Below are 144,179 nucleotides of genomic sequence, written 5' to 3' on the forward strand. Positions count from 1 at the left end.
TTTGTGCTTATGCACCAAACAGCAGTTCGGAGTATCCGGCCTTCTTGGAGTCGGTGGGAGGGGTCCTGGAAAGGGCGCCGCCTACCGACTCCATAGTTCTCCTGGGGGACTTCAACGCTCACGTGGGCAATGACTGTTCATGGTCCTCGTCCACTTCTGGTGTATCTGCCGTATCTACCCAACCTTTCACGAACAACAGCATTTATATGAGATGTCAACAAATATCCACACATGTTAAATGCTAATATGAATATTGACAACAAAAATATTCAATTTCCTAAAATCAGTGCACTTTTAAAATCCCAATTTGACATTAATTGAACAAAAAACCCCAAAAACCCAAAACAAACCTTCAGAGTCAATCTTCCAAATTTCAGTATCTCACCGGATGTTTAGAAGTCTATCTGGACTCAATCAGGTCCTTTAGGATCCCAGTGAAGATGCTCAGGATCAACTGAACGGTCCTCTCCAGAATGTGTGGAGGCACAGAGGCAGGAGGAGAAGCCTCCTGGATGATCAGTCCCCATCTGCAGTCGGTTCCCGATGATCTTTCAAGGGATCCTGTTCGTGATGGCAAGTTTGTGGTGGAAAAACTATTCAATAGTACCGAGTGAGTCCTATAATACTGAAACAAGAAACATTGAGAGAAGAAGTTTGTCTTTAAAGTATTTATTCTCTGCGCAGAGAAGGCTTCACCATCATACTGACTGCAACACAGTCCGCAGAGGATGATCCAAGAGTTCAGTTTGTCTCCTGCTCTTAAACATCTCAGCACACAGCAGGGGGGGGGGGGGCATCAGGCATTTACATTACAACAATAGATCAGCAGTTTCAAGCTCCCAATTGACCCCTCCAGTCATTCCCTTCCTCTTCTGAGCCTTGTCACATCAAGACATGTGTCTTTATTACCTTTGACTATCTCTGGGAATCTTCACATTCAACATTCTCTGGTTAAACTGCAACTCCCATTTGGTTACTTCCCCTTATCAAAGCAAAGGCAGAGATAACCCATATGGTCCTGTTACCACTCTCCTAGTTTACAATCATATGTCACATAGTTGTGCTAGTGAGTAAGGCACACAAACTAAATCACAGTAGAAATGTACTAGCACAACCACATTTCCTGTCACACATTGCGTCTGCATTTCATGGGAAAGGGAAGAAGACAGCATGGCAGACTTGGAACATTTGTGATGAAGTTTCTGAAACCTTGACCAATCTCAGCCAGCATCCAACATCAATGAGTGACCTGGACCTGCAACAGTTAGAGAGATTTGTTGTCCTCATGTACGATAGATCAAGTGCAGTTACTGGTGTGGATGAAGCAAGACTGGATATCTTTGCCTGCAAACAAAGGCCCCACAACTCGATTCCACCAACTCAGGCAGCCCTGAGAGAACATGCAAAGCGTGCTGCTTATCAGGCTGGGATCATCTGGGGCCAGACAACTATCTCCAGGCCAGACATCGGCAGTCCTACTGATTGGGGTTGGACACAGAAAGGAGAGAAATGGCAGGTATGTTGGTCGACGTTATCCCCCATCGCAGCCAGCTGTCAGGAACTGGCCAAGTGTTCCTGGAAGAAAAGTAGCCATGGGAGGTGCAAGTGCTTTCAGTTGGGACTTCCATGGACAGCACTCTGCAGCTGCATATGTGAGCAGTAGCAGTTGGAAGATGAATGTGCCCGATGACCGTACCTTTGTGCGGAGTTACTGCAGACATTCAGATCGAAATGATACCCCCTGAACAGTGACATTGACATTAATGCACCTACAAATGGTGCGACATATTAGTTTGAGGCTAAGTCCTCAGCAATTGGAAGTAAAATTGCATTTAAAGAACTGAAAAATGATAAAACCAAAAAAGAATGTTTGTTACAATTGGTTATAATCACTTCATGGCAACTGCAAAATTGTTGATTTTCATATCAGTTCAGAATCTAGTGCTGTAAGATAATTAGTTTCCGTCCAAATTGACTAGTCTAGCAATGTTTCATATGTTATGTATAGTTATAATCTCCATAAAGAATCTCAACTACTTTCCAACGGTGCAGATATATCCTAGCAACTAGTCTTATAATGTTGTACATGTGAATTTAGCTGCTTTGATTTCGTGTTTAGAATAATATTGTCGATCTTACATGAAAATGTAGCATCTTTTACAATGTTGAAAATGTGAAGTACAGTTGTTTCATTTATTGAATGAGTTACAACTTTTGTACCGTCCATGCTGACTAGACTAGTCTGGGAATGTGCTATAAGTTACACATTTATCTTTAATATCAAATGTATTATTGTTAGATGAATTAAGTGTCCAGTGCCATACAGTTTGTTTTGTCCAGTTTGACATCATATTCTTGTCATGTTCAATTTGAACATAGTTGAAGGAAATGATTTTAATAAAAGAGTTGAATTATTAATTGACACATATATTCGTTAATTTTTCCACTAAATGTCCAATGACATCAGCACATTCATTATTCCAGTGTTATAGTTGTGGGTAATTATTAAAGCATCTTGTATTACCTACAAATAGACACCAAGATCATTCAAATCGGGAAAATACAAAGTTTTATTAAGAAAACAAATTTTCGGGAGGCCCAATTAGCGGCCATCTTGGATTTTTTAATGGCCAATCAGGCAGGTTTAACCAGATACCTCTGCAGAACAACTCCACCAAATGTCATGCTTGTATCATAAATTGCACGATTAATCTACTATCTGCCCCACTACATAAAACATTACACGATCATTTATATCAGTATTTTAAGAGGATTTATATTTTTTATTTTTTATATATATATATATGGTTACATATAGTTTCATTTCTTTGCCATATTTTAAGGATCATGAGAAATCATTATATTCATAAATTCAAAGATAAACATTCAATCTGGTATCCATAGTAACCATGCCATGGATAGAATTCGTGATGTCATTGAATTCGTGATGTCATTGAATTCCTGAATTCATCATCAGAATACACATCACGATATTCTGTGGCTTTGGTGTTATGCCAGTTTGTCCCTCACACACCTTCACACATTTGAGAGCAGACATTAACAGTCACACTTGACAGTTACATTGAAAACTCTCACACTCTCACAGTTTTCACAGCACTCATCAAGTTGGTTCAGAAACAATTTGACAATTGCAATGGAACAAATGAGAAGAAACAAACAGTTGGTGAAGGATCATCATAAGAAGCTGGAGTCTGAGCGTCAGCCTAAAACTGCCACTAACTACCACCAACTACCACCTAAAACTACCACCAAGGAGGAGATGGAGGTATTTCAGCTCAAGGAGGCTCTTGACAAGGCCAGGCAGGAGCTGACAAATGGTCAACTACAATGGCAAAAGGAGAAGTCTCTCTATCACGCCAAGGCTTTCTGTCAAGCCAAGGCTTTCTATAAAGCCCAGATGGCCGAACAGAGAGCGGAGACAAGCAGGATCGCAGCAGCTCTGGAAAAAACACAGGACCTGCTGGAGACTGAGTGTCTCATTCAATCTACCACCAAGGAGGACCTGTACCTCTGTCAGGCTACTCTTGATGAACAATTTGATGTCAGCAGTAAGCTCATAGAGGATCTTGACAAGGCCAGGCAGGAGCTGACAAATGGTCAACTACCATGGCAAAAGGAGAAGTCTCTCTATCAAGCTGAGGCTTTGTCTCAAGCCAAGGCTTCCTATCAAGCCCAGCTAGATGAACAGAGAGCGGAGACAAAGAGGATCGCAGCAGCTCTGGAGGAAACACAGTACCTGCTGGACATTGAGCGTCGTGTTCAAACTACCACCCAGGAGCAGCTGCACCGCTGTGAGGCTACTCTTGATAAACAGTTATGTTTCCGCAGTAAGCTCAAGGAGGCTCTTCATAAGGCCGAAAGGGAGCTGAAAAATGGGAATCTACAATGGCAAGAGGAGAGGTCCTCCCTCAAAGCACGCCAGCAAAAAGCCCGTGAATATCTTCAATCACAGGGGCGTCTCATCACTTCCTATCGAGCACATGACCAGCAAGCAGCAAAACAGACGCTGGAAAAAGCCCAGGCTTTCCATGAAGCCCAGATGGAAGAACAGAGAGCGGAGACTAACAGGATCGCAGCAGCTCTGAAAGTAACACAGGACCTGCTGGACACTGAGCGTCACGTTCAAACTACCACCAAGGAGGAGATGGAGACACTTAAGAATCTCTGTCAAGCTACAGTTGACGAACAGTTGGATGTCAATAGTAAGCTCAAGGCAGCCTTTCTCAAGGCTGAGAATGAGCTGAAGAACAGACACCTACTGTGGCAAGAGGAGAAATCTTCCATCGTCAAAATAAACCAGGTGTCCCAAGCCCAGCTGGAGGAACAGAGAACTGAGATAAACCGGATCAAAGCAGCCCGGAAAAAGACAGAAGATCTGTCAGAAACTGAACGTTTTCTTTGGCATCAGGAGAAGTCTTCCCTCCTTCAGGCCACCGAAGATCTTCAGGCCACTGAAAAAGATCTTCAGAGCCAGATAAAGAACAAGCAGAAGAAGAAAAAATGGTTCAAATTCTTCTAATGCCCGGCTCCCTACTGTCAAAACAGACAGTAAAACACTGACGCACATACACACACATACACAGACACACAGACACAGACACACACTTCTACCCTATCCCCCCCCCCCCTCCCCCCCGCACACACACACACACACACACAGACACACAGACACACGCACACAGACACACTGACACAGACACACAGACACACTGACACAGACACGCACACAGACACACTGACACAGACACACAGACACACTGACACACTGATCCACCTCCTCCGTGAATCGCCACCTTAACGTGGTGGAGGAGTTTGCGTGGCTCAGTGATCCTGGGAGCTATGTTGTCCGGGGCATTAGCCCCTGGTAGGGTCTCCCATGGCAAACAGGTTTCAGGGGAGAGCCCAGACTAAGAGCGGTTCAAAACGACCCTTATGAGAAGTAGCCCACGGACTTCAGCCACCTCGCCCGGACCAGGGAAACCGGGGCACCCTCCCGGAGCCAGACCCAGGACGGTAGCTCGTAGGCGAGTGTCTGGTGGCCGGGCCTTCGCCCATGGGGCCCGGTCGGGCTCAGCCCGAATAAACAGCATGGAGCACCCACCTATTTTTCTGTATGTTCTTATGTTATAATAAAGGATATGTAAAATGTACATGTCTGACTGATTGTTTTTTACCTCTACACAATGAAGACTCTAATCTAATATTCCTGTATGGATTACAATTGGACTGCAAATGTTATTTTTTATCATTTGTGTGTCTATAAATTTAGCGTTCTTTCATTTTAAAATGTCAGTGAGAAGTTAAAGATGCTCACAAAACCCTGTTAGATGTGCGGTTTGGTTTTGAATGGCCAATCAGGCAGGTTTAACCAGATACCTCTGCAGAACAACTCCACCAAATTTCATGCTTGTATCATAAATTGCACGATTAATCTACTATCTGCCCCACTACATAAAACATGACACGATCATTTATATCAGTATTTTAAGAGGATTTATATTTTTTATATCTATATATGGTTACATATAGTTTCATTTCTTTTCCATATTTTAAGGATCATGAGAAATCATTACATTCATAAATTCAAAGATAAACATTCAATCTGGTATCCATAGTAACGAAGCCATGGAAGACTCCATGGATAGAATTCGTGATGTCATCAGAATGCTCAGCCCGAATAAACAGCATGGAGCAGTCACCCTGTGGACCCACCACCCGCAGGGACAAGCATCGGGGTCGGGTGCAATGCAGACCGGGAGGCGGGTCAGGCGGGAGGCCTGGGCATGCCGATCGCCGGCAGCATAGACTAGCTCTAGGGACGTGGAACGTCACCTCGCTGGCGGGGAAAGAGCCGGAGCTGGTGCAGGAGGTGGAGTGATACCAGCTAGATATAGTTGGACTCACCTCCACACACAGCGTTGGCCCTGGAACCAAGTTCCTGGAGAGGGGTTGGACTTTGTCCTTTTCCGGAGTTGCCCAGGGTGAGAGGCGCCGGGCGGGAGTGGGGATACTCACGAGCTCCCGGCTGAGCGCCACTGTGTTGGAGTTCTCCCCGGAGAACGAGAGGGTCGCCTCCATGCGCCTACGGGTTGCGGGGAGCAAGGCTCTGACTGTGGTTTGTGCTTATGCACCAAACAGCAGTTTGGAGTATCCGGCCTTCTTGGAGTCGGTGGGAGGGGTCCTGGAAAGGGCGCCGCCTACCGACTCCATAGTTCTCCTGGGGGACTTCAACGCTCACGTGGGCAATGACTGTTCATGGTCCTCGTCCACTTCTGGTGTATCTGCCGTATCTACCCAACCTTTCACGAACAACAGCATTTATATGAGATGTCAACAAATATCCACACATGTTAAATGCTAATATGAATATTGACAACAAAAATATTCAATTTCCTAAAATCAGTGCACTTTTAAAATCCCAATTTGACATTAATTGAACAAAAAACCCCAAAAACCCAAAACAAACCTTCAGAGTCAATCTTCCAAATTTCAGTATCTCACCGGATGTTTAGAAGTCTATCTGGACTCAATCAGGTCCTTTAGGATCCCAGTGAAGATGCTCAGGATCAACTGAACGGTCCTCTCCAGAATGTGTGGAGGCACAGAGGCAGGAGGAGAAGCCTCCTGGATGATCAGTCCCCATCTGCAGTCGGTTCCCGATGATCTTTCAAGGGATCCTGTTCGTGATGGCAAGTTTGTGGTGGAAAAACTATTCAATAGTACCGAGTGAGTCCTATAATACTGAAACAAGAAACATTGAGAGAAGAAGTTTGTCTTTAAAGTATTTATTCTCTGCGCAGAGAAGGCTTCACCATCATACTGACTGCAACACAGTCCGCAGAGGATGATCCAAGAGTTCAGTTTGTCTCCTGCTCTTAAACATCTCAGCACACAGCAGGGGGGGGGGGGGGGGGGGCATCAGGCATTTACATTACAACAATAGATCAGCAGTTTCAAGCTCCCAATTGACCCCTCCAGTCATTCCCTTCCTCTTCTGAGCCTTGTCACATCAAGACATGTGTCTTTATTACCTTTGACTATCTCTGGGAATCTTCACATTCAACATTCTCTGGTTAAACTGCAACTCCCATTTGGTTACTTCCCCTTATCAAAGCAAAGGCAGAGATAACCCATATGGTCCTGTTACCACTCTCCTAGTTTACAATCATATGTCACATAGTTGTGCTAGTGAGTAAGGCACACAAACTAAATCACAGTAGAAATGTACTAGCACAACCACATTTCCTGTCACACATTGCGTCTGCATTTCATGGGAAAGGGAAGAAGACAGCATGGCAGACTTGGAACATTTGTGATGAAGTTTCTGAAACCTTGACCAATCTCAGCCAGCATCCAACATCAATGAGTGACCTGGACCTGCAACAGTTAGAGAGATTTGTTGTCCTCATGTACGATAGATCAAGTGCAGTTACTGGTGTGGATGAAGCAAGACTGGATATCTTTGCCTGCAAACAAAGGCCCCACAACTCGATTCCACCAACTCAGGCAGCCCTGAGAGAACATGCAAAGCGTGCTGCTTATCAGGCTGGGATCATCTGGGGCCAGACAACTATCTCCAGGCCAGACATCGGCAGTCCTACTGATTGGGGTTGGACACAGAAAGGAGAGAAATGGCAGGTATGTTGGTCGACGTTATCCCCCATCGCAGCCAGCTGTCAGGAACTGGCCAAGTGTTCCTGGAAGAAAAGTAGCCATGGGAGGTGCAAGTGCTTTCAGTTGGGACTTCCATGGACAGCACTCTGCAGCTGCATATGTGAGCAGTAGCAGTTGGAAGATGAATGTGCCCGATGACCGTACCTTTGTGCGGAGTTACTGCAGACATTCAGATCGAAATGATACCCCCTGAACAGTGACATTGACATTAATGCACCTACAAATGGTGCGACATATTAGTTTGAGGCTAAGTCCTCAGCAATTGGAAGTAAAATTGCATTTAAAGAACTGAAAAATGATAAAACCAAAAAAGAATGTTTGTTACAATTGGTTATAATCACTTCATGGCAACTGCAAAATTGTTGATTTTCATATCAGTTCAGAATCTAGTGCTGTAAGATAATTAGTTTCCGTCCAAATTGACTAGTCTAGCAATGTTTCATATGTTATGTATAGTTATAATCTCCATAAAGAATCTCAACTACTTTCCAACGGTGCAGATATATCCTAGCAACTAGTCTTATAATGTTGTACATGTGAATTTAGCTGCTTTGATTTCGTGTTTAGAATAATATTGTCGATCTTACATGAAAATGTAGCATCTTTTACAATGTTGAAAATGTGAAGTACAGTTGTTTCATTTATTGAATGAGTTACAACTTTTGTACCGTCCATGCTGACTAGACTAGTCTGGGAATGTGCTATAAGTTACACATTTATCTTTAATATCAAATGTATTATTGTTAGATGAATTAAGTGTCCAGTGCCATACAGTTTGTTTTGTCCAGTTTGACATCATATTCTTGTCATGTTCAATTTGAACATAGTTGAAGGAAATGATTTTAATAAAAGAGTTGAATTATTAATCGACACATATATTCGTTAATTTTTCCACTAAATGTCCAATGACATCAGCACATTCATTATTCCAGTGTTATAGTTGTGGGTAATTATTAAAGCATCTTGTATTACCTACAAATAGACACCAAGATCATTCAAATCGGGAAAATACAAAGTTTTATTAAGAAAACAAATTTTCGGGAGGCCCAATTAGCGGCCATCTTGGATTTTTTAATGGCCAATCAGGCAGGTTTAACCAGATACCTCTGCAGAACAACTCCACCAAATGTCATGCTTGTATCATAAATTGCACGATTAATCTACTATCTGCCCCACTACATAAAACATTACACGATCATTTATATCAGTATTTTAAGAGGATTTATATTTTTTATTTTTTATATATATATATATGGTTACATATAGTTTCATTTCTTTGCCATATTTTAAGGATCATGAGAAATCATTATATTCATAAATTCAAAGATAAACATTCAATCTGGTATCCATAGTAACCATGCCATGGATAGAATTCGTGATGTCATTGAATTCGTGATGTCATTGAATTCCTGAATTCATCATCAGAATACACATCACGATATTCTGTGGCTTTGGTGTTATGCCAGTTTGTCCCTCACACACCTTCACACATTTGAGAGCAGACATTAACAGTCACACTTGACAGTTACATTGAAAACTCTCACACTCTCACAGTTTTCACAGCACTCATCAAGTTGGTTCAGAAACAATTTGACAATTGCAATGGAACAAATGAGAAGAAACAAACAGTTGGTGAAGGATCATCATAAGAAGCTGGAGTCTGAGCGTCAGCCTAAAACTGCCACTAACTACCACCAACTACCACCTAAAACTACCACCAAGGAGGAGATGGAGGTATTTCAGCTCAAGGAGGCTCTTGACAAGGCCAGGCAGGAGCTGACAAATGGTCAACTACAATGGCAAAAGGAGAAGTCTCTCTATCACGCCAAGGCTTTCTGTCAAGCCAAGGCTTTCTATAAAGCCCAGATGGCCGAACAGAGAGCGGAGACAAGCAGGATCGCAGCAGCTCTGGAAAAAACACAGGACCTGCTGGAGACTGAGTGTCTCATTCAATCTACCACCAAGGAGGACCTGTACCTCTGTCAGGCTACTCTTGATGAACAATTTGATGTCAGCAGTAAGCTCATAGAGGATCTTGACAAGGCCAGGCAGGAGCTGACAAATGGTCAACTACCATGGCAAAAGGAGAAGTCTCTCTATCAAGCTGAGGCTTTGTCTCAAGCCAAGGCTTCCTATCAAGCCCAGCTAGATGAACAGAGAGCGGAGACAAAGAGGATCGCAGCAGCTCTGGAGGAAACACAGTACCTGCTGGACATTGAGCGTCGTGTTCAAACTACCACCCAGGAGCAGCTGCACCGCTGTGAGGCTACTCTTGATAAACAGTTATGTTTCCGCAGTAAGCTCAAGGAGGCTCTTCATAAGGCCGAAAGGGAGCTGAAAAATGGGAATCTACAATGGCAAGAGGAGAGGTCCTCCCTCAAAGCACGCCAGCAAAAAGCCCGTGAATATCTTCAATCACAGGGGCGTCTCATCACTTCCTATCGAGCACATGACCAGCAAGCAGCAAAACAGACGCTGGAAAAAGCCCAGGCTTTCCATGAAGCCCAGATGGAAGAACAGAGAGCGGAGACTAACAGGATCGCAGCAGCTCTGAAAGTAACACAGGACCTGCTGGACACTGAGCGTCACGTTCAAACTACCACCAAGGAGGAGATGGAGACACTTAAGAATCTCTGTCAAGCTACAGTTGACGAACAGTTGGATGTCAATAGTAAGCTCAAGGCAGCCTTTCTCAAGGCTGAGAATGAGCTGAAGAACAGACACCTACTGTGGCAAGAGGAGAAATCTTCCATCGTCAAAATAAACCAGGTGTCCCAAGCCCAGCTGGAGGAACAGAGAACTGAGATAAACCGGATCAAAGCAGCCCGGAAAAAGACAGAAGATCTGTCAGAAACTGAACGTTTTCTTTGGCATCAGGAGAAGTCTTCCCTCCTTCAGGCCACCGAAGATCTTCAGGCCACTGAAAAAGATCTTCAGAGCCAGATAAAGAACAAGCAGAAGAAGAAAAAATGGTTCAAATTCTTCTAATGCCCGGCTCCCTACTGTCAAAACAGACAGTAAAACACTGACGCACATACACACACATACACAGACACACAGACACAGACACACACTTCTACCCTATCCCCCCCCCCCTCCCCCCCGCACACACACACACACACACACAGACACACAGACACAGACACACGCACACAGACACACTGACACAGACACACAGACACACTGACACAGACACGCACACAGACACACTGACACAGACACACAGACACACTGACACACTGATCCACCTCCTCCGTGAATCGCCACCTTAACGTGGTGGAGGAGTTTGCGTGGCTCAGTGATCCTGGGAGCTATGTTGTCCGGGGCATTAGCCCCTGGTAGGGTCTCCCATGGCAAACAGGTTTCAGGGGAGAGCCCAGACTAAGAGCGGTTCAAAACGACCCTTATGAGAAGTAGCCCACGGACTTCAGCCACCTCGCCCGGACCAGGGAAACCGGGGCACCCTCCCGGAGCCAGACCCAGGACGGTAGCTCGTAGGCGAGTGTCTGGTGGCCGGGCCTTCGCCCATGGGGCCCGGTCGGGCTCAGCCCGAATAAACAGCATGGAGCACCCACCTATTTTTCTGTATGTTCTTATGTTATAATAAAGGATATGTAAAATGTACATGTCTGACTGATTGTTTTTTACCTCTACACAATGAAGACTCTAATCTAATATTCCTGTATGGATTACAATTGGACTGCAAATGTTATTTTTTATCATTTGTGTGTCTATAAATTTAGCGTTCTTTCATTTTAAAATGTCAGTGAGAAGTTAAAGATGCTCACAAAACCCTGTTAGATGTGCGGTTTGGTTTTGAATGGCCAATCAGGCAGGTTTAACCAGATACCTCTGCAGAACAACTCCACCAAATTTCATGCTTGTATCATAAATTGCACGATTAATCTACTATCTGCCCCACTACATAAAACATGACACGATCATTTATATCAGTATTTTAAGAGGATTTATATTTTTTATATCTATATATGGTTACATATAGTTTCATTTCTTTTCCATATTTTAAGGATCATGAGAAATCATTACATTCATAAATTCAAAGATAAACATTCAATCTGGTATCCATAGTAACGAAGCCATGGAAGACTCCATGGATAGAATTCGTGATGTCATCAGAATGCTCAGCCCGAATAAACAGCATGGAGCAGTCACCCTGTGGACCCACCACCCGCAGGGACAAGCATCGGGGTCGGGTGCAATGCAGACCGGGAGGCGGGTCAGGCGGGAGGCCTGGGCATGCCGATCGCCGGCAGCATAGACTAGCTCTAGGGACGTGGAACGTCACCTCGCTGGCGGGGAAAGAGCCGGAGCTGGTGCAGGAGGTGGAGTGATACCAGCTAGATATAGTTGGACTCACCTCCACACACAGCGTTGGCCCTGGAACCAAGTTCCTGGAGAGGGGTTGGACTTTGTCCTTTTCCGGAGTTGCCCAGGGTGAGAGGCGCCGGGCGGGAGTGGGGATACTCACGAGCTCCCGGCTGAGCGCCACTGTGTTGGAGTTCTCCCCGGAGAACGAGAGGGTCGCCTCCATGCGCCTACGGGTTGCGGGGAGCAAGGCTCTGACTGTGGTTTGTGCTTATGCACCAAACAGCAGTTCGGAGTATCCGGCCTTCTTGGAGTCGGTGGGAGGGGTCCTGGAAAGGGCGCCGCCTACCGACTCCATAGTTCTCCTGGGGGACTTCAACGCTCACGTGGGCAATGACTGTTCATGGTCCTCGTCCACTTCTGGTGTATCTGCCGTATCTACCCAACCTTTCACGAACAACAGCATTTATATGAGATGTCAACAAATATCCACACATGTTAAATGCTAATATGAATATTGACAACAAAAATATTCAATTTCCTAAAATCAGTGCACTTTTAAAATCCCAATTTGACATTAATTGAACAAAAAACCCCAAAAACCCAAAACAAACCTTCAGAGTCAATCTTCCAAATTTCAGTATCTCACCGGATGTTTAGAAGTCTATCTGGACTCAATCAGGTCCTTTAGGATCCCAGTGAAGATGCTCAGGATCAACTGAACGGTCCTCTCCAGAATGTGTGGAGGCACAGAGGCAGGAGGAGAAGCCTCCTGGATGATCAGTCCCCATCTGCAGTCGGTTCCCGATGATCTTTCAAGGGATCCTGTTCGTGATGGCAAGTTTGTGGTGGAAAAACTATTCAATAGTACCGAGTGAGTCCTATAATACTGAAACAAGAAACATTGAGAGAAGAAGTTTGTCTTTAAAGTATTTATTCTCTGCGCAGAGAAGGCTTCACCATCATACTGACTGCAACACAGTCCGCAGAGGATGATCCAAGAGTTCAGTTTGTCTCCTGCTCTTAAACATCTCAGCACACAGCAGGGGGGGGGGGGGGCATCAGGCATTTACATTACAACAATAGATCAGCAGTTTCAAGCTCCCAATTGACCCCTCCAGTCATTCCCTTCCTCTTCTGAGCCTTGTCACATCAAGACATGTGTCTTTATTACCTTTGACTATCTCTGGGAATCTTCACATTCAACATTCTCTGGTTAAACTGCAACTCCCATTTGGTTACTTCCCCTTATCAAAGCAAAGGCAGAGATAACCCATATGGTCCTGTTACCACTCTCCTAGTTTACAATCATATGTCACATAGTTGTGCTAGTGAGTAAGGCACACAAACTAAATCACAGTAGAAATGTACTAGCACAACCACATTTCCTGTCACACATTGCGTCTGCATTTCATGGGAAAGGGAAGAAGACAGCATGGCAGACTTGGAACATTTGTGATGAAGTTTCTGAAACCTTGACCAATCTCAGCCAGCATCCAACATCAATGAGTGACCTGGACCTGCAACAGTTAGAGAGATTTGTTGTCCTCATGTACGATAGATCAAGTGCAGTTACTGGTGTGGATGAAGCAAGACTGGATATCTTTGCCTGCAAACAAAGGCCCCACAACTCGATTCCACCAACTCAGGCAGCCCTGAGAGAACATGCAAAGCGTGCTGCTTATCAGGCTGGGATCATCTGGGGCCAGACAACTATCTCCAGGCCAGACATCGGCAGTCCTACTGATTGGGGTTGGACACAGAAAGGAGAGAAATGGCAGGTATGTTGGTCGACGTTATCCCCCATCGCAGCCAGCTGTCAGGAACTGGCCAAGTGTTCCTGGAAGAAAAGTAGCCATGGGAGGTGCAAGTGCTTTCAGTTGGGACTTCCATGGACAGCACTCTGCAGCTGCATATGTGAGCAGTAGCAGTTGGAAGATGAATGTGCCCGATGACCGTACCTTTGTGCGGAGTTACTGCAGACATTCAGATCGAAATGATACCCCCTGAACAGTGACATTGACATTAATGCACCTACAAATGGTGCGACATATTAGTTTGAGGCTAAGTCCTCAGCAATTGGAAGTAAAATTGCATTTAAAGAACTGAAAAATGATAAAACCAAAAAAGAATGTTTGTTACAATTGGTTATAATCACTTCATGGCAACTGCAAAATTGTTGATTTTCATATCAGTTCAGAATCTAGTGCTGTAAGATAATTAGTTTCCGTCCAAATTGACTAGTCTAGCAATGTTTCATATGTTATGTATAGTTATAATCTCCATAAAGAATCTCAACTACTTTCCAACGGTGCAGATATATCCTAGCAACTAGTCTTATAATGTTGTACATGTGAATTTAGCTGCTTTGATTTCGTGTTTAGAATAATATTGTCGATCTTACATGAAAATGTAGCATCTTTTACAATGTTGAAAATGTGAAGTACAGTTGTTTCATTTATTGAATGAGTTACAACTTTTGTACCGTCCATGCTGACTAGACTAGTCTGGGAATGTGCTATAAGTTACACATTTATCTTTAATATCAAATGTATTATTGTTAGATGAATTAAGTGTCCAGTGCCATACAGTTTGTTTTGTCCAGTTTGACATCATATTCTTGTCATGTTCAATTTGAACATAGTTGAAGGAAATGATTTTAATAAAAGAGTTGAATTATTAATTGACACATATATTCGTTAATTTTTCCACTAAATGTCCAATGACATCAGCACATTCATTATTCCAGTGTTATAGTTGTGGGTAATTATTAAAGCATCTTGTATTACCTACAAATAGACACCAAGATCATTCAAATCGGGAAAATACAAAGTTTTATTAAGAAAACAAATTTTCGGGAGGCCCAATTAGCGGCCATCTTGGATTTTTTAATGGCCAATCAGGCAGGTTTAACCAGATACCTCTGCAGAACAACTCCACCAAATGTCATGCTTGTATCATAAATTGCACGATTAATCTACTATCTGCCCCACTACATAAAACATTACACGATCATTTATATCAGTATTTTAAGAGGATTTATATTTTTTATTTTTTATATATATATATATGGTTACATATAGTTTCATTTCTTTGCCATATTTTAAGGATCATGAGAAATCATTATATTCATAAATTCAAAGATAAACATTCAATCTGGTATCCATAGTAACCATGCCATGGATAGAATTCGTGATGTCATTGAATTCGTGATGTCATTGAATTCCTGAATTCATCATCAGAATACACATCACGATATTCTGTGGCTTTGGTGTTATGCCAGTTTGTCCCTCACACACCTTCACACATTTGAGAGCAGACATTAACAGTCACACTTGACAGTTACATTGAAAACTCTCACACTCTCACAGTTTTCACAGCACTCATCAAGTTGGTTCAGAAACAATTTGACAATTGCAATGGAACAAATGAGAAGAAACAAACAGTTGGTGAAGGATCATCATAAGAAGCTGGAGTCTGAGCGTCAGCCTAAAACTGCCACTAACTACCACCAACTACCACCTAAAACTACCACCAAGGAGGAGATGGAGGTATTTCAGCTCAAGGAGGCTCTTGACAAGGCCAGGCAGGAGCTGACAAATGGTCAACTACAATGGCAAAAGGAGAAGTCTCTCTATCACGCCAAGGCTTTCTGTCAAGCCAAGGCTTTCTATAAAGCCCAGATGGCCGAACAGAGAGCGGAGACAAGCAGGATCGCAGCAGCTCTGGAAAAAACACAGGACCTGCTGGAGACTGAGTGTCTCATTCAAACTACCACCAAGGAGGACCTGTACCTCTGTCAGGCTACTCTTGATGAACAATTTGATGTCAGCAGTAAGCTCATAGAGGATCTTGACAAGGCCAGGCAGGAGCTGACAAATGGTCAACTACCATGGCAAAAGGAGAAGTCTCTCTATCAAGCTGAGGCTTTGTCTCAAGCCAAGGCTTCCTATCAAGCCCAGCTAGATGAACAGAGAGCGGAGACAACGAGGATCGCAGCAGCTCTGGAGGAAACACAGTACCTGCTGGACATTGAGCGTCGTGTTCAAACTACCACCCAGGAGCAGCTGCACCGCTGTGAGGCTACTCTTGATAAACAGTTATGTTTCCGCAGTAAGCTCAAGGAGGCTCTTCATAAGGCCGAAAGGGAGCTGAAAAATGGGAATCTACAATGGCAAGAGGAGAGGTCCTCCCTCAAAGCACGCCAGCAAAAAGCCCGTGAATATCTTCAATCACAGGGGCGTCTCATCACTTCCTATCGAGCACATGACCAGCAAGCAGCAAAACAGACGCTGGAAAAAGCCCAGGCTTTCCATGAAGCCCAGATGGAAGAACAGAGAGCGGAGACTAACAGGATCGCAGCAGCTCTGAAAGTAACACAGGACCTGCTGGACACTGAGCGTCACGTTCAAACTACCACCAAGGAGGAGATGGAGACACTTAAGAATCTCTGTCAAGCTACAGTTGACGAACAGTTGGATGTCAATAGTAAGCTCAAGGCAGCCTTTCTCAAGGCTGAGAATGAGCTGAAGAACAGACACCTACTGTGGCAAGAGGAGAAATCTTCCATCGTCAAAATAAACCAGGTGTCCCAAGCCCAGCTGGAGGAACAGAGAACTGAGATAAACCGGATCAAAGCAGCCCGGAAAAAGACAGAAGATCTGTCAGAAACTGAACGTTTTCTTTGGCATCAGGAGAAGTCTTCCCTCCTTCAGGCCACCGAAGAACTTCAGGTCACTGAAAAAGATCTTCAGAGCCAGATAAAGAACAAGCAGAAGAAGAAAAAATGGTTCAAATTCTTCTAATGCCCGGCTCCCTACTGTCAAAACAGACAGTAAAACACTGACGCACATACACACACATACACAGACACACAGACACAGACACACACTTCTACCCTATCCCCCCCCCCTCCCCCCCGCACACACACACACACACACACAGACACACAGACACAGACACACGCACACAGACACACTGACACAGACACACAGACACACTGACACAGACACGCACACAGACACACTGACACAGACACACAGACACACTGACACACTGATCCACCTCCTCCGTGAATCGCCACCTTAACGTGGTGGAGGAGTTTGCGTGGCTCAGTGATCCTGGGAGCTATGTTGTCCGGGGCATTAGCCCCTGGTAGGGTCTCCCATGGCAAACAGGTTTCAGGGGAGAGCCCAGACTAAGAGCGGTTCAAAACGACCCTTATGAGAAGTAGCCCACGGACTTCAGCCACCTCGCCCGGACCAGGGAAACCGGGGCACCCTCCCGGAGCCAGACCCAGGACGGTAGCTCGTAGGCGAGTGTCTGGTGGCCGGGCCTTCGCCCATGGGGCCCGGTCGGGCTCAGCCCACAGCATGGAGCACCCACCTATTTTTCTGTATGTTCTTATGTTATAATAAAGGATATGTAAAATGTACATGTCTGACTGATTGTTTTTTACCTCTACACAATGAAGACTCTAATCTAATATTCCTGTATGGATTACAATTGGACTGCAAATGTTATTTTTTATCATTTGTGTGTCTATAAATTTAGCGTTCTTTCATTTTAAAATGTCAGTGAGAAGTTAAAGATGCTCACAAAACCCTGTTAGATGTGCGGTTTGGTTTTGAATGGCCAATCAGGCAGGTTTAACCAGATACCTCTGCAGAACAACTCCACCAAATTTCATGCTTGTATCATAAATTGCACGATTAATCTACTATCTGCCCCACTACATAAAACATGACACGATCATTTATATCAGTATTTTAAGAGGATTTATATTTTTTATATCTATATATGGTTACATATAGTTTCATTTCTTTTCCATATTTTAAGGATCATGAGAAATCATTACATTCATAAATTCAAAGATAAACATTCAATCTGGTATCCATAGTAACGAAGCCATGGAAGACTCCATGGATAGAATTCGTGATGTCATCAGAATGCTCAGCCCGAATAAACAGCATGGAGCAGTCACCCTGTGGACCCACCACCCGCAGGGACAAGCATCGGGGTCGGGTGCAATGCAGACCGGGAGGCGGGTCAGGCGGGAGGCCTGGGCATGCCGATCGCCGGCAGCATAGACTAGCTCTAGGGACGTGGAACGTCACCTCGCTGGCGGGGAAAGAGCCGGAGCTGGTGCAGGAGGTGGAGTGATACCAGCTAGATATAGTTGGACTCACCTCCACACACAGCGTTGGCCCTGGAACCAAGTTCCTGGAGAGGGGTTGGACTTTGTCCTTTTCCGGAGTTGCCCAGGGTGAGAGGCGCCGGGCGGGAGTGGGGATACTCACGAGCTCCCGGCTGAGCGCCACTGTGTTGGAGTTCTCCCCGGAGAACGAGAGGGTCGCCTCCATGCGCCTACGGGTTGCGGGGAGCAAGGCTCTGACTGTGGTTTGTGCTTATGCACCAAACAGCAGTTCGGAGTATCCGGCCTTCTTGGAGTCGGTGGGAGGGGTCCTGGAAAGGGCGCCGCCTACCGACTCCATAGTTCTCCTGGGGGACTTCAACGCTCACGTGGGCAATGACTGTTCATGGTCCTCGTCCACTTCTGGTGTATCTGCCGTATCTACCCAACCTTTCACGAACAACAGCATTTATATGAGATGTCAACAAATATCCACACATGTTAAATGCTAATATGAATATTGACAACAAAAATATTCAATTTCCTAAAATCAGTGCACTTTTAAAATCCCAATTTGACATTAATTGAACAAAAAACCCCAAAAACCCAAAACAAACCTTCAGAGTCAATCTTCCAAATTTCAGTATCTCACCGGATGTTTAGAAGTCTATCTGGACTCAATCAGGTCCTTTAGGATCCCAGTGAAGATGCTCAGGATCAACTGAACGGTCCTCTCCAGAATGTGTGGAGGCACAGAGGCAGGAGGAGAAGCCTCCTGGATGATCAGTCCCCATCTGCAGTCGGTTCCCGATGATCTTTCAAGGGATCCTGTTCGTGATGGCAAGTTTGTGGTGGAAAAACTATTCAATAGTACCGAGTGAGTCCTATAATACTGAAACAAGAAACATTGAGAGAAGAAGTTTGTCTTTAAAGTATTTATTCTCTGCGCAGAGAAGGCTTCACCATCATACTGACTGCAACACAGTCCGCAGAGGATGATCCAAGAGTTCAGTTTGTCTCCTGCTCTTAAACATCTCAGCACACAGCAGGGGGGGGGGGGCATCAGGCATTTACATTACAACAATAGATCAGCAGTTTCAAGCTCCCAATTGACCCCTCCAGTCATTCCCTTCCTCTTCTGAGCCTTGTCACATCAAGACATGTGTCTTTATTACCTTTGATTATCTCTGGGAATCTTCACATTCAACATTCTCTGGTTAAACTGCAACTCCCATTTGGTTACTTCCCCTTATCAAAGCAAAGGCAGAGATAACCCATATGGTCCTGTTACCACTCTCCTAGTTTACAATCATATGTCACATAGTTGTGCTAGTGAGTAAGGCACACAAACTAAATCACAGTAGAAATGTACTAGCACAACCACATTTCCTGTCACACATTGCGTCTGCATTTCATGGGAAAGGGAAGAAGACAGCATGGCAGACTTGGAACATTTGTGATGAAGTTTCTGAAACCTTGACCAATCTCAGCCAGCATCCAACATCAATGAGTGACCTGGACCTGCAACAGTTAGAGAGATTTGTTGTCCTCATGTACGATAGATCAAGTGCAGTTACTGGTGTGGATGAAGCAAGACTGGATATCTTTGCCTGCAAACAAAGGCCCCACAACTCGATTCCACCAACTCAGGCAGCCCTGAGAGAACATGCAAAGCGTGCTGCTTATCAGGCTGGGATCATCTGGGGCCAGACAACTATCTCCAGGCCAGACATCGGCAGTCCTACTGATTGGGGTTGGACACAGAAAGGAGAGAAATGGCAGGTATGTTGGTCGACGTTATCCCCCATCGCAGCCAGCTGTCAGGAACTGGCCAAGTGTTCCTGGAAGAAAAGTAGCCATGGGAGGTGCAAGTGCTTTCAGTTGGGACTTCCATGGACAGCACTCTGCAGCTGCATATGTGAGCAGTAGCAGTTGGAAGATGAATGTGCCCGATGACCGTACCTTTGTGCGGAGTTACTGCAGACATTCAGATCGAAATGATACCCCCTGAACAGTGACATTGACATTAATGCACCTACAAATGGTGCGACATATTAGTTTGAGGCTAAGTCCTCAGCAATTGGAAGTAAAATTGCATTTAAAGAACTGAAAAATGATAAAACCAAAAAAGAATGTTTGTTACAATTGGTTATAATCACTTCATGGCAACTGCAAAATTGTTGATTTTCATATCAGTTCAGAATCTAGTGCTGTAAGATAATTAGTTTCCGTCCAAATTGACTAGTCTAGCAATGTTTCATATGTTATGTATAGTTATAATCTCCATAAAGAATCTCAACTACTTTCCAACGGTGCAGATATATCCTAGCAACTAGTCTTATAATGTTGTACATGTGAATTTAGCTGCTTTGATTTCGTGTTTAGAATAATATTGTCGATCTTACATGAAAATGTAGCATCTTTTACAATGTTGAAAATGTGAAGTACAGTTGTTTCATTTATTGAATGAGTTACAACTTTTGTACCGTCCATGCTGACTAGACTAGTCTGGGAATGTGCTATAAGTTACACATTTATCTTTAATATCAAATGTATTATTGTTAGATGAATTAAGTGTCCAGTGCCATACAGTTTGTTTTGTCCAGTTTGACATCATATTCTTGTCATGTTCAATTTGAACATAGTTGAAGGAAATGATTTTAATAAAAGAGTTGAATTATTAATCGACACATATATTCGTTAATTTTTCCACTAAATGTCCAATGACATCAGCACATTCATTATTCCAGTGTTATAGTTGTGGGTAATTATTAAAGCATCTTGTATTACCTACAAATAGACACCAAGATCATTCAAATCGGGGAAATACAAAGTTTTATTAAGAAAACAAATTTTCGGGAGGCCCAATTAGCGGCCATCTTGGATTTTTTAATGGCCAATCAGGCAGGTTTAACCAGATACCTCTGCAGAACAACTCCACCAAATGTCATGCTTGTATCATAAATTGCACGATTAATCTACTATCTGCCCCACTACATAAAACATTACACGATCATTTATATCAGTATTTTAAGAGGATTTATATTTTTTATTTTTTATATATATATATATGGTTACATATAGTTTCATTTCTTTGCCATATTTTAAGGATCATGAGAAATCATTATATTCATAAATTCAAAGATAAACATTCAATCTGGTATCCATAGTAACCATGCCATGGATAGAATTCGTGATGTCATTGAATTCGTGATGTCATTGAATTCCTGAATTCATCATCAGAATACACATCACGATATTCTGTGGCTTTGGTGTTATGCCAGTTTGTCCCTCACACACCTTCACACATTTGAGAGCAGACATTAACAGTCACACTTGACAGTTACATTGAAAACTCTCACACTCTCACAGTTTTCACAGCACTCATCAAGTTGGTTCAGAAACAATTTGACAATTGCAATGGAACAAATGAGAAGAAACAAACAGTTGGTGAAGGATCATCATAAGAAGCTGGAGTCTGAGCGTCAGCCTAAAACTGCCACTAACTACCACCAACTACCACCTAAAACTACCACCAAGGAGGAGATGGAGGTATTTCAGCTCAAGGAGGCTCTTGACAAGGCCAGGCAGGAGCTGACAAATGGTCAACTACAATGGCAAAAGGAGAAGTCTCTCTATCACGCCAAGGCTTTCTGTCAAGCCAAGGCTTTCTATAAAGCCCAGATGGCCGAACAGAGAGCGGAGACAAGCAGGATCGCAGCAGCTCTGGAAAAAACACAGGACCTGCTGGAGACTGAGTGTCTCATTCAAACTACCACCAAGGAGGACCTGTACCTCTGTCAGGCTACTCTTGATGAACAATTTGATGTCAGCAGTAAGCTCATAGAGGATCTTGACAAGGCCAGGCAGGAGCTGACAAATGGTCAACTACCATGGCAAAAGGAGAAGTCTCTCTATCAAGCTGAGGCTTTGTCTCAAGCCAAGGCTTCCTATCAAGCCCAGCTAGATGAACAGAGAGCGGAGACAAAGAGGATCGCAGCAGCTCTGGAGGAAACACAGTACCTGCTGGACATTGAGCGTCGTGTTCAAACTACCACCCAGGAGCAGCTGCACCGCTGTGAGGCTACTCTTGATAAACAGTTATGTTTCCGCAGTAAGCTCAAGGAGGCTCTTCATAAGGCCGAAAGGGAGCTGAAAAATGGGAATCTACAATGGCAAGAGGAGAGGTCCTCCCTCAAAGCACGCCAGCAAAAAGCCCGTGAATATCTTCAATCACAGGGGCGTCTCATCACTTCCTATCGAGCACATGACCAGCAAGCAGCAAAACAGACGCTGGAAAAAGCCCAGGCTTTCCATGAAGCCCAGATGGAAGAACAGAGAGCGGAGACTAACAGGATCGCAGCAGCTCTGAAAGTAACACAGGACCTGCTGGACACTGAGCGTCACGTTCAAACTACCACCAAGGAGGAGATGGAGACACTTAAGAATCTCTGTCAAGCTACAGTTGACGAACAGTTGGATGTCAATAGTAAGCTCAAGGCAGCCTTTCTCAAGGCTGAGAATGAGCTGAAGAACAGACACCTACTGTGGCAAGAGGAGAAATCTTCCATCGTCAAAATAAACCAGGTGTCCCAAGCCCAGCTGGAGGAACAGAGAACTGAGATAAACCGGATCAAAGCAGCCCGGAAAAAGACAGAAGATCTGTCAGAAACTGAACGTTTTCTTTGGCATCAGGAGAAGTCTTCCCTCCTTCAGGCCACCGAAGATCTTCAGGCCACTGAAAAAGATCTTCAGAGCCAGATAAAGAACAAGCAGAAGAAGAAAAAATGGTTCAAATTCTTCTAATGCCCGGCTCCCTACTGTCAAAACAGACAGTAAAACACTGACGCACATACACACACATACACAGACACACAGACACAGACACACACTTCTACCCTATCCCCCCCCCCCCTCCCCCCCGCACACACACACACACACACACAGACACACAGACACAGACACACGCACACAGACACACTGACACAGACACACAGACACACTGACACACTGATCCACCTCCTCCGTGAATCGCCACCTTAACGTGGTGGAGGAGTTTGCGTGGCTCAGTGATCCTGGGAGCTATGTTGTCCGGGGCATTAGCCCCTGGTAGGGTCTCCCATGGCAAACAGGTTTCAGGGGAGAGCCCAGACTAAGAGCGGTTCAAAACGACCCTTATGAGAAGTAGCCCACGGACTTCAGCCACCTCGCCCGGACCAGGGAAACCGGGGCACCCTCCCGGAGCCAGACCCAGGACGGTAGCTCGTAGGCGAGTGTCTGGTGGCCGGGCCTTCGCCCATGGGGCCCGGTCGGGCTCAGCCCGAATAAACAGCATGGAGCACCCACCTATTTTTCTGTATGTTCTTATGTTATAATAAAGGATATGTAAAATGTACATGTCTGACTGATTGTTTTTTACCTCTACACAATGAAGACTCTAATCTAATATTCCTGTATGGATTACAATTGGACTGCAAATGTTATTTTTTATCATTTGTGTGTCTATAAATTTAGCGTTCTTTCATTTTAAAATGTCAGTGAGAAGTTAAAGATGCTCACAAAACCCTGTTAGATGTGCGGTTTGGTTTTGAATGGCCAATCAGGCAGGTTTAACCAGATACCTCTGCAGAACAACTCCACCAAATTTCATGCTTGTATCATAAATTGCACGATTAATCTACTATCTGCCCCACTACATAAAACATGACACGATCATTTATATCAGTATTTTAAGAGGATTTATATTTTTTATATCTATATATGGTTACATATAGTTTCATTTCTTTTCCATATTTTAAGGATCATGAGAAATCATTACATTCATAAATTCAAAGATAAACATTCAATCTGGTATCCATAGTAACGAAGCCATGGAAGACTCCATGGATAGAATTCGTGATGTCATCAGAATGCTCAGCCCGAATAAACAGCATGGAGCAGTCACCCTGTGGACCCACCACCCGCAGGGACAAGCATCGGGGTCGGGTGCAATGCAGACCGGGAGGCGGGTCAGGCGGGAGGCCTGGGCATGCCGATCGCCGGCAGCATAGACTAGCTCTAGGGACGTGGAACGTCACCTCGCTGGCGGGGAAAGAGCCGGAGCTGGTGCAGGAGGTGGAGTGATACCAGCTAGATATAGTTGGACTCACCTCCACACACAGCGTTGGCCCTGGAACCAAGTTCCTGGAGAGGGGTTGGACTTTGTCCTTTTCCGGAGTTGCCCAGGGTGAGAGGCGCCGGGCGGGAGTGGGGATACTCACGAGCTCCCGGCTGAGCGCCACTGTGTTGGAGTTCTCCCCGGAGAACGAGAGGGTCGCCTCCATGCGCCTACGGGTTGCGGGGAGCAAGGCTCTGACTGTGGTTTGTGCTTATGCACCAAACAGCAGTTCGGAGTATCCGGCCTTCTTGGAGTCGGTGGGAGGGGTCCTGGAAAGGGCGCCGCCTACCGACTCCATAGTTCTCCTGGGGGACTTCAACGCTCACGTGGGCAATGACTGTTCATGGTCCTCGTCCACTTCTGGTGTATCTGCCGTATCTACCCAACCTTTCACGAACAACAGCATTTATATGAGATGTCAACAAATATCCACACATGTTAAATGCTAATATGAATATTGACAACAAAAATATTCAATTTCCTAAAATCAGTGCACTTTTAAAATCCCAATTTGACATTAATTGAACAAAAAACCCCAAAAACCCAAAACAAACCTTCAGAGTCAATCTTCCAAATTTCAGTATCTCACCGGATGTTTAGAAGTCTATCTGGACTCAATCAGGTCCTTTAGGATCCCAGTGAAGATGCTCAGGATCAACTGAACGGTCCTCTCCAGAATGTGTGGAGGCACAGAGGCAGGAGGAGAAGCCTCCTGGATGATCAGTCCCCATCTGCAGTCGGTTCCCGATGATCTTTCAAGGGATCCTGTTCGTGATGGCAAGTTTGTGGTGGAAAAACTATTCAATAGTACCGAGTGAGTCCTATAATACTGAAACAAGAAACATTGAGAGAAGAAGTTTGTCTTTAAAGTATTTATTCTCTGCGCAGAGAAGGCTTCACCATCATACTGACTGCAACACAGTCCGCAGAGGATGATCCAAGAGTTCAGTTTGTCTCCTGCTCTTAAACATCTCAGCACACAGCAGGGGGGGGGGGGGGGGCATCAGGCATTTACATTACAACAATAGATCAGCAGTTTCAAGCTCCCAATTGACCCCTCCAGTCATTCCCTTCCTCTTCTGAGCCTTGTCACATCAAGACATGTGTCTTTATTACCTTTGACTATCTCTGGGAATCTTCACATTCAACATTCTCTGGTTAAACTGCAACTCCCATTTGGTTACTTCCCCTTATCAAAGCAAAGGCAGAGATAACCCATATGGTCCTGTTACCACTCTCCTAGTTTACAATCATATGTCACATAGTTGTGCTAGTGAGTAAGGCACACAAACTAAATCACAGTAGAAATGTACTAGCACAACCACATTTCCTGTCACACATTGCGTCTGCATTTCATGGGAAAGGGAAGAAGACAGCATGGCAGACTTGGAACATTTGTGATGAAGTTTCTGAAACCTTGACCAATCTCAGCCAGCATCCAACATCAATGAGTGACCTGGACCTGCAACAGTTAGAGAGATTTGTTGTCCTCATGTACGATAGATCAAGTGCAGTTACTGGTGTGGATGAAGCAAGACTGGATATCTTTGCCTGCAAACAAAGGCCCCACAACTCGATTCCACCAACTCAGGCAGCCCTGAGAGAACATGCAAAGCGTGCTGCTTATCAGGCTGGGATCATCTGGGGCCAGACAACTATCTCCAGGCCAGACATCGGCAGTCCTACTGATTGGGGTTGGACACAGAAAGGAGAGAAATGGCAGGTATGTTGGTCGACGTTATCCCCCATCGCAGCCAGCTGTCAGGAACTGGCCAAGTGTTCCTGGAAGAAAAGTAGCCATGGGAGGTGCAAGTGCTTTCAGTTGGGACTTCCATGGACAGCACTCTGCAGCTGCATATGTGAGCAGTAGCAGTTGGAAGATGAATGTGCCCGATGACCGTACCTTTGTGCGGAGTTACTGCAGACATTCAGATCGAAATGATACCCCCTGAACAGTGACATTGACATTAATGCACCTACAAATGGTGCGACATATTAGTTTGAGGCTAAGTCCTCAGCAATTGGAAGTAAAATTGCATTTAAAGAACTGAAAAATGATAAAACCAAAAAAGAATGTTTGTTACAATTGGTTATAATCACTTCATGGCAACTGCAAAATTGTTGATTTTCATATCAGTTCAGAATCTAGTGCTGTAAGATAATTAGTTTCCGTCCAAATTGACTAGTCTAGCAATGTTTCATATGTTATGTATAGTTATAATCTCCATAAAGAATCTCAACTACTTTCCAACGGTGCAGATATATCCTAGCAACTAGTCTTATAATGTTGTACATGTGAATTTAGCTGCTTTGATTTCGTGTTTAGAATAATATTGTCGATCTTACATGAAAATGTAGCATCTTTTACAATGTTGAAAATGTGAAGTACAGTTGTTTCATTTATTGAATGAGTTACAACTTTTGTACCGTCCATGCTGACTAGACTAGTCTGGGAATGTGCTATAAGTTACACATTTATCTTTAATATCAAATGTATTATTGTTAGATGAATTAAGTGTCCAGTGCCATACAGTTTGTTTTGTCCAGTTTGACATCATATTCTTGTCATGTTCAATTTGAACATAGTTGAAGGAAATGATTTTAATAAAAGAGTTGAATTATTAATTGACACATATATTCGTTAATTTTTCCACTAAATGTCCAATGACATCAGCACATTCATTATTCCAGTGTTATAGTTGTGGGTAATTATTAAAGCATCTTGTATTACCTACAAATAGACACCAAGATCATTCAAATCGGGAAAATACAAAGTTTTATTAAGAAAACAAATTTTCGGGAGGCCCAATTAGCGGCCATCTTGGATTTTTTAATGGCCAATCAGGCAGGTTTAACCAGATACCTCTGCAGAACAACTCCACCAAATGTCATGCTTGTATCATAAATTGCACGATTAATCTACTATCTGCCCCACTACATAAAACATTACACGATCATTTATATCAGTATTTTAAGAGGATTTATATTTTTTATTTTTTATATATATATATATGGTTACATATAGTTTCATTTCTTTGCCATATTTTAAGGATCATGAGAAATCATTATATTCATAAATTCAAAGATAAACATTCAATCTGGTATCCATAGTAACCATGCCATGGATAGAATTCGTGATGTCATTGAATTCGTGATGTCATTGAATTCCTGAATTCATCATCAGAATACACATCACGATATTCTGTGGCTTTGGTGTTATGCCAGTTTGTCCCTCACACACCTTCACACATTTGAGAGCAGACATTAACAGTCACACTTGACAGTTACATTGAAAACTCTCACACTCTCACAGTTTTCACAGCACTCATCAAGTTGGTTCAGAAACAATTTGACAATTGCAATGGAACAAATGAGAAGAAACAAACAGTTGGTGAAGGATCATCATAAGAAGCTGGAGTCTGAGCGTCAGCCTAAAACTGCCACTAACTACCACCAACTACCACCTAAAACTACCACCAAGGAGGAGATGGAGGTATTTCAGCTCAAGGAGGCTCTTGACAAGGCCAGGCAGGAGCTGACAAATGGTCAACTACAATGGCAAAAGGAGAAGTCTCTCTATCACGCCAAGGCTTTCTGTCAAGCCAAGGCTTTCTATAAAGCCCAGATGGCCGAACAGAGAGCGGAGACAAGCAGGATCGCAGCAGCTCTGGAAAAAACACAGGACCTGCTGGAGACTGAGTGTCTCATTCAAACTACCACCAAGGAGGACCTGTACCTCTGTCAGGCTACTCTTGATGAACAATTTGATGTCAGCAGTAAGCTCATAGAGGATCTTGACAAGGCCAGGCAGGAGCTGACAAATGGTCAACTACCATGGCAAAAGGAGAAGTCTCTCTATCAAGCTGAGGCTTTGTCTCAAGCCAAGGCTTCCTATCAAGCCCAGCTAGATGAACAGAGAGCGGAGACAAAGAGGATCGCAGCAGCTCTGGAGGAAACACAGTACCTGCTGGACATTGAGCGTCGTGTTCAAACTACCACCCAGGAGCAGCTGCACCGCTGTGAGGCTACTCTTGATAAACAGTTATGTTTCCGCAGTAAGCTCAAGGAGGCTCTTCATAAGGCCGAAAGGGAGCTGAAAAATGGGAATCTACAATGGCAAGAGGAGAGGTCCTCCCTCAAAGCACGCCAGCAAAAAGCCCGTGAATATCTTCAATCACAGGGGCGTCTCATCACTTCCTATCGAGCACATGACCAGCAAGCAGCAAAACAGACGCTGGAAAAAGCCCAGGCTTTCCATGAAGCCCAGATGGAAGAACAGAGAGCGGAGACTAACAGGATCGCAGCAGCTCTGAAAGTAACACAGGACCTGCTGGACACTGAGCGTCACGTTCAAACTACCACCAAGGAGGAGATGGAGACACTTAAGAATCTCTGTCAAGCTACAGTTGACGAACAGTTGGATGTCAATAGTAAGCTCAAGGCAGCCTTTCTCAAGGCTGAGAATGAGCTGAAGAACAGACACCTACTGTGGCAAGAGGAGAAATCTTCCATCGTCAAAATAAACCAGGTGTCCCAAGCCCAGCTGGAGGAACAGAGAACTGAGATAAACCGGATCAAAGCAGCCCGGAAAAAGACAGAAGATCTGTCAGAAACTGAACGTTTTCTTTGGCATCAGGAGAAGTCTTCCCTCCTTCAGGCCACCGAAGATCTTCAGGCCACTGAAAAAGATCTTCAGAGCCAGATAAAGAACAAGCAGAAGAAGAAAAAATGGTTCAAATTCTTCTAATGCCCGGCTCCCTACTGTCAAAACAGACAGTAAAACACTGACGCACATACACACACATACACAGACACACAGACACAGACACACACTTCTACCCTATCCCCCCCCCCCTCCCCCCCGCACACACACACACACACACACAGACACACAGACACAGACACACGCACACAGACACACTGACACAGACACACAGACACACTGACACAGACACGCACACAGACACACTGACACAGACACACAGACACACTGACACACTGATCCACCTCCTCCGTGAATCGCCACCTTAACGTGGTGGAGGAGTTTGCGTGGCTCAGTGATCCTGGGAGCTATGTTGTCCGGGGCATTAGCCCCTGGTAGGGTCTCCCATGGCAAACAGGTTTCAGGGGAGAGCCCAGACTAAGAGCGGTTCAAAACGACCCTTATGAGAAGTAGCCCACGGACTTCAGCCACCTCGCCCGGACCAGGGAAACCGGGGCACCCTCCCGGAGCCAGACCCAGGACGGTAGCTCGTAGGCGAGTGTCTGGTGGCCGGGCCTTCGCCCATGGGGCCCGGTCGGGCTCAGCCCGAATAAACAGCATGGAGCACCCACCTATTTTTCTGTATGTTCTTATGTTATAATAAAGGATATGTAAAATGTACATGTCTGACTGATTGTTTTTTACCTCTACACAATGAAGACTCTAATCTAATATTCCTGTATGGATTACAATTGGACTGCAAATGTTATTTTTTATCATTTGTGTGTCTATAAATTTAGCGTTCTTTCATTTTAAAATGTCAGTGAGAAGTTAAAGATGCTCACAAAACCCTGTTAGATGTGCGGTTTGGTTTTGAATGGCCAATCAGGCAGGTTTAACCAGATACCTCTGCAGAACAACTCCACCAAATTTCATGCTTGTATCATAAATTGCACGATTAATCTACTATCTGCCCCACTACATAAAACATGACACGATCATTTATATCAGTATTTTAAGAGGATTTATATTTTTTATATCTATATATGGTTACATATAGTTGAATTTCTTTTCCATATTTTAAGGATCATGAGAAATCATTACATTCATAAATTCAAAGATAAACATTCAATCTGGTATCCATAGTAACGAAGCCATGGAAGACTCCATGGATAGAATTCGTGATGTCATCAGAATGCTCAGCCCGAATAAACAGCATGGAGCAGTCACCCTGTGGACCCACCACCCGCAGGGACAAGCATCGGGGTCGGGTGCAATGCAGACCGGGAGGCGGGTCAGGCGGGAGGCCTGGGCATGCCGATCGCCGGCAGCATAGACTAGCTCTAGGGACGTGGAACGTCACCTCGCTGGCGGGGAAAGAGCCGGAGCTGGTGCAGGAGGTGGAGTGATACCAGCTAGATATAGTTGGACTCACCTCCACACACAGCGTTGGCCCTGGAACCAAGTTCCTGGAGAGGGGTTGGACTTTGTCCTTTTCCGGAGTTGCCCAGGGTGAGAGGCGCCGGGCGGGAGTGGGGATACTCACGAGCTCCCGGCTGAGCGCCACTGTGTTGGAGTTCTCCCCGGAGAACGAGAGGGTCGCCTCCATGCGCCTACGGGTTGCGGGGAGCAAGGCTCTGACTGTGGTTTGTGCTTATGCACCAAACAGCAGTTCGGAGTATCCGGCCTTCTTGGAGTCGGTGGGAGGGGTCCTGGAAAGGGCGCCGCCTACCGACTCCATAGTTCTCCTGGGGGACTTCAACGCTCACGTGGGCAATGACTGTTCATGGTCCTCGTCCACTTCTGGTGTATCTGCCGTATCTACCCAACCTTTCACGAACAACAGCATTTATATGAGATGTCAACAAATATCCACACATGTTAAATGCTAATATGAATATTGACAACAAAAATATTCAATTTCCTAAAATCAGTGCACTTTTAAAATCCCAATTTGACATTAATTGAACAAAAAACCCCAAAAACCCAAAACAAACCTTCAGAGTCAATCTTCCAAATTTCAGTATCTCACCGGATGTTTAGAAGTCTATCTGGACTCAATCAGGTCCTTTAGGATCCCAGTGAAGATGCTCAGGATCAACTGAACGGTCCTCTCCAGAATGTGTGGAGGCACAGAGGCAGGAGGAGAAGCCTCCTGGATGATCAGTCCCCATCTGCAGTCGGTTCCCGATGATCTTTCAAGGGATCCTGTTCGTGATGGCAAGTTTGTGGTGGAAAAACTATTCAATAGTACCGAGTGAGTCCTATAATACTGAAACAAGAAACATTGAGAGAAGAAGTTTGTCTTTAAAGTATTTATTCTCTGCGCAGAGAAGGCTTCACCATCATACTGACTGCAACACAGTCCGCAGAGGATGATCCAAGAGTTCAGTTTGTCTCCTGCTCTTAAACATCTCAGCACACAGCAGGGGGGGGGGGCATCAGGCATTTACATTACAACAATAGATCAGCAGTTTCAAGCTCCCAATTGACCCCTCCAGTCATTCCCTTCCTCTTCTGAGCCTTGTCACATCAAGACATGTGTCTTTATTACCTTTGACTATCTCTGGGAATCTTCACATTCAACATTCTCTGGTTAAACTGCAACTCCCATTTGGTTACTTCCCCTTATCAAAGCAAAGGCAGAGATAACCCATATGGTCCTGTTACCACTCTCCTAGTTTACAATCATATGTCACATAGTTGTGCTAGTGAGTAAGGCACACAAACTAAATCACAGTAGAAATGTACTAGCACAACCACATTTCCTGTCACACATTGCGTCTGCATTTCATGGGAAAGGGAAGAAGACAGCATGGCAGACTTGGAACATTTGTGATGAAGTTTCTGAAACCTTGACCAATCTCAGCCAGCATCCAACATCAATGAGTGACCTGGACCTGCAACAGTTAGAGAGATTTGTTGTCCTCATGTACGATAGATCAAGTGCAGTTACTGGTGTGGATGAAGCAAGACTGGATATCTTTGCCTGCAAACAAAGGCCCCACAACTCGATTCCACCAACTCAGGCAGCCCTGAGAGAACATGCAAAGCGTGCTGCTTATCAGGCTGGGATCATCTGGGGCCAGACAACTATCTCCAGGCCAGACATCGGCAGTCCTACTGATTGGGGTTGGACACAGAAAGGAGAGAAATGGCAGGTATGTTGGTCGACGTTATCCCCCATCGCAGCCAGCTGTCAGGAACTGGCCAAGTGTTCCTGGAAGAAAAGTAGCCATGGGAGGTGCAAGTGCTTTCAGTTGGGACTTCCATGGACAGCACTCTGCAGCTGCATATGTGAGCAGTAGCAGTTGGAAGACGAATGTGCCCGATGACCGTACCTTTGTGCGGAGTTACTGCAGACATTCAGATCGAAATGATACCCCCTGAACAGTGACATTGACATTAATGCACCTACAAATGGTGCGACATATTAGTTTGAGGCTAAGTCCTCAGCAATTGGAAGTAAAATTGCATTTAAAGAACTGAAAAATGATAAAACCAAAAAAGAATGTTTGTTACAATTGGTTATAATCACTTCATGGCAACTGCAAAATTGTTGATTTTCATATCAGTTCAGAATCTAGTGCTGTAAGATAATTAGTTTCCGTCCAAATTGACTAGTCTAGCAATGTTTCATATGTTATGTATAGTTATAATCTCCATAAAGAATCTCAACTACTTTCCAACGGTGCAGATATATCCTAGCAACTAGTCTTATAATGTTGTACATGTGAATTTAGCTGCTTTGATTTCGTGTTTAGAATAATATTGTCGATCTTACATGAAAATGTAGCATCTTTTACAATGTTGAAAATGTGAAGTACAGTTGTTTCATTTATTGAATGAGTTACAACTTTTGTACCGTCCATGCTGACTAGACTAGTCTGGGAATGTGCTATAAGTTACACATTTATCTTTAATATCAAATGTATTATTGTTAGATGAATTAAGTGTCCAGTGCCATACAGTTTGTTTTGTCCAGTTTGACATCATATTCTTGTCATGTTCAATTTGAACATAGTTGAAGGAAATGATTTTAATAAAAGAGTTGAATTATTAATCGACACATATATTCGTTAATTTTTCCACTAAATGTCCAATGACATCAGCACATTCATTATTCCAGTGTTATAGTTGTGGGTAATTATTAAAGCATCTTGTATTACCTACAAATAGACACCAAGATCATTCAAATCGGGAAAATACAAAGTTTTATTAAGAAAACAAATTTTCGGGAGGCCCAATTAGCGGCCATCTTGGATTTTTTAATGGCCAATCAGGCAGGTTTAACCAGATACCTCTGCAGAACAACTCCACCAAATGTCATGCTTGTATCATAAATTGCACGATTAATCTACTATCTGCCCCACTACATAAAACATTACACGATCATTTATATCAGTATTTTAAGAGGATTTATATTTTTTATTTTTTATATATATATATATGGTTACATATAGTTTCATTTCTTTGCCATATTTTAAGGATCATGAGAAATCATTATATTCATAAATTCAAAGATAAACATTCAATCTGGTATCCATAGTAACCATGCCATGGATAGAATTCGTGATGTCATTGAATTCGTGATGTCATTGAATTCCTGAATTCATCATCAGAATACACATCACGATATTCTGTGGCTTTGGTGTTATGCCAGTTTGTCCCTCACACACCTTCACACATTTGAGAGCAGACATTAACAGTCACACTTGACAGTTACATTGAAAACTCTCACACTCTCACAGTTTTCACAGCACTCATCAAGTTGGTTCAGAAACAATTTGACAATTGCAATGGAACAAATGAGAAGAAACAAACAGTTGGTGAAGGATCATCATAAGAAGCTGGAGTCTGAGCGTCAGCCTAAAACTGCCACTAACTACCACCAACTACCACCTAAAACTACCACCAAGGAGGAGATGGAGGTATTTCAGCTCAAGGAGGCTCTTGACAAGGCCAGGCAGGAGCTGACAAATGGTCAACTACAATGGCAAAAGGAGAAGTCTCTCTATCACGCCAAGGCTTTCTGTCAAGCCAAGGCTTTCTATAAAGCCCAGATGGCCGAACAGAGAGCGGAGACAAGCAGGATCGCAGCAGCTCTGGAAAAAACACAGGACCTGCTGGAGACTGAGTGTCTCATTCAAACTACCACCAAGGAGGACCTGTACCTCTGTCAGGCTACTCTTGATGAACAATTTGATGTCAGCAGTAAGCTCATAGAGGATCTTGACAAGGCCAGGCAGGAGCTGACAAATGGTCAACTACCATGGCAAAAGGAGAAGTCTCTCTATCAAGCTGAGGCTTTGTCTCAAGCCAAGGCTTCCTATCAAGCCCAGCTAGATGAACAGAGAGCGGAGACAAAGAGGATCGCAGCAGCTCTGGAGGAAACACAGTACCTGCTGGACATTGAGCGTCGTGTTCAAACTACCACCCAGGAGCAGCTGCACCGCTGTGAGGCTACTCTTGATAAACAGTTATGTTTCCGCAGTAAGCTCAAGGAGGCTCTTCATAAGGCCGAAAGGGAGCTGAAAAATGGGAATCTACAATGGCAAGAGGAGAGGTCCTCCCTCAAAGCACGCCAGCAAAAAGCCCGTGAATATCTTCAATCACAGGGGCGTCTCATCACTTCCTATCGAGCACATGACCAGCAAGCAGCAAAACAGACGCTGGAAAAAGCCCAGGCTTTCCATGAAGCCCAGATGGAAGAACAGAGAGCGGAGACTAACAGGATCGCAGCAGCTCTGAAAGTAACACAGGACCTGCTGGACACTGAGCGTCACGTTCAAACTACCACCAAGGAGGAGATGGAGACACTTAAGAATCTCTGTCAAGCTACAGTTGACGAACAGTTGGATGTCAATAGTAAGCTCAAGGCAGCCTTTCTCAAGGCTGAGAATGAGCTGAAGAACAGACACCTACTGTGGCAAGAGGAGAAATCTTCCATCGTCAAAATAAACCAGGTGTCCCAAGCCCAGCTGGAGGAACAGAGAACTGAGATAAACCGGATCAAAGCAGCCCGGAAAAAGACAGAAGATCTGTCAGAAACTGAACGTTTTCTTTGGCATCAGGAGAAGTCTTCCCTCCTTCAGGCCACCGAAGATCTTCAGGCCACTGAAAAAGATCTTCAGAGCCAGATAAAGAACAAGCAGAAGAAGAAAAAATGGTTCAAATTCTTCTAATGCCCGGCTCCCTACTGTCAAAACAGACAGTAAAACACTGACGCACATACACACACATACACAGACACACAGACACAGACACACACTTCTACCCTATCCCCCCCCCCCCTCCCCCCCGCACACACACACACACACACACAGACACACAGACACAGACACACGCACACAGACACACTGACACAGACACACAGACACACTGACACAGACACGCACACAGACACACTGACACAGACACACAGACACACTGACACACTGATCCACCTCCTCCGTGAATCGCCACCTTAACGTGGTGGAGGAGTTTGCGTGGCTCAGTGATCCTGGGAGCTATGTTGTCCGGGGCATTAGCCCCTGGTAGGGTCTCCCATGGCAAACAGGTTTCAGGGGAGAGCCCAGACTAAGAGCGGTTCAAAACGACCCTTATGAGAAGTAGCCCACGGACTTCAGCCACCTCGCCCGGACCAGGGAAACCGGGGCACCCTCCCGGAGCCAGACCCAGGACGGTAGCTCGTAGGCGAGTGTCTGGTGGCCGGGCCTTCGCCCATGGGGCCCGGTCGGGCTCAGCCCGAATAAACAGCATGGAGCACCCACCTATTTTTCTGTATGTTCTTATGTTATAATAAAGGATATGTAAAATGTACATGTCTGACTGATTGTTTTTTACCTCTACACAATGAAGACTCTAATCTAATATTCCTGTATGGATTACAATTGGACTGCAAATGTTATTTTTTATCATTTGTGTGTCTATAAATTTAGCGTTCTTTCATTTTAAAATGTCAGTGAGAAGTTAAAGATGCTCACAAAACCCTGTTAGATGTGCGGTTTGGTTTTGAATGGCCAATCAGGCAGGTTTAACCAGATACCTCTGCAGAACAACTCCACCAAATTTCATGCTTGTATCATAAATTGCACGATTAATCTACTATCTGCCCCACTACATAAAACATGACACGATCATTTATATCAGTATTTTAAGAGGATTTATATTTTTTATATCTATATATGGTTACATATAGTTTCATTTATTTTCCATATTTTAAGGATCATGAGAAATCATTACATTCATAAATTCAAAGATAAACATTCAATCTGGTATCCATAGTAACGAAGCCATGGAGGACTCCATGGATAGAATTCGTGATGTCATCAGAATGCTCAGCCCGAATAAACAGCATGGAGCAGCCACCCTGTGGACCCACCACCCGCAGGGACAAGCATCGGGGTCGGGTGCAATGCAGACCGGGAGGCGGGTCAGGCGGGAGGCCTGGGCATGCCGATCGACGGCAGCATAGAGTAGCTCTAGGGACGTGGAACGTCACCTCGCTGGCGGGGAAAGAGCCGGAGCTGGTGCAGGAGGTGGAGCGATACCAGCTAGATATAGTTGGACTCACCTCCACACACAGCGTTGGCCCTGGAACAAAGTTCCTGGGGAGGGGTTGGACTTTGTCCTTTTCCGGAGTTGCCCAGGGTGAGAGGCGCCGGGCGGGAGTGGGGATACTCACGAGCTCCCGGCTGAGCGCCACTGTGTTGGAGTTCTCCCCGGAGAACGAGAGGGTCGCCTCCATGCGCCTACGGGTTGCGGGGAGCAAGGCTCTGACTGTGGTTTGTGCTTATGCACCAAACAGCAGTTCGGAGTATCCGGCCTTCTTGGAGTCGGTGGGAGGGGTCCTGGAAAGGGCGCCGCCTACCGACTCCATAGTTCTCCTGGGGGACTTCAACGCTCACGTGGGCAATGACTGTTCATGGTCCTCGTCCACTTCTGGTGTATCTGCCGTATCTACTGTAAGAAATTTGAGTAAAAAACTGTAGTTAGTAGATATAATAAAAGTGTTTAATAATTCATAATTAATAATTCATAGTTAGTCATAATCATAAGGGTTTTGAGAATGCATAATTAAGATAAACATAAGCATAAACATACATGCAGAAGCATGAAACTTCTGCCAAGTGCAGAAGTGTAGCTTTTATTTTGAAGGAGTATTATAGATGGGATTAAGCAATAACTGACAATCATTGAATGGATTAGCTGCTCAGGAGAGACAGATGTGAAGACAGGCGTCTGCAGAGCTGAGGGTGGGTAGCCAATAGAAATTGAGATAGACGGAAGGGAGGAGTCGTGAATTAATATGTGGGAGGGGTAATTCAAAGTCTTTTTTTCCTGGCTCACTCTCATCTGGAGGCTCCCGGAGGACAGACGTGTTACACCGGAGGAGCCGAGCGAGGTTTTTTGCAAATGGGGTTTTATTGTTTTAATATGTCATAGGAGTGTACACTCCAATGTATAACTGTAAATGTACTTACATCAGTGGAATTAAATTCCTTATAATTGTAAACCAGTTTGGGTAGCGTTATTATCGCAGCGTGTGTGTCGACGGCACAAAGCCGGCCACATGGCAGTCACATGTGCTCTGGCCTTCTCTCTTGTTGTGAGGTAAAATTCTTCCATAACAAATTTGGCGAACCCCAGATGGGACAGTCTTGCCGGCCTCGCTGTGTGTGCTGACGGCGGCATTAGTCAAGCAGACAATCCTGGGCCCACAATATCGGTCGGCAGAGCCGTTTCATGAAATCTGTGAGTTAGCTATTAGGAACCTTAGGGGAATCTCTGCTTGGCTAAGCGCTGCTAACGGCTAACGCTACGTTGCCGGTGGCCATGTTCCACGAGGGAGGCCTCGTGTTCCACTGAGGTAAGCTATGATTTGCAGTCTGAAGAGAGGGGACTAGTTCAGTGAATACTGAGATTCAGAGCGTTTGGTAAACTGCGAGGACTGGGAGCGCTGAATCGATAAGCGTTGATGGGCGGCAGCCCTGATAGGCCGAACTGCGTGTTCTTTGGGAGTGGCGGACCAACACTGCTCGGTATAGGTAAGAGCCCGATGTCCGCGGATTACCTCGCCGGCCTTACCTAGAGTTTGAGTTTTGGATGGTGTGGTTCAAAATGGAATAAATACACTGACAAGAAGGAGCTGGTGAGCCAGGACAGCTTCGGTAGCTTTGGAAGCAACCAGGCACTGCTGCCGGGAATCGAGTCTGCAAAAGGTAAGATTGCCGCGGGGTGCTGGGAGGCTTTTGAATGCAAGATATTAAAGGACGTTCGGGTGGGTAAAAGATAAATAAGTCCGGTAACAATTGTGTCTTGTCATGTGCGTGGTTGCCGTGTTGGCGATACGATTGTGAGAACACACTGGGTGAAGGGTTATATACGACGATCGTAGGGTCTGGTTAAACCAGAGGGTTTAAGGAAAAAACCGGACGATAAGTCCGATAATACGTGTGACTAGTCTGTGTTTTAGCAGCGTGGAAATACGTTTAAAATGATGACTAAATAAGTCCAATAATACGTGTGACTAGTCTGTGTTTTAGCAGCGTGGAAATACGTTTAAAATGATTGATATTGCATGACCGCGCTGTGAGGAGCTAACGCTAGCTACGTGTAGCTCCGGCGTTGCGGGACCCTGTATGTAAAATAAGTGCTTATAAAATAAAATAACGGCTGGATTGAGAGAGGAGACAGAAGGCGTATGAGTGGAATTAAAGTGTGGGATTTTGGTGATACTTGTGTGTGCGTACGCTTTATCAGAAGCTCCGTTTTTTCGTTAGCATTGCGGATAGCATATCTGTAAAAAAGCCGGTTTCATGACAACTTCCGGTTTGGCGCAGAACAACTTCCGGTTCGGCGCAGACGGCAAGGCAAGTTTATTTATATAGCACATTTCAAAGTGCTTCACATAAAACCATTAAAAGCATCAGAACATAAGGCAAAAGAAAAGGAGATTTAAAAACAATTAAACAGAAGAAGGACTAACTGCAGGTAACCGTAAAGAAGTGTTTAGAATCTGAATTTTCAGAGATTCATTGTCTAAGAGCTGTGAGCTCATATCCTGACCTTAGTTTTAATTAAGCATTATAACTTTAGTCGTTGACTTTGGTTTTAGTTCAGCATTTTAACAAAGATTAATGGTTTCAGTTGTGTTTCTTCAATTCTTGAACTTAATTGTGACTCAGTATTGTGCAGACCAGAGTGTAAGTGCAGTTCAACAGTTTGACTTACATTGGTATTTCTGATTGAATATCTTTGAACACAGTTATTGATTTTTAAAGTTGAATTTAATATTTAATTGATTAATTATTCATTGTTTTTTAATTTCATTTTACTTCCAATTTTAAACCTTTCGAATTCTGATTTGGAACTGGATTGTGATTGTGATTCTGATTTAGATGTTGAGTTTGATTTCGGAATTCTAGCTTCAATTTTGGATTTGAGATTCCTTCACATATCCAGTATTGACTAATTTTGGTACATTTACTAATTTACACAGTTCCTAAGAATCAATTTTGACACAGACGGCGCAACATATTTGAGAGATCGTTGACCTCTCTTACACTACAGACGTATGCTAACATTTACTGCTGAACTTTTGGCAGTTCTGTGTTCGTTTTAGTCAAGGTGCGTGGCTGAGTGGGTCCAGATCTGGGAAGTGGAGCAGCGGATCCCAGTTTTGGAGTCAGCGGCCACACGCCATACAGCACAGAGGGAACAACGCAGTTCCGGGCACCTGTGTACAGAATAAAGGGGGGACATGGACGTGGAGACTCCAGGGGGCTGCCAGGACGAAGCAGGTCAAATGGGGTGCAGAGGAAACAAGATAAAACGGGAGTGGAAGATGGGGAGTGGTGAGTATAAGACAGACGGTTATGTGTTCCCAAAACCCAGAAACAGACAGAGAGCAGCCACAAGTGATGATGACACCCTTGACGACACTGATGAGGACAGAAGAGAAGAGGTAAGTGGAGCAGCCGGAGGTTGTCCACTTCCCAGACGGTTCAACAGGAAAAGGAAGGCACCAGAACGCTGTCGAGAACGTCTTTATCCTGTAAAAGGTGAGATGCCACCATTAGCCCAGACCCAACAGTACCCCTTGCTGGTGAAATACAACGGACAAGCGGAGTATGTGCCATGGGGACATCGAGACATGGACACACTGGAGAAGGCACTGCCACCGCTGGGAGGAGGAGCCAGCCCTTGGATCCGTCTCTTTGAAAAACTCACGGCAGCGGATAAATTGGCACTGGGAGACATACGGGCCATGATTATCCGCACAGAGGGGACAATTAAGTTAAATGCCCTAGAAGCAGGAACGGGAACGGCCCGCAGAGTGGACCAGACCCCATTCGACAACTTCCGAGGAATCTACTGGGAAACTATGAGAAGCATCTGGCCCACGAAGCCAAACATGACTTCCCTCAGTGGATTGAAGCTAAAACCAGAAGAAGAGCTGCATCGGTATCTAAAAAGAGCTGAAGAAGAGTGGCATGAGGCCACAGGGGGGAGACATGACGGCAATGAAGCCACCACTGTAGTATGGCGACACACTGTGCAGAAGGGCCTGCCCCTACCAGTACAGACAGCGCTGGGAGGAGTGGTAGGCTTGAGCAACATGGAAGATGCCATGTGGAGGGAACACCTAACTCACTACAACCAGAGACATCTAACTGAGGAGACAAGAGGACAGGAAGATCTGGAGAGAATGACGCGGCGGCTGCTGAAACTTCAAATAGCGGCGGCCGACAGAGAAATAACTAGAAAACATCTGGCCAAGAAACAGATGGCCGTAGCCAAGGCTCAGGCCCCACAACAGCCCCAATATCCAGCTGCACCCCCGACCTCATACCAACCAAATCCAGCAGTACCAGCCCACACAGTGGTGTACTACCAACCTCCACCACATTACAGAGGCAGAGGACGTGCACGCGCATCTAACAGAGGGAGAGGTAACTACAGAGGAGGTTATGAAAGACCTGTAGGTAGAGGGAAGTGCTACGTATGTGGGAGAGAGGGTCATTGGGTGAGGGATTGTCCACATAAAAGGAGAGGAAGACAGATCAGTGCAGCACCACAACATGCTCCGTTCCCACCACAACATCAGCAGCACCTACGACCAGGTCCAGCTGGACCTCCTCCCATGAGACATCAACAGATGCCCATGCTGTCACCAGGACCATGGGGAGGTTCAGGGTATAGCCAAGATACATAGATGGTTGCCATGTGATCCCTTACAGCAGAGATATCGAGGTGAAGGGGGATATGGTAAGGTGTCAAACATTTATGGTAAGGTGTCAAACATTTTTTGTAGATCCACATTTAGAATCGTTTTCAGTAAAGGTGCTACTCACAAATTTTGAGATTTAATAACGTCATGATAAACCACAACTAGACTTGCTAACTCTAGAAATTGAGAAATATACGGGAGCTCTAACTAACATGAGCCGAGTGTTGTTTCCTCAGGTGACAAACGCAGAAGCAGCAGCTGACGAAAGGAAGCAGGCTGATGTGTCACCAGGCAGTCTGGTGTGGATAAGAGTCCATGAGCGCAGGTGGAGTGAACCAAGGTGGACCGGTCCATGGGAGGTAGTATTGGCAACCTCACTCACTGTGCAGCAGCGAAGGTAACGAGTGTGACACTCGCAGAGACAGGAGTGAACATCAGACAGGAAAATTTGAAGTTAAAGACACCTCAAAAGAGGGTTTAGACAGTACTGACAATGACGTTTCCCCCACAGTTTAAGCGAGGCCTTCCATTGGGAGACTCTAGCTTCAGTAGGTTATGGAAGTCTGTAGTTGCTTTCTTCCTGATTTCAGTAGCTTCCCTCTTAGTATGTGGAATTAACCACAGACAGGAACCAGATCACATGCATGACTACATCAGGATTCGACATTTAGCCTCAGTAGCTAATCAAACCGATCTTAGACCACGTAGAGAGGCTTCTCCGACGACACTCACCTATGAAAATGTAACTCTCACTCTTATGTTCAAAGAAGGTACAACATCAACGGTCCAGTTTGACTTCTGTGAAGAAGTTTCCAGTCCCAAGTATGAACACGCCTGCGGGTGGATGACCAAAACCGTGTGCATCATAACTGACGAGTGTGGGCCTGCCACACATAAGTATGGGAAGCTGTTATCATATTATGCCTGTGATGTGTACAAAGGGGGTGGGTAGATGTAATCCTTTAAGACTTACCAAAATTGACTGACGGAGGACTTTACGTAGTACAGGGAAAGGCTACTGATAGTCCTGCCCCACAAGGGCTCATTAGGATTATTGTTAAGCCTGTAAAAGACCAGGTTCGACATACGACTGACGCAGAGAATGAGGTAAGGGGTGGAAACTGGAATGGCAGATGGGAATTTATGGTGGGTACAATATACGGCTTCAAGCCAGTAGTACAGATTGTATTGTGGGTTTAGGATCTAGACCCCTAGCAACACCAGTTCCTTCAAGATTCAGACTCCTAAGTCCTGAATTAGTTGTATTTTAACTCTGTTTACTGATGACACTTTGCCCCTCCAACACACTTGTCAGAGGCTACACTGAGATTACCCACCTGTATAATATAATACCCCACCTCTGTTCAAGGTTACAGAGGGTCCATTTGATTGTATAGTCTCAGATACAGCTATGGGGCCCAATGTAGGTAGTATTAAAGCAAATTGTAGCAACAGTCACCTATATCTTGCCTGTCACTGATGCAACTTATGGAGAACTCATCTCTCCACGCCCACATGCTAACAGAAGATCCAAAAGAGATGCCGGCGGCCCGAAGGGGGCCTTTGATGACCAAGTGTACATAAGATGTCATAAGACTGCCAAGGGGGGTGTCTAATGATTTTCAAGCCAGAAATCAAATAGCAGCAGATTTAGAATCTGTTTTCTCTCAGAGGGTGATGATTAATAAAAATGTCGATTGGATCAACTACATTTACTATAACCAACAGCGTTTAGTAAACTTCACCAGTGACGCCATATCAGGACTGCATGCACAGCCGGCGAAGACTAGTTTAATGACCTTGCAGAACAGAATGGCATTAGAGATGATTTAGCAGAGAAAAGTGGCGTGTGCCAGATGTTTGGGTCTGCGTGCTGCACTTTCATTCCAAATAACACAGCTCCTGATGGATCGGTGACCAGGGCTCTGGAGGGACTGACAGCACTCAGCCAAGAGCTAGCAGACAACTCTGGTGTCACGAATCCGTTCACCGACTGGTTGGGAAGTATGCTTAGCCAGTGAAAACATACATTTTTGGCAATCGTAATTATTCTGTGTGCTGTCATCATAGACCGCCTAGTTGTCTGTGGATGGGGGTTCCCGTGCATCCGTGGACCTCTACAGGGGTTTATTGTTTCACCGATGAGCCAGACACCAGTCCAGGCAACCAGTTATGTGACGAGGATGAGGACGAATTGGAGCTTCTGATGGCCACAGTCTAGATGAGGCCACCAGAGGGACTTCACGAGCGGTTCCTGACCATCCAGATGGACTTCTAAAACATCCAGTGAGATGTTGGAAGTTTGGAAAATAGACGGATTGTTTTGGATGAGTATTTGGAGATTAAATTTTTTGTTTAATTGGGTTATAAAGGGATTTTAGGGTGTAAAGATTAAGAAATGTAATTTTGTCACGTGTAAAAGAACAGTCAAGGCTTCTCAGTATGTGTTCTCTAGCCTACAGGGTGTATCCTGATCCTGCCAGCCCCAAGACGTGGAAGGCAGTGACTCTCAACGCACTCTATCTTGAAACGAACTGAACAGAAATACTTGAAATGATATCTGTGTGCATGAATTCTTTGCCTCTGTTTAGATAGATAGGGAGCCTTTCCCTGGATTGAGTAGGGGGGAGGTCTCCAGGGACATTTGAATAACTAACTACATTTGAGTAGCTAACTCACAGTGAACTGTGAGTTAGGGGGGAATTGTAAGAAATTTGAGTAAAAAACTGTAGTTAGTAGATATAATAAAAGTGTTTAATAATTCATAATTAATAATTCATAGTTAGTCATAATCATAAGGGTTTTGAGAATGCATAATTAAGATAAACATAAGCATAAACATACATGCAGAAGCATGAAACTTCTGCCAAGTGCAGAAGTGTAGCTTTTATTTTGAAGGAGTATTATAGATGGGATTAAGCAATAACTGACAATCATTGAATGGATTAGCTGCTCAGGAGAGACAGATGTGAAGACAGGCGTCTGCAGAGCTGAGGGTGGGTAGCCAATAGAAATTGAGATAGACGGAAGGGAGGAGTCGTGAATTAATATGTGGGAGGGGTAATTCAAAGTCTTTTTTTCCTGGCTCACTCTCATCTGGAGGCTCCCGGAGGACAGACGTGTTACACCGGAGGAGCCGAGCGAGGTTTTTTGCAAATGGGGTTTTATTGTTTTAATATGTCATAGGAGTGTACACTCCAATGTATAACTGTAAATGTACTTACATCAGTGGAATTAAATTCCTTATAATTGTAAACCAGTTTGGGTAGCGTTATTATCGCAGCGTGTGTGTCGACGGCACAAAGCCGGCCACATGGCAGTCACATGTGCTCTGGCCTTCTCTCTTGTTGTGAGGTAAAATTCTTCCATAACACTACCCAACCTTTCACGAACAACAGCATTTATATGAGATGTCAACAAATATCCACACATGTTAAATGCTAATATGAATATTGACAACAAAAATATTCAATTTCCTAAAATCAGTGCACTTTTAAAATCCCAATTTGACATTAATTGAACAAAAAACCCCAAAAACCCAAAACAAACCTTCAGAGTCAATCTTCCAAATTTCAGTATCTCACCGGATGTTTAGAAGTCTATCTGGACTCAATCAGGTCCTTTAGGATCCCAGTGAAGATGCTCAGGATCAACTGAACGGTCCTCTCCAGAATGTGTGGAGGCACAGAGGCAGGAGGAGAAGCCTCCTGGATGATCAGTCCCCATCTGCAGTCGGTTCCCGATGATCTTTCAAGGGATCCTGTTCGTGATGGCAAGTTTGTGGTGGAAAAACTATTCAATAGTACCGAGTGAGTCCTATAATACTGAAACAAGAAACATTGAGAGAAGAAGTTTGTCTTTAAAGTATTTATTCTCTGCGCAGAGAAGGCTTCACCATCATACTGACTGCAACACAGTCCGCAGAGGATGATCCAAGAGTTCAGTTTGTCTCCTGCTCTTAAACATCTCAGCACACAGCAGGGGGGGGGGGCATCAGGCATTTACATTACAACAATAGATCAGCAGTTTCAAGCTCCCAATTGACCCCTCCAGTCATTCCCTTCCTCTTCTAAGCCTTGTCACATGAAGACATGTGTCTTTATTACCTTTGATTATCTCTGGGAAAACAAAGTAGTGTTAAATAGCTGAATCAGCTATCGGTAACTACATGCAGATCCGGTATTTGATACCAATATTTAAATAAATAACAATTCAGTACATTTTTATCTATGTATTTATTTGTCTGATTTTGTTTTTCAAAGTTAGGAAAACAAAATCTAGAAAACAAAAATCTAGAAAACATCATAAATAGTGATCGTATGTCGTATATAAAAAAAGTCAGTATATTGTTTCATAACATTTTTGTAAAGATGTCATAGCTTCGCCACCAGTTATAACGTTAAAACACGTCTTCCATATCAATGTATCAATAATAATCTACATTAGTTATAATTGTTTACACTTACATAACAGTTCATTTGACATTGACAATGTGTCTGACTCAAGTAACGTAGGTTTCTGAAACAAATCTAAACAGAGGTTGGTGTGATCACCGCAAACTAACCAGGAACACAGTCGTCCCTCTTAGACTGCAGCCCGTGTTTCCCACCCGGATGTATTTTGGTGGCGCACACGTTACTTACAATGGAAACATGTTCGATAAGTAGCGTAGCCGACGATGAACTAAACGATCCAGGAGCCGCTCCTTATGGCAACTTTATAAACTATTACACCTTCAACCCTCCGGAAAACCGTCTGCGCCTCATTCCCTCCACATTACTCCAGGATTTAGGTCACAGCGACGGCCATCACGCCACCCTGATCCTGGACGTTGGGTGTAATTCAGGAGTGAGTGACTCTGGGACGTTCAACAATCAAATACTGCTTAAGATGCATTATCTTTAACTGTTTGGTCTGGAGTAGCCTCGATATTCATTACTCACGTTTCGACAATAGTACATACAGTGATAACTCATTACATACGCATTCAGCGGTTAAATAACTAAATATGAATAAAATATCACTACATTTACTCAAGCAGTGAGGTACTTCTACTCCACTAATGTAATATTTCATAGGAAAGGGTACTTGAATCCACTACATTTGTTTGACAGCTTTAGTTAACGTTACTTTAGATCAATACAAAACATAATCAACAAATAAGTTATGATGTATTAATATGTATTAAGATACCCGACAGTGTATAAAGTAGGTGAAATTAGCCCCATCTGCAACCTTAGTGACGCTGACACATTTTACACATCGCCAATTGTAATCCAATGATATATTATTCTGAAATGGGCCATTCTGCATAATTTTACTTTTAGTACTTTGTGTATATTTTGATGCGAAAACTCATGTTTTTACTTAAGTAAGATTTTGAATGCAGGGCTTTTACTTTTACTATAACAGTATTTTTACACTGTGGAATTGCTAGTTTTTAGTGCAAGATGCAAGTACTGTACACATTTGCCTGCGATACATATGGCAGTCAAGCATGACATCTTAGAATTTTGAATTAAAGTTAATAATCAGTCAATACAACACAAATATATACCTGTATATTTGTTTGTTGTGAAAGCTGTCCCCGCTTTTCTTTCTCCCTGTGAATAACAGGAACTGAGTGTAGCCTTTTACAAGCATCTGGTCCAGGAGCCCGAGTGCCAAGAGGAGTCCGAGGAGAGGAAGGTTCATCTCCTGGGCTTTGACCTGGACGAGATCCTCATTCAGAGGGCTCAGCAGAACAACCCTCTACCCGGCAGCATCTCCTTCATCACCCTGGACGTCACTAAAGACACCGACCGGCTGCAGCATTACCTCGACCAGCACGGCTGCTCCCACTTCCACCTGTGTCTGTGCCTGGCGGTCACCATGTGGGTCCACCTGAACCACGGCGACGCCGGCCTGCTGCAGCTGCTCTCTCGCCTGGCCTCCGTTAGCCAGCACCTCCTGCTGGAGGCACAGCCCTGGAAGTGCTACCGCTCTGCAGCCCGGCGGCTGAGGAAGCTAGGCCGCTCAGACTTTGACCACTTCAAGACCCTGACGATCCGGGGGGACGTAGCGGAGCAGGCCAGGGAGCACCTGGAGGGACACTGTGGCATGGAGCTCATCCGGAGCTTCGGCAGCACTACGTGGGACCGAAAACTGCTTCTTTTCAAGAGGAGATGAGACGTCAAGAGTTTCCATCTGCTGCTGCTGCAGGACCAGGAAGAGAAATCAACATGGGGAAGGGGAGAATATTTGAAAAGTCTAATTTTTAGATTATAAACATTAACTTGCAATGATTATGACGGTGTGTTGTAAAAGTCATTTTTCAAGCAAAATGGCAAACATGAGCTGGTTCCACTTTTACAAATGGATCTCTGGGTTTTGTTTTCTTGGTCGGACAAAACTAATCATTTGATGAGGTCACTTTGAGCTCTGGCAACTACATGTTTTATATATTTCCTGATATTTTGTACACCGATTAATCCACGATGACAATTAGGGCAACAATCTTCAATTATTGATTAATCTGCAGATTCGTTTTTCAAGTAATCGTTTTTTATATGTGAAGAATGTTTCAGTTTCCAGAGCTTGAGCTTTCAAATATCTTGTTTTGTCAAACCAACAGTCCAAAATCCAAAGATATTCAGTTTACAAATCATTTCTAAACTAAATGATACAAAACAGAAAAGCAGCAAACCCTCACACATGTATTATCAAAAGGTATTACTGGTTTCACTAGTTGTTGCAGTTCTAGAGGAAAGGACAACTGAACATTAACGTGGGTAAAACCGTGAAATGCATTTGGTCAATTTCTCTAAATCACCTTATGTATGTAATTCAAATGTTTGAAAACATAACCCATCAATACAAACATTCACTTTGTTTACATTCATAAACATGCAGATTAAATAATAAAACAGTTTCTTTATCAAACGTCTGCTTCCTTCTACATCGGAGCCGACAACCAGTGTTCAATAACGCAGAACTACAAATCAAAACGTGAGCACAATTCATTCATCATCATTTTAATTACAGAATACTAAAAATAACATTACATAAAATGTCTTTTTAAAAGAAACCAAATATTACAAAGGTTGTAAATTTTGTAAAGTTAGGATATAAAATCTTTGAACAGTGGTGCATAATTGAAAAGAAAAATAATTTTCATAAAATGTATATATTAACTGTTCTACTACATAAAAAATGAGATGGACACAAATCGCAGACAGACGAGATGAGTAGACACCGGCATTACCGCAGTGAGCTCTCCTTTCCAAGGAAGAAAGACTTGAGATGCACAGCACACACCACAATCAGCTTAAGTTCTCAAGTTATGTCTACGTTCAAAAAAAAAAAAAAAAAAAGGGGGGGGGTTACCATTTACAACAGGAGAGAACACACAAGCTCGGGAGACTACAAAAAGTGACTTGGTGACTGCTCCCAATATTCACACATCTCGATGGGTAAAAACCAGACTAAAACTGGCCTTTGTTCCATAACACACAAACCGTTTCCCACAGGTTCAAGCTGTACAAAAGAGTCGCCAAACGTTGAGACACATCACACTTCAAGTCACTCCACCAAGACAGGGAAGTAATGATCGGCTGTCTCGTCACACAGCCATTCCTATATCCTACTGTACAACTGGTCAGATCCACTGAACGCTACCATGGTCACATAATTCAATATCAGGAGGACAACCTTGAGGAATCGGAACAGACTCTACACAAGAGAGAGAGGGGGGGGGGGTACACATGCATAATCCAACAGTGCGCTTCCTTTCTTCCTCTTCTTTCTGAGATTTACGTCGCCCTGCGTCACTTCATCACGAGCCCTTGTTAAGATGTTTTAGCCAACCTATGAGTCGCCCATCGAGGACACTCGGAGCCTGTTTGGAGCGCTGATGTCCCTCTACGAGAACGCCACACCGGCCGATCGTGTCCACACAGAGGCATTTCATTTGGCTCCTGCCGTTGGGGGAAGACGTGTTGTTTTTGGTAACAGACACAAGGGGAGAGGGGATCAACAGTTTATTCCGTGTTCTTTCAAAAACATTGAGATATGGGTTTAATCAAGAGTTGCGCTGAGTGTCAGAATCACTATTCCTTCTGTGCGGTAGTAGTGGTTTCAGTGGCCCATGTAGACCGGGGTGGAGAGATGCAGAGAGAGGGAGACGGCCGATAACCCAGAGCCAAAAGACATCTGAGACAATAGAGGCATTTTAGAAGAAATGAGGCGAGAGACACCAGCAGAGCTACTTGGGTTGGCTGGTTTTGTTGCTCGGACAGCTGGAGGTTTTTCTTTTTTCACCAGGAATCCAGGAGCTGCTGCTTATCGTGTAAGGTAATAATGCTGTTTAGGTTCAGATGAGTCCCCCTGAGTTAGTGCACACGTCAGTTAGGCAGGCCTCGCCCGCTTGTTCGTTAAGAAATGCACAAAAAGAAGCATTAAGAAAAAAAAAAAAATCAATTCAGCAATTTTATAATCAAGCTTACAATTAGCTTTGGAGGAAGAGAGCCCGTCGTAGTTCTACAAGTCTGTGATTGGGGAAGGACTGAGTCGATGTTAGTGTGGAAGAGGGCGGGGACAAGTTCAGGCATGAATACGCCGGCTCCCACAAAGTGGTGCAGCAAACCTCTTGAGTCCTGCTCATTTTCTGAAAACTCTGAGAAGTATGCATCTTGTGTTGTGAATGCGATGTGCGCTATGTAGTGCCTAACCAGAGTCTGGGTTGTGTGTGTGTTTTTTCATTTTAACATGCTCATACTGTAATCTGATCATCTGACATGATTCCCAAGTGGTCGTTGGTGCAGGTCTGCCCAGCAGGCGAGTGGTTGGGGATCTGGTCAGGTGCTGGTGTTGCAGCTTACGCTGACTGTGCGTCAGACAGACAGACAGGTAGGTAGACAGGCAGGTGGGGCCGTAATGGGACTCGGGAGCTGGAGGCTAAATCAAGGGAGCTGTGTCCAACAGGCCTTTGTTAGGGTCCAGGCTGGCAAAGAAGCGGACGTCCCGGTCCTTGTCGGACTGCAGGGCCATCACCGTCTCCTCCAGCTCGTCGGAGTAGGCACAGCCGGGCTCCTTGAAGTAAGCTGGACATGAAACACAACAGTTAGTTCAAGGAGAGAGCTCTGGGATGTGCAGAGGCAATATTCTATATATATTTGTGAAGTATTTTACGTCTTCAATGACTAATAATTGAGGCAAAGTTGGAAACGTATTAAGACAAGCCAACACATTTAGATGTATTGATACTAACAAAAATACAGAGTAGCATCAGCCTCATCCTTAAAAAGACAACATTAACCATTCATTTATTTCCACTGTACCTTTCTCCATGACACTCTGTCGTAGAGCCTTGGCCACCAGTACGCGGACATTGGCCACCGGGTCTGAGGAGAGGCTGAGCAGGCTGGGTAAAAGGTGCTGGCCAAACTGCTCCATGGGCATGCAGTCCTCTACGATCGCCTGCAGACAACACGAAGAAGAAGAAGAAACACAAAGTCACTCAGACAGGCCGGTGTTAAAGACAGCTGGTCCAACACAGAAGAAGAGAGAAATGTAATTTCTGTAGTTCAGACAACCATCAGACGGGTACACAGCTGTCTATGTTGTCGATAAACGGGTAGAGAGACAACGCGGGAGACGCTGATCCATCACCTGGGCTACGTAACGTGAGACGAGCGTTACACACCTGGCAGATGAAGGCGAAGGCCTGCCGCCCCACCCACTTGGGACAGTGGCAGAACCTGACGGTGAGCTCGTTGATGAAGTTCAGGCCCAGGTCATCGGCTCCACATGCATACAGCTTCTGGAGGATCTCCACCACCTGGCAACACAAAGAGGTGATGACTCACTTAACAATAGGGATTTAATACCGCAGTGAATCTGCAACAAAATGCAAATGTGTGTTTAAGGAGGTTAAGAATTAAGTTCAGAGGCAGACATTGGAGCAATAGGAGATGAAAATATGTAATAGTGTCGACAGTAGCTGTAATGATTGAAAAAGCATATTAATGAATAGTTAAGAACATTTGAAGAAATACGCTTATTTGAGTTAAATGAGAAGATGAAGCCAGTTAGCTTAGCTTAGCAAAAAGTCTGGAAACAGGGAAACGTCTAGCCCGACTCCGTCCAAAAGGTAACGCAATCCCGTTCTCAAGTTTCTTTGAGGGGCGCAGTAACTTCCTTGAGTCTGGTCATATGACGAGCATTACTTTCTCACATTTACCCACAACACATACTGAACATCCTGCATCAGTGTGACTCATTTCCCCTTTTTCCCCATTCAAGTTTCTAACATATTTCCTCTCACTGGATATTCCTTCCACCAGCCAAAGGAAAAACAAACAAATCAACATTGCACACTTACCAGTTTGTACGAGATCCACCTGACCTCTGAGACTTTGTCAGAGCAGAGTGTGAGTGCTATCTGTCTGAGGTAGTCATACACGTCGTAGTGGCTGTACAACTCTATGATCAAGATCAACTGCCTGGATGGAGAGAGAGAGAGAGCATGTACACTCTCCTGGAAATAGAAGTGCAATATAACAAATGCCCAAAATGAATTTAACTGCAATTTTTAAGATCACGTCACAGATACAAATGAGGAAATTAACTGGCAAGGCGATAGACAGTAAATTCACCGTAGAATTAAATCTAACACGCGTACAGTGTGATGAGCACAGAAGATCGGCCGCGCCATACCATCTACGAGCAAGGCACTGATTGGAAGTCAGTCTGTAAAAACCTAAATGTAATTATGTTCCGCTTGGAAGAGGAAGAAGGAGACGTACTCTGCCAGCTCATATCTGAATCTCCAGTTGCGACTGTTGTCCGTCACCATGAACTCCTGCAGCTGGTAGAGATACTCTCTCCTCTTGTCTGCGTGCAGCAGCTGCAACAAGAAGACAGCTCAGTTATCTGGTACCAAATGTAAAGCAGACTGTGGTTTACTTCAACTGCCAACATAAACTAAATCGAAACAGTCCTTTTTGTCATCTTACATGAATATATTTGCTGAAATGTAAATGTCCTGAACTCAAACTGTGCTGTAATGTTAGTTGCATAGTCAGCATTATATAAAAATTCTATCATCTCACCTTGAGGAAGTCGTAGAGGTGTTTGAGCACGCCAATGCGGACCTCGTCCAGGTCTTTGAGGAAGCCGTTGAAGATGGGCACCAGGTCAGCTGCAGTCAGCTGGTCTCCCAGGATAACCGCCAGCTCGTGGATGGAGAAAGCCAGCGTCCGCCGCACCTTCCACTGAGGATCGGGAAGGAGAGGGAAAAGAAACGCACACAAAGATTATAAAACACAAGCCATGAACAAGCAAGTGTCTTTGTAGAAAAAAGAAGCTGCTTTTCAAAACGGAAAACAACCACTTGTGAGTTTATTTTTATATACTGATAATGCAGGACATGTTAAACAACAACTCCTCCTGTGATTGGTCTGAGTCCACTGTACAGTGCAATGCTGTCATGCCTGTGATGGAGTAATGATCAACACTGTGACTGAGTGTCTGTCTCGCCGTCTCTGCTGCCGTGAAGTGAAGCAACGGTTCCCTTTCTTTCGTGCTTCATCGACCAATGCATTCGTACAACAAGTGCTTTGTTCCTCAAGTCAAGCTGAGCACATCACTGAACTAGGCCTGCATGGCATGAGGATAATCTGGGGTCTGCTGTGTCAGCCTGGTTGTCTTTGAATTTCATATTTTTTAAATAACATGTGGCTTATAGAGCAGAACACGATAAAAGCTCATTGGTGTCTCACCGGAAACAAATCTAAAATGTCATTAAAATAAATGATTTTTCTGACATCAAACTACTGAATGAAGTTTGAGTATCAGTCATTCCTCCAGTCCAACAGTTAAGACCACATGCAGACAGATGTTTTAGCTGGTGTAACCGAGGGGTTACTTTGCTCATATACAGATGATCCGTAAGTCTGCACCGACTTTATGACTCCAGCCATGTCAACAACAACATCACCGCTTCACTGTTTCCGTTCCACCCTTCCCAATAAAATCCCCAGACACTTGAACACTGCTTACTGTAGACACCATTAAGTCATTCAAAGCCTTCACTTAGAGGCAACTGAAAAAAAATAGCTTACACTCGATTGTAACAGTTGGCTATTAGCCGAGCTAGCGCGCTGCGCTTGTTTACAGCAGCAGCGGTGGATGAGAGACCGCATACTCAAATATGGCTCTCGCTTTTCTACATTTTGACACCATGTTTATGCCTAACCCCTGACCAATAGGACCGTCCATTCAAACATTAACCTTGTGAAATTATCATATGAATAACTTGAGTTATGGTCAAAAACATGTCTGTCAACAGGGATAGTGGTCACAGTGACCTTTGACCACCAACATCGAATCAATTCGTCCTTACATCCAAGTAGATATTTGTGCCATATTTGAAGTAATTCCATCCAGGCGTTCATGAGACTGTGGCGTTCATGAGACTGGGACATACGTGATATGACAGATGGAGAACGCGAGATATAGCGCTTCCTGCCACTGCTTTCACCGGCGTGGAGGCATAAACACATGCATGTTTTTATGAATGGGTTTCTTTCGAACATGGCTGAGAGAAATTCTTGCAGCACTTTAAAAACAAGACCCTCACTCACTTCATTACCTTTAAAAAACCCTAAAACGCAGCTATACACTCTCCCCGTATATATCAGCACTATAGTTGATGTAACAAAGCCGAAGAAAACATTGACTCAGTGACCACAGACTGATCGAAACAAGCAGACGCAGAGGGAACTTTGCTGTTCTCACTGTGATGTACAAGCCGATGAGGAAGAGCTTCACGTCCTCACTAAATGCACACAGTATTCCTAAAAAGGAGATCGATTTCTTCACAAAGCCAGCATCTTACGTCCAGAAACACCGCACCACACCAATCAGGAACAACTTATAAAATTAGCTACAAAATAGCTGAATTAGCCATTATTCAATCTATTTAACAGTACGATCATTGTACTGTTTAAAAAGTGTTATCTTGTGATTATCCATTTTGTTTTCTTGTGTAAAATGTAATTATTCAATAACATGTGATTTAGCAACTATGTAACTACAACATTCAAGCCAATAAAGCTTATTTGAATTTAGAGTAATTCAATAGACCCCCCCCCCCCCCCCCCCCACACACACACACACACACAAAGCTTGGAAAAATGCACACAAATATTATGAATTGGTTTGGATTTTTCCCAGTAGAGTCTGACTGCAGACATGGCGGTAATTTACAGGGCTTGAATTGGGATTTGTTATGTGGGGGTCCTTTGTGGTTTCGGTAGGGGTTCCAATGGGAAAATATTTTGATTAACAAGTTCTAAAGCTTTATAATGCACTTTGGCACATTATTTACATTCAAAGCACATGTCTTAATCATTGTAAACTGAAATATGTACCACAAAAACAGTTTCTTTTCCAGATTAATTATGAATTGAGACGTTAAAAATATTAGTAGTTAGTAATTAGTATCGAGTAGAAACTGAATACTAAACTTTTTTTAGGCACATCCCAAAACTAGGGGCGTGCCGACCAATTTCTCGATAATACACAGACTATGGATGATACCTCCTACAACACCACTTCAAACAATTCAAACTATCCCTTTAAGAGTGCTTATATGTGCTCAATCACTCATTTTAGAATCAAACCGCAAACCATCTCCCCATTTCTCTGCCTACCTGCACATCGGTAGCGAGGGTTTCATACGTGTCCTTGAGGCAGTGCCAGTTCTGTCGTCCCAGAGTGAGCGCTACCCCCGGCAGGCTGAAGGCACAGTGTTTGGCTATTTCTGTATCCACCGTCTGAGCCCGGGCCGGGTCCGTCATCGAGAGGTACTGATCCAAGAGCTGCTGGGGGATGACATTCTGAAGAGGGGGGCGAGAGATTGAAGAGCTTGATGATCAAAGAGGACACAGGATGCACCGGCAGAAGTTACTTAATAAAGTCTGTGCCCTCTCAACTACGAGGTTCTGATTAATATTTACGGGATGTATGACGGAGGTGCTGACTGACCTGGATCTTGGGCTTATCCTCATACATGGGGCTGTGAGCAGAGTCTTCCTTTCCCTCCTCCTCCTCCTCCTCATCATCTTCCTCCACACTCTCAATCAGTTCAGACTCCTGAGGCAAATACAAACACACACATTAGCAAAAAAGTGAGCGCACCGCACTTTAAAGACGCTATATTTTCTCATTACTCTTCAAAAAAAAAAAATCACTCGCACAGTCCTGATTTACTAGATAAACTGAGTTTTTACATTTCAATAATCAACAGCTAACTTAACACGCTGCACAGATGTGCATAGTCTCGTACTAGAATAGGCGAGTCAGGAGGAGACTCCTCCTGGTCCTCCAAGGGCTCCGTCTGCGTCTCCTCGTCCCCTTGCTCCTGGACAGGGTTGGACTCTGAGGCTGAAGGAGGCTCCATCGTTTGCTCCTCTTCTGTGGGACTCTGTTCACTCTCGACCTGAACCTCCACAGACTGGCTCTCCACAGACTGGCTCTCCACAGACTGGCTCTCCACAGACTGGCTCTCCACAGACTGGCTCTCCACAGACGGGCCCTCGATGTCGTCCTCAGGCTGCTCTTCTGGCTCTGGTTCAGTCAGGCCGTCGTCTGTGGGGTCGTCGTCGAGCTGGGCTGCCTTCAGAGCCGCTGACAACACCTGGACTTGAGCTGGAGATAAATTCACATGCATAACTCAGTCGACATTCCAATTCATTGACAAAAGCTTCCAGCTAATCTTACATATTCCGGCTCTGTATACCCACCTTGTACATCAGGGTCATCAATGTGCGGTTGCAAACGGTCCAAGACCTTCTGGATCTGGTCACTGGTAGCTTTGCCTGGGCTGGACTTGGAATCGGGATAATCAGGTTCCTCCTCTTCCTCCTGCTCCATCCCCTCCTCTGATTTATCACAATTTAGCATCTCCAGTTCCCCGCTTATATCTGGTAAAGGAGATCTCCAATAGTTGAATGAATTAAAGTTATCGTCCGCCTGCTCCGTGTCTTTTGTGTTCTTAGCATTGTTTGTAGTCGTAGGGCTGGCGTCGCTGTTGGAGAACGTGCGGGTGAAGCTGCCGCGCATCTCTCTGGGAACTGAAGTGTAGTTGTCTTCAAAGCTGTGCATTTCCTCGCCGTCCGCTGTCGAAACATGCTCTGGGGACGGTGTGGCGCGGCCGTCCTGGTTGGGGGGCGTGTGAGCGATGGTTCTTCCCACGTGGCAGACGCTAATCTCGGAGCAGTTCAGAGAGTTTAGGGAGCAGTCGCTGAAATTAGTGGAACAAAATGTATAAGAATAATCAGGTAAATCCTTATATCTGAAACAGAAAAAAACGAGAGGGGACATCCTATATCTTGTTATTAGCCTCTCTGTAAATGTGAAGAAAGCTTCACAATCCAACACCTATAGTTACATTTTACCAACTGCAGCTCAGCTTTAAGAAACCTTAAACTCTGGTTTAAAGTTGGTCAAACATACTCAAAGTGTAAATTAAAGCATTCATGAGGACATTTTCAAACTCTATAAAAGTACAAAATGTATAAAAGAAAGATTTGTCTGCGTCAACTTCAATTTCTTTTAAACTGGTCTGACCTGATCACACCACGTAAACTATGAGTCATAGGACCAATGATGCAACACATTCACTGCGTCTGTGCACAACAAACTCTGATTCATGTCGCATCAACGCATATTGTGTTAGTACTGCCTGAGGTCAGGTGGTCTTACCTGTCCAATGTACACCTGGGGAGCTCTAGCAGGGCGCCGTCCCCTCTGAAGTGAAGACCGGTGCTGGAGGGATTGGCGAAGGTGGAAATGAAACGCCCCAGAGACTGAAAAGCAGCCTGTCGCACCTAAAAGTGGAGCAGAGCGGAATCTGTCAGTGTCAGCACGACAGAGATTTTACATAACTCAGCAGCCGATCCGTTACAATCTTAACTCATTCATGAACAGGATTGTTAACAGGGGAAACCATTTTAGAGGTTGGATATGGTCCAGAATATTGAATAGACTGGGACAGTGGAACAGCATGCAGTTCTGTTAATAGTACACCGAGCGTCTGCATACACAGACAAGATCACACACGTCCATCTGTGCAAACTACCCGTGTGGTCGTAAATGGGCTCCACGTGGATCCTCACAAACACGTGTAGACGCCGTGTTTTTTCTCTGAATGACTTTTTTAGTTTTCAGAAAGACAGATTACATTACGAAAAATCCAGAAGAAGATGCACATGGTGGTGAGGAAGACAACTCTTTTCATCATATTGCAGAGGAAGTTGCACACAAATGTGCTTGTAATTTTATGCAGTAGAATTTTTCCTGTATGCGTGCGTGTGTGTGTGTGTGCGTGCGTGCGTGCGTGCGTGCGTGTCTTACCCAGCGGGACTGGTCACTGATGAGGCTGATGAACAGGGGGGACAATTTTGCACGTCGCACCTCTGGAGAGGTAGAATTGGAGACCATCATGAAGCACTCTGCACAGGCTTTCCTGATGCCCCACAGACTGTCTGAGCACAGATCGAAGAACTTGGGCATCTAAAAACAAACCCGAGTCAGTTAAACCTGAAACTAGCAGCGAGTGATTGAACTGTGATGGGATGCATCAACAGCAGCAAGGGTGCAAAGAAACTACTGCTATTCTGAAAGGACAGCAATGTTAAACTTCCACGTTACATACTGAAGACGTAATGAGAGCAGTGGTTTCCGAGTAAAAAGGAAAGTCACGGTGCTTCTCACCAGTAGTTTTTCTGTGGCTTCCTGACCAACAATAGAACAAAACTCTCCGAAATTTGCAGCACAGACCTGAAAAACACAAAACAAACATTCAAATGAACTCAAAAGAAGGGCAATTTCAACAACACTGTTACGAATAGTAAGAATTCTAAGAACATAATCATTACATTGACCGCTCAGGTTCCCTAGGTCGAACTGCTTGAGCAATGAAGAAACAGACTTTTGTCTTTGTCTCCTGTCCTACGTAGTGGTAGTGACAAGCTGACACCGGTGTGGAGGACAGTGTTATAACAGTAGTGCAACTGTTCTGCTTTCAGGAATAGCTCAGTACGTGGTGTCTGTGGTTGAGTGAGTGTGAGTGAGAGAGCACTGTTGGTGACTTCATATCCTGAATATGATAATAACCGGGATAAACATCATAACTGGGAGACTCATGTCAATGTAAACACTCTCTCAGTATTTACACAACTCAGTAAATTTAATTTCCACCCTGGCAGCTTAAGTTTAACAATTTTTTCAAGGTGTACATGAAATCAATTTAAATGTCAGCATTCCTTTAGCACATACATACATATATTAGGGGTGTAACGGTTCACAAAACTCACGGTTGGGTTGGGTACGATACAGTGGAGCCACGGTTCGGTACGTGTTCAATACAGTAGAAAACTATAAATGTCAGAGAAATTAACTTGATTTTAAAATATATTTATTCATTACAACTAACATCATAAAGTTATTCTTTGACTTTGAACAATGATGGAACTATACCTGAGTGACCCATCTTCTGGGGTGTCTTCTTAGCAACACATAAGCATAAAAAACAAAAACTGCTCCTTAATGTTATGTAGTATTGTTACTTACATCTTGCATTGTTACTTACATCTTGCAAAAGAGATTTTTAATCTCAATGGGACTACCTGGTTAAATAAAGGTTTTTTATTCAAACGTATTCGGTTCGTCATGCGTACCGAACCGTGAGCCTCGTACCGAACGGTTCAATACGAATACGTGTACCGTTACACCCCTAACAAAAATACACGCACACACACACTGACTGAAATTCTAACGTCACATTCGATTTAAGCATTTAACTGGCACCAGTTACGCCAGAAAACATTCCTCACAGAAAACGGCAGCGCAGTGTAGAGGGTGATGCACAAAACAGAATTAAAACTGACTCACTGCGTTATCGAATTTATTCTGGCACAATTAAACTCAATTTAAAAACAATGTTTTCTCAGCTGTGTCTTATTGGTTCATAATCATTTGAAGCAACTACAGACTGTTAAAAAGTAATGTTGACCTACGAGGAGGTGATGACAATGGTTCGGAGGTGGTTACCTTGCGGACTTGAAAGAGTCTGGCGTCGCTGCAGAGGTCACAGAAGCGTGGCAGCAGTAGATGCTCCACTGTGTCTTTGCTCAACATGGTGACAACTTTACACATCATCTATAAGAGGAGACGTATGAGAGCAATTAGTGTCATCACACTCTTGATTGTGCTTAAATTACAGAACTATTTTGCGCCGATGAACGAAAACAATCAGGGTGTTAAGAGTAGAGGGAAAGGGGAAGACTGTGTGCGTTTGTAAGTAGAATATAAATACAATCGAATATAAAAAGTCACATGCAACTTCGAGCCTTTGCAATAAATTTAAAATCAGGATCTGTAAATGAAATGTTTCAATTCATTCATTCAACACGTGTTGAAGTTATTGTAAACTTTGACAGTTCAATAACACATGCGCCATCAAAATAGAAGCATTTTGTTATTTTTGGACTGATAATCAGATGAAGGCATTGACCAATCACTGTCAGACATTAAATCTACTGTGCCTCTCAGCAGTCTGCCATGTGGTTTTCAGCTAAAGTTCATTCAAGTCCATTTCCCTGATAATAAATCTGACGTTTTTTTAGTCTCTTGCGTAAAGAAATACGAGGTTTCTTACAGAGACTGCCTCAATTTTGTAGTCATCATCACTGCTGGGTTCTGTGAGGTCCAGTAGAACTGGACAAACTTTGGTCTCCATATCAGCTTTAGAGATGAGGCCCTGCTCCAACAGAACAAGCAGCGCTGCCTGGCTGGTCTTCCGCACCTGGAAAAGATGGGAAGTTAAACTCTATAAAACTCCTAATGTGATTGAAACAAGTGAACATATTCGTATTTCTTAAAAGCTGAACAAAAAGATCTCAAAGAAGAGAAGTGATTGCTGTTTCAATTGTAAGAAATGAGCTTGAAAAGTGAAACCCACCTGGTTATTTGGATCAGTGAGATATCGGACTACAATGGGGACCAAGTATCTTGAGAAAGCTGCTGGGAAGTTGGGCCGACTCTCGTGCAAGAACATGGCAATGTTGGGGACCTGCTCCATCAGTTCGGCTCGCACTGTAGGCTCTGAGTACACCGATTGAAATAAGATATACGTGCAAACAGAACAGGTGTGCATTAAGAACAACAAGCGTTATAAGCTTGCAACCATGTGAGGATTTAATTTTAAAAAAAAGAAAAAAAAGACTACACCACGGTCAAAAAGCGCAGATTAATAGAGACACGACAACTAAAATCGATGAAAAGGAAAACTCATCTACCTCCATCTTCCGACATTCTGGCAACTGTCTCCATGACACTGATAAAGTCATTCTCATTGTCACTGAACTCTCGAAGCACATCAAGCAGGCCGCGAGCCACGATCTGCCTAGAAAGCAACAGGAGCGTCAAGTTAGTAGACTGCCTGCCAATACCTACAAGTGCTGACTGCACACAGCGTGACACACGGCTCTGACAGAGCTGTCAAGTGCATTACACACAAACACACACACACATTTGGAATCGACAGGAGGGCGTGAACCCTGCAAAGCCGAGCATGAAAAGCATGTTTGTGTGGGGTTAAGAGAACTGTTAAAGGTTTGCAGAGGATTTTGAATACACTGAGGCCACTTGGCAGGCCTTCACCGCGCTGACAGTACCACCATAAACACTTACAAAATATACAAATATACATCAAATCTAAATTTGTCATTATTAATGACCTACGACAAACTGCGGCTACTATTGTCAACCTATTGCCATATTTCAGACAGACCACAGATCAACTTGAAGTCTTTCACATTCCTGCACTGCAGAGTTAAAGCAGGTATGTGAACAGCAAATACACAGGAATGCACACGGTGGTTCAGATGACTATGAAAATACATGTCTGGAGATCGGATGATGTTTTGATCTCACATTCAAAATTTCTGATGTGAGGTTTATGACACAATTTAGCCACTAATCAGTACAATTCATACAATAAATATGAAGAAAACAACATGTGCAACATTATCCCATTACTTATTTGAGCCAAAAAACCTTTCAGCAATGATTTAAAAAATATTAACAGTGCAAATCATTAAATTTCTTGTTTACGCAATGCATAAAATATAACAATTATGTGCAAAAATTATTGCTGAACAGTTTCCTGGTAAGAGTTTAGAAACTCTGATAAAAAGTTATTTTGAATATCTGGCCACAACTTCTCATAACTTTTTCGACAAGAGATGACATTGGCCAGATGTTTCCTTGATACCAAGTCCCTCTAGGTTGCAGATGTTTCCGTGTTGTTAAGACTCACCGGGGGGGGGGGGGGGGGGGGGTAATGCCCAAAAGAAATCCTAAACATCAGGATGTGTCTACACAACTGCAGATTCGTCAATTTTCATCACACAGAAACTTCTCCTGAGTGTTCCAGTTTTTAGTGATGTGTAACGGTACATTTGCAACTTCTACAATACAAGCTTTGTATAATTTTTTATTTTTTGTACTTTCAACCTCAGTTGCAGCAACCGTAACTTTTTTTAAATAGTTTTATCTCTGAAAGCACCAGTGTAATCTTTCGTCTAAACTGGGCTTTAGCGGGCAAATTGTTTTGTGTCCCACAATATGCACACCACTACGAGTTAACATCGTACTATAAAGGGTTAACAATGCATCCTCATAACCATAAAACTACAACATCCGTTTGTTTGTCTGATGTTTAGCATTCTTTGTGTTAACAGCCGGACCACGGGGTTCCACTTACCTGTTGAAGACATTCTCACTGAAGGCATACTTTTCTAGCCTCCCAAGAGGAGTTAAGTTGTCTTGTCCCGCATCGAGGAAGGCTGTGATGCGGATGCCGTCGCACTCTGAACTATAGTCATCAAATCCAACTGTGACATAGAAAGAAATATTATTTGATGGTCACACAAAGTGGAACCGTCTCTGAAGCACAGAGCTGATGCCAACAAGAGACAAACATTTAAACGAGGGCTGACAGATGCTCCACAGTAACCACAGTGCCATGTTGAAAAAAAACTGAGTCAGGCTAAATGTCAGGAATGCCGATCCTTCAATCTGTGACTACAGTAGAAAGCCTGAGGTCTTAATAATTATTCCATTTCATGGTCCGACCATAAATACACACTAGCTTTGCAGTTGGATCCAGACGCTCTTTTATCGCCCTCTCTAATGCAGACAACAGGGACTGTATGACGGCTAATAATAGCAAGGCGTGAAACCCTGAAATATTATTGACAGCTTGATATTTCACACGGGTGAATGGGGTTGGCCGGAAAGATGACACTTGCTATACCTCCCTGCTGAAGGGGGGGGAAAACAAAGTTCCACACATATACAAGGAATGAATCCATTAATCCAGGTACTACTTAATGTGTTAACAAATTAAAATGACCAAAGTACTCACAATCATCCAGATCACCATCTTCAAAGTATAAAGATAGACCTGCGAGGATAAGGGAATTAGAGGGAGAGTCCACGGTGGCAAACATGTCATCAACATACCATCACATAATACACCACTCCAAATACGCCACATCACATAATACGCCACTCCCCTACAAAACGAAAGGTGCTCTGGGTCGGCAGGTTTAGGCTGACATTTACTAAGAAAGGACAAAGTCTCCTTCAATAAGATTGACAGTATATTGAAGTGGTCTTGCTGATAAATCACTTTGCAAAAGTGAAACTATGACATTGTGGGTGTAGTGACACGGAAGAGGAAGAAATCAAGTCAGTAAATATAAATGTTGTGTTTTTCCTGGGCCGCAAACTATTGTCTTCGTGGATTTTCTTTCAAACACAGAAATAATCTAAGCGTTTCATGTGCACAAAATGAATATGGTGTCACTGGTCATTTCAGTGTATACAGCTGTCATTTCCTTCATGTGGATATTTGTCTGACGAAGACATGTTGGGTCAAAACGCTGCCAATAGAAACTTAAAGAGCCTCTGATTTCAGAGGTACTTTTCTATTGTATATTTATGTATTTCGTCTCTATTCTTTCTGCAAACACGAGACACTCAACCCACCACAGGAATACATTGCCTCAGGTGCAGCTGTTGAATTTCATTTTTATACCAATTTTCTTGTCTCCTCACCCTTTACATATATCTCTGATGTATATAGTAGAGTACCTTTATCTTCTACCATGCTTTATTTTGAGTATAACAGTTGCTCATAATGTAGATGTTTTTCATAGTATATTTGCTCATCTATACTATGCATCTGTCCTTGCATTTCTGCTGCTGTAACATTTTAATTTCCCTGCATAAGATCCATTAAGTTGGACTATTTACATTCCTTGAGATCAAATCACAAACATTTGCCGGATCACTTGGACACTGTATTGCCTACATTAGTGACAACATAGGCTACATGTATCCTGTGGTGTGATATATTTATTCTTTTTGAAATACTGCACAAAACTACAAAGCAGGTACCTCCCATTAGCACACAGTCCAAACTGATGAAAACATACTACTCATGTAAAAACCTTATTTTCAATGCATTAACATGTTGGACAGGCCGATTAGTACAAGACGACTTTCTTTCCTGGTCTGTTTTCAACACCACCCATCCATTGATATAGGACACAATAGCTCAGAGTAGTGAAGTCAAGAGAAGAGCTCAGAGAGAAGTCCCAGAAGGAGAAGCATGTGCTGGGACGGCTAATGCCAGTGTTTACAGCTGGGCATGCAGGGGAATGTGCTGCAAATATAAAAACAACTCCCATCTCCATAAGACACATTAAACGTGCTGTGTTAAGTGAATAAGTGAATAACGTTACGCCTGGTTTACCCCGCAAAACCTTTTGACAAAGAGCTGCATCTCCCCTTTGTTATGGTATGAAGGAGGATTTGATCAGCTTAAGGCTGAAAATGACTTTAGCAACTCAGCTAACGTAAGCTAGGTCAACTCGCTAGCCTTTGCAATGACAACAGTTCGATATTAAAACACGGCTTAAAGCACGCGGTGCTGTCCCACTACAAGAGAGAGAGGCAACTACAAAATAACCTGCCTCTACTGAGTAGCTATGTGTTTAAGTGAAGCCTCAAAGTCACACATTTCGATACCCATGAATAGCCTTCGTTAGCTAGCTGGCTAGCAGTGCTAAGTTTGCTAACAAGGCTTGTCCAGAGCTTTCGCTTGACTTGGCTCGCCTTTGCTAGCACTTTGCCGGGGAATACCATGAATGCAGTGAAATAGGAGCCGCTGTTTCAAATATTGATACTATAGAGACTGCAATGCAGCTTTCTAAGTTCACGCACATCGTCAAAGTATTAGAGAAAACACTATTTGAAAAGTGCCCTTACCTGCCATCTTGAGTCTCGGCTCGGCTCTGCGGGCTGCCGTCCCGTGTGGGCTGTCACCGCCGCTCAGCTGTCACTCAAACACGGTAGAAACTACTTCCTGAAGGCACTTCCTGATGCTGGGATTCACCGGTAGATTATATTTTTAACAACCCAAACGTATAACCGTTTCTCAGCTCAGGCACAAACTCGACATAACTGAGCGGAAATAAAAGCCTGTGGGCTTTGTGTGTTTCTCCAAACAAAAAAGAGCCGATGCAGTCACGTGACCGCAGTCCGTAGTTCAAGATGGAGACAGCGATCTGGTGGCGCCACTGTTAGCTAGTTTGCAATCATCACAATATGGCTAATACGACGGACTACTGGACGCTTTAACGCGAATAGCGAGAGGTAGAACTTAACCTGAGATGCGCATCTTTCCGAGATGAAGTGAAGTTGTTTGTGAACATACAACACGAGAGGAATAGTCAAGATTTAAAGGTAACCAGAGGAGAAAACCGCCAATGGTCATCATCACCAACTCATTTTGAGTGAGAGAGGAGATCGATATGGCGCTGAGAGAGTTAAAAGTGTGTCTCCTGGGGGTAAGTCAGCATCGATTTATATCTGAACACTTATGTCTGTAGCCGTCACTGTACAGCTAACTGTACCTGTGGCGTGAAATGATCCACGCTGTTCATCCCCCAGGCTCTACATACCGATAGACAGGTGTGTTTAAAAGAGTTACATGTGTTGAATCAGTCTCACGAACAACATGTATGCATGTCTGAACTGTATTAATCAGCATAAACCCATATGTTTTGCTACCAGCATCCTATCAAACCATCCCTGAATGACATCACATCTCCTCCTCATTATCTAACGTTACTAATAAGCTTAAAATGGAGTTAATACAGTTGTTTCGTCGATCAGTAGAATATAAATCAGCAACAATAGTAGGAGCACTTGCTGATTAATATAATTTGCACTGTTTGTCAGACAAAACAAGGCATTTGAAGGTGTCACCATGAGCCACTGGGCATTTTTCACTATTATTGACATTTTATAACCTTTGGTTTCAGACCTGATCCTTATATAGCTTCCTTAATTATCATTACTGGTTTCTGCTATTTCAAAATAAGTCACGGGAACAATATTTATGGAAGTGCAGACAACAGCAGGCCTCAGTTACTTTACCATTATGCCATTGATACGATACTGATGTAACATCCATCCTCACATCTCTCCAACACCTGCTCATACGATTTAAATAGAGCTGAAACAAGTAGTCCATTTATTGTTTCGTAAAAAAGTTAAATGTTTCTGTGGTTCCACCTTTTCTAATGTAATGATTTGATGTGCTTCTTTTCTGTGTTTTATTTGATTTGACTTATTTTTGACTAAAGTATTCATTGTTTTTTTCCAAAGAATGACAATGGGTGATGGAAATAATCATTAGTTGCAACCCAAATAAACCAGTCATATTAATTAGGACATTTTATAGAAGACTTTTCTAAATGACATTACTGTTTTTTGCTGCACAAGATAATTACAAATCATTCACAGGAGCAACACTCATCCATGTCTATACTGCATATAACAACAGTATAAGTTACATTTTCCCGTTTCCTCAACAAATAAGATTAAAAAACAACAACGTAAGCTTAACTACGTCTGTCCTGTTTAATCACAAAGTTCAGGCCTACGAGGGGAACAGGAAGGAAGAAGATGCCATGAAAAAGCAATAATGTCTGGGCATGTTGCCAGAGAATGTGCTTTTGTAATTGTGATTATACTTCTAGTAATTGTTTCCGACCATGTTTAGTAAGCATCGTCTTTATTTTGTCTCTGCAGGACACTGGCGTTGGAAAGTCGAGTATTGTTTGGAGATTTGTGGAGGACAGCTTCGACCCAAACATCAACCCAACGATTGGGTAAGTTCCTGCTGTCTCCCACATGAGAAGTTATTCTGTGTTTCATTGGTTTGTGTGTCGGGTTGTTGCAGAACGCAATCATGTAAGCAGTTCATTTCTGTCTATTTATGGATTAATCAATTCCAATAAGAGCTAAAATGAATGTAAAATTAATCAGCAACATTTCTGATAATCAATTGAGCTTTGGGAAACTGTGATGGGCACATATTTATTCATATTCATATTTCTTTATTTGCTATTTTCTCAAAGTCTATGAATCAAACAATGAATTGATCAATTAGGGAAATAATTGGCAGATTACTCAGAATGAAAACAATAGTTTGTTCCAGCCCTGATAAAGAGACACAATATTTGCTGGTTTCAATTTAACAAATGCAAATAAGTTGTTTGCTTGTCTATAAATGAAACACTTTGTTTGTTTTGCTGTGGATCAAATCAAGTAACACATTTTTAGACATTGCTTTGTGACACTTTTTAAACATTTTGTAGACAATATTGTCAGTCAGTACCAGAGCCCGACCAATGCATAAAGTCATTGCCAATATTATAATTTAACAATTTTAGCTTGTCTCAGATATACTGAGCATTGGTCAGCAATTGTAAGCCGATAAATCACCAGAAATTGCTGTACAGAAGTGGCAGATATGTTTGAGGCAGATTACAAACAATCAATACCAAATGCTGGTTTTGTTATCACCCTCAAAAGTACAGTATCGTTCGGACTCTAATTGAGACAATGTAAGTCCTATTTAATGTTTAACATTTGGGATGTTATCGTTCTCTAAAGCCTGCAGATAATTTAAGATATCTTAAATTGTCTCAGACTCTTTAGTTGCAGTTCTATATCTGTCTATCATTTTTATAATCGTGAAATCTATTTAGTGTTTTTGTAATGTGACATAGCACATCAATCATGAAGCAATTTGTTTTTCACCAGGGCGTCCTTCATGACCAAGACAGTGCAATACCAAAACGAGCTGCACAAGTTCCTGATCTGGGACACGGCAGGACAGGAGCGGGTCAGTAATATCCACTGAGGTTTTGGCCTCAACATTCACATGTGTTTAAGCTTTGCGCAGCCAAACCACAACGGTTTTCATTTTCTAATCGATCAGTTTGACTTGGCGTATTCAAAAAATCGACTTCTTGCTCCCTCGTGGTTTAAAGGAAGTGAGAAAGCTACCTACACGTGTGAATGGACCACTCCCTTAACTGGGAGACAGTGCAGTTCTTCATTACTTCAGATAGGGGGCAACATTTACCTTCCTATAGGTAGCGTCCTGCCTGCTCACCAAAAACCTACTTCTTTCGGTGCTCTTGGTTTAGGACCACTTTTTAAAATGACACTCGCGATGTAATGAGTTTGTGTTGTTTAGATCAGTGAGTGGCATATGTTTGGATTATTAAAACATGATTTCTCATTTCTGTCACCTTTTAATCTTCGTCCTGCTTCTCATCTATCTTGGGGTTTGAGTACAATTTTAGCATTCAAGCATGTCTAAACGTCACCAAGCCCCAGACAGTGACAGCGTGAGGAACTACTTTCTCTTCTGACTCGCACCCTGCGTCCCACATTTCTCTGCTTTAGCTCTCCTCATCACTTCCCCTTTTTCTGTGCATGCCCTTCTCTTTCTCCTCATGCACAATCCTCTGTTGTAATGTCTTATCCCTGCTGCTGTCCTCTCCAGAGAGGTGAGATAAGATGCCGTTTGTCTTTTATCCTCCTTTTCCCCTGGGGGCCTCGGCTTCTTTGTGGCCTTGAGAGGACATCAATGCAGCCTCATTTAAGATAAGATGGGTGGATGGAGCCCACTGCTGTGTGCTGCCACCGTGTCTTATCCGAGAGTCACTCCAACTCTACATCCGAGGGTCCTCCTTTTCCCCCTTTGTGTTTTCTCTCATGAAAAGTTTCTTTTCATTTCTTTTCTTGGCAACAATCTATTTATTTCTCTGATTCTTTTGTGTTCTCTTCCATTTTCTCCACTTTTTTCATTCCAACAAATCCGCTTTTTCACTCCCATGTGGCCTGTGTTCACATCAGTGTGAAAAAGTAGCAACATTCCTTTGGGAGGTTTTGTGTGTGTGTGTGTTTTAATACAAAGCTGCTGTGGTATTTTGAAGCCTTTCGTGGCTTGTTTTCTAACTTTTGTAGAGCTTTGGCCTATCAAAGTCTGTTGAGTTGAGGAAGGGGAACACAAAGCCAGCCAATGCACATGGAAGGAGAGACTAAAAAGAAAGCTCTGTGATTTCTAATCCATCCAACAATCCATATCTCGAGACCAGATGAGCCCAGCTGTCAACAGCCGGTCAAGTCCTCCCCTTCTGACGAAAGGAATCTTGCATCCTACTAGTATAGGAAGGTTTCTTTCATTATTTATCAAACTCGCGGTTTTAGAAATTAATCAGCGCTCGGCGAGGCATCACTGGGGCTGTTCACTGGGCTGCTGTGTGGCCAGACGTCTGGCCTCGCTGTGATTGCTCTTTGGGTTTAGGCTGAGCTAGACCACACAGGACTGGTGGTGGTGGTGGTGCAGCCCAACACTAGCCGATGAAACAGACGGCACTCTTTTCAGTGCCCCTGCCAAATATCCCAAGTTGGTTGGATTCCCGTTGGTGGACTTGGGGCCAGTAACAACTATAATTATGTGGAATGTGTGCTTTCCTGAGGTAACAGTGTCACTCTAAGATGGATAGTTTATTCCATCGTATTGTAAAGGAAAATGAAATTGGCGGGAAGGCAGGGTCATTCCAAGTGAAGGTCCTTTTCAGACATGGGTTGGTCTTTTAAAATAAATATCCTTAGTTAACACATGACACATGGTTTTATTAGTCTGTTGAAAGCCCCAGTCCAGCAGAGTATAATGCGAGAAGGCATGAAAAATAAAAAGTTAAGAGTTGGTGAGATATTTTGAAACATACTGTATGTTTGCTTTGCTAACAAAAGCTTTTCAAACTGTTACAACTTCAAAATCCTGTAGAGGCAATGAACATAATGGAGAGAAAGCGCTAATAGTTCATATTTGTTACATCAGAAAAGTTATTTAAACAGTGAATGAATGGATTCATACTCCACCTTTGTGTCACAATGCCTGCAGACATGAGCAGCTACAGGGCACAACACAGCTGCTGTTTTCTACTTGCCTCTATGATCTTTATAAAGTTGATTGTTGTCTAATTATCGGTGGTTTTTGGAAAGAGGCGGAAAAGACCACTGCCTGAATTGAAAAATGGACTCAAATAAAGACGAAAAAGATGGCCATGCCAGTGGCTTTGTGAGGCTGTACTCATGATAAGATTAGCAAATTAGCACGAAACAGAAAGTACAGCTGAGGCTGATGATTTGGTCGTAAGCCAAAGTATTGGAAACAATTTAACATTTAGTTGATGGCTGGATGAAAAGTCACCATGAAGGGAACATGAATGTCTCAAACAAGTTTCATGACAATCAATATGACACCCCCCCCCCCCCCCCCCCCCAGCCTCCCAGGCAGTGATGGATTAAAAAAAATGCACCTGTTGTTTTGGTTATGCAGGGATTTGTGATTTATTAGGATCAAATGTATAGTTACCATGAATATCAAAGAGCTAACATCTCTTGACACGTTCTGCCCATCTTTCTCTTGATGGCTACCACATGTGTGAGGTCTGGGTGGAAAGACTTGCTATACTTCCATTTTAAGTAAAGCCACTTGGCTTATAGGCTCAGAACACTTGGCATCTGGTTTAGTAAAATGGTACTCTGGAGTCCCTTTTTTTTGTGCATTTGTATACTCTGTTTTGAGTTTGTCACAGTCGGTGCCTATGTAACGGATTATCCATAGTCTATGAAGCCAAGGCACTGTTTCCTGATCTACGTGGTATAATAATTGTGTTATACTGCAATGATATTTTGATTTCCTTTTCATATACAATAATGAAAACATTTTGTAAAATCAAGGTGAACAGTCTTCAAAGATTAGCCTTTGTTATTCTTGGCCTGTACTCTGATGATCATCATGTTCCGTTTCACATGGTTTCGAAGCTGTACGAGTATTATACGATGTCGTTTTGGCAGAGATGAAGGTCCTTTAGAGGCTTTAGACACACCTGCCTCCTCCCTGTCCAACAACACTCATCATTGCTTGCTTTCTCTGTCTTCTCATAGTTTCGGGCTCTTGCACCAATGTACTACAGAGGGTCAGCGGCAGCCATCATTGTTTATGACATCACGAAAGAGGTATTATTTACGTTTCCTCCTCAACCACTTATTCACAAAGTACGTACTGTAGAGTTCCATTGTTCATTGTGTTCATTGAATAGTTTGACATTTTGGGATATATACTTATTTGTGTCTTGCCAAGCGTTAGCTGACAACATTGATACCACTCTCATTTCTGTTTCGTTAATATGAAGCCACAGCCAGCCCTTAGCTTAGCTTAGCTTAGCATAATGACTTGAAACGGGGGGAAACAACTAGCCTGGCTCTGTCTAAAAGTAATGAAATCTGCCTCCCTGCAACTGTGAAGCTCACTTATTAACACCTCATATCTTGTTTGTTTAATCCGTATTTAAAAAACCATGTGTAAAAACAACGATTCACCCTCTTAAGAAAGTTATGTTGGGAGCAGCTGGCAGGGAACCAGCAGAGACTACAGGAAGTCTCTGCAGACTCCTGTGAAATGGAAAATATATATTTTAAAATAGCAAAGATATATTCATTTGTGAGCTTTCGACGTGTAAAGGATTGTGTTACCTTTGGTCAGAGCTTCCAGTCTTTATGCTAACCAGCCGCCGGCTCCAGCTTGCCATGAAGACAAGAGTGCGATCTGTCTTTTAATCTAACAAAAGCAAATAATCATATTCACCAAAATGTCAAACTCAAACTTTAAACCTTCCTGGGAGGCACTATGTGCTTGTCTTGATCTGTTCAGTTTAACGTGTTTTTTTTAACTTCAGGAATCCTTCCAAACACTAAAGAACTGGGTGAAGGAGCTGCGCCAGCATGGTCCTCCTAATATAGTGGTCGCCATCGCTGGCAACAAATGTGACCTGTCAGACGCCAGGTGAAGCCGAACTAGAGATAATACTGCATGTGTCACCAACTGTTAATGCTAGTGTGCAGTGTGAAGGTGCCCCCTCATTTACAGCTTGAGAGTGATGATGGGATTTCAGATTACTGGCGCAGAAGGAACAAAAATTCTTGTACGGAAATGTTATGACGTGTTTTAGTGTCGGAATAACATCTGATGTTTGGCTTTGAAATATCGTTGGAATTCACCGTGTCTGGAGCTGAAGTGGATTCTGCTCTGCAAGGGGGTATATCGGCTCTCGTACTGAAGTATTTGAAGATAATTTTAGTTTCTCTGTCTTCCACAAAATCTCCCTGACTCGGACACATATGCTTTTGATAATGTCATCCATGAAATTGGGAAATCTTCCACATAATAGCTGCCGACTTACATTTTGATGGTTATCAAGTAATGCATGAAATTGGAGAATCTGTTCGCATATTGCGACATGATAATTAAATGCCTCTTGTATTTACAGGGAAGTGCCAGAGAAGGATGCCAAGGACTACGCTGACTCCATCCATGCCATCTTTGTAGAAACCAGTGCCAAGCATGCCATCAACATCAACGAGGTGTTTATAGAGATAAGTGAGTGTATTTCTTGAGCGCCTGGTGCCATTGTACATCCCCTGGTTATTATTGAGCTGTGACAAATTAAGCATCGTACAGCATTAAGATTATTATCTTGTCTCCCTTTGTGTTTGAAAGCAGGTAGACTATGTTTGAAACAGAGTTACCAATTAGAGGTTTAGTTTTTAAGTAAGTGTAAGCATTCTTTTCTGTGACTTCTCACAGATTTCAAAAATCTGTTTCACACAAGTGTGTGTGTGTGTGTGTGTGTGTGTGTGTGTGTGTGTGTGTGTGTGTGTGTGTGTGTGTGTGTGTGTGTGTGTGTGTGTCTCCTCAAAGGTAAGCGCATCCCTGTTGTCGACGCAGCGGGAGGAACTTCAGGAAAAGCTTTCAAACTGGGACGTCAGGCCTCAGAGTCTCGCAGAACGTGCTGCTGATGATCCCAGCAACTACGTGACCTGACCTTTGCTTACCCTCGGTGTCCCCGGCCTGCTTCCGCTTTCAGCCACCACACGCCCTCAATACCCTGCCGACACTGATCCTGGGATGCAGAAGTGCGACTCTGATGACAAGAGCAAATGCATTTTAGCGCCAATCAACAACAAAAAATCTTCCGATGTCGTCTGAAAGTTGCTGGCTGGAGAAAAACTTCCCGTTTTCTGAGCATTGCCTGCATTAAAACAAGTGTAAGTGATGATGTGTAAGTGAAAATACCCACATACCTATCATTTTACTGGCTTCTATTATGGACATCAACCTCTGTTTGGTGTATTATAGCCCCAGGTTTATGAGAGGAACTTAACGGCTACAGATTTATGAATTCAGAAATCCTTTGTGCTTGTACATCTCAATTTTGGCTTTTTGGAACGATATTGGGAGAGATGTTTGAGATTCAGTCAAGGAAGACTGATGCATGCTAAATATCAGTTTTACTTTTCAAGGCAAAATGCCAAGTGGGTGCTTTGAAGTAAATTGCAATCCCACTTTTTTAAAAAAAATGCAGAAATGAAAGGTGTGTGGGAGTCTACTTCCTTTACATGAAAGGAATAGTTTGCCTGGGTTGAGATGAGAATATCAACCCTAATCTCGTGTACGGTAAATATGAAGCTGTAGCCAGCAGACCGTTAGCTTAGCTTAGCATAAAGACTGAAAACACAGGGCTCTGGCAAAGGTAACAAAATCCGCCTAAAGCTCACTAATTAACATGTTATATCTGACAGTGTCAGGTGTTTACCTGTTTCCAGAATGTATGCTAAGCTAACCAGCTGCTAGCTGTTGCCATATATATTTAATAGACAGATATGAGATTGGTATCTTCTAACTCTGCCAGAAAGCAAATTGGCGTATTCCCTAAAACAAATTATTCCTTTAATTTGAACAGATTGTTGTAAAATTTCATCTTCGTGATGGGAACAATTCTGCAGTCCACAACTCCCATTAAATGTATTATTATATGATAACAGTTCTGCCCACCTGTGCGCCTCACTCCAACTTGTAGTTACTGAAAAGGTATTAACTGAAGCATAAGTATGACGTTCACTGTACTACACACAGTGTCGTTCTTTCCCTCTAATCTTACTTTAGCTGGCGAGCCTGCTGTCCTCAATCCTCGCTGCTCCTTCACAGTTTTACAGATTTTTGTGAGGTCTTGCCAATTTCTGTAATTGTCCCATAAACATTTTTCATCTTTCCTTTTTTTGCACATAATCAACAGCGACTCGCGCATGCAATGTTGTTTTACTACCTGGCCAGAGATGAAAACAGTGAGATCTGGAAACTCGACCTCGTTCAGAGGAAACTTGGAGGTTATAGGTGCAGAATCAGATGTGGCTCTGTGTCGACATGCTGACCCCTTAATGAACCGTAGTCTCCATTCTGCTCTGAATTACTGTATGTGCTTTGTTCCAAAGTCTGTCTTCTAATTTTCCTTTCTCCCAACTTCTTTTGCCTCATTCCTCTAAATTACAGGCACTTACTGTGGATCCAGCTTTCATTTAGTTTCAAACTAATGTGGGTCAAACTGCTTTCGGTCTTTCATTCACTACTACTCTGTGATCCTTAGTGCTATGTTACAGTGGTTTAATTTACCTCCCATATTGTCCTAATTGAGCTGCAGTTGACTCATGAGCCGCAGACTTATTAATTCTGTGTAATTCCATGCGTATCTGTTTTTCTTGAGCCCTTTTAGCCCCAAAAGCTCTTTTCAGTTGCCAAAAAGTAGAGATGTGGGCTTAATTAGACTGCATTTCCAGGGTTATAAATTTGGATTGTGTGCTCTTCTGTCAGCGAAAGCGACTTAATTTGTCTTTATTATTGATGAATTGTGTGTGAAGCAGTGCTACCTATATCTTCAGGATTTTCTTATGAAGTGCAATAGTTGTTATGATGACAAAGGTAGAAATGTGACCTAAACCAAGAAAACAGTTACAGAGGGATAATGTTCACACAGGAGAGCACACACTCGTGCAAAAATGTGATCTCATTCAAGCAGTCTCAAACCGATAATAATGACAGATATATTTACCTCATTTCATGCTGATTTGATGACAGTTTTGCTCAGACAGAGTTGATCAAATGAGCAGTGTGACGGGGCCGACAAAATCCCTTCTAAACCAGAGTGGCATTCTAGGTCAAAACTTAAACTAAAAGGGAATCACTCTGGTGCTTTGAAAACTGCACTTCCACTGACTGTTTGTAATTGGTCTTCTGGTATTATCTGCGTGAAATCACTTGATGAAAGATTATTGTCACGATGTCCGACTTCTTAACGCTCCTCGATGTTTTTTGGGGGTTTTGGCTGTTTGCTCAGTTCTTATTGCTACAAAGAAATGGTGCCAAATATTGTCAACGCCATTTTACTACACCACACATAATTAACCGTTTTTTCCCCTTTATTTGTCAATGTAATATAATGATTTAAAGTGCTTAACACAATAATGCTTAACATGATTTGAAGTTTGATCATGACTGATGCTTTCCCCTTATTCTGAAACAGGAGGCATGGATAGAAATTGTGTGCCAGTTTTGCATTGAAAAATATCAATTGTCTTGGGCTGGCCCTGGGAATGTGATTGATCTATAATATGTATATTTTTCAGTGTAGATATATACCATCCAATTGCACATAAATCAATGACTATAGTCTACTCTTCGCCAGTTATTTGACCACAATAGACTTGCACATTTTGAAGTAATTCCGTCAGCATTGTAGTATATACCATATAGAGCTTTTTACTGTTTCATATTGATTGTAACAAAATGCCTGAAAAAACTTGTTCGCCATGTATTCACAAATGTGTAAAAAGGGAACTGTCAATTTGTTTACTCATAAAAGATTGACAAAAATATTTTTTCCCTCCCGTTTTGTGTGAGAAAGTAGGTCCTACAAGTATCTCGCTTCCTTAAGTTAAGCCTAAGAGCGATGTCAGCGATAAACTTGTTCCTTGGGGATACAGTGACAATGTTGTTAGTGATTGGTTGTGTTTTTCAGTTGGCAGACAGCCGCCTGGCTATATATATATAAATATGACACTTGAGATGTGCGTTTGACTGGCAGAGGGCTTTTCACTGCACTTTGAATAGTGCTGAGAGGGCAGAATGCTCATTTGACAACCTCCTATTACCCCACTATCTTTATAAGCATGTTTAAAAACAAATGAAAAATGGGGGGGGGGGAATGTACAAGGCAGTGAAAATGACATGAGTGCTAAAATATTTATGATACAGGTGAAAAATAAATTGATGTATGAAATTAATTAAAGGTACACATGGACATGGTATGGTTCCAATTACATCATTTTGCCATCAAGCTGCTTTCCATTCAGGACAACGTAAATGTTTCACAAGGTCTAACTTAATGCTGCTTTAAAACACAGGTGCAACTATAATAACGTTACTAATAACATTAATAATGGTTGCATAAGCAGTTAGATGCGCAGGTCTGCAGAGGCCCTTGCATTGTGCATACTGGTTCATTGATCCACTGAATTGGAATGGAGTCATCATTAAGATTATTACTTATATGTTATGCTGCACGATTTCAAAAAATCTTGAAAGGATTTATAAACCTAGAAGCTATGATGTTTACTGTGAATGTGAATTTAAATTTAATAACATTAAAAGATTTTGAATATGTTTACATTCATTTTGGCTTCTTGGGTGCCAAAACGTTTTTTCCCCAAATGAATCTAAAATATTAATCAATATGGCATCTATGTTTTTTATATTTCAAGCTGGTTAAATGTAATAAGTTTGATAGAAACTTATTTATGTTAGTCATCATATCACGATTAGCTAAGAGCCAAGTCTTTCTCCAAGCCAGGTTATAGAGAGAGTGATTCCATTATGAGATTACATGTGGTATTGTCATAACAAGTTGTGTAAAAAGACTTGTTATGGGTTTATTGTTACAATGGAGAGCTGAAGAAAAAACTAAAGTGTGCAGAGAGGGAACAACGAATCAGTTATTTAAGATGTTCTGCCTAAATAGCGGAAAAGAGATTGCACCAAAAGCCTCTGCATAATCCCCAGGTGTTACGGGGATGTTATATTTGAACTCCAGTAGTAGTGCCAATGATGGAGTGTAACTAAGACATTTACTCAAGTATTGTATTTAAGTACAATGTTCAGTATTTCTGCTACTTTATTTAGAAGCCAATATTGTACGTTTTACTCCACTACATTTATTCTAAAGCTTAACTTACTATAGTTACTTTGCAGATTCCAGATATTAATACAAGATATACAGTATATATCAAATAATAAATTACTAAGTGATATTATGGATTAAGCTAGCCGTAGTATGCCATTATCCACATCCTTAACTTTGTTGTGACACTGTGGTATTGTTAATTTAACTTAAATAAAATATCAAAGTACTTCTTCCACCACTGTAAAGTGCAATCCTTCTTAAACAAGTGTTCCCCCAGTAAGATATTACTTTGGAGAGTCAAAAGTGTGCCAGTTTACGCCCTTCCTGGTTATTTCACAGTAAATCAAAGAAAACACGAATCCAAACATGTTACAAAAAGTTACAAAAATGCCACAATAAGGCAAAAGGCTATTTTTTATCTGTAATGTAGTCCCTGCAGTTTAATAATATATAGTTTATATACAGACACACACACACATACACACAGGACATATAGCTAGCAGCAACAAAATAATACTTTAGTGCTGATATATGTATCAAGCATCCATTGTTTTAGTTGGTTACTGAACGATATAAGTGTTTAGTTGTCTGGTGTGAATTGAAATTATATTCCACTCTCTTTAACCTAAATTTAGATGCTGGACTTTTTGGGCTGAAATAAAAAAATAAATGTTTTATCCATGTCCTTAAACTCCTTGCACACTGGTTGAAGTGGTGGCCTCACCATCCCCGGGTGCACCCTGGCATCACCCATCATCACCCTCCCCGCTGGGTGGCTATGCAGAGGCAGTGACGTCGCCGGTCTGTCTCGCGCTCCCTTCCTGCTGCATCACAACAGCCGTTAGTAGCTCGAGTAGTACTGGTGACCAGGGGGCAGGATATCCACAGCCAATTCATTGATAAAACTACCCTGTTGACGTTGCAGCACTCAACAACATCCTAACACGGGGGTAACGGACAGGAACTGGTTGCAGTGCGATAACCCCGCTCCAGTTGTTGGGACATGGCCAGGCCGGAACAGGTTCTGCTCTTGGAGCCTCAGCACGAACTGAAATTCAGAGGTAAGAGGGGAGGGCCCGGCTGGGACGGGAGGGGGGAGCTGCCTCTGGGGCTAGGGAGGGGGGCAGTGTTACGGTGACAAACTCGGGTGAATCTACCCTTCACATTTTGACAATATTACCCTCGTATGAAAAGAGTAAGAATGAAAGGACGGCAGGTCAACTTGACAGCTAGTTAGCTTGTTAGCTAGCTGGATTAGCTTCCGACGGCTAACCAGGCTAGCCGGGCCCTGTCACACATTTCTGCTGCAGCAACTGCCATTGACGTGGTTTACAAGTGCAACACACAAACCACATGTCCACTGAGACGTAACAATCATGATACATATTTGACAACATCATTTGCCTGCTAAATGTATAACCTTTCATTGCTCATAAGCTACAACATCCTTAGCAGGTGTAGCTAGCTAATGTACGCTCGCTTTCTGATTGGCTGTCTCGTTGGCCAGCCAGCTGTCATTTAATAACCTGACAGCTCACAGGACAACCTCTGCTACTTGATACGTGTTAACTACGGGTCATCAACATGCCCACCATTCATTCAATAGACATTTAAGTGAAGCTCGGCATTTGGCTGAAATATGTCACGTCGCTTTAGGCCCAAATAATGTTACATAAACACATACTTGGTACTACTCTATATATTTTGCAACTACACATTCTGTCACAGTTTTAAATATTACACATTGTACCGTTTTTATCGTTCAAATGACAGTCAGCATTGTCAAACTCTTCCTCTTATCAGCAGTGTTTTCTTACTCAAAACAACTTTAAAACGAGTACCAATTGTACATAACTAATCTGCTAGGATTTTAATCAGATCCAAGAGGTACAATCACATCACACCTATTTTAGCCTCTTTACGTTGGCTCTCTGTTTATTTTAGGGTTCATTTTAGCATTTTACTGATTACCCTTAAGGCTCTACATGACTTTGCTCCAGATTATATTTTATAGTTTATGAACCTTTACATGATTTAAGTGCTCAGTGCGCTCTTTTTTGTCTTCTAAAAATTGCTCTTCATATATTGTATCATTCATTTGGGTATTTTATTTAATTGTGCTCTCTGTAAAGGACTTATTACTTTTTTTGACAAGTGCTTTGTAAATAAAGTTTATTCTGTTATTATTATTATTATTATTATTATAGTGACGTTTAGAGATATCAGCTGTTGGTCTCCCAAATACAGTGTGGACAGTGGTGTTTGTTGTAAGCACCCCAAAGATTACACGAACCAGCAGCACTATAAAGAATATGCTACTGTTTGCCCCAAAATCTACTGAGTTCAAGTGTGTAGTGATGAGCTTTGGTAACTCGCATCAAAAGTAATTTGGTAGATCATACTATGGCTAAGATGACGAGTCGGTTTTACTTTGTTTTAATGTGAACTGTAGTATAATGCTAAAGGTTCAAATGTGCAGCTAAGGTGGAACTAACTTGTGTTTTTTACTTTGATTACAGCGTAATGGCACATTATAAATGTTTTTAACACCTTATACTATATACAGTAATGAAGTGTCTGAGTTGTATTAGGCTCACAGCGAGCCTGTAAATTACATTAGCAATAATATACAACGAGGTGCCCTGATGCATGAAATAATGGACAAAGCAGAGGCGAGTAATGCCAGTATACAGTTTCCTACACCAAGTTTGTTATTTTCTCTTCTCTTCAACCACTGTAAGACAACTCAAAGTCTAATGTACGAAAGGCAATAATAAGAAAAGCTGTGTTCAAATCGTTATACTTCTTAAAGCTTGTTTGTAGTTGATTTAACCTGCGGATAGATCTGTTTAATTAGTGAGAGTTTAGGAATAACAAACACTGGTGTTATTCTTCATTTTTCTTATTGTCTACAAATGCCATGAAAGGACCCAAAAGGAACGCGTTAGTCCGTCTCTCAATACTTTTTAAACTTCCCTGCCCTGTCTGTGGCTCGCCGCCCCAAACACATTATATCACACTGAAGACGTGAATCTTTAAAAAAAATACGGATTACAAATATTGAGCATGTTTGGAGCATTTTCAACTGCGATTAACAAAATAGTCAAAATAGTCAAATTCATTGTAATAAAGGAACATGCCAAGCAGTGTAAGACTAATTTATGTATTTTAAATAGTTTTGGGGGGGATTAGGCTATATTAGGCACAGGCAATACTTGTTAATAGGATCTATTTGTTGTTGGTTTAGGTCTTTTCATTGGATTTGTTGACGATAAGAAAAAACAGAATATCGACGCTTTATCCTTTACGTGGTAACTTAGCATGAAGCAGAAGCACTGTATCTATAGTGTAATATACTTTGCACACTGATTTATAACTGGTGAAATGATTGACTGTAAGTACGTTTGAGGTTTTCCATCATATGATTGAAGTGGACACATTCCAGCCATTCAGAAATGAGCAACACACACACGCGTATCAAGTGTCCAATCAAACTTGTTGATGCACGAGTGTTAACCAGACAGAAGGAACTATGTGCCTTCTCAGTATAATAGACAACACCACAAATCACATGTCAATAAGTTCTATGTAGGGAGGCATTGTGAAAAAGAGGTCTGTTGGTAGCAGCTTGTTAGGCTTAGGCTCAGACCATCTGTGGGCCAAATACTACTTAAGTGTTACTTGGTGTTACTTTCTATTAAATTCCATCTTTGTCAGGGGTACTATTAACAAATCTTAACAAAAAACTTTCTCTGCTATTCATAAAATCTAACTTTGAAAGACGACAGCTTCACATATTAGCTCTTCATAGTAGTTTTTAACTGCCGTTTGTGGTTTTTTGTCAGTTGGACGCTATCCTGAGAAACTTTCAGGAAGTAGTATATCAGGTGTACAGTAGTCGGTGGCGTGAGTCCCTTTCATTAAAAGCCTTTAGAAGTCAAGCCAAGCTTGCGAGGGTCTGAGTTTCCTCTCTGTCTTGACTCAAAGGGGAAGGGAAGTGTCTGTTGCTCTGGATGTTTGCTGAGCTGAAACTTTATCTTGAATCTGGTGTATGTGCTAATTCTGTAATAGCTCCATGTTTTCATGCACAGTTAGTGTGCCTCTCTCAACCGCAAAAGGGTTTGCTCACAATAATAGCTACTGTAGTGGCCTAATTTCTTACTATGTTAGAAAACTATACTTTATTAGAAAACCGGACCTGGTTGAGTTTTGGAGTTAATAGTAATATCAGCATCAAATTACTAGAGATCCAAATTTGGATAACCGGAAGTTGGTTAACAAATACATTCTATGTCAACACTAATAAGAAGTCATGAGGTATTTTCACAAACAAATCACTATCAATGTCTCAAAACCCAAATCAACCAACATGGTAGATTTCTACTGATATACTCATAGCCCATATAGCCTCACTAACTCATCATATGTACGACATGAACAGATTTTTAATATACAGAAGCAAAGTGACAAAAAACATTTGCCACAGAAAAATTGGTCGTCTTTCATAGACGTAAACTGATTCATGAATAGTATTTGTTTTATATGATTTTTCAAGATACTGTTGAGTTCCAAAATGAAAACTTTGTTTCCGTAAGTCCGTCTGATGTAACCTGTGTGGTATTTGGCACCGTATCCGCTAAGTTTGGGAAGTCATACATTTATTTGTCATGGCCCTTCACTTTACTATGAATTAGCTTTGCTCTCACCGGAGGTACTGGAAAAACACGGGAGTGACTAACTGCTGCCGGTTAGCTATCTGGATACGTTTCACTGTGCAGTTTCTGGAGTGACCTGTCAATAACGAAGCTTTTGCCAGAAATAACAGGAATAAATAACGTATGTAATGACATGTAACTCTGAGGTTTTGTGAGGGAGCACTTGGGTAATACATAGAATGAGATTTGTTGGAATCTGCACGCCCACCAATATGTGCTGATAATATCAAAGAAGAGTCATTAGTCTCTTGGCTTTCTCCAGGGTCAATGCATTAGCCAGATTAGGTTTTAGTACTTTTTTATTTTTACGTAGTAAAAAATCATATCCAACAGATTTGACTCCTCTGTTACTGTTGTTACCACTAAAGTGAAAAGAAAAGCTCACACCACAGTGGAGATCGCTTGCTCTTGAGACAGGTATTGCGTGAGTGCAATAACTATACCCTGAATTCATCTGGTGCCTCTGAACCTCTGCCCTTATTTTATACATCTATATTCTTTCTATACAACAGTTGAAATACGTCTGGTGTTGTGCTCATTGATAGCTGTTTAAACAGCCCAACCAATTGGATCTTTATTAAGAATGGGGACACTATCTTTCTGTGCCAATGACAGAGAAAGGAAAAAAATGCCCCAAAAACAAAGTTACCGTACTGCTGATTATTTTGGGCAAAATTACAATCACTCCCAAACAGAAAAAAGGCACATTAACACAATTCCAGACTGAATGATCATTAGTTTCATCTGAATCTACCTGTTTTGAAAATGAGCACCAAATACAAACATTATGGAACTGACAGGAACTCACAAAACAAGTATGTGTTTCCTGATTGTCTTACGTTATCCTAGTTTATTTGTTTATATGTATTATAGTAAATGGGGGGGTTTCACACAGCTATGTGAAGCTGCTGGTTATTCCCATGCCTCCTCTACCTTTCCTCTCCTTCACGTCCTGATTTCTCTCCATTCCTTCAACTTCAGACCTAACTACAGCTATCATTGTTGATGCAGGTGCACATATCTCCGAGGCTCTCACATGGCCGGATGCATTAAGCCGCACAAATTTGTCAATAATGCAGAAAACCCTCACAACAAAAGACACAACAAAATGCAAATGTGTGCCAAATGTAAAAGGTGAGCGAAGGTGAAGTGAGCTTACCTCCAGACTGCAGCACAAGGGTGTCAGTTTGTTTCAGCGGGCACTAAAGAACTAAAAATCATTACAATACATTGTTTCTGTTCTTCCTTTGACATTTTTCCAACTACTTTTATCTGAACTATCAAGTAAATTAGACTATTTCATTTTGTTGAAATCTTTCCCAAACATGATACTGTCTATGTTTGACACGTTTTCCTGTGGTCTTAACCTCTTAAAAACCCCTCAGTGAAGGCAGCTACATCCAGTTAGTGTCTAACAATTTCAATGGGTTATGAAATATGGTGGTCAAGGTGGAAAGGTTTGAGTTAGTTGAAGCCAAACTGCATCAGCTATTCTGACCATGGTAGTGCTAGTGCAGTAGCAGAGACCTGTGAGTTATCGATCTGTACGCACAGTTTACTCTTTAAAGATTTGGATAAATTGACACTAGAGCTGTTTTTTGTGAATAAGAAGGACAGAATAGACAATAGACATGTGGTCAACATAGAGTGAAATGTAAAAAGAAAAAGCAGATGGCTTGACATATTTACAATGATCCAGTTCACACCAGGTTCTGTTACTGAGATGCAATGTTTTGGGTTTTTATGTGAGAAACCGACTGGAATTATTTATCTTAAGGACAACTTCAAACGTAAAGAAGACCTACATTAGTTGGATTGGCGGTAAAACCCTGTTTATCTAAAATGTCAAATTAAGAAAGTCTGCAGCAGAAGGTCAACTTGTGGGCAGTACATTTAATTTGTTATAATTAAAATCACATCCGTTTAGGTTTTGATAGACCACAATTTAATGTTTTAACATGCATGTTGCTTATCTATTTTCTTTTGATAAAGCTTAGATCAGTCCGTTTCTGCTGTGTAGAAGGGTATTTTTAATATAATTTGTGGTTCATATTTGGCAGACCTTTCTGAAATTTGGTTCTCTATTGTGACAAAGGTCTTCAATAGTAATTGTACAACACAATATATTACAATTTCCACACTTTTTCTGAATCAAATGAAGCCCCCGCTCTACTTTCTTCCTTTAAATGTCAGCGTAAAGAAATATGGAATATATATATATATATATATATATATATATATATATATATATATATATATATATATATATATATATATATATATATATATATATATATATATATATAGTTATATATATATATATATATATATATATATATATATATATATATATATATATATATATATAGTTATATATATATAGTTATATATATATAGTTATATATATATAGTTATATATATATAGTTATATATATAGTTATATATATATATATATATAGTTATATATATATATATATATATATATATATATATCTATATATATATATATATAGTTATATATATATATATATATATATATATATCTAGATATATATATAGATATATATATAGTTATATATATATATATATATATATATAGTTATATATATATATATATATATATATATATAGTTATATATAGTTATATATATATATATAGTTATATATATAGTTATATATATATATATAGTTATATATATAGTTATATATATATATAGTTATATATATATATATAGTTATATATAGTTATATAGTTATATATATATATATATATATATATATATATATATATATATATATATAGTTATATATATATATATATATATATATATATATATATATATATATATATAGTTATATATATATAGTAAGATTTCAATCTCTGGAGGATATTGTATAATTGTAACGAAGAGAACTCAAAGATGTTTACCATATCTTCTCTGTTCACAGGTCCATTCTCAGACGTGGTCACCACAACTCTCAAGCTATCCAACCCAACAGACAGGAATGTGTGTTTCAAGGTGAAGACGACGGCGCCGCGCCGGTATTGCGTGCGGCCCAACAGCGGAATCATCGATGGGGGAACCTCGATCAACGTCTCAGGTATTGATTGAGACAGTGAGTCGTTAAAGTTATTGTGATTAACTTACAGGCTACTTTAACATGTAGCTGCTTTTTCTGTGCCTGGAACTAATCGTTTCAGGCACAGAAAAATACATTTTCTGGTTTCACCGTCTTAAATATGAGGATTGTGCTGTTTTTCTGTATAGCCATTGTCTCTTTGTTAGGCAAAGTAAACAAGTTGAATGTAGTATTTCTGGAATGTGTTGAGATTTTATCGATGAAGATAAACCTTTATTTATCCCGGAGGGAACTTCAGGTGTGATTGCAGCAACATCAATGAGGATGAACCACAGTAGAGTTAAGAGTAAGAGTTCGGAAAGAAACCAAGATAATAAGAATGAAAATATAAAGGTAAAGTAAAACACTGAGCAGCTGGCCCTTGATTCTTAACATATGTACAGTCTAATAAATAACAATATGTGCGGTCTATCAATCTCTGTCTACGAATAGATATAAATGTACATATCCGAATATGTATGAATATGAGTCCATGTGTAAGTGCGCTATAGTCCATGCAGGATTAGGCGAGGTCCAAAGTAATTAGTTGCTCCAGCCATCACAAGTAAGACCATCTAAATATCACAAACTATGTTTCTATTGGTATCGTGACTTAAAAACCAGGCATCTGTGAGAAGTAAGCTAATCTATCATCTCTCTATTTGCTCTTTTTACATAACACCACTCCTCTCTTGTTACCCAGTATTCCCCCGTCCTCTTGCACAAGCCCCACCTGGTAGGCCTCATTCCCTGTCGTGCACTCTGAGGGAGACAGGTACAGGCTAGTGTTTCCACACTGTGCCACCTCTACCATTTACAGCCACCGACTCATTTTACAACTTGCCCTATCTGGTGTCAACAACTGCAAACTATGTTACCCGGGCCTACAGTCAGCAGCGGGCGACAAATCAGCACAATCCTCTCTGTTAGTTGTCTTCATTTTTCACCCATTTTAGTTTGAGAAAGGTCAGAGGTTTGAGTCCCAAAAGGAGATTGTTTTTCTGAGAATGTAGTCACTGAACGCTTGGTCTGTAACCTCCTTCTGTCCAGTCTGTCTTCAGGGGAAACTCAAAAGGTGGCGTACTTAACAGGCTAACAAGATGGTGTGGTTTCTCCTCTTGCAGACATAGTGTGCTTTTTACACTGAACACGCATTAAGTTACTTTGATATGAAACCCAGGTTTAGTACAAGCCCTGCAACCCTTTCTCTGCTGTAAGCTTTGTTGCAGCTTATAAGGGGGGAAACAACCCGGTTTCCATTACATTTCAGTTCAACATGCAAAACGGCACATGCTGCTTATGCCATCTAGAATGGAGAGCTCTGTAAATAAAATGCCACATGTACCAACATCATGTTAAAAAATGTAGACTAATAAACACGTATTACATATGGCCTTTTGTGGCAGAATCCAAATAGTAAAGATCGGGCTGTACAGAAGGGTTCAAAGCTTCATTCATAAAACTCAAAGTAAATATCTGAATGCTGAGCAGCTAATTGTTTTGCATTTCTGTTTATTTAGTTTGGCCCCAATATTTATACACCATAGCAGAGACAGATTAAGATGAATTAATATTGTACTCGTTGTAGAATTAGATACCAGTGGTGTCTGCATAGGATTGTTTCCAACTCATGTGATCCAAACATATTCGATAACTCTAAAGCGTTGTGTGGTCCAAAAGTCAAACATTTAGAAACAAATAACAAAAAATCAAGTTTTTCCATTTGTAGACATTCAAAGCTTTATTAGAAAACCTCAATAGAAGCTTTGAATTTAAAGACGTTCGGTCCAGCCTCAGTAAAGACACTATTCTGTCAAAAAGATGAAGATTTAGATTTAGAGATGTAATGTCATACCTGCCACCTTGTGTGCTGCCTAGACTCTATTTAACTGGAGTGCAGTCATATTTGACTATGCAACTGTGTTATGCAGAAGGAAATGCATTCAAATATTGTTATATTTCATTTTCTTTCCGTCTAAGAAGATTGCATTGGATGCGTAACTTTCTGGCCTGTAATATTGAACAAACGCGGCGAAAGGGAACGGTCTGCCACAGGATACCTACAAACCCAGAGATGTGTCATTCGCTGGCTCAGCTGAGGATACACGCAGGGCTTTTTGAAGCTCAACCCAGCTGTAACTGTATATGTTCAACGTAGCCATGACCACAGGAATGGTGCTGAGGTCGATCGGTGTTATGTAGCAGCATCCAGTGGAAAAATATGTGCCGTGAATGTTTCAAAAATCCTTGTGTCCACAAATATTGAGCTTCTTCTGGGAATATGTCAGTTTGTCTGACATGCTCGAACTTTCATCTTCTCATTTCAAGGGAGGTAATAAAAAAAAAAAGAATTCCTTTTGTCCAGTTATCTGAATTAGCATAATTTGAATGTCCGTATGCTCATTTCTAGTGTGTCTTTTGTTATGACAAGGCAAGAAAGGCATTCTCCTGTCTTCATTGATATCCATTTCTGTTAATACGCTACAAACAACGTCTGTTCCAATATTTGTTTTTTGCTATTTTAACCAACAACTTGTTTTCGATAACTTAACCTCCGAGTGGTCGCTAATGTCTGCAGAAGAGCCGTGGATGGAATGCTGTTGACTCCTGAGTTATTTCCCACCCTGGGAACGGTTCCCTTCTCTCTCTCTTCCTCATTCCCACGCTATGTTGTCTCGGTGGGTTTGCTGATCTTTGACCAGGTTTTTGGTGTTGAGTAATATTGAACAAAGTACGAGAAGAGGAGCTCCCTTTGTTTACCAGTAAGGCTTGTCTGACAAGGTGTGGAAAGGTTGCTGTTCTAGATGTGAGGTGTAACAATGAGGTGCATGGGATCATGTGTCCTATCTCGTTTTGAGTCACATTGTGTCGTAACATGAGCTTGTATCTAGTTTTGATGAGTTCATTGTTTTGGTCATTACATTTTTGTTTGGCAAGATTGTATGAAATGTCTGATATGAGGACTTTGAGCCAACTGTTCGAATACGTCGCCGCTTGCGTTTGAGTTTTTAAGGAAGTGTTTACAGCCCATTGGTTGCTTGTTATATTGTCAAACACAGTTTTTGTTTTCGACTATGCTGCCGAAAATTCACATTGAATAAGTCAGGGCAATGCTGTCTAGTCTCGAGTGTTATACCTGTATTGAAATTGAGTGACCTAAAACTTTGGAAATGGATATGTAAGGCACATTCTCATGTTAATGTTCCTGTATCGAGGACATGTCACATCATTATGCCATGCTTCTGCAATGAATGTTGTCAAACCCAAAGCTATAGAGAAGAGCTGAAACGAGTTTATTAATCAGTTAATCACAGAAAATGTGTGGTTCTAGCTTCCTAAATGTGATGCTTTGTTGCTTTTATTTGTTTTTAAATCATTGCAAATGGAATGTCATTGTTTTCTTTAATGTTGGTCGGACAAGACTAGACATTCATTTGAATCACTTTCGGATATTTCATCAACGAAGCAATTCATTGATTTATCAAGAAAACAGCTGATTTCTATTTTAATTATTTGATAATAGAAATAAAGGTTAGTTTTGTCCCGGCAATAACCCTGTATTAATTCTACTCCATAGACCTCTGTAAGCAGTTACTGGTTACTCAGTTGTGAACATCTTGTCTCATGGGACACAATTAATTTGTGACAGGAAAGTTTTCTTACCTCCCTCCCTCACCCCTCTAATGGTTCCATTCATCATCAACAAGCAGGCAGGCGATTACATCCTGCTTGACCGTGTTGAACACAATTAGCCTCTGTGAGTTTCATACATTACGGCCCAGTGTAAAGCAGGAATACTAAATCATGCCATTAGCAGAAGTAGCTTTCTGTAAACGTGTGTTCACAGTCTGTCGATCAAAGATGATTTAAATAACTTTCTCCTTTCCTGTGGCGTTGCTTTTTCCATCTCAGGCTTTTTGGCTTCGGGACCCTTTTCATGTTTTTCTCTGTTGCTCAAAGAACTTGCATGCCTTCCTGCCTCCATTCTCTAGTATTGTCCCCTTGGACTTGAGGTAGATGGGCGTGCAAATTGGGTCTGACTGAAACAGGACGTTCTCAATCTGTTCATGCCGTCTGTTTCTGGTTTGTGATATTGAACTGCCCTGATTGCTGTAATGGTGCACTGCATCTCTGAGGTCTCCCACTCTAGGGAGAATTGGCATGTGCCATATATGAAAACCATCCCGATAGCTACACCGGCTTTGAAATTAGGAGGTAGTTTGGCCAGAGCAAGCCGAAGAATCACGCAGGCATTGTAGACACAGTTGGTACTGATGTCAAAATATGCCTTTCAATTACAGCCTCATTTAAAAGGTGAAAGGAGTAAATCCCATCAATAGCCATTTCTTCCCCCTCTGCCCTTCCACCCTTAACTTTAAGACGGACATAAGAAAGTGATCATTGTAAATCATCATTACAGCTTTAAAATACCTTCTCAGTCATTGGAATGACATCAAGTAGCACGGCACTGACTGGGAGGACTGATGTGGTGACGGGTTAAAGTCCGATTCCAACACCTGCTTTGTGTTAGAGCGATATGTAATGTTAAGAAAGAAAAAGACAGGGTTGGAAGCTGTTACAAAAATTACCCCTATGGGGCACTTGTAGATCTGTCAGTGTTTTGCCGTCATGGTAACACAAACTTAGAAATAAATCATCTCCACCAAAGCCCGGAGCCGTGAAGACTTTACTGTTTGATAAACGCAGGGTTTGTGATACTCAATCCTCTTTAATCCGAGGAGTGGACACAGAGTTGAGGAAGGGAGAGAGATGGAAAAGCTTAATTGCTGGAGTTTGTCTGTTTTTAGGGCAGCGGATTTTACCCGCAAATCATTTTATTTTCCTGCCTGTCTGCCACAGTTTGAATAATACTAACAAGACACTTTGTTTGACCCGTTATCCTGAGGATGGGAAGTGAGGAATCAGAACTAAAACTGAGAGACTGTAATGATCATGTGGGGGACTTCCTGTTCACACTGCAACTGCTGTTACTTATCGGCCCCAATTCTCTCCCCATGTTTTCTGTTTATCTTAATTATCAGTTGTTATCTGAAGGGAAAGAAATAATCTGAGAACATGTTGCTCTGTAAAGTCTGTTACGATCAGTCGTGACTTCATAACAGCAGTACCACACGTGACCTCGACCGTCATTTTGTGTTTCAGTTATGTTGCAGCCTTTTGACTACGACCCCAACGAGAAGAGCAAACACAAGTTCATGGTCCAGTCTGTGGTTGCACCTCCTGACATGACCGACATGGAGGGAGTGGTGAGTGTATCATCTTCCTAAACATCTCTTTTCTCCATCGATATGTTTTAGCCGTGTTTGCCCGTGCTTTAAAACATACATGCTTTGCACACACATGTAACACGGTCACTCATACAGAAGACACTGATCCACAACAACAAAAAGAGGCAGTCGATGTGCACGTCCCAGCCTGGATCAGAGACACACAATGAACACCATTGAATCGTAACTGTGTGTGTGTGTAGTCTCAAAGTCATCTCTGCGATCACTGGCCAACAAGTACAGTAAATGTTTATATGCCAGTAAGTGTTTTAAGAATACCTGACAAAACTGTATACTTTCGTGGATGCCGACCCTTGGGACTGTAAACCTCATGAGGTCCGCTGACACCTAATGAGCCGTCTTATATCTGTGCCATTCGACATATTCTGAAAGATTCAAACTATGTGCTGTAACTGCTTTATCCACTGTTGATGATGTATAATTAAACATATAATATGTTACGTAGTCTGTATATCTTATGCATATTCATTTTATGTTCTCTGTAATATTGTAACATTTTAATATTATAAATATAAATAATAGTCTCTAGGTGGAGGCTTCAAATAAGCCCAGTTGGCTTTTTGCCTCTTCCTTTACTGTGATTTAATTTATCTCTGTTATGTTTGAATTTTGCAAAAATGAATAAACTAAACTATACTAAACATTCTATTCTGGAAGTAATTCGATGAGTGATTGTAGAGATGAAGCAGTGATTCTAGTTCAGTCTGTTGACTTTCTAAACATCACATCTAAAAAGTGTTTGTCAAACTCAACTTACAATACTAATGTTCTTCTGAAATTATGAAAATAAATGGTGGACATGAGGTCATTTAGGAATGAATTCATCTCAGAGAGTGATGAAGGCATGTTACTATGTCGGCCAGACATGACTAAAGGAGACAGCTGAAGGACTATCTGAGCTTTCTGTCCTCCTGTGAAGAGTCATTATCAGCCGGCTGTAGCAAATGGGTCCTTTTGCCTTGATAAATAATAAATCATTTGTTGATCCTTTCTTCTTTATTTTTGGTCCACTATTCCAGTGGAAGGAGGCCAAGCCAGACGAGCTGATGGACTCCAAGCTAAGGTGTGTTTTTGACATGCCGGTGGAGAACGAGAAAATGGTAAGCACATGCGGTTACAACACTTTCTCCTCGTCACATCAAAGACACTACATGAAATTATGTGTCACATGGTTTCCAGCGATTTATTTCTGGAAAAAACATACAATTGGCCTCAGCAGCAGTGCCACAATGTATTTTTGATCATTAGTAATAATCAGTAACAATGTATCATGCTGCTGGTTTGTACAAAACAAAACACATTTAGGCCTTTTTATTGCCTCCTTTCCCCACAGTACAACATCTGTTTACTTGTTAGTTTTTGTCCCAAGGAAGGTCTGCATTATTTATGTGGCGATGAAGTTCATCGTCATTTTCCAGCTCCCGACCTCTCTGCTGCTCTGCTGTGTCTCCCTTCTCTATCCTGTCCCATCTCAGTCTTCTCATTTTTTTCTACTCTTACTCTCAGGCCACACACTGCCTGTGTCAGCAGAGTGTGTGCGTCGCAGAATCTGTTGCGTTTTATTTTGGCACACATATTAACAGATTTGATCAGCCACACAGTCTGGGCCTATTTGTTTCCATGTGTTGTGTGCGGTTCTGAGTTAAAATAAGACTTTTGACCGTATATTGACATCATACCAGCAACATTACTACGGTTTCGATGTCTATATCTGTAGAACATGTCACAGACATGGACAAAAGTCATAATTCATTTTCAACTGAACATTTCCTGTTTCTCTTTTTAAAAATAAAAGCCCTCTAGTGTCTTTCTGTAGACAGAATCCCTTCAGTTGTTAACACAAGGCTTTTATTCTGAAATATTTTCCGGAGTGATGTGGAAAATGCAGTTTTATTTGTGGATTGTTATCGTTATTTACAAATGTGCACACTCTTTTTAACCTTTTTCTGTCTAAAAAGAAGACATTGACAATATATACAATGAAAGGAAAAATTTTGGATGTTGTGAAATACAAACTACGGTACGTAGAAAGAAAAGGCTGACAGGCGCTGTCTGTCTGGACAACACGTGTGAGAGACGCAGCAGTTCAGCAAGGCTTTGTCATTGTCACTTTTTCTATCTTTTTAAATTTAAAGCATTAGTCTTCATCCCTCCCTCCATCTTTCTTCCATATATGTATGTATGAGAGAGAAGTCTCAGCATATAAACATAAGCATTGCAGCGTGTGCCGTGTGTCAGCCAAGTCATCTGTCAGAATCGCCATGGAAACACTGTAGCGGCAAACACACATGTTATTGCGTAATAACTTGTCGCCCTGTTAACCTACTTGCAGCACGACACGGAGTCCAACAAGATGATGTCGTCCAGCTTGCTGAAGTCGGACTCCTCGCTGCCTCTGAAGTCAATGAGCTCCACCCTGGATGACGGGGAGGTGAAGAAGATCATGGAGGAGTGTAAGAGGCTGCAGATGGAGGCTCAGAGGCTACGGGAAGAAAACAAACAGATCCGGGTGAGTGAGATGACGTGAGGACCAATGGCAGTGAAGACACAGGTATCGCTGTAGTCACACTCTCACGGCTACACGGTTATTGTTTTCAGAGGTAGTAAAACACTGCTTGTTTCCCTAAAGTGTAATCAGCGTAATATTATACTTCATAAAATCATCATCATCTCTTTATTTTTAGTCCTGCGTGTGGCTTCAGATGTTGCTGTATAGATTTACTTTAACAATGATCTTCATTATCATGACGTCTGCTGATTATTTTCTTATTGTTTGGTCTATGAAATACGAGAAACTCGTGAAAATTACTTCCTGTCGTGTTGCAAAGAAGACATATTTAAATGTTCACACTTCAGAGGTTAAAACCAGTTAATTTTTAATTAATTATCAAGATTGTAGCTGATTAACTTCCTGTCGAAACTAATCAATCAGTCGACTATTCGTTTCACCTCGAATTAATCTGTCTGTTCAGTCTTGTTACACAAGGAATAATTCTTTCAACCAATCTCTCTTCAGGCTTGAATTAAATGCAGAGAGCTGGATGAGCAATCAGCTGACATCACTGAACATGCAGAGTCACATTTGGTTATTTTTCTCTGTACTGATTGATGTTCACAATCAAGATAAGACAATTAAGTGGAAATGTGATTCACACAGAGTGCTGGTTCCAAATGGCATTGCTGTGTCCCTCCACGCTTTGCTGTGTTTCTGTGAATAGAGACGGCGATCCAAGAGTGAGGTTTGCATTAAGTGCAAGTGCTCGTATCCATAATCGGTGGCAGACCTCAGCGTTCATCGCTCGTAAGGCAATTTAGCCAATCAATGAGTTCGCCATCAATCACAACGACCAGTGAAGTGAGGTTAAATTGGGTTTTGTTCGGGTTAGGTTGGAAACGAGTCCCATGCGCGCGCACACACACACACACACCTCAAACTGCTTAGAGAAAGTCAAACACCACCGCCACCTCCTCTACTTTAGGTTCTTGCCAGAGGCAAAACGACTGTTGGCTGCTCCTGCGGCTGAGATTAAACTAACAGAGAGGCCCCCCCTCCACCCCCCCCCCCCCCCCCACCCGCTGCTGGGAAATGAAGTGTGTTAAAAGCCTGGCGCCTTCTGCGCTCCTGAGGTTTGGGTCAGATGAAGATTTAAGCAGATCCTATTTCTTTGCGCTTGTAAATAAACAGTCTCATCTCATTGACTGATTGACAAGCTGATCGTCTCTTTTTCATGTCATCTTTTTCTCTCCGTCATTCCCTTTCTTTATTTCACTCACCTACCACCATTCTCTTTTTTTTCTTCTTCCCAAACGCTTGCTTTCTTCTCAATTATTTCTTTCAACCCGCTATTCTAACACCTCTTTCTTCTTTCTCCCCCGCTTCAGGAGGACGATGGTCTGCGGATGAGGAAGAGCAACGTGATGTCATCTCAACACACCTCGATTGGCATGAAGAAAGAAGAGGGGTTGAGCGCCCGCACGATGGCCCTCATCGTGCTCTTCTTTGTGGTGGGCGTCATCGTGGGCAAGTTGGTCTTGTAGATGGCAGCGCAGTTCGGTGGAGCTGCAGCATGCTTTCAGGGGGAGGAAAACAAGCTCGGGATCTGGGATTTTGGATCGGAAATGCCATATCCGCTGGGTAGGGGGGGTGGTACTAGTTTTGATTCAGTCTCATTTATGTAAAAAATACAGAAGAAAAACCGATTAATCTTTACAGGTCTTGCCTCTACGTAATCATCACATAATCATTCTGGCCTTTTTTTTTTCCAAAAGGAGAATAAGGGGGGTGAAAACACAATTTAAAGCTGGTGATCCAGACCTGTTTAACACCGGCGAGGTAGTGTTGGTGCGACTGAGTCAGTTTGCAGTTGTGTGAATGTCATTTTAGTGTTTCTTTTACCAAATGACGGAGGCCAGAGCCTATCTATATGTATACGTAACACACACACACACTATACAGTATAACCAGGTGTTCCTTCCAGCTAAACCCCCTTTAAGGAAGGAATTTACCAGAGCGATGATCCACAGTCGGGGTTACACACACAGGGCTACCAAACTGACTCCTGCAATCAGAGGCTTTGTAAAACCGGATTGTCTTTGATTGTAGAACAACCTTGATCGGTGTATGAAACACTACCCCATAGGTATTTTCTTTCCTTGTGTCGTTTGTATTTTCACTCTACCTTATTCCCGCCACCTGTCACTCAGCTGCTCACCGCATCCCCAGCTGTCAGAGGGGACTGTTTGATTGCATGCGTTCACACACTGATTGTTTGAATCTAATTTAATTGTTTTTATAAATAGATAGGCTGTAGGTTTGCATAACTACATTTTCAGTTTTCTTTCTCTTTTGTTGCATTTTTATGATTTTAAGTCATTTGTTTCTGTTCTAGGGTTGAAGCATTTAAGAATACAAGAAATGAGCTCCAGATTTGTATGATTAGATCATTTCTGTAAATGTAATCTAGATGAAAGGCTTGCCTTGTGAACTATTTGGGCAAGTTATTCTCAGGCCAAGATGGAGGTGTATACAGTACATTATTATTAATATATAAGTAAACGTGCACACGCACAGAAAGCATGCATACACGTATTGAGAAAATGGACAGGAGATGCATGTGGAGGCAACCGCTTATGTTTCCCTCACCACATTAACAGCAACACTAAGGTCCTCTTACAGTGTCCTCACAAAGGGACCTTGGTCTTTTCCACCTCTTTTTGTTTTCTCATATTTTCCCACTGAGCCATACATTTGTTGACTGAGTGTTTCAAGCTGCCTGCTCAGGCTTGGGTTTTGTGCACTCTACTGCAGGCCCGTTTCTAGTTTTTGGTGTTTATTCAGCATTTATCCGTTGCTTATGAATGTTAAATCCTCACTGCATTTTAAGTCGTGTTCATTTTGAATGCACCAAGATTAAGCTCCTTTGATCTTTCTGCAGCATCCATTTTTTTCCTCAAGCAAGAGAGGGGGGGTGGGGGGGGCATACAGACTAGTTTATATCCTTGAGGGGACCACATGATGACATTGTACTGTTCCACAGCCAATGTTTTTTTTTGGTCTAAAATAAACAAAAACATAATCTCAAATAGTTTCATCTCCAAATGTGCATGAGGGGTAAAATAGCAGTGCAGAGAATCATTCTGCTTTGCGGTATTTGAAGGTAAAAAGAGAGTTGGTCATGTTTTTATCCACATAAGATGCAGGAGTGTGTTATCTATTGTTAAACTGAAAGAAAAGTTAAATTTCACCATTTCATGTTAAGTGGAGGGGAGGATGATGGTTATGACTGGCGGGTGAGAGCTTAAAACATACATAAGCTTGTGTTTCTACTGTATCTCTGTAAAGTTGTTGGGTTGAGGATGACTTGCTGCTTAGAGGGAGGGCAGAGCTGAGCTACAGTCCCATCTTGGGTTGTCAGACCCGGATCATTTAGTGCTTGCAGAAAATTCTTCTTGTTCAATGAATCCTGGTTGGAGTATCAGAGCATTTTTACATGAAAAAATATTGCAACGTATCATAATATACTGATTAATAATTTACCACAGTCCTAATGTGGTACTCCAAGCAGGATTAAACGAACAATAACAATTACATTGGAATACTAATTGATCCAGGCCAGGTTGTAAAACACACTACACTGACTATCACCGTGATCAATGTAAGCAGTCGGCAAACTGTTTTGTATGTATATAAATAAATAAGTCTATCTGAGAAGAAGAAGAATATTCCTAGTTCAAGTAGTCTCTCTGGTGTATAAAAACAACCCAACCTGGTTGGACTATGTAGCATCTTAATAAATTAAATGAATAAAGCCCCTACCAAACCGTGTGAAGTCATTTTATACAGGCACATTTACATCTATACATCACAAAATGTGTTTTTATTTAACAAAAAAAAAGGTGATACTAAGAATTGTGCTGCCCTGCTCATAGTTCAGGTTGATTTATGCACTTAAATGTGTGGTGAATGTGTAGTTAGGTCTATGATTGTGTGATCTGGAGGTGTGTTACTAATTTGACATAGTGGCCAAATTAAGTAATTACAATTTCAAAGTCCGTCACCAGATGCCATGAGGACCAAACGTATCTTTTCCCCATGAACTTACATTGGGAAAGACACGTCTGTAACTTAGTAACTTGTAAATGATTTATTTTAGGTAAATTAACTTCCCACTATGAACACGTGATTAGCCCTTATTTAAATTATTAGGTCCTAAAAGTTGTAAAATACACAAACTGCTGAATCCAATTAATTCCCTGCTACTGTTACATCAACTCATTGACTCATTCACGAATGAGTCAAGAACGAGGGACTCATGTGCCACTTAGCAACTTTCATAGGAATGAACGATTCTGAATGGTTAGCATGTGTAATGCTAGTAGCAGCTAATGTAGCCTGTAGCCGCTAACCTCAAGCAGACGTTACAGAAGTTTGTTTACCTCACTTCTTTCCAACTGCACACAATCAATTTTTTTCATTTTCAAACTTTCAAACATCTACAGTCCCAACTGACACCGCTTTGAGTGACATTACTTAACCCAGACTTCATGCAGCTCGCACTCAAGTTCAAACTCCATCACATATGAAGTCGTACTCAGCGAAAGAGGTTATATAAACTAAAGCGACCTTTTGAGACCTTAGCACTCATCACTGAGATGAAAAAGTGATTAATTGAGCGAGGTTTTGGTGCGTGCAGCTAAAGGCTGGATCACATCTTGGCAGTGGGAGATGTCTGAGCCACCCAAGCATACAAACGCATGTTAAACAACCGGTTAAAGCCCTTTCCAACAAAGCCACAGTTGTGCCTCACATGTATTAGTGTTACATTCAAGTCACAGAAGCATCAGTTTCTTTAACAGAATACTCTGCAATAAGGTCTTCTGAACAACACTTAACGCTGTTCTGAAGGTATTTCCAGAATCAAAGATTCTTCTCACCATCTGGCTTGTTCGTTGCTACTACTTTGCTTGATTTGGCAGTAGTATGTTCAAATGTATAACTGCAAGGTAATTCATTACCCTTTGGCTTTCTACTGCTGCAGCCTGTAGTGTCAACAAGTAAAGTAAAGTCCCGGTGATTCATCGGGTGTTCTTGTATCGGTCACAACCAGACAGTGTTTCTGTCTGCACCTCGTGGCTGGAGGCAGCAGAGTGGAGTTTGTGTCAGGGAACCCCCCGGCGTGCACCTGGGCCCCGGTAGCTCCTCAGCTGCTTGACTTGGCCGACTCAAAACACAGCTGCGAACTTGATGGTGGAAACTAACCAATATGAATTTACTTTTCTACAATCTGTTGGAAAACAATCCATTTCCAAGCTGAAGCACAGAGGAATTTCTAAATACTGGAAAGATGAAAATTAGAAGAGGTCCTGAGGTTTGCTGCTCACCTGAAGAACAAGTCAGCCAGCAGGAGGTCACTGGTCCTGACCAAGAAATAGTCCGGCACAAATCTACCCCATAAAACCACAACTTGTTTTAACATTTCTCTTTTTGTAAGCATTAAACAATCACAAATATAACGTGTTAATGAGTGACTTTAAGAGGTTCTGGTAGACAGATTTTGTTTCATTTGATAATGTAAAATGATTTTGCTGTTCTTATCAAAACCCACGATGTAGAAAAGTAATGAGGCGATTACCGCCGCCTTTGTCACAATTAATGAAAGTGAACTAACACTCAAATGACCATAGAGCGTTATTATTACATCAAATATGGATAGGTTTGAAATGTCAGAGATGCATAAACTAATTTTGACAAAAAAGGGTTCACGAACAAGAAATATTTGGGGACAATTAGAACTCTAAATGGGTCTAACTCGCTTTTAGATCTCACATACATTGTACAAACTACTACACTAAAAATTTGATATAATAGCTAACAATACCCATAATAATATAGATACAAATATATAGTTTTTAGCCATGTTTCACAACTGCAGTCTGAGACTAAACGGACTTTTCAAGTCATTCTTTGTAACAGACTTCAAAAACTTTTTAAAAAGATGTCAGATATTGTTTAGCTAATCTAATGGGCTGTAAAAAGAAGAAGCTTGTAGGTGTAGTCCCACATTAAAACACGCACATTTGACATCTTATCAATCATAGCAAAGACAATGCAATGATCAAAGCTAAAGCTGCTTCGACGAGACCCGACACAAGTTCATAATCCCAGCGATACAAGGTATCGATGTCCTAATTGACCTTTCCTTGACTTTAGACTGAACGGGTGGTTTTTATTATTCATATCTAGCACAAGGAAACCACATCAGTCATTGATCCCTGACCCCTGTGCTGGATGTCTTTTACAGGCCACAGATTGTTTCTCTCCAGATAGTGTGACTGATCTTTAACCACTCGGCCTCACTCCCGATTCAGTGAATCTGGTCTTCAATGAGGTCTGCACAATAAACATGATGTCTGGCTGCGCTTCAACGCTGGGAAACATATAAAAGATTTAATTATGCATCAGCTTGACACTCTCCTTTTTCTCTGTGTTTACTGTGTGCATTAATTACTTTTGGCATCTCAATGAGTATTGTTTTACACTGTAGTTAAAGTACACTGAGAAACGAATCCATCTCCTGCTTCATCAACAGGCTTTACATATTTGGCACGTTTATATATACCCCTAATTTATTTTCCAATGAAATAAAATACTCTGCACTCTGGCATAGCTGTTTGGCACACCAATAAGTCAAATTCCATGCAAATTTTCTACATACAAGAGGTCCCTGTACGGGCTTTTGGGCCATAACTGTTTGAAAAGGACTTGCAGCTTGCCAGAAAGGTTGGAGGCTGGACAACTGGCAGCCGAGGGGTGCAGTCTGGAAGACGCAGGCCTGTGGCAGATCGCTCCAGCAAAAACCAAATCAATCATTTGTGTGATCGTAACCTCAGAACAGAAACATGACCTGGTTTTACAAGCCACCAGATCTGACAGATAGCTCTTAGGGGAATGCTTCTGTCCAAATTAGTCCAAAAGGCAACAAATATGTTGAAGAGGTTGTCTCATATTGGATGATGGAAGCCCCTGTTCATCTGTTATGTTTTTATGTGTGGCAAAAGACATTTCTTCTGTGTCCGGCTGCAACTGTGGAAAGCAACTAAGTATATACTTATGTATTTGTTTATATGTAACTTCATACTTCTTAAATATTGTACTTTTCACTCCACTACATTCATTAGACAGCTATAATAACGAGTTACTTTATTAGAATAAGAGTTTACGTTAAAAAGAAAAGAAAAGGAAAACAGGACAAGATGCATGTATATTGTTAAGAATGAAACCAGTGGTTCTCAAAGGTGACCCCTTGCAACAAAACAGTGTCTGTTTGGGGCCCTTTGTTTATGGGTTGTTAACAGATCCACAAGTCAAAAGAATGAATGCAAATTGTGTTTCTTTTCCCTCTCAATAATCATCTCATGACTTCTCAGATTTGTCTTGTGACTCTTTAGAAGTAGTGCTGGCCAATATGGCCAAAATTAACGATCGATATTTGATAAAGGTAATGTCATATCTCGACGATATATATATATATATACATATATATATATATATATGTATATATATATATATATATATATATATATATATATATATATATATATATATATATATATATATATATATATATATGTATACAGTATATATATATATATATATATATATGTATACAGTATATATATCACAATATCGTATATATGAATTAACCACATGATCAAGCTCATTTTTCTTAACTCCTGTGTGAATTAAATACTTATTACGTATATGTATTTCCTAAATTATTAAAGAACTTTAGTGCAAAATGAACACAACAGTTTCCGGTGAAATTGGAGAGAAATAAGGAGGAAATATATTTCCAACTAATCACTGACTATGTTTACATGCGTGCACACAAATATAGAAAAATCTGATTAAAACAATAGTTTGATTTAACTGAGTTTGATCAGATTTTCTGGTAATTTGAGTTAGTATGCACTTTTTATTATCAATATATCTCAATATGTGATGTCATCATGATACAATTCCATTGAAATGAACATTGAATTATCTCCCCATGGTTGGCAGCCACTGTGTTCAACTATCGAGCAATTAATAACTATAAATAAGTCAAACTAATTTGAGGTACTTGTACTTGTACTTGAGTAAAAATAGAAGTACAAATTTGAAAAAAAAGACATCTTGGCATTTAATGCCGTATTATAATCAGTTAAAAGCTCGTGTTTGGAGGTTAAACAGGTCATAATTCCCTCTCTAATATCAATTTTATGTTGCTGTGAAAACACAAAAGCTCAAGTTTACAAGATTACATTTGAACACATCTCTTATAGCGTTATAATGTATCTTCGCCCAAAAGTCATTTTCACTAAATAGTGCTTGAAGGCCTCCGTTAATGTTAACGTTAGCGTTAGCTCCTTTTTTATCTGGGCAACTTGAACTGTAAAAGTTAGACAAAAAAGGGTTTTAAGAAGTGGAGGATAGCAGTGGAAATTATGCCATTGGCTGTTGTAATAATAATAATAATAATCATCCTTGTAAAAATGATAATGACAAAAATAATAACATATCAGTTACAGGCCATTTTTCTACAAAACAATTACAATTGCACAGGCGGGATCTGTTCAGTCGTTGGTGTATAAGTACATGAGCATGAGGTCACGACAGAAAGGAGCCCGTTTCTTGTGTGGCGTGAGATCAAGCAGGAAAGTGCAGTCGTTCTGTGGGCGAAGAACAGCGCTTCGTTCATTTGTCTCAGAGCCAAGAGGACACAGTCTTCAAAAGAAACTCATTTGTTTCAACTGAGCCCGCCAACTTAAGGCTGATGTTATCTTTTATGAGGCAGCTGCATCTCATATTCTCATAGAAATAATGGGATTTTCTTAACAGAGCCTTGAAAAGAAAATTTGAATGAGTGAGAGAGGTTGGAAGTCGCCCCGTACTACTGCAGTGATGTCATCTCAATGATGTGTGTGTGCATGAACTGCGTATGCAAGATTTTTATGGGAGTGCAGGAGATGGGACCTCTGCTGTATTTTCTAACCAAAAGCAGCACTGTGTCTTTCTTTTACCAGAACATTTGTCAGACTAAACCACCAAATTGTTTGTGGTTTGGAAACTTGGTTGAGCTGAAAGGAAACTCCTTAGGGCTTGTTTTGTTTTCCTTTTTTCTTTTTTTTTACTGTATATAGGAACATTCTTCCTCAAGTCATATGAAGAGGTTGAGTCTTTTACGGTCCCAGTTTTGAAGAAGGCTACATAAAGTAGTTTACTCATTAAAATCGACCAACATAACTTTGGGTATTATTTCTAGTCTGGAGGATTTCAACCGCTTGTTCAATGAAGGAGTTTGGCCATTTTGTTCATCTATGACACCATGTGTCCCTTAATTATTGTTTTACTTTTACTTGGTTTCTTTGTGAATAGAAGAATTAGTGATGCAAATAGCACAGTATATTTCTGTCCAAGAGTATTAGTTTGACACTGTGGATTACACTACTCGTCACAGGGGAAAGTAATATGAATTACAACACTGGATATTTATAATTTTTAGCATTCTTAATGGTCTTATTTTATAAAAAAAAATGTATTTGACTCTTTACTATATTTTAGCATTTACTGTCCTTTTGTTTTGTATTTGCCTTTTTGTAAATGTGTTACTTTTTTGTAAAGCAGTTTGAGCTTTGAAAATTGCTCTATAAATAAAGCTGATAATTATTATTATTCTTATGCTTGATCAGATATTGCTCAAGTTTCAGTGATGAAGAAATTTGTAGATTTTCCGTGAGTAAAGTTGAGGCTGGAGGCTCCGCTTTACCAACAGGTGGTCAGGCTGGTGCAACAGTGCAGAACAAACTTGCAAGGCGACATCTCCTCCTCTCAGGGTTCAAGGAGTTTCATGGTCCTCTCTGTCGAATGAGCACAAATGTTACTTTAATCAAACAACAGTTCACGTGTCTGACAAATTTAAAAAAAAGCTAATTGAACCAAACGCACTAATTTACCAAAGTAATATGGACTGCTACCACACTGAGCGCTATATGCTAATATCCCTAGCATCACAACTATACAAACTACATCGAATGGTTACTCTATTAACAACAAACGTATTTACCTTCCACAGTTTACACTGAGTCCTCAACCAGCTGGTCTTCGTCTTTGTTAACCTAAATTATGAGCATATTAATTCTCTGCCATGTCTTAAATCAGCTGTTTTCCCACAGCTAAACATTTGAGCAAAACCAGTTCTTCATTTTTTCCATGAGTGTTCCTCCCAGTCTCACCCTGCTGTGCTGCGATTGGCTAATGCTAATACTAATTAAATTTATCTTTAACACATCAGAAACCATGCAAATAACTTATGAAACCATCTCAACCAAGCTGGCCCACCTGGTAAATGCAGCAAGACCAGCTGAAGTTTGAAGCTGATTCAAGCTGGACTTTTGTATTACGTTTTCTCGATTGCTAAGACACATTTCTTGAAACGGTCACCCATTCTCTCAAAACTGTAAACACAAAACCTCATCTTCAAGCACTATTTACAAAACCTCTGAATCCTCTTGCAAAATGAAACTTTTACAGTACTGTACCCTGCATCTCACAAACGTGTCCTTTGTCTCTGTGACACTGTAATTCTTGTTCTTTCTTGATATGAACCTGCAACCAGTCAAAATCTATTGAGCAGTCAGTGCTGTTACTGTAACAAATAGAAAGCACCATGTCCTCTCACATTGTTTCCTCTATCCATTCTCAGACTTTCTCTCTAAACTGGCTAATATTGGTTGTGTCACATCATTTGATACAAGTGAAATCCATTTAGAGTGATTGTGTTTAATCAATGACATGTGTTCTCTATTTGTATTTGATTGGTGCCACTTGTGTTTACCAGTATGGATGACATGTGCATTAGAGTGCAGAATGTGTTTTGAGACTGAGAATGTGTTTAGAGTTTTGCTGAAAAGTCGAAGTGAGATCTGCAAATTGTGTTTTACCATGTGACACAGTTTAAGGTATTGACAACAGACTGCACAATCAGCTAAATGAGTTCAGGCAACTGAGAACTTTGTTCAGCCAATGGGTTTCAGTGTTTTAGCAATTGAGAAAAACTGTAAATACAGAGCAACAGCTGGAGATATTTTGTAACTTTGTTTAGTGTATTAAAAAAATGTCACTATGTTACTCTTCTACACTATTCTACACTATGTTAATCTCTTTCACTGTAGCCTGTTCAGAGATCTATATTTTAGATAGTAACTGTTAACCTGATGTAAACACAAACAAACCCATTGAGAAGTCAAGCATGCTTGCTTTTTACTTGACACTTTTTATGAATGAGCAAAATTCGGTTTTCAACATATGCCTATTTTCTGTTCAATAGATGCATTCTACAAGCCTGATTGCTAACAGGTTGACTCTGCACTTCTCCCTGCCTTGACAGTCTCTCTACTTCTGGCGCGCTACAGAAACCGCAAACAGACTCTGAGTAACCGTGCAGCCCGCAGCCCTCCTCTTTAGTCCTCATCGCCACCCAGCACACAACAACCGGGGTGGATCCGTGCGGTTGCTGCTGGATTCACTGCTTGTCCACTTAATGACAGATTCTGCACAACATTGTACAGATAAATGCCACTCTTCCACACTCAGTTAATCTTTGTCTCAGCCTGTGTTCATTTTGTGTTGGCTTGAGGAGGTTACAAATCTATATTCTCCATCCGAGCCTGAAGAATGACCTCATGGGGCTAACAGCTGCCATCACCATTCTCACAGGAGTTAATAGGAACAGTATGTAGCCTCTGGAAAGGACTCCTTCCCCCCCTTTCTTTCTCTTTATGTCCTCACTATTTGAATGTTGGAGAACCAACTAACATCATTTTGCCTTCGTAATTCCTTTGTGTATTTTATTTATTTACTCATTTTAAATTCCTTCAATGCTCAATTCTGCAATTTTACTTGCAGCCCCTGAGATGGTTTAAAATCTTTCACCAACTATAATCAATATTTATATATGTATAACACACAGATAATTATTCGTTTTGTTTCAGTCTCACAGCTCTCATAGCGCTGTTTTTAGCACAAAAGCTATAAAAAAAACAACGATGCTTGCCCAGCACCAAATGGCATATATAGACAGGCAGGTTCTGAAAAGTGACGGCAATGCGGAAGTGCCTTGCATTCTTTCCACTGGCCATCAGGGTGCAACTTGGTTGCAAAAAGAAGTCCGATTGTACAAAAAAATGACCCTAATTCTCACTTGATTTATTACCTCAGTAAACATTGTAAGCATGAGTTTATGGTCTCAATCGCTAGTTTCAAGTCTTAAAAGCAGTGTGTGCTTTAGGGCGTGGCTACCTTGGGATTGGCTACCAGAACAGTATATTACATCTCTACCACGGCGTTGACCCGCTATAGTCCAAATGTGGTCACTTCCTTTCCCTGTTTGCATAAAATGAAGATTGCGAAAGATAAAATCCAAGATGGCGATGCTTCAAAACCGCAGTCCACAAACCAATGGTGATGTCACGATGACTACGTCCACTTCCTATATATAGTCGATGCATATTATCAAAGTTAGCAACTAGCTTATGAACACTGCGGAGCATTTAGCAGCTAAAGAGCCAAATATTTCCCACAGGAGTAGGTGGAGACCAAGAACTGAGATAAAAGTTAAATGAATATTGAACCTGGCTAGAAACTCCAAAAGAACAATAATGTTTTTCCGTGTCTGCTGGATGTGTTAATAAGCAACTGTAATAATCAGTACTGTGAGATTGAATTGACAGTTACCAAATAACCCATCCGATTTTGAGCTGTCTCCACGCCGACATCAAATCAGAGGAGAAAAAATGCAATACAGAAATCAATCATGCCAACAACCTAAACTCTTTGATAGATGATTGCGTTTTCATGTAGGATCCCAATGATCACTGGAAGAGATTCTTCAGGGCCTTTATAACATTTTGTTCCAGTATCTTTTGTATGGAAAAATAGAAGAAACACTGTGAAGATTAGTTTATATTCCTACTGGTTCAAATCTACAGATTATTTACATGTACATTTGAATATACTCAGCTGATTTTGGGTCTAAATTGAGTCGAACTGCCTGCCGTTGTCCACCATATTTTACAAATGGAGGATATCTCTCTCCGTGGAGCACGTCACTTCACTTGCTTCAGTCATAACACTGGAAATCTGGAGCTATATTCCTGTTGTCTCGAATTCTATTTATTTGGCTGAGGGCTGTTCATTCTCGTGAAACACAGAGCATCCAATCTGATATCCGCCTGTGTGTTTTCAGCAGTTGGACCTGCACTGGAATGCCTTGTGTAATGTATGAACCATATGACAGTTATATATCAAACGGCAGTACGCTCTCACACACACACACACACACACACACACACACACACACACACGCACACACACACACACACACACACACACACACGCACACACACACACGCACACAATCTGGGTTTTGAATCAGACCACAGCTCGTGCTACAGTCCCAATGTTCTGTTTGGTTGCTGAAGTAAAACAGCAGCTTTGTGACACATGAAACGTTCACTTGTACTTGTGCAGGTTGGTCGACCCACCACTTTGGTCCAGGCTGAAATATCTCAGCAGCTTTCGGACGGATCCATGAAAATTTCATGAAATTCTGTGCAGATATTCATGGTTCCCAGAGGATGAATTCTACTGGTGATCCCCTGACTTTCATTGCCCCTACCGTGAAGTTGACTGTTTGTGGTTTTGACGGACATATCTCAAGTGCTATTTAATGTATTTACATGACATTTGGTTCAAACTTTCATATCCCTCTCAGGATGAATTATAACAACTTCGGTCATTCCTTAACTTTTCATCCAGGCCCATCATCATTTTTCCACATCTTTGGTTTCTGACTAAATACCTGCAAAAGTCAGTTCAACCATGCTTTGTGTTTGCTCATTAGCATGCTGACACTCAACACTAAATGGATGAGCATGCTAAGGATTACACCTGCTGACCGTCAGCTTGTTAGCATTGTCATTATGAGCATGTTAGCACGCTGTATGTTAGCGTAGATAACCGTTAGCATGACTGTGGCCTCTTGATTTTATTGAACACAAGACATTTTAATACACATAGAGAATAATCACTTCTTAAATGGCAAAACTAACTAAAATATTGGACCAACATCTTTCTCTTATCAAAAAGTACAGTATAAATGGTTCAAATAAATATTAGTTTGACTGTTTAGATGAACTGCTGGTCGAAAAGCAGACTAATACACAAGCTTTTACAGAGGATAGAAATAAAGCAACAATTCACACATTGGACCAATGAGGATGGCAGCTATTAGAGTGCTGATTACACAGTTTCCACTTCCCAGCTTTTCTCTCCAGCATGTCGAGAAAACAATGTTCTGTACAAAGTGCATTAGTTATACCGCATCTGGGATGAAAATTAGCTCTGGTGTGAAGTCCGCTGGAAAGTTTATGGCTTTCAGTTTGGTGTGGAAATAACCGATCAACATTTCAACACCGTGATCTTGCTTTTGAAGTAATCGTGTGACAAGAAATTAATTTGTTCATCGTACAAAATGAAGACGTGGAAAAGAGTACATCCTTACATACTGACATGATGACATTTGTATATATCGGTGGTTTATATACAGATTTGTTTTCGGTAGAAATGCAGCTGTAGTTTAGAGTCATTAAAGTGAACCTACAGGCAGAATCTGAAACCAGACATCAAAAATGATCCAGCTCTCCTGAGTGTCTCATGATTTTTCTTGACCGTCACACATGTTGGTCATCATCATATGGAGCAAGAGTGAAAGAAATCTGCCAGAAAACATTGTCCATCAACGACTTCAGCTGTGAAACAGACTTGATTCGTGAACAGCGTCCCTAATAAACACAGATCCAGCTGCACAGCACAGATCCCAGCACCAGTAACACCAGCTGTGCCAGTCTCTCTGTCCCACTCGCTGCTAACTGCACTTGCTTGCTGTTAAAATAGCGATGTGAAGGCTGTGTGTCCCCCCCACTGCAATGCCCCATGGGAGCCTGAAAGGAAGTGGGCCTCCTCTGAGGTCGGTCTGGACTGGAGCCGTCAGTCGGCCTCTCTCCGATGAACAGCAGCGGGTGTTTCCTGTGATCCAGCTCAGTCTTGAAGAGCTCGTACTCCTTATGTGGCAGCTTGATGCCCAGCAGGGTGCACCCATCTGTAGGGGTCAAGTCTTGCTCCACACCGACCTCCCAACCTCCTGCCCGACCACACTTTCCGGGCCTCGTCCCATTCAGTAACTTTGCTGTGGGCTCCTCTAGAGCTGTGACTCTCACCTGGGTGACTTTGAAGACAAACTCAGTGGCTCCTGAGACCTTGGCGGAGGGGTTTCCCTGAGCGTAGTGGCCCGAGGCTCTCAGGGTGAAGGTGGGCTGAGAGCAGGCAGGGTCCGAGTAGTGCCGGTAGACACCTTGCCATGCGTGCTGGTCAGGATCGAAGGTGAAGTCTCGGGTGAGGAAGAGGATGTTGGGACGGGTTTCGCAGCGGTGGCTGGCCCAGCGGCCGGCCAGAGACAAAGGAGCTGCCAGGCTGCGGGGCAACACCGGGGGGCGCTGCTCTGAGGAGCGGTACACCAGGGCGCACACAGGGCAAGGGTGTATGTGATGCTGCAAAGAGACAAGGAGAGGCGGGACCAGTTTATTTAGAGCTGCATCTAGTCAACCAGTCACTTATAAAATGTCAGAAAATTGTGATCAAAATAGATCTGAAATGTAAAAGACAAGAGAACGTTTGTTTGCTCAGGAAATAGTCTAAAACCCCAAAATGTTTGTATTTAAAGTAGATCCAATTGGTCAATCACTCAATTAACCTGTAGAAAATGTGCCAGCAACAATTTTGATAATCGATTAATTGTTAATGTTAGTTTTGTGCAAAAAACACAAAATATTTGATGGTTTCAGCTTTTCATTTTGAGGCGTTGCTGCTTCTATTTGCCTTCATGATTCACGAAACTGAATGTTTTTGGAATTTGAACTGTTGGGCAGTCAAAACAAAATGTCACCAAATTTTTCACTTTGTTCTCACATTCTTATAAATAATGATTAACCAATTAAACAAGAAAACAATTGTGACGTTAATTGATGAAGAAATTAAGTTGCAGACAGAAAATCTTCACGTTTTAGGTGCTGGTACCATAACTATTTATATATTGTCAAATTGTTTAGTTATTAACAGCTTAATGGACTTATTGCGAGGAAGATTAAACACTTTCCAAACTCCATGAAACAACATTTGAAGTTGGGCTAGAGACAGTTAAAGTGCTCTTGGGCAAGGCAGTGCAACCATATCTGCTTTACTGTTGAGCTGCTAACATTAAAAGGTGTTAGCAGCACCTCAGCTTGCCCTCACAATTAATCTTCCACACACCTTCTCTGTTCAGCTCTGCTGAATAAAAACACAGGATGTCTCACCATGGCGTTCTGTAGTGGCTGTTGGTACCCTGTAGGTCTGTACTGACTCCTCTGCGTCCAGTCAGTGTGAATGTCCCCCAAGAGCAGCTCCTGGACCTTCCCTCCATGGCCGTGGTACCGCGTCTCCACTCGTATCAGTCCCATCTCCATCATGGAGAAGCCCAGCGCTTCCAGACATCCCCTCCCTGCCCGGGTGTTGTACAGCTCATATGGCTTCCCCTGCAACACTCGCCCCAGGGTCAGACCCACGCAGGTCGGAGGCAGCATGGAGGCCAGTCTCTGCTTGGCTGCCACGCTGTGGACCACGATGGACACCTTGCTCAGGTGGTGTTCAGCTTCGATGCCCCCCCGGGTGATCCAGGAAGCCTGGCGCAGACGAAGCTTGCCCCTGATCATCAGGGAGTAGGCCGGGTCCTCGCAGCCGCTGTCTGTGTAGTAGTGCTGCAGGGCCTGGAAGTGACGGCTGGGGTGGAAGGTGTAGGAGCGGGTGATGAACTCTGGACCGGGCCGAACTTCACACCTGAACACAAAAATGAAGTAAGATTAGTGATGAACTGTGTCATGGATAGATTTCAGACAGAAGTGAGCAGAGATTATAGTTTCCTGCCACATGATCCTGAGCTGTCTTTAAGTCTTTTGGGAACAGATCAGAAGAGTCTCAAGTCAAGTTACAAGTCTTTGAAATCCAACCGTCCATCCGTCCATCCGTCCATCGATTATCCGTAACCGCTTATCCTATTCAGGGTCGCGGGGGAGCTGAAGCTGATCCCAGATGACATTGGGCAAAGGCGGGCGTGAGCACAAAGATACACATATTTACATTTTACTTTTATAGCTGTTCATCTAATCTAAGTATGAATTATTTTCCATGATTTTGGGGGGAAACATGATGAACACATCACTGACATATCATCACCTTAAAGAGTTGATGTGGCAAACATATTAGCAGAGCTGATTATTTACACATCCAGTAGTATTGGAGCAACATTATCATTAAGTTTCAGTCGTGTTTCTGACCAATTGAGTGCATTATTCACTCTATTTAAGCTCTGCTTTGGTCTCCACCAACTCCTGAGGGAAATATCTTTAGCCAGATGCTCCACTATGTTCACCGGCTATAGTGTCTAACTGTGCCTGCCTGTCGGTTGCTGCTGAGTAGATGGTGTACAGCAGGTTTTTAGAGACTAAAACTGTCTCCTGCTGCTGGGAAAGAACACTGATAAAAGCTGTGTTTGAACCAAAAAAGTGAAGTTGTGGACCAGTAACACTCATAACTCAGCTTCTTAGAGGAGATCCTGTGTTTGTCACTACGAGCGACTCCTTTCAGACACAAGTAGGCATGTGATCCGCTATCGATAGAAGTTTGTTATTATAGCTGTTTTAAATATTCAATGTGTATGTTTTTATTTATTGTGCTTCCGACATTTAACCAGGTCCTGGAAACCAGTCTCAAGTCTGCATTTCTGTGACTCAAATCTGACTGAAGGCCACATCTGCAAATACACATCTGGTGATATCTGTTTCAAATCAAATTCTGGAAGACAATGACTTGTTTTAAAAAAAATACAGATGCCATTAATCTACAAATCTCCGTTAACCCTTGCTTGGGCACTTCATGGCTACGACAACTCACCTTGTTGACACCCATGTGCCGTCCAGCCTTGGGGGGATGTCTGCTGTGGTTCTCACTCGGTCCTGTAGGTGGTGGTACTGACAGTCCTGCTCCCACAGGCTGTCACTGAGGTTGGAGGAGGAAGTGAGGGAGGCTGTGGGCACCTCCCATAGTTTACTCCCTGTCCCAGCCACAAACACAGCTACAGAGGACAGGAAAGTCAGAGAACAGTGAGTAAACAGTATCGGATAAACACAGAGGCGCCATTACCCTCTCCAGGCTGATTTAGGGTGGACGGAGGAAATGCGGGAACACCAGAATGATTCAGTTCAGAGATTATTGACGGCCGCCTTAATCAGAAAATGAAGGAAACGGATAATAGCCATGAGGGAATATCCACATCGTCTCCCTGTTACATCTAAACACACTTCTGGTTGACTGCAAGCTGTTCCAGGGCTGTTATTTTGGTAAATTTTCCATGTAATGAGGGGTGAGGGGGTGCTATAGAAACCATACATAGCTGTGAATCTGGACGTTGGCCACGGTGCAGACAGTTTAGGCTTGTCACTCCAATCAGCCTGCAGCTGCAACACACAGGCCTTGTTTTTTTGGGGTTTGCTTGGAGTCAGAAGGTGTGTGTGTGTGTGTGTGTGCAGGAGTGTATGCTCTTTCTATTTGTGCATTTCTATCATGGAGATAAACCAAACGGTGGGTCTCTGACAGCAGCAGGCCGGCCGAGCCAAACACATCTGTTGATAATATGAATACAAAAACACTTATTATGGTGAATGTTTTCACTTTAGTTTTCCCATACGCTGACAGGTAAGTTAATCCAAATGAAAGCATTATTCACTCTATAACATTTATTGATCTGACACGAGCACATCTGCATTGAGTCTGCCTGTCGATGGTCATCATAACTGCACTCTCGGCTTTTGTTGTTGCACAGACGTGTGTGTGATGTCGACGCGGCAAGGCTGCGATCTGGTTTCAGTTGAGACAAAGAGGATTTTCTGATTGCACCCTCATGGCTGCAACGCGAGGAAACCCACTGGGGTTCGTCTGTGCAATGTGTGTGAAATTATGGCTTCAGTTTCATCCTCCCAAAACAAAATGTCAAAAAGTGAAGGGGGATGAGTTCTCGCAGACGCCGCCATCTCCTGTTTTCTGTCTGACCTCTTGTTTTTTCCTCACACACCCCCACTCTTATTCTTATTAAGGGTGATTTCTTGATTTTACACGTGCACTTTTAACAGACATATATGAGAGTGGTATCAATCTTCTCATCTAACTCCTTGCCATAAGAGTATTTGTGAAAGTCAGCATTTCCAGTTTGCTTTTTCCTCTATTTCCCATTTTTCTTCTCTCTTGTTCCCTCTTGCTTCCCGTTATCCTCATAGCTCTGGCGTTCTTACTCTCACTCTCAACTTTCCTCAGGATCGTCTGTGGCAGACAGCTTTATGGGTGTAATCTCACTCTACTTCTCTCGCGTTTGACTTTAGATGCACTTGGGGAAGAATATCACCTGTCGAGCCTCCAGTTGAGCTGAGCGTTAGATGTCGAGCCACGGATCAGTTTGCTCTCTTATAACTCAGCGGATGAATGAAAATGGGGAATTTGAATGGAAAGTGTCAGACGTTTTTATTTTTTTTGTTTCTGTAAAGGGCTCCAAAATGGTGACGGACTGATCAGCGTTTATAAACCTTGTTAGTGTCAGAGGGAGGATATTGTTGTGTTCCCCTCACTCATGGAATGCTTCACATATGCTGACCACAACCACAGACATGTGTGCAGCACAGCCATGTCCTTGCCTTCCACCTGACACACACACACACACACACACACACACACACACACACACACACACACACACACACACACACACACACACACACACACGCACACACACACACACACTCGTATGTAGAATTTGAATAGAACTATGAAGTCACAGACCACAAAACCAGATTTAAGCTCAAAGCACATTTCCTGCTGCCTGTCAAATTTGCTGATATGATTAATACTTCTTATTCCTGTCACAGGCACTGAAACATGTTTGCAAATTTCCCCATGCGCTGATGTGTTTGTTTATGCTCCATGTCACTGCAGCTGGCGAGGGAACCCGGTCAGTCAGACCCAGCCGCGCTCCCACGTGAGAGCTCGGAGCAGAAATACTCATCAGGATGAATTAATTTCCACTGCTCCTTGCAAGTCATCCAATCGGTCTGTTTCGTGTTATCCACTCTTTGTCGCTGCATGCAACATGTCGCCAAAGTGGTTGCTCACATACAGGGCAATGAATGGACAGAGAGGCAAGAGTCGCAGTATGTGATGCGGAGTCATTTGGGTTGCTGTATTTGAGTTTCTGCTTTTGGGCCAAAACATTTCTATCGTGTTTCTTGAGGTCACTTGTCATTCAGGCCCTTTCCCTCTCTTGGATCTCATTCCAGTTGGACATATGGTTGCATTTACTAACAGAGGACTCATAAAAGCAGAGCTTAATAAAATAAAATTGCTCATCGTGGGTTTTTAAGTATTCCTCTACAAAAGAGTCTATTCCAACCACAAGTGAGGCGATGCTGTAATACATGTGATAATATCCAATCCCCCAACTCACTTTGGAGGAGATGGGGGACTGTTTTAGGTGATTCACTTGCTACATGGGCAGTCAGATATTGTTAGTTTTACCCGTGAATGGCTCCCACTGATTTATTGTTCTCAAGGGCCCATAAAACCTCCCAATTGATGCACTCTGCACCTCCCTGTCACAATATAGTGCATCTTTCAGAGACAGATTTGATATATTTTACCAATAAAACTTTTAACCGAATTGTTACATTTTGGATTATACGCTCAGATGGCAGTTAATGAGGCACGGCAAGTTAAAACCAAGCCTATTAATACAACAGTACTGCTGAAAACACACTGGCAGATGAGTTTACATATGTAAAATATAGGTGTGCCTTGAAAAAAAATATTGTTTGTTATAATTGTGGCGTCAAATATGAAATGTCATTACACAGTAATCCAACTAATCAGGGACTTCTGTGAGGTTTTTGATGAAACCTGCAACGACATGGGCGCCTATGTCCTCGTAAATAAAACAACACAGACAAAAAACGGATTAAGTGACTTTTACTCAAATTAACTCTGACTCAGGTTTTACTGGAAGTCAAACCATTTCACTTACGCCATGAATTCATCGGGGTCAAAGGTCAATATGTGTGTTTAGTTCACGAAAGAATTAGAGTCAACAGTTAGCACAGGCTCGTCCCACATTAAAACAATGCTCACATGAACATTGTGCAAAAAATGTGTTCATCTGAAGCTCATGAGGCTTCAGAAGTACGGTATAGGTTATTCAAATCAAAGAGCCATTTCGAAGAGCAAACTGTTCGGGAGACACGAAGAGGAAACTTTGTACCAAAAACAGACTCACTTGACTTAATTAACTCGGACTGAAGCCTTAAATTAGCTTCAAACTAACGTTGGGATACATTTCTGCACAGAACGAGGACTGTGGATTTAGTTCCCCATCACTTACACTGAGAGCTCATTAGAATCAGGAATTTCTTTCTTTCTTTCTTTTAAAAGAGAAAGGGATCTCTTAATGGTCAGTATTAACACAAGGAAAAGGCTGTTTAATGGCTCATATGGCCCCAGCCTGTTGTTCTGTTTGTGGACCTATCCTCTCAGGAGAACGAGGCACAACGCGCACATGCCACTTGGGTTGCCATAACAACACACAAAGAGAGGCAGAGACAACACCCCCCCCCCCCCCTCCCCCATTTGTCTTTACGCAACATCCCGACTCTCACACAAGGGGTCAGCGCAGTGGCCTGTGTCCTGCGGGTGGTCTGGGCGGACAGTCTGTCATCACCACCAACATTGCCGCAGCAACTGGCCCTCGATTGATGAGCGGCCAAAGTAATCTACCTCTACCTCTAGTCTTTGAGCTCCCATATTCATCCTGTTTCCACAGAGACACACACACACACACACACAAATACAGTGCATGCATGCACGTTGACACAAACACACTGCACACATTGATTTACAGTACAGTGCAGAAGGGATACCATTTATAAAGGACCTCCACGCTGCACTCTGTTTGTTTGTTTGCATTTGTGATTGTGGTTTGGCAGCCTTCGCTCCCCTCCTCTCTCATGTCTCATCCACAGCGCCAAAGTCAAAATACAGTTTTATGTACTTCTTTATTTAGAGCTGTCCTGGAAAAACAAGAACCAGATCCCAGCACTTTTGATTCAGGGTTTGCGGCAGAAATCAAGTGCTTGAAGTTTAAGTCAAACCTGTGCCTCGTTCATTAGAGAGAGAGAGAGAGAGAGAGAGAGAGAGAGAGAGAGAGAGAGAGAGAGAGAGAGAGAGAGAGAGAGAGACACCTTTGTCTGTTCATAGTTGCTTATATTAAGTTTTCAATGAAGAAGCAATCAACCTGCCAAAGTGGAGGCAGTAAAGGTGAAAGAAAAATGTTGTTGGTGCACTGAAAGGATGGCACAACAGGGCAAATTACTCCATGTTCCAGTATTTTACAAGTTTCCTACCTTTTTTAAATTTTTTTACTACATCCTCACCTCATTTCTTATAGCGTGGTTACCCCCAGTGTCTTGTAAAACCACTCTCTCATCTCTCTTTGCCTCAGTGCTGCAGGACAAAACCCTCCAAACGGTCCCTGAACTGCCCGTTGCCCTCCTGCCCCCCCCCCCCCCCCCCCTCCACTGATTACAGTTACCCTCCCCTGATGAAAAAGCCATGATGTTTACGGCTCATTTCTCCTGGATGGATTTCAGATTCCACCCTTCTCTTTTTTTTCTCGTCTTTGTCTCGATTTGTTTTTTCTCTGTATGTCTGTCAGTAGTTGATGAGGTGCATGAAGTTGGTCAGGAGGATGAGGGGGTTAGAGGAGGAGGGGGGGCTTCTTCATGAGCTGGGATGACAAGATTAGTGAGGTGCATGTGTGTGTATTTTCTGTGTGTGGTACAGTAGCTGAGAGTTGCTGCTCATTCCACATATTCATGTGACTGCTGCACATTATTCACTGTTCACAGCTGCTTTTTCAGTCGCTGATCTGTCCTCCAGATCTTGGATCTTGGTGATTCGCGACGGTGATTCCTAATTTTCTTTTGGCTTCTTTTGGCTTGTGACCCGTTACAAGGGCTGTCTGCAGCACCTCGTCACAAGTTACGTATGTTGTTGCATTTGTTTTCAGCTGGACAAAGAAACATAACTTTTCACTTTTGTTGCTAAACCAGCTCCACATGTCACATTTAACATTTATAGAAACACGTATACAAACCAACTGATCAGAATACAACAGGATGTGATGCAGAATACATTGACCGGTGCAACATTTTTGTCGATTAAGTTTAGGGGGAAAAACATACCCATGTACACACATCCAAACCAAGACAATGGAGGAAAAATGAAAAAGTAATGTTTGGGAATTTGTTGAAGAAGAAAACCAGCATTGCTGCATTTGATGATTGATTGATATGATGACGTGTCTCAGCAAACACGTCGACCCATTAATTATGAAAATGTGTCACTAGGATACGTAACTGTTTATTGTAAAATTTAAAATTGTAATCCTGTCAGAGACTGTGGACGGCAAACAGAAACCAGGTTTCTTTCTGTCTCCCTCCCCTCCTTCCTTGTCGCCAAAAGTCAGGCGAAGGTCAGGTTGATCTAGAAGCCTTTCAAAGAACACAAGGTCTGTTGTGTTATTCTAACCCTGAGTCCCCCTTTCTATTTCTTCGGGCTTGAACCCCAGCATCTCATAGCGGTCTCCCGGACCAGGAGTCTCCCTCTGTTCCCGGGGCAGCTTGCTCATGGACGGCCACTGTTGTCTTTTCATCACTGTGTAAGCTGCTTAATCCAGCGGCCTCGTTTATTTAGAGAAGGGATCTACAGGGGTTTGCCCAGCGGACGCTGCTGCCAGTTCCACTGTGGTTAGCGAACGCTGGCTCCTGTTTGCAAAGCAGCAACACACACACATCGTCCTGCTGCACCTCACACCTTCACCTTGAGTCAAACAGCTGCCACATAAAGCCAACACACCCACCATTTTCTCCCCTTTTCATGTGCTGTGCCACTTGTGCTATTAGACAGAGAGGATTCCTGATTGTAACAGCTCTTGACGTGCATTGTGTGTGTGTCTCGTCTTGGTGAGGCAGTCAAGATGGAGATGGCGCACAATGAGAAGTTGATGGTCCGTTGATGTCTTTGAGCTGACGTTACATCGGTTTGACCTTAACCCAACAGCTTGGTTAGGAGATGTTCTGGGAGATCTGGTCAGTGGCTGTTTCACATACATGGAGAGTTTCCAGCCGGAACGGGTCAGTAACATGAACACTGTATCCGAGGTTTTTTGGGGTAAAACAAAGTTGCGATAGTGGGATCACAACGTGTTCCCATCCAGTCCAGTTCAGCTCTTCACCGTCCCATGACAGGAAATTCTTTTGTCCAAGAATCCACCAGACCTCATCCAAACATTCACTGAGGTCTCTTCCATGTGGCCACGTTTATCATTCTCACTTCATCACGTGAGGCAAAACTCGGAGAACTGAGTGTTTGTAGCTTTAAAGATAAAAGTTTGTGTTTAAAGTAAATAAAAGGAAGCTGCTCCCCTCAGAGAAATGACATCACACCTGTCAAAAATCCATCTGAATTAATAACAGTTCCACTTTCCACGCTCCTTAAATTAACTCCTTATTAATTCTCTGCTCTGTTTGGGGTGAAGGACTGCTCCGCTCTTTCTGACATCTGGTCAGGGCCAGCAGCTCAACCTCGCCTGTCTCCGCTATAGACTTGAGTGGTGAAAAAGAAAACAATCCACAGTCTTCCACTGAAGCAGCTAGGGATGGATGGAGGGAGGGATGAGGGGGAGGGTTGCTGGGTGATAACTGGGCAGATGCCTCCTCCTGTCTGCTCATCATCTTAACCAGCCCTGATGGCCAAAATGCTGCTATTGCGCGATCCAGGCTGCGGCGGCTGGACAATCAGCTCTGCACAGCAGCCTGAGGTGAAGTCAGTAATGGCTGTGTCCTGTTATTCTAACCATTAACATAATGGCAACATTAGTTCCAGGGCCACGCTTCCCTGCTCCGAGGGAACCATTGTTTGAAGGCACCAGCCAGAGCTCTTCTTTAAAGACTCCTCCGACGGCCACAGATCCGACTGTCGCTTTGAAGGCAGAGGAGGAGAGAGGGAGCACAGACCGGCTATTCATAAGTCTAAAGTGAGCATAGGTCGTCTTTTTATTTTTCAAAGTGCTGATCCACGTGTTGAACTCTGCAAATCATTTCAAATGTGACAAATTGCATAATAACTTCCTTGTAATTAGGAGTTTGTCTGTTATAATCTCTTCCCCTTTCTTTGTCTCGGTGTCCTGCCATGTGTTCTTTAAACTAAATCCGCAAGCTTTGGATTACAGGCGGAAATCTGCTGCAATGTTTTAAGATCTTAGTGAGTTAGAGTTAGTCCCATACTTAGGGATACACACTTTTTGGGATTCATAGACCACATGATTACTAAACACCAGCATCAGTTTAAGCTTCTTTTTGTTAATCAAGATTTTGGCACAAATTCATTGGACGGAAATCTGTGCAATGATGGCCGTAAGTTAAGTATAACTGTATGTTGAAAAAGCAGTTTAAACAGCTGAAAGACACACACACACACACACACACACACACACACACACACACACACACACACACACACACACACACACACACACACACACACACACACACACACACACACACACACATCGTCCTGCAGACAGTGCCTGAACTCACCTTGCCACAGCCAAAGCATCCAGACTCCCTTCAACAGGTGACTGAGACGTCCATTCGACATGTTTCCTGCTTCCACACACACTCCTCCGCTCAGTAAGCAAACTTTGATTGTTGGGAAATCCAGGACACACGACAGGCTCCTGTCAACAAGAGACGATCATGTAGGATATCACCATGACACGAGCTCATATAAGAACAGTCCAGTAATCCCTCAGATGAAACTCTGGTCTCCTGTTCAGCCAGCTGGGAGTTTCTATTTCTTCTTCTTGTTCTTCTACCTCCACTTCTTGGCGACCATGGTTTGATATAAAAGTCCAGTTGGGACCGCACGCTTCATGCAACTTCTCCACACGGCTGCTTTCCTCAAGTGGGTGAGAGGGAGAGTAAATGCTCTCTCTCTCACTCTCTCTCTCTATCTGTCTCTCTCTCTCTCTCTCCACTCCCCCCCCCCTCTCTCTCTCTCTCTCTCTCTCTATCTGTCTCTCTCTCCACTCCCCCCCCCCTCTCTCTCTCTCTCTCTCTCTCTCTCAATCACACACCATTGCCTCACTACTGTGCAGCTCTGTGGATCTGTTCCACTCGAGTGTGTGTGTGCATGTGGGCAGGAGGAGTATTTTGTCTGTGTGCACTCCTGTCTGACTCTTGTAGTTTTGAGCTGAGAGGAGGGAGTAAGACCGACAGAGAGAGAGAGAGAGAGAGATGGAGGGAGGGCAGAGATAGAGACATTTTCAGTGTGTGTGTGTGTGTGTGTGTGTGTGCGTGTGTGTGTGTGTGTGTGTGTGTGTGTGTGTGTGTGTGTGTGTGTGTGTGTGTGTGTGTGGAAGAGGGGGCTTGAGTTTCAAACTTCCTAAAGCAAAAGCTGGCAAACTAAGGAGCTTTTAGGGCAAGGTGCAAAAGGGCAGCGGTGAATAGGAGTTGCTACACCACATCTGATGCTACACCCGAGTTACAACAACCCAAAATACAACTCGTTTTCTCACCTGTAGCGTTGTAGTGGTATCAAGATAGTTTTGGTTTTGAGATAATCGTCTCTGAGGTTCCTGCCTCCACCCCAATGCAATTGTTAGAAAACAAACAAGTGTATGTTGAGCAGCATGATTCACTGAATGATGTGCTGCAGTGATTTGATCACTTCATTCAGTAGGTGTAAGGGACTGCAATTTGAAATGCATTGATGACATCACTGGTCCCATGACCACAGCAACGCTCCATTACTGAGACAGTGCGGAGGTCAACCTGTTCTCTGTGTTCGTGGGTTTGATACCAGTTTGTTCTCTTGGCTCTGATTGATATTTTGTGTTTTCTCAGCTCGACGTTATCCAGAGATAATCCTACACTCACGAATCAACTGGATTTGGAAAGTAAACTGTTTGGTTTTCTGCTTCTTCATGTGTTAATGTCACCTGTAACACTTGTAACACAGTGTAGTCATTTATAGAACTCATTGCATTTGCTCATTATGTAATTAGTTGAATTCTTAATTTTCCAATTAGCAATGCATTGAGGAATTGATGACTTTTAAAGTAACTTATCCAACACTTTTTGTTAACCCTTAAACATCCAGTTTTCTTTGATTTCCCCTTTAAAATCATCTTATCGTATCATGTGATATTAATCAGCTTAGACCTCTTTCTTGAAGCCACTTTAGCATCAAGAATTTAAAATAAAGTTCTGTTGGTTTGAACAATATTTAGTTGCACAGCATGAGTTTGTATTGACATTCAATTATTGAATTTTGAGTAATGGGAGTAATGGCTACACTGTTTCTGGGAAAACGTACATTTCTTATGCCGTGGGAACCACAAATGGCATTCCATTCACCTTCATCTTATTGGGATGGAGGCAGTTATCTCACGGACGGATATCTCAAAACCTTTGCGCATTCCACTGAGTGTGAAACTGGGTGAAGTATCCCTTTAATTCCACAGCAAGAAATGTCTAAACTCGATCCTGCAGCAGCTGCACACACACCGTTTGCACAAACCCATATCACATCCTATTAGAAAGGCTCATCCACACACAAAGCGCTCCAGTCACACTGATTCATACGCTCTGCGTACACATGTGGTCTGACGGAGATGTTGACACTGTTGACCGCTGCAGAGGTAAAAAAAAAAAAAAGGATTTCAAAGTGCCTGCCAAGCGAGAGTTGGCAGCACATCTACGACGGGTGGGCTGACCAGAGCACTGGCACACACTGTCAGGGGTGCGTGCACTCCCGACATGATTACACACACACAGTCAATGGCCAATGCAGTATGGGCTGAGTCATTTTACCACCGGTGCTGTGTTTTATATGGCAGATTTGTAATGCATCATCTTGCTTATATTAACAATTCTTTGCCAATTGTCAGTCTGCCTAATGCTGTTCTTCCTGGGCCATATGTTCAAGGTTTCTCCCAGTCTTATATGCCACGTTCTTAAGGTCATGAAACACCACATGGATGGGTATTACGTAAGTGATGATGATGAGCCTGTTCTATTTTATATTACAATCTGGTCTTTTTTTTCTTTTACTTTCTGCCGTCGTTCGTATCTGTGATATTAACATTGCACTCGACAAGTTAACTGCTGAGATCCGGGAACGCTGCAATGTCTCCAAAAAGAAGTCTGACCAAAAAGAAGTCTGAGCTTTAGTCACAGTTTGGAAGAGAAAAGGAATGTATTATCATAACTAGTAATATTGATATTATCAATATTATCATTGTTAGTAGTAGTAGTCATATCTACTATCGGCTACAAAAGCTACAATGAACCGCAAATATTGTTTAATGCTGAAAATAAGAAACGACAGCACTCTTTCTTTGGCATCTATTTCTCTGGACGGTGCAATCCTCGCCGACAGTGGTCACAGCTATTATTTGGGGAGAGCCTAACCTAATTGTTGATCAGTGCCTTTGGCCGAGTGCTAACTTGCTGTGACGGCCCCCACAGAGAGCGAAGAGGAGGGAGGACCGACGCCGCTGATCTCTGATCCCAGATCTGACAGCTGGCTCCCTCAGGAGGACACTGCCTGGGGTGGCAGTGGCTTTGATCCACTCAGGGTCCTCATAGGAATGCACACACACACATACACACACACACACACACACACACACACACACACACACACACAGACTGGGCTCGGCCTGCTGGCACACACATACAGGAGCTGGCACTAGTTGCCTGAGAACACACAGTCAACGCTATTTTATAATCAAATAATTTCTCAATCCTGTAACGAATACTCCTCCACCGAGCGCGAGGTATCATCCACGGTGGGCTGTGTGTGTGGTGCGTGTTTGGTTGGGCACGTATCCGACACATCAACACACCCGCACTTGAATAATCATGTGCACATACACGTGGACTGCATACTCACACAGAACTTCAGACTGGGTTTATTCATGGTGGTCATTTTGTGGTCTGGTTGTTTGGATCGAGGCGGTTTCTGGTCACTCTGCGAGCTGATGGCGCCTCCAGTAGGGCTGAAAGTCCATGTGCATCAAAAAACACGTCTCTTTTCTCCTGCTCTCTTCTCTCTTCTGAACAGAAGAGAGAAGTTTCCTTTTGACCTGCTCTCTTCTACATCCTACAGAACAACCTGCCTTCTGCTTCCTCTGCTGTTGGATGGTGTTCAGTATGTTTTTGTGTGTGTGTGTGTGTGTGTGTGTGTGTGTGTGTGTGTGTGCGTGTGTGTCTGGTTAACAGAGCCTCACACAAGCTAAGCCTGCTGCAGATAGGACTCTGCTCTTTAATCATCTCACATTCACATCCCTGCCTCTTATCTGCAAGATGCATAACTCCAAACAACCCCAGCCAGAGAAAGAAAGACACCCACATCATTTGCACAGTATTCTTCACCCTTTGTCCACAACATTTCACTCTGCTGAAGAAACTTAGCCGGAGGTTCACTGGTGGCCCGGTTTGCTGAACAGTCTAGAGATCACATTCAGGGACTTTGTTGACAGTACTGGGTGGCGTAACCAGGAGAGGTCTCTGAGATTCTGTGATGTTTTGATGTTTCCTCAACGTGCTGATGAAAAGATCGGCACCGTGTTTGAGACTGATGTAGTAACCCCACCCTGCTGCAGATGTCCAAACACGTTACAGTGCAAGCGAGAGGAGGTATGCCATCATGTCTGCCGTCGTTAGTTCGACCTGGGAGCGTTCAGATATTCTAAAGGAGAGAGCTGTCACCATCTGCTTGACTGTCATCGTGCTGCAGGTTTTCAAGCACTCATTGTTGGGTAGTGTTTACATCCGTGACATATCTGTTTGTTTAAAAGGTTATTATAACTTTCTGTAGCCTGTAGCTTCTAGAGTGTGTAGATATGTGCAGCGTTAGCTCCATGATCACGTCTTGCCCCTCTCTGTTACAGCAGGCTTTTCCTTTGATCGATCAAACCGCTGAATCAAACGATTAACCGCTCAATAAACTCTGATGGATGTCAACTATTTATTTTACAGCTAACCTTAGTGTTTGATTAAAACCCGTCTGATCATCCGACTGCTCGTGTTTCTTAAAAAGTTGCTGCCTTCCCAGATCTCAGAAGTTAACGACGGCCCAAACTTTGATAAAAAGATCCCAGTTGTGAAGAACCTGAGTTCCCCCACATGTACTGTAATTGAAATCATGTTGACTGTTTTAATGTGATGAAGAGCTCTATATTAAGTTTTCATCCACCTCTCGAGACATTATATATGCTTCATATTGCTGGCTGTCAACTTTCTGCAGGACATCAAAAGATTGAACAAATAAGCCTTCACAGTCTTTTCACTGTGAACTCTTCACATGAAGTATACTGGAGTTTTTATAGATGTTTGAATGCAGTCTTTGGCTGAGAGTTGTCTCAGAACTTAGGTAAAGAAGAACCTCGATCTTCATTAAAATCGCAGAGACACAAAAACTAGAATCAGCCAAACAAGCCGGTCTGAATTTAAAAGTCATGCGGCTGCTGACAAGAAGCTTGTTTGTGGCAGAGTTGTTCTTCGTGCTACTGTGCTGCTTTGACAAATACCCACTGAGGCTCCAGAGGTTGGCATGTGGACCAGCTGTGAGAGCTGTGTGTTAGTTTTACACACTGATCTGTCACCAAATACATTCAGAGGTCACCGTCAACCCAACTGACCAGCTAACTGGATCCCTCAGAGGTCCATCCCCAATATTCCCGGTTGTTGACATCCTTATGTTGTAGATAAATAAAATGCACGGGCATGCATTCAGACATGGGTGTGAATAAAGGACAGCTCATCCCCACATACCGCAAACACAGGCAGCTGAGACACAGATAGGCTGGTTAAGTGTCTCATGACACTGACAGTGTGAGCCAGATGGAGCGTCTCTGGCAGATATTTACACTCGAGGAAAAGTTCAGCAGAAATTCAGAAGCACTGATCGCTAACAGATGTTAATCAGCCACAGGCTTATTTATTGCCAGGCTGAAGGTTCACTGTCACTCTAATTCTGCAAAGTTCCCGTCTCCATTTAGTGAAACGAAATGTATCGAAATGGTTTCGTACTGTTTGCATGTTGACAGAATAAAACACTTGTTGAATCACCGTACGATGAAAACCTCTTCCCCAAACACCTTTCCCCACATGCCAAAACTCAAATTAGTATTAAGTTACCAAATTTTAAAATTTTAAAGATATATGTACAGTACAGCATTGGGGCATGCATATTCAGTATGGGTATCCAAGTGGGAGTCAAAACTCATAGACGTGAATCCATAACAGCATGTAATGACAGTATAGAGAGGACGAGGTGGTGGAAACTTTACACCTCACTTGCTCTATCGCTATCTTTACTTCTTAAGAGTTGGATCATTCCACGGCATGTGACATATCTCTGGCTTTACTCGTATCTTAGTTGGAAGAGAGATTATAGCAAAACCTCCTCTCGTTCAAGAATGTGCTACCTAAAACAAAAGTGACCACCCGTCTTCTAAACGTTCTCTGCAGAGCCTCCAATGTTGATGTTCTTCAACATATAATCATCATATCTCAGGTTCCATTAAGCCCCTGTGAAATAGCTGCGATGCATTGTCATGTGTGCAGCGTTCTGTAACTGAATACAAGTGCTTCTTGTTAGTTTAATGTTTAAATGAGCTGCATTGAACACGTGTTTCAATTTATGCTTTGTGAGGTTTTCTTGATTTATGCTGCTTTGCACACACACTTTTGCAACGTCATCGTCACGTCAAGTCGTGAGGCTTTTCCGTGAATCCTTTTCATGACGCTCGTCCAAGCTCATGAGAATGTACTGTGTCATTTGCTCTTTCGGGGGCTTGTTTGGCAGGCGATTGTGAAGGTGACAAATTGTACGTGTAAGATATGAGTGGTTAAATATTCCCATCTATTAACATTTAAAGGGAAATGTTATTTTGAAACCCAACTCTACCAAGTAGGTGAGTAAAAATCGGACCGAATCAAATCCCGGTGAGGGTGAGGGGTCACGGCTGTGACAGATGTTGGCGGGAGTCACATCTGGTTGGTATAGCGTACAAAATGGAGCTAATGGGGTGAGAGGGTGAGGGTTGGAAGCTGGCAGATGTCAGCAGAGGCCGCGCCTGTTATTGACATAGCTGCCATTTTAGGTCTTCTTTTCATCCGTCAGCCGGAATTGACCGAAGATCCCCCCTGCTTTGTAATCTGACCCAGATGATGGATCTCCTGCTACAGGGGATGTGCGGGCATGCGCACACGGACACGTGTAAAGGAAACACTTGAACAAACACACATCTCTCTCTTTGGGACACATGCACAAACACACACATTAGTGATGAGCTCTGTTGCCGCTGTCATCCGCCATTTGCATCCGTATCAGTTCCCTTCCCAAATCTGCCCACATATCATTTTACTCGACCTCAGCCAACAGAAGAGATTTGGGTCCCGGGCTGCAAATGGGATCCTGACATGCAAAAGTAATGTTGGATTAAATCCACAGGCCGGGCGAGACCCTTTTTACAGTCTAACTTGAGATGCTGACACCACCCACCGACTGTCGCTGATGATTTATGAGGGATGTAACGTGTATTCATCACCTCCGCATGAAATAGCAGATCATTCTGTAATGTGTGCAGCACATTTTTGAATGTCAAAAATAGGTATATTCCTGCATTGAAACATGTGTTTCGATTTATCGCATGTGACGTTTTCTTGATTTATCCTGCCTGGCACACAGACTTTCCCAGTTGTACTGCCATTGTACCATGTGTGGTAAATCAAACACACCTCGAGTAATTTAAGCGACCCAGGTCAGCTACTATTGTTTCTCATATCCTCCGGTTTATGACTCCACAGTCAGTGCATGAAGGAGGGAGAGAAGCAGAGCAGGAGGGAGGGATGCAGCAGTGGCGGACTCATGACTTGTCACATTCCAGTGGAGGTCTCTGCTGGTCCCAGTATGGGAGATTAGAGAGAGAGACATGAGGAGGGCCGGCTGAGGTGAGAGCTGATCCCGACCACAGATAGCACCTCCGGGGGCAGTTTACCTACGATGGTGGTCTGATGGGAAGCTTCACTCAATGTTTTCTGTCCCTGAATTATCAGCGTTCGTTGAGCTAGTCGTCATCAAAAAAAAATATTTTTTTTAAAAAGGGTGAGGAATTGAAGAAATAAATCAGCATTGTGAGTGTTTCATTAAAGCAGTGCTAATGAATATTTTTTGTGAAAGAAGTCACTCGTAAAGAAGAACCCACAGAGAATTATCACCCATTTTTTGAGGGTTTTATAGCTGCTACTTTGCTGTTTTGTGTCACTCTCACCCAGCATTTGAATTACACTGCGGCTTTTGGGCGGGTCTCTTTTCTCGTTTGTGGGTCTGAAAAACAACATATAAACAAAAACAGCAACATACCGATAAACCCACAAAGCTGAAATACAACATTTTATTCGGATAGAGTTAAGCTTCTTCCATGGTTAAGATCAGGCATCCAGTTTCTATCATCTGTCAGATCCATGGGCGACTTTGAGAGAAAGAGAGAGCGGCTGCGTCCGAAATTACAGAACATGTTGATTAGTAAGCTAAAACAGTATGTGAGATTTTTTTAGTATGTCTTAACCCTAAAATTGAAAACCATGAATACATGATTTGCATACTATTTCCAAAAGTGTTGTTAATATTTTTTCATGAGAGTAAATGTGTTGTAATTCATAATTCAAACACTTCACTACAAGAGGGAATGTTCTTTGTTTTAACAGGAAGCTCAAGTGCAGTGAGTTCCTTTTTGACGTTTTCCCTGGGAAGGTACACAATGTCTTTGCAGTTTTTTCTATGCATGCATAAATCTGTTAATGAGAGTTTGTCGAGCCCAATGTGTGGCAGGGCTGCTGTGTAGCTTGGGACGTAAAGCGTGAACTGTTGTCCACGTTGGCTCACGAGGAGCGTTTTGACACTGTTCATGGTATTACACAAGCATGCAGTGCATGCATGAATGCTTTGTTTCTCTGCAGAGAGGTGATGATGTTGCAATGTCACCTTGCAATAAAGTGCTGAAAGACAGTCCTGGGAAGTGAAGTAGAATCCAGAGCAGGGTTAAATTCTTCTAGTGAACAAGCACAATCTAAAATACACATCAATTAAAATGTGGCTTTAATTATCGTAAACATCAGCAACTGTCAAACGTGATAAATAAACCTTGATATGTTTAGATTTGTCTAAACACTGGCAGGGCTTTATCTTATACTAACATCGGCATTTTTTGCTCTCGGAGCTTCAGTCCGGATGCCACTGACACAATTTATTTTCTAATTTTGTCTGCAGCTTCTTCTCTCCTTCAGCTGCAACCAGCAGTAATTCTTCCGTTGACTGTTTGAGCGAGTCTGCAAAACAAAGCCTCTCCATCCTTTGGATTTTCTTTGTACTCAGCTGCTGATAAGGAGCTGAAGAAAACGTTTTATTGAGTGTGAACAACTGACCGCTTTTCAGTAGCGATGGCCGTTATTTATTTTTAAGGAACAGAGGGAGAGTGCTTGGTTTTAAGCACCTCTGAATTGTAGATCCTCTTGTCTGATTGTAATCATAATTGCCTCCATTTTGCACCACTCCAAGGCTGTAATTTAGTTTGAGATATGAATGCTGACAGATGTGGTGAGAGCAGATGAGGACGGAGAGATAAGGGGAGGCAAGGATGAGGACAGGCAGGTGAGACCAGAGGAGACACTGACTGCAGGCCTGCATGTCTTTCTCTCTAATTTCATACCTGCAGACAGGTGCTTGGCAGGGCACAACATGCATTTGAGAGGTGGAGGAGGCGGGCAGAGGGAGGGTGGGAACGAGGAAGACCTTCAGAGGGGATCAAAGAAGGTCATGCTATTCCTCCCGCTAAATCCCCCCCCCTCCCCTCCTCGCACTCTCCCTCCTCCACTGATCTGGAAACGATAGATTTCATTCCTGCTTTCACTCCTGAAGAGGGGAAGTGGTGTCGGATTACCAGGGCGGGGTCTGAGGATGTGATGTGGAACTAAGACCAAAATGCAGGATATATAGAACATAGAAGGATATCAGGGACATGTTTCTGTTGTCTTTGATTGTGTCTATTTATTAACAGATGTGAAAGGAAAGACATTGCTCCATTGAAAGCAATGTCAGCCAATCGGTCGGTCCGCTTTGGTCCAAACTAAAATATCTCAACAACTATTTGATGGATTGCAATGAATCTTTGTTTGGCGTTACTGTTCCCCTCAGGATAATAACTTTGGTTTATCCCTCGACTTTTCATTTTGTGTCAAAATTTGGTTCAAAACTTTGGTTTATGACCAAATTCTTGCAAAAATGAATGGCATTCTCATCAACCTCAGCTGTGCTTTGTGTTTAGCGCTAAGTAGCAAATGTTAGCGTGCAAACAACCAAAACTAAGATGGCTTACATGGTAAACATTATACCTGTTAAACATTAGCATGTTAGCATTGTCATTGTGAGCATGATGATAGCATTCAGCTACAGCCTCACTGTGGCTCTAGACTCTTATTCATGTCCATTCACTGCCTGATTTCTTTAAACTTGTGTCTTCAAACGCCGTCTGTATCTGCTAATTTAAAGGGTTTTCTTTGAGTTTGTCCAATCTAGATTAACATACCGGGTGTCAGACAGTGATCCGATTGTAAAACCTTATAACACAAATTTGTGATTTGGGGCTATAAAACAAAACTGACAAGCGTTTCTGTTTGTTTAACATTCATCGAACTTATTGATTAGCATTCATCCTTATGCTGCGTTCACACCGGTCGCGTTGATTTTTTGACGCACTGCAAAAAAGCGTCCAACGCACTGCAAAAAAGCGTCCAACGCGCCGCCGGTCGTGTTCACACCGGTCGCCGCAAAATCTCGTAGCGCCGGAGAGGGGGCGTGGTTTATCGTCCTGGAAGCCTCGATCTGTCCGCCATTGTTTTCCGCCATCAACCATGACAGGAATAAGGACAATTGCTGCTTTGTACGTGTTGTGGAAGTCCCTCAAACATCGGAATGCCAAACGCCGTCATGTCTGGTTCATAATATTGTTCAGAGGAGCTCCGTGGATTGTATCAAGCTGTATTCACTGTGTCTAGCAAGCCACCGGTCGCTGTTTACTACAGCTGTAGGAACACAAAATAAACTGATTTGGCTGTGATTCAACGGCAATAAACCGACAAAAAGGGACTCCGAAATAACTACGTAATGATGCCGATTTGTACTTGTCTTCTCCGACAAAAAGGGACTCCGAAATAACTACGTAATGATGCCGATTTGTACTTGTCTTCTCCGACAAAAAGGGACTCCGAAATAACTACGTAATGATACCGATTTGTAGGTTACTGGTCTTCTCAATGGAGCTCTGATGGATCGGTGCTAGGCTATGCTAACATCGTAGCAGCTCCACCAGCACTCAATAACGTCACGTAGACGTAAATACGGCAGCGTCTATTTATTGTTTGTACCGTATGGTTTACACACACACATGCATACACATAGTTTGGTCCGGTCTCTATTGATATGAGGTATCGTAGAGCTCTGGGTGAACACAGACGGCTACAGGATTTATTTCCTGATTCAACAACGGCAGGAAGCCAGTGACGACAGGGGGAGCAACTCAACGCTGATAGGCTATCGCGCCACAGCGTCACGCGATTATGTCGCTGAAGTTGAAAAATTTCAACTCGCGCGTTGGCGATTTTCCGGCGTCCAACGCGTCCACCGCGTCCACCGCACTGCAATAACGCGTCCAACGCGCCGCGGGATCGCAAAATCGAGGCGCGCCAGTCTCATCGCGTCTGTGCATAGACTTTGTATGTAATCTCGACGCGCGTCAAAAAATCAACGCGACCGGTGTGAACGCAGCATTAGGGTTAGGGTTGCACTATCAATTATCTCCCACAGTTTCTACTTCACCTCTTTTTAGGATTACCTGCGAGTACTTTAAACAAGTGTGTCTTCTGCTGTCCTACTTTCCTGTTGCTCAATGTTACTTCACTACAACAATAAGCATCCCATTTCAAGGCGCCTTTACCGTATTCAATCCATGCAGGGCCATAATTCCCATCTGTGGAGTCTTTATAGAGCTGTTGGACGACGTGTATTTATGACTGCAGCCCCTTTATGATTTCTCTACTGTAAAGGAATAACAGCCTGGCAAGTAGAGGTGCAGCCCCAGGCCATTATTTACTGTGGTGTTGTACCTCGGAGACACGCAGCCGTGATACGGGACAGGAAGCATGCAGGAATTAAATTACACCAGAAATTTAGTGATCCTTCAAAAGAATGGGCTCCCTTGTTGGATAGGTTTACCTATGTTTCGGTAAAATGGAGTTCCCCCTTTAGAAATGGCTGCAGGAGTAAATGACAAAAACAGGTCGGAGGGAGCAAGTGAAAAATTCCAAATGAAGTGTCGAGTTGGTTTGTGTGGGCAGCGTGCGGTTGACATGTTGGCTCCTGCGCTTCGGGCTCCAAAAACACCCTGGTGTAGGTTCAGTTAAAGAGGGAACGCTGATGTCTAATTACCTGTTGAGATGTGGTTTGGATTGAAGCAGCTCTTGTGACAGAATGTCTTTCTTCTTGATGAGGAAATTATAGACTGCAGCTGGGGCTCACATTCTCTTGGTTTGCATCTTGAGGTCTTCACCTGCTCCCGTGCTTTTTCTGTAAGTTTGAATGATGCGGTGGAAGAAATTCCCCCCCGCATCAGAAGTGATGTGGGTTTATTTTATCTGCTGCCTGGGGGAGGGGGAGGTTTCTCAACCTTAAATTCGCACATGAGAAATATTTTGATTTGCGTTTGATAATAACACCCTGCAATAGAAATGGATCACAAAGGCAGACTGACTGCAAAGATATGTTTTATCATGTTTATCATGTTTTATCATCTGCTGTGTGCTTGCACGGCTGAGTTTTCATGATATTTTGTGCAGGGCGGTGTTGAGGAGTCAACCAGTGACGTGAGATCAAACAGCATGTGTGAGTGTGTGTGTGTGTGTGTGTGTGTGTGTGTGTGTGTGTAGGTGTGTGTGTGTGTGTGTGTGTGTGTGGAGGCAAAGGGGCAGATACAGGGCAGCAGGGATTATCAGGCTGCCCTTGATAACACACAGGTGGCTGATCTTGGGGTTTAGGGTCTGACGCTGTTCCTCAATCCACCACTTCCTACTCTGTACTCACACACACACACTCACACACACACGCACACACACACACACACACACACACACACACACACACACACTCACACACACACGCACACACACACACACACACACACACACACACGCACACACACACACACACACACACACACACACACACACACACCCGTCCGGCGGAGTTGCAATATCATGGCAGAGCTCATGTTACTGTCCGGGTGCACCGCTCTGGGTTTTAGAGGGTTAGGAATGGGGAATGGGATGAAATAGATAGTCAATGTAATATTCTGCCAGTTCGTGCAGAGGTGAGTGCTTATTGATGGAGGCTTTGTTGTTTGAGTGATACGTCTGACTGCCTCTGGATGCTGTTGCTGGAGGAATGAACAAAGCCATTACAGAAGAAGAAAAGTGGAGAAAAAGAAGAATTTTATTGCACAATCAAAATAAGAAATCACTCTCTCCACCTCTCCGCTGCGCATTCTTAAGTGACGACAATTCATCTTCAATTTCACACCGGAGTTTTCCTGTGTGAGACCCCCATAAAGTGCTGGAGCGGACTGAAGCTCTCCATGGTTGCTGTTGGTGTTAGCGGCGGGGGCTAGGGAGAGTAGGGGGTTGACATTTATGGATGGGGTTTTCCACCATCTCTACGATCGGGTTTTAAGACTTGTTGCTTGCATGGAGCCCCTCTGCGTGCAGCGTCGGGGACTCAGCTGACAGGACCTGGGGTGGCTGCACTGTATTCACGGAGGCTTTGCAAACTGTGCACATCCATCACGGCCCGGCGGCATGCTGGGTTTCAGGATGGGGGTGCATTCGTTATACTGACACGGCCAGGAGAAGGAGGGGGCGGGCTGGGGGTCGAGATTAGGGTGTTGGGGCAGAGTGGACAGTGTAGACGTGGTGGGGTGGGGGCTGGTTGAAGATAAGGAGATTTGTGCAGGGTTTTAGGGGGATACAGCTCCATGGCAGCAGTCTAGCCGCTCAAGAAAATCTCACTTGTTCTTTTACAAGTCTTTGCATTATTACAAGGGGATTTGGGGAATAAAGGGTATCTGTGGAATTTCATTAACAAAACAGCTTTCAAGGGGAGACTAAATGAGGAATAAGACTTTTAAGTAACAAGAACATGACTGCAAACATTGCTCCAATTAAGCTGAATGGCGTTCACCATGTGTATATATATCATATGATTTGGGTTGTATCCCTTTAGGTTGGTGTTAAATTGGGACTCCTGTTTCTCTTTGTCTTTTCCAGAAGGCCGTCTGCATTGTAGACCACTGTTTGTTTGTTTTTTTGATTCAGCAGCTCTGTTGTTCAAACAGGAGTGAATAGTGAATTTGTTGGGAACTATTATCAGTCGTGGATTTGGTGCTCTTGTGAATATTTTCCACAGCAAAACAGCACAAGTAAACTTGTCATTTTCATATCATTTCCTGTCCCACTCACAGCTGTGCACACCACCTGCTCAAAGTCAAAGTGTTCGAAGGAACTATTTCTTCAGTAGAACGAGAAGAATGTTCTCAGAGTGTTCGTGGGGTCATCCAGAGAGTAAACAGGACATTGTTCTTGTAAAGAGATGTCAATGGTGGCAGAAATCTGCAAGGATTTTTTATTTTTATTTGGGTGAACCAACCCTTTAAACAGATAAAACACCATTTTCATGTATTGGCAACAATAGAAAAATGATTGTTTTGTGTGGCTGCCTCCCTCCACCGCCCTGTAATCTGGACTAACTGGAGTGTCTGGTGTTGGGGAGTTGGGGTGTTGGGGAGTTGGGGGGGGGGGGGGGGGGGAGTGATGCTGACAAGGAACATCAAAGCAAAAAGGGGGGAGGAGATGAGGAGCGAGGGGAGACAGAGATTAGGTTGAGGGAGGAGAGTGAGAGAAAGTATAGGTCAGGAGTTGGGCTGCATGGAAAGCAGAACGACTGAGATAATGATCTCGTTTTCAGACCTCATCAGACCTCTGGCATGCAGACGTTACTGTCTGCATGATGGGAATTGTCAGCGTAAACGCAAGGCATCGCTGCGTTTGGGATAAATACAGATAAATATCAGCCAAACACAACATTGAAACTTAACAGGGATCCAGGTTGATAAAGAGAGGCCTCTTTTTAATCCCCAGGGCCGATGGCTTTATCACAAATTCCATCTGAGAGCCGGTGGTACTCCAGAGTGTCAGTCACAGAGACACTCAGGCTATTTCTGCTGCAGCCAAACCCTCCAATCACACATAATGATTTCCATTTACAGCTGCAGGCAGATGGAGCATTTCTGTCTATCTCAACACAAATCATCTCCCCAGACGAAACCCCAAATAACTTAAACCCCAATTCAACTGGTCTCAAACTTTCTTTCTTTTTTTGTTGCTAGTCTAAACAATGAATGAGATGTTTGTAGTCGAGATGCTATCCAGAAATGTGATAGTATGAAGTTGTTTTAGCAACGATAGAAGATTCTTTACCACAAATAAGATTATCGGAAATACATGAGACTTCTAATTTATGCAACCACAAATGGAGGATCGGAGAGGAGAGGAGGAGGAGGAAGAAAGAAAAGGAAGGAGAGGAGAGGAGGCAACAGGAAAGGGAGAGAAGGAGGAAGAGGAGAGATGATGGCAGACGGAAGTGGAAGAGGAAGAAAGAAAAGGCAAGGAGAGGAGAGAACAGGATGGGGAGAGGAGGAGAAAGAGGAGAGATGATGGGAGGAGGAACAGTAAGATGAAGAAAGAAAAGGAGAGGAGGCGACGAGGAAGATGAGATTAGAAGTGGAGGATAAGGGGAGGAGAGGAGGATGAAGAGGAAGAGGAGAGGAAAACGGAAAAAGCAAGGAGAGGGGAGGAGGTGAGGGGGTGAGAAGAGGGACAAAGAAAAGGAAATCAAATGAAGTGGAGAGGAAGAGGAGAGTGAAAGAGGAGGAAGAGGAGGAGGAGAGGAGTGCTGGATGTAGATCCCATTGAGTCCTTTCTGTTTCACGCCCCACTGCAGCTGAAACCAAACGTCCACCGCCGAACATCTGTTGTGTTTGGCCGTGGCAGCCGTCCCTCCTCTCCTCTCTTCCGCTGCCGACCTCTCTGACAAACCACTTTGGCTCTCGCACCCACGAAAAAGTTTTATCCATCTCTTGCTAGTAGATCCTTGACCTGGGTGGAGGAGGAAGAGGAGGAAGAGGAGGCCTGGGGGCCCTGAACACGAAGAGGAGGTTAGAAATATAAAAGCTTCTCTGTGAGAAGAGGCTGCCCTTCGGAAACGAGAGCATTGGCTCGACAGAAAGTGCTCCAAACACAACAGCGTCTGGCTGTAATATGCGGTTATTATGGATCATGGCTTTGCTGATTCAGTGATGAGCTCATGCTCTACAGTAGATCATCTTACAGTCGTCCCGAACAAAATCTCAAATTCTTGTTTTTCTGGCCACGTGAAGAGCAGAAAAAACTAACTTTATGTCCAGAGAAAACAATTGCTTCTATGAAAATACTTTCCTGTGTCGACGTGTCTGATCTGCCCCAAGAATTCAAACATTTCTACTCATTTTAAAGGTCCCTGTTGGATTCTTGTTCAACTTTTTGATAACTTTGGTGAAAAAATGGTAAAACCAAAAATCAGCTAAGCACCGACAACAACACAGAGAAAAACTATTTCGTGCAGGATCCTGTGTTGTCAGAAATACAACAGAAAACATCAATAAATAATGAGGATTATTCGTTGAATATTTCAAATGGGAAAAATAATTATAAAGCTTTATCATCTCCTTTACCACAAATAAATTGATCAAATGAATTAAAACAGGATTTACTCTATCATTTAACATTCACTTGCTCATTTTATTAGTCAACTTCAGTTTTTCTATGTTCTTGCCACACATTTTATATATATTATATATATATATATATATATATATATATATATATATATATATATATATTCTCATAAAACTGAACCAGCCACATGACTTAAATCATCCATACTGCACTGAACACTGCTGTAGCATCACTGTAACAACAACCAACTAATAAATGATGCTGTAATATCAAAGCCTATAAAGCTAATCTGCAGTAGGCTAAAGTCGGCTTTTCAAAATGAATCTTTACCAGCTACCACATCAGTAATGCTTTGCGTCAATAATAACATTAGGCCTTCTATGGCCTACTTTACTCAAGTAAAACTAACTGTATTGAATAAATGAAATTGACTTTTTCTTCTTTTCTCTGTGTGATATTGACCAGATTGTGAAAGGAGCTTCCCGTATTCCTGTCTCCAGCACCTTGCATATCGGACTCACAGACTGTTTGTTTCCTCCCAGCCCCCTTTGCTGCAGTCCTGTCAGGCATGTGGTCCAATAATAACCCGGCCAGGTAGCTCAGCCATGTGGAATTTGACATTATGTCCCGGGGCATGTCAGGCCCCCGATGGGAGAGTGTGAGTGGACGGTAGACAGCCAGTGTCAGGGTTTTCCAGAGTGAGTTACACAGTATTTGGTGCATTTTATCTGCAGATAGTTGAAAGGATATAGGACTGGCATTGTTAGATATATAAATCATTATCAACGAATCTCATGAAAATACCGAAACATCAATGAAGTTATCCCCAACCAGCCAGTCATGAAGCAGTACATCAGAAAAGGAAACAAAACACAAAATGAAAAATCTAAATCTGAAGCAGAATCAGAGAGAATGGAATAAGATGTTTTTAAAAACGTTTAAGTTACTTAAAATGGGAAATTGAAGGAATATAACTATTTGCTTTCTTAATCCGTCACAGCAAGCTCAAGTTTATCTGTTGTCCACAACTTAGTATTTCCTCAAGCATAGTCCTTCATTCAACTCCACTACATTTCAGAGGGAATTATTGTACTTTTTACTTCACTACTCATACAAAAGAGTTCAAAACAACTACAGCAGTAAAATCCTGCTTTCACATTAATACATTAATACATTATTTCTGCATTTTTTTGTACTTGTACTTTAAGTACATTTTCCTGAGTATGCTTACACAATTATATATTTGCAGGACTTTTACTTGCAACAGAGTATTTTGACATTGGGGTACTACTACTTTTACTTACAGTAAGAATCTGAAGCCCAAAAACATACTGTAATCAGATTGTTCTTTCTTTATCTCTCACACACAAACCATTGCTCCCATAAAGTCCAATGGCATGTAAACGTTAAGCAGTGAACCTGCGTCGATAGCACACATAGTGTTCATACATAAAGCATTGACACTCAACATACTTCAGCCTCCGTCTCCTCATGCAGACACGTCTCCTCATTCGCCCTCCCATCTCTCCTCATCTCTCTCCAAGGAGCCCGGGCCGGTGGCTGCAGAGGTGGGTGGGGGGGAGTGATTCATGAGCGGGGCGGAAGGAATGTGTATGAGCACCACATGTCTTTTCTGTTACATGCTTCACACACACGCACACGCACGGCGACAGGTGCAGCGTTGCAGGAGAGTACGTGGCACTGAAGGAGGCCCTTGTTGTCGTTGGCACCGGACTCTCAGCTGTGCCCTGTCGCTTCACCGGAGGCTGTGTGGTCGGTCACAGGCTGATATATGGGCTGCATCACATTCAGTCATTATAGAGTAACGGTGCAGGAGCGAGCACAGGCAATCTGCTCTCTGTTCAATTGTGTTAAAAGAAAGCGCTGACGCCGATATGTCACCGTGTTCACAACATTCAATCTAATAGTTATCCAAAGAGTACGTTTTTTTTGGGGGGGGGGGGGGGGGGGGTTCTCCAGGATTAAGATGTTTGAGCTGTCTGCCTCCTCCCAACGTGGATTATCTCAAGCAACAAGGGACACTGTTTCTGGAAAGAGATCATTGCAGTTTATATTGCGAGCAACACAATTTTCAAATATTTTCATCAGGACTATTTATTTCAGTACAAAAACTGTGCGACGCCTGGGGATTCTCCAAAATAAGGGGGTCGTTATTTCGAGAGAAATGTTGAATTTTAAAATTTGATTATCAACTGAATAAATCATCCATTTCCTATTTTTTCGAACGGAGCGACGACAGAAATCCCCAAGGAAAAAGACTGAAAGTTAATTTGTGACCTTAGAAACAGCAGTTGCCAATCATATGACAATCTTCCTCAACAGAATGAGCCAACAGGTTGAAGCTAACTTGGACAAAAAGTCCTTAAAGCAGGGGTCTCAAACTCATTTTCACTCCGGGCCACATCAGCATCATGGTCGCCCACAAAGGGCCGGTTGTAAATGTAACTACTCGTAACATATTGTAAAATAACTGTCTCTGCATTTGATTATTGTTTTTTCAAGTGTAAAAATATTGTACATGCAGTTATATAAATGTAAACATATATTTAAGCACATTTCTGTTGTTATAACTTAAATCCTTTTAATTTAGGGTTAAGAAACCCACATTACTCTATCAAAGATCAAACTATTAAAGAAAATATCAAAGACAAATATCAAACAAGTTATTACAATAACTTTGTTCAAAGCTTAAAATCCTTTCAATGGTGCGTTTTGCACAATCCCACATGAAGTATTTCATGTGTTTTAAAGCCACGTTTAAAGTAGTCTTCAATGTGCTCACAATACATTTCCATTTCAAATGTACAGTAACCAGCCAAAGAGCTGCTTCTATGACTGTGTTTAAGTATCTCATCATTTTGACTTTCTGTTTCATAATTTAAAAAAATCTCATAATTTTGACTTTCAATCTCAGAATTATGACTTTCTATCATAGTTATGACTTTCTATCTCATAACCTCGACTTTCTATCTCATAATTCCGACGATGGGTATATTTTATTATCAAGTCTAACTTAAAAAAAAAAAAAGAAAAACGTTTACTTTTTTTTTTTTTGCTGGCGGATTCGCGGGCCACATAAAATGACGTTGCGGGCCGGGAGTTTGAGACCCCTGCCTTAAAGTGTTGAGAAAACAATAAGGAAATCTGGATTTCTATAATTCAAATGACTTAATCTGCTGAGGAAGATCATGTCATACAATCAAAAGCATCAGAATGTTTGGTTCTACGTCCCCACACACCACTAGACACAAGTGACAATATGCTTTCTTGTAATTTGGGTGAATCAACCCTTTAAGCTCAAAAACATCACCAAGAGTTGAAACTGTATAAATATTAATATTTCAGTCATGGAATGGACAGATGTGGCCCCATTTGGTAATCACAGAAACATATCACTTGTCGTTGGGGTGGAAAAAAGGTTGTGTGCCGAGAAAAATGTTTCAGCTTCACATCCACGCATTTAAAAAGAATGTAATTGGTTCTGAAAAGGTTTAATAAACCCGGGAGTTAAAGCATTTTGGCAACCTTCAGGGACGACCAGCTTTCACTGAAGGTACGTATACAAATCTTCAAAATGAGGTCATGTGGAGGTTAGAAACGTTTCAGTGGCGATGATGTGAAGGCCAGAATGACGTATAGGCGTTCATATTTCTCTGTCCGTCCTTCGTTCGTGCTCTTTGGGGGGCCAGAAGTCTTAGCTGGTGAGAACGAGGAGAGGACAGCGACTGGCTAATGAGCCAGTTTGTCAGAGACTCGAGACAGCTGCGTCCTCCGAGGGCGGCGGTGTTAATAGATGCAAAAAAATGTTCACGCTTTAATTAATATCACCTGGAGATACGAGGGTGGTTTACATTCATGTCTATGTGTTTGTAGCATGTGAAACTGGGTCCGGTTGGTGATTGTTGGGAGTCCTGTCCACCTCCTAATAGCTTCAGTTGTCACGTGTGTGTGTGTGTGTATGCGTGTTTTACCGATCTTGTGGGGACATACATCTGAACACAGTCACATTTTGGGATCTCGTCTTTTTGGGGGACAAAATGTGGATAAACTGCAAACGTAAACAATTACATTTTAAGGGGAGGATTATGTTTACTGCTAGGGTAAGGGTTAGCAGCAGTTATGGTTAGGATAAGTCAATGTAATGTCCCCAAAAGTCATGAAAACACAACTCTGTGTGTGTGTGTGTGTGTGTGTGTGTGTGTGTGTGTGTGTGTGTGTGTGTGTGTGTGTGTGTGTGTGTGTGTGTGTGTGTGTGTGTGTGTGTGTGTGTGTGTATCCTCAAAAAGACCCTGAACCGCTGTATCTGTGCCAGTATGCATGTGTTTTTGTGTTTGGTCTCAGCATGTGAAAACATTTATGTGCAACCAGAGGAATTCAGCTGTGCCTCATTCAGAGGTCTGCCTTTACGTCCATGTCACAATAATGTGTGTGTGTGTGTGTGTGTGTGTGTGTGTGTGTGTGTGTATGTGTGTGTGTGTGTGTGTGTGTGTGTGTGTGATTTGATGGTTTTCAGTGAGGATGGTACTGAACCAGTAGCTTCCATACCTCAACTTCCCTACAGGCATTATGAATGTATCTAAGCGACGATATACGATTAGGTCCTCTGATGAATAGAAAATAATGGACTAGGCCGAGCGCTGAGTTCATTATTTTCTATATCAGAACACTAAAGAATGTATTATTGTTCTTATACCATGCTCACTTACCGTTACCTGCCAGTCAATACTCCTTGTGACGGATTTAGACGGATACTTAGACTGCACACTCATGCACCGCTATTACAAGAGTTGTCTTTCCTTTTCTTGTTCCTAGCTAACTAGTTCACTTTTATTCTTACTTTTCTTTTATAAGTAATATATTCTTGTAAAGCACTTTGTCAATTGTGTTCTATAAAAGGTGCTTTATTAAATAAACTATTGTCATTGTTGTTATTATTCAGGTCTCAGCTGTATTACCGTCTCCTAACATTTGAGATAAAACCGTTTTTGTCCTACAGTGATGCCTATCACCAGTGCATTAAACCACTTGAAGTGGGCCTATTCAATACTGCATGTAAAAGATTTGACCTCACTAGTTGGATTTGAAGGCAGCGTATGTTTGAGGTGTTCTGTGATATGATTTTAACAGATGCCTGGCAGTCAACCACCAGTATTTTTGGCAGCCATGCTATAAATACAGATGTATTCACACCACCCAGTGTTACACTCACATTCATGTTGACTTCAGGGAAATACATGGAAGGTTGTTTCTATCTGACAAACTCATCAGCCACGTATCACACATGAAAGTGTGAACTTCTTGTGTTTCACAGTTGTTGTTTTCTTTATCAGAGTATTATTTCACAACTATTGAGTACTTTATAATAGACTTCCTCAGGAGTTATGCCTTTTCGGAAAATTTCCAGGACAGGTACTGTACACCTTCAAGTGCCGTGCAACATTAGGGACCAAACTCTGAGCCCATGCATTCCTGGGCCTGTGTGCTGGTTGCTGTATGCTGTCTGCAGCTGCGGGGCTGCCTGCTGGTTGACGAATGAACCAATAGCGTCCTGGCTACGTGATGAATGGACCAATAGAGGATGATGAATAACAGCGAAGAGGCCGTTGAGGCCCGAAACATGAATGTAGCTGCAAGATGTTAAAACTGAGGCACGGTGAGGGAGAAAAACGAAAGGAAGATAAAGGAGACAGGTACAGGGAGAGAGGGCGCGCAGTGATAAGTCATGGGAGAAGGAGTGAGAGAGGGGATGAGCAATGTGACAAAGTGTTACCAAGGGGAGGAGAGCTGACAGAGGGAGGGGAGATTTATGAGTGGACAGAGAAAGGAGGAAGAAAGCGACGGAAATAAATAAAGAAAGAAACAAGACGAGCATAGACTTATAGGCACAGCTACTTTAAGCTAAATGCTAACGTCACGCACAGAATGACGACACTACCACGCTGATGTTTAGTGTGATCGCATGCTAACAACTGCTAATTAGCACAGCTGAGGCTGATGGGAATGTCACTGTTGTGATACAGTAATCCTGAAGCAAGATATTTAAAAAAAATGTTTTTTTGACTGGATGGTGTTGACAAAAGTTAAGGGTTTACAAGAGAATCCCTCCTGATGGGGTCAAGGATGAGTACTTTTTACTGCAATCCATCCAAGTAGTTGTTGAGACATTTCACTGGAAACATCAAATGTCAACATCATGGTTGAGCAAGATGAAAAGTCAGGGGATCGGAGAAAAATGCCTCCTCTGGGTGCAGACTGTCTCAACAACATTTCACGGGAAGACATCCAACAGTTGTTGAAATCGTTGTTGAGATATTTCAAGTGGTGGACTGACTGACCAACATTACCATCAATAGATCAGGCTGTTCTCATACAGCGTTTGTAGCTAAAGCTACAAAAATGAATGCGAGGAAGTATACAGACCAACACTCACACAGGGAAGGTTGATGGGTAAAAAAAACCCAAAACACTTAACTTCTGTCGTTATTTTAAACCAAACCAAGATCTTTTCCTTAACCTAACTCAAATGTTTCATTTGAAGACAAGAAGGTACGCATAGAACGAGTGGAAACTGACACATGATGCAAGACGTGTGCAAAGGAGTAACTTGTTCGTAACTGGTTTGATTAGATATCTGAATCTTCGTATGAGGATTTGTTGCATCGATCAAAATAAGGAAGAAAGAAAGCAGAGAGTGATGACAACATGATGCATTGAGCACATTGCTTGTGTTATTCACTGAAGTGTCTGCGGCTATGAATCCATCTACTGTCTGATACCACAGACGTGCTGCAAAGAATTGCATGAAATAAAAGCAGACAAATTTGCTTGGCAACCCTGCAAACAGATTATTACAAACAAGAGGACCATAAACCTCTAAAAACAATCCAATGAAAGGCAATGAAAAGGTGTGCGATAAGCCCATAATAAATCCCACACTGACGAAAGATCAAATCCTCCGCTGACTACGACATTTAAACAGTGGAATATTTGCAGGTCTCTTGGAGACGTGTGCCCAGGTTTTCATGCGTATCACAACTATCCCAACGCGGTTCTCACCGGCAAGTCAGAACTGAGCCGCAGGCGTGATTTCTCCCGGCAAAGCGACCGATATCAGAAAAAGCTGCAGGGTGCAACTTCGAGCTCCCGTGGCAACTTGGCAGGTAGCTTGTAAAGCAGTCATGCGGGTCGGTCTCCAAACAGCTCTGTCAACACAGCACAGCACCTCACAACAAAGGAAGGCTGATTACAGTTGAGGGGGGGGGGGGGGGGGGCGTCTGCACACCTGTTCATCCTCTGATATCAAAAAGGATCTCTTGTTTCTATTCACAGGCCGCACGCTGTTAACATCCTTCACAGTCTGTGACAGGCAGTGGGAGCAGCCGTGCGCAGAGCGAACCGGAGGGATTGTTCGTACACATAGCCGAGTGATCTTCCCGGTGATTGAAGTCAGTTGATGATGGAGAACATGTGGATCAGTTTCCAGCTCCTGGAGTATACGTCCTACCTTCGAACGGAATATCTAAGTGTGCAAAGACAGACAGAGAAGAAGGAAGAGGAAGGACAATTAGGAGGCATAGATGAGAAGATAGAGCGATGATTGGGATGTAAAAAAAAGGAGTGAAAATCAAAACAGATGACATGTTACAATTAAAAATGTATGAAAAAAAGATGGTAATAGTAGCGATCTTGTTCATATCCGTTCGCCCAGACGGTGTAGCATCTTTTGCCAGATGAAGGTAAATTTACTCAGCACTGTTTATAGCTGTGATACTGAGGCGAGTACTGAGTTAATATGCATTTAATTATATCTTCTCATTTAAAAATCTTCTTATACATTATGTCTATTGCATTTACACATAACATGTCATGGTGTTAATATGAAGTACTGTTGCATTAACATTGTGATTCTACAGAGTACAGCATTTTTCCCTGCAAGTGTGTTATGATCAAAACTTTATGTCAGGGGAACACAAGGCTGAACATGAATAAAGTTTACCCAACCTATGCACAGAATGGGGCAAAAAAAAGGCTGCGGAAGCACTTAAGGTGTAACGAGTGACATTTATTTATTCATTCATTTATTTTAAGATGATTATCAACCAAAACATCCAGTATTACAGAAACAGAATCAAATGAGGCAACAGTGTCTCCAAGGTAAAAAGAACAAACAAAAGAAGCAACAATAACTCAACGTAATCTCCCTACCGAGCCACAAATCAGAAGAAAAAGTGAAGCTCAATAAATAGAATCGACAAATAAAGACCTGTGTCAAGGTGCTATCCAAGAAAACAACGTTTCACCTGTTCAATGTAACAGTTGAGTGAGACAGCTCAGACAGGAGGAACACTGGTGTTTTAGAAGATACACAGCTCCACTGATTGTTGAATGAGATTCAGGTGTGAGTGATCAGACTCGTGGCAGCTCTGAAACACACAGGCTGTGTTAGAAAATCCCATCTAACACACTGCATGCTGCCTATACTCACTCATACCTACTTCATACTGCCTGAATGAACCATTACAAAGGATTTTACGGGCAGACTGCACACACTGAAGGAACTTCACATCTTCGAAAACAATCCGAGCAAATTTTTCAAACAGGTGCTGTTTGGCTAAACTGACCACCTCTTAATCTAGACGGTTCATTTCTTGCATATTACCCTCATATTGTCAGCCAGTCTCAAGCATAGACTGTATATAAGAGGTAGCCGTCGTCACCGTGACATCACCCATTAGTTTGTGGACTGCGGTTTTGAAGCCGCCACCATCTTGGTTTTTTGCACCCAGAAGTGACAAAGGTGTAGAGCTAAGGACAGCCGGATGCAGAAGAAGACATTTTTAGGCGACCAAAATGTTACGATGAACTTTTAGGAACTGAAAACTTGCTGCGAAAGTATTAAAGTTCTGAGACGAAAGGTCAATCAATAACTCCCAGACCGGACAACGCCGTGGTAGCGACCTGTCAATCACAAGGTAGTCACGCCATAAAGCATACCCTGCTTTATGGTCTATTTTACTCTAAATGGGACCTTCATTTCTTAAATGAACATCATGCTGTACTGAAGGACTTTAAAATGAACGTTTGAGATCATAAACTCATGTAAATGAGCAATCTTTACTGAGGTAATAAATCAAGTGGCAAGTGGAGTCTCATAGTCTTCGATACAATCTGACTTCTCTTTGCAGCCAGATGAGTCTGATGGTCAGTAGAGAGAATGCAAGATTAAAGCACTTCTGCATTGGCTTCACTTTTCAGACCCAGAGGATGCTGCGATGGTCTCGGGGCACCCAGATGCAATGCATTGTGGGGCAGCTGAGTATGTGCAGTAAGTGACTTCTCACACTCTGTTATTCTTGCTGATGTAGTATACATCTGGGCGTTTCTCGAGTACACAAAATCAACATCATATGAAGTGTGACCACCCAACATACTCCCGTTTACATCACACTGCAAACAACAGCATGCAATT

At 42.4% G+C, this 144,179-nt stretch overlaps 5 protein-coding genes across 8 annotated transcripts; 3 read left to right on the forward strand and 2 right to left on the reverse strand.

Annotated features, from left to right (window-relative positions):
• Positions 1 to 45,892: 45,892 nt before the first annotated feature.
• Positions 45,893 to 47,863, forward strand: bcdin3d (BCDIN3 domain containing; the record flags this gene model as incomplete). The annotated part of the gene is made up of 2 exons (XM_079265298.1): positions 45,893 to 46,096; positions 46,865 to 47,863. The coding sequence occupies 2 exons, from the start codon at positions 45,893 to 45,895 to the stop codon at positions 47,414 to 47,416; spliced, it is 756 nt and encodes a 251-aa protein (XP_079121424.1). The 3' UTR covers positions 47,417 to 47,863.
• Positions 47,864 to 48,245: 382 nt separating this feature from the next.
• ppp4r1l (protein phosphatase 4, regulatory subunit 1-like) lies at positions 48,246 to 64,686 on the reverse strand (the record flags this gene model as incomplete). Of its 4 annotated transcripts, XM_079266234.1 has the most annotated exons (20): positions 48,246 to 50,328; positions 50,566 to 50,704; positions 50,931 to 51,065; positions 51,609 to 51,729; positions 52,033 to 52,133; positions 52,339 to 52,500; positions 54,943 to 55,128; positions 55,277 to 55,384; positions 55,578 to 55,939; positions 56,035 to 56,534; positions 56,996 to 57,120; positions 57,647 to 57,805; positions 58,007 to 58,072; positions 59,345 to 59,452; positions 59,952 to 60,098; positions 60,255 to 60,397; positions 60,592 to 60,698; positions 62,061 to 62,190; positions 62,724 to 62,762; positions 64,634 to 64,686. In XM_079266234.1, 20 exons carry the CDS (start codon positions 64,638 to 64,640, stop codon positions 50,183 to 50,185), a joined length of 2,991 nt encoding a protein of 996 aa, XP_079122360.1. In that variant the 3' UTR covers positions 48,246 to 50,182. The 4 variants fall into 4 exon arrangements, 3 of the variants coding, with proteins under 3 accessions (XP_079122360.1, XP_079122359.1, XP_079122361.1); XM_079266233.1 differs by lacking the exon at positions 64,634 to 64,686 and having other exon boundaries at positions 62,724 to 62,808; XR_013771889.1 differs by lacking the exons at positions 48,246 to 50,328; positions 51,609 to 51,729 and having other exon boundaries at positions 50,568 to 50,704.
• Positions 64,687 to 64,765: 79 nt separating this feature from the next.
• On the forward strand, positions 64,766 to 75,773 carry rab22a (RAB22A, member RAS oncogene family). The gene is made up of 7 exons (XM_079265245.1): positions 64,766 to 65,214; positions 66,464 to 66,543; positions 67,481 to 67,562; positions 70,688 to 70,759; positions 71,479 to 71,585; positions 72,070 to 72,179; positions 72,501 to 75,773. The coding sequence occupies exons 1-7, from the start codon at positions 65,179 to 65,181 to the stop codon at positions 72,596 to 72,598; spliced, it is 585 nt and encodes a 194-aa protein (XP_079121371.1). The 5' UTR covers positions 64,766 to 65,178; the 3' UTR covers positions 72,599 to 75,773.
• A 1,876-nt stretch (positions 75,774 to 77,649) lies between these two features.
• Positions 77,650 to 96,264, forward strand: vapb (VAMP (vesicle-associated membrane protein)-associated protein B and C). The gene is made up of 6 exons (XM_079266385.1): positions 77,650 to 77,873; positions 84,477 to 84,629; positions 89,811 to 89,914; positions 90,976 to 91,056; positions 92,289 to 92,465; positions 93,839 to 96,264. Exons 1-6 carry the CDS (start codon positions 77,816 to 77,818, stop codon positions 93,992 to 93,994), a joined length of 729 nt encoding a protein of 242 aa, XP_079122511.1. The 5' UTR covers positions 77,650 to 77,815; the 3' UTR covers positions 93,995 to 96,264.
• A 10,272-nt stretch (positions 96,265 to 106,536) lies between these two features.
• On the reverse strand, positions 106,537 to 118,689 carry apcdd1l (adenomatosis polyposis coli down-regulated 1-like). The gene is made up of 4 exons (XM_079265901.1): positions 118,337 to 118,689; positions 110,541 to 110,721; positions 108,908 to 109,427; positions 106,537 to 108,103 (listed from the first exon to the last, which is right to left on the reverse strand). The coding sequence occupies exons 1-4, from the start codon at positions 118,395 to 118,397 to the stop codon at positions 107,339 to 107,341; spliced, it is 1,527 nt and encodes a 508-aa protein (XP_079122027.1). The 5' UTR covers positions 118,398 to 118,689; the 3' UTR covers positions 106,537 to 107,338.
• Positions 118,690 to 144,179: the final 25,490 nt, after the last annotated feature.

The sequence above is a fragment of the Melanostigma gelatinosum genome, assembly GCF_949748355.1.
Source record: "Melanostigma gelatinosum genome assembly, chromosome: 3".
Lineage (NCBI taxonomy): Eukaryota > Metazoa > Chordata > Actinopteri > Perciformes > Zoarcidae > Melanostigma > Melanostigma gelatinosum.

What these genes read in the sequence shown, in the direction of transcription:
- rab22a (XM_079265245.1), top strand. Translation starts at nt 65,179, where the DNA reads ATGGCGCTGAGAGAGTTAAAAGTGTGTCTCCTGGGG. An exon ending in TAAAAGTGTGTCTCCTGGGG is followed by an intron (nt 65,215 to 66,463) that starts GTAAGTCAGCAT and finishes TTGTCTCTGCAG; the next exon opens with GACACTGGCGTTGGAAAGTC. An exon ending in CGAGGTGTTTATAGAGATAA is followed by an intron (nt 72,180 to 72,500) that starts GTGAGTGTATTT and finishes GTCTCCTCAAAG; the next exon opens with GTAAGCGCATCCCTGTTGTC.
- apcdd1l (XM_079265901.1), bottom strand. Translation starts at nt 118,397, where the DNA reads ATGTCGAATGGACGTCTCAGTCACCTGTTGAAGGGAGTCTGGATGCTT. An exon ending in GATGCTTTGGCTGTGGCAAG is followed by an intron (nt 110,722 to 118,336) that starts GTGAGTTCAGGC and finishes TGTCCTCTGTAG; the next exon opens with CTGTGTTTGTGGCTGGGACA. An exon ending in GGCACATGGGTGTCAACAAG is followed by an intron (nt 109,428 to 110,540) that starts GTGAGTTGTCGT and finishes TTTTGTGTTCAG; the next exon opens with GTGTGAAGTTCGGCCCGGTC.
- vapb (XM_079266385.1), top strand. Translation starts at nt 77,816, where the DNA reads ATGGCCAGGCCGGAACAGGTTCTGCTCTTGGAGCCTCAGCACGAACTG. An exon ending in AACCTCGATCAACGTCTCAG is followed by an intron (nt 84,630 to 89,810) that starts GTATTGATTGAG and finishes TTTGTGTTTCAG; the next exon opens with TTATGTTGCAGCCTTTTGAC. An exon ending in TGACCGACATGGAGGGAGTG is followed by an intron (nt 89,915 to 90,975) that starts GTGAGTGTATCA and finishes CCACTATTCCAG; the next exon opens with TGGAAGGAGGCCAAGCCAGA.